The 144,179-nt window shown below is 45.1% G+C and overlaps 2 protein-coding genes across 11 annotated transcripts in view; one reads left to right on the top strand and one right to left on the bottom strand.

The window, feature by feature from the left end:
• Positions 1-25,814: 25,814 nt before the first annotated feature.
• Positions 25,815-77,885, top strand: LOC128688911 (protein phosphatase Mn(2+)-dependent 1K). 4 transcript variants are annotated; one of them, XM_053776961.2, is made up of 9 exons: positions 26,115-26,272; positions 27,603-27,773; positions 29,066-29,576; positions 32,928-33,027; positions 39,519-39,630; positions 57,127-57,281; positions 66,551-66,700; positions 74,455-74,589; positions 77,292-77,885. In XM_053776961.2, the coding sequence occupies exons 3-9, from the start codon at positions 29,098-29,100 to the stop codon at positions 77,430-77,432; spliced, it is 1,272 nt and encodes a 423-aa protein (XP_053632936.1). In that variant the 5' UTR covers positions 26,115-26,272; positions 27,603-27,773; positions 29,066-29,097; the 3' UTR covers positions 77,433-77,885. The 4 variants fall into 4 exon arrangements, with proteins under 4 accessions (XP_069941622.1, XP_053632938.1, XP_053632936.1 ...); XM_070085521.1 differs by lacking the exons at positions 26,115-26,272; positions 27,603-27,773 and adding an exon at positions 25,815-25,835; XM_053776963.2 differs by lacking the exon at positions 27,603-27,773 and having other exon boundaries at positions 26,114-26,272.
• A 12,059-nt stretch (positions 77,886-89,944) lies between these two features.
• Positions 89,945-144,179, bottom strand: part of LOC128688910 (long-chain-fatty-acid--CoA ligase 1) — a 115,059-nt gene continuing 60,824 nt past the window's right edge. For all 7 annotated transcript variants that reach the window (XM_053776956.2, XM_053776959.2, XM_053776957.2 and 4 more), the window contains 11 exons: positions 107,240-107,363; positions 103,873-104,142; positions 103,374-103,573; positions 102,238-102,381; positions 101,531-101,805; positions 100,957-101,107; positions 100,356-100,506; positions 94,940-95,067; positions 94,606-94,749; positions 93,877-94,050; positions 89,945-93,166 (listed from right to left, as the gene is read on the bottom strand). In XM_053776956.2, the coding sequence (XP_053632931.1) occupies positions 93,029-93,166; positions 93,877-94,050; positions 94,606-94,749; positions 94,940-95,067; positions 100,356-100,506; positions 100,957-101,107; positions 101,531-101,805; positions 102,238-102,381; positions 103,374-103,573; positions 103,873-104,142; positions 107,240-107,363 (1,899 nt within the window). In that variant the 3' untranslated portion in view covers positions 89,945-93,028. The remainder of the gene's footprint in view (positions 93,167-93,876; positions 94,051-94,605; positions 94,750-94,939; positions 95,068-100,355; positions 100,507-100,956; positions 101,108-101,530; positions 101,806-102,237; positions 102,382-103,373; positions 103,574-103,872; positions 104,143-107,239; positions 107,364-144,179) is intronic.

Here is a 144,179-nt window from a genome sequence, read left to right as displayed (position 1 = left end):
CATATAGTCTGTCTGACTCTTAAAACACTACCATTGATAATGTTTATCCTAAACACAAGATATTGCTCATCGAAACCGGATTTTTTTTTTCATTGGGCATTTTAAGGACTGGAAATGTGTTTTTGCTTTTATTTTATGCGAGTTCATAGAGCCTTAAATAAAACTCAAACAGAGAAAATATTTGGTGTTAAGTTATGACCTGTCACTAGTTCTTATAATAGTTGTATACTGCCTTTACTGGCAGTACATATTTCTGATTTAAATGAAAAACACATATACAACTTGAACTATATTACTGACTTCACCACCACACTGACTTCACCACCATACTGACTTCACCACCACACTGACTTCACCACCATACTGACTTCACCACCATACTGACTTCACCACCATACTGACTTCACCACCACACTGACTTCACCACCATACTGACTTCACCACCATACTGACTTCACCACCACACTGACTTCACCACCACAGATTTCACCATCATACTGACTTCACCACCACACTGCCTTCACCACCACACTGACTTCACCACCATACTGACTTCACCACCACACTGACTTCACCACCATACTGACTTCACCACCACACTGACTTCACCACCACACTGACTTCACCACCACACTGACTTCACCAGCACAAACTTCACCATCATACTGACTTCACCACCACACTGACTTCACCACCACACTGACTTCACCACCCACTGACTTAACCACCACACTGACTTCACCACCAAACTGCCTTCACCACCATATTGACTTCACCACCACACTGACTTCACCACCACACTGACTTCACCACCACACTGACTTTACCACCATACTGACTTCACCACCACACTGACTTCACCACATTGACTTCACCACCACACTGACTTCACCACCACACTGACTTCACCACCACACTGACTTCACCACCACACTGACTTCACCACCACACTGACTTCACCACCACTGACTTCACCACCACACTGACTTCACCACCACACTGACTTCACCACCACACTGACTTTACCACCACTGACTTCACCACCACACTGACTTTACCACCACTGACTTCACCACCACACTGACTTCACCACCACACTGACTTCACCACCACACTGCCTTCACCACACTGACTTCACCACCACACTGACTTCACCACCACACTGACTTCATCACCACACTGACTTCACCACCACACTGACTTCACCACCATACTGCCTTCACCACAACACTGACTTCACCACCACACTGACTTCACCACCACACTGACTTCACCACCACACTGACTTCACCACCACACTGACTTCACCACCACATTGACTTCACCACCACACTGACTTCACCACCACACTGCCTTCACCTCCACACTGACTTCACCACGACACTGACTTCATCACCACACTGACTTCACCATCACACTTGATTTCACCACCACACTGACTTCACCACCACATTGATTTCACCACCACACTGACTTCACCACCACACTGACTTCACCACCACATTGATTTCACCACCACACTGACTTCACCACCACACTGACTTCACCACCACACTGCCTTCACCACCACACTGACTTCACCACCACACTGACTTCACCACCACACTGACTTCACCATCACACTGACTTCACCACCACACTGACTTCACCACCACACTGACTTCACCACCACACTGACTTCACCACCACACTGACTTCACCACCACACTGACTTCACCACCACACTGACTTCACACTGACTTCACCACCACACTGACTTCACCACCACACTGACTTCACCACCACACTGACTTCACCATCACACTGACTTCACCACCACACTGACTTCACCACCACACTGACTTCACCACCACACTGACTTCACCACCACACTGACTTCACCACCACACTGACTTCACCACCACACTGACTTCACCACCACACTGACTTCACCACCACACTGACTTCACCACCACACTGACTTCACCACCACACTGACTTCACCACCACACTGACTTCACCATCACACTGACTTCACCACCACACTGACTTCACCATCACACTGACTTCACCACCACACTGACTTCACCACCACACTGACTTCACCACCACACTGACTTCACCACCACACTGACTTCACCACCACACTGACTTCACCACCACACTGACTTCACCACCACACTGACTTCACCACCACACTGACTTCACCACCACACTGACTTCACCACCACACTGACTTCACCACCACACTGACTTCACCACCACACTGACTTCACCACCACACTGACTTCACCACCACACTGACTTCACCACCACACTGACTTCACCACCACACTGACTTCACCACCACACTGCCTTCACCACCACACTGCCTTCACCACCACACTGACTTCACCACCACACTGACTTCACCACCACACTGACTTCACCACCACACTGACTTCACCACCACACTGACTTCACCACCACACTGACTTCACCACCACACTAACTTCACCACCACACTAACTTCACCACCACACTGACTTCACCACCACACTGACTTCACCACCACACTGACTTCACCACCACACTGCCTTCACCACCACACTGACTTCACCACCACACTGACTTCACCACCACACTGACTTCACCACCACACTGCCTTCACCACCACACTGACTTCACCACCACACTGCCTTCACCACCACACTGCCTTCACCACCACACACTCATAGTACCGCAGACAAGTAGGACAATACAATGACATAGCAAAGTTTAAGGTAGAAAAAGTTTACGTCTGAATGAAAGCCTTGTAAATATAAACTTTGCTTAAACACACACACACACACACACACACACACACACACACACACACACACACACACACACACACACACACACACACACTATCACACTCACACTATCACACTCACACTATCACTGCCCCCACACAGAGGACGAGAACACTGCAAGCAGTGAGTGAGAACTCACAGACGTGGAGGTCACGGGGAGGCTGCGGCCGCCACCACTACCACGTAAACAGTGGCACTGGTGGCACGCGGCAGTGCCTGGCACTCCTGCAGTCACGGCACGTGCGTACACCCACCCCTCTAACAGCTGTAGGAGACCACGAAGTTTACCTCACCATCAGGAGCAGCCAGTTATCCTACTCCCTCACGTACATGTGGAGGAGGCAGGGAAATCTACTCCTCCAGGAGCGGACACACTACTCAAGTATATCTTGCTAACATCTTGATCGACCAGCAGCTTTTTCTTATCATGAAGTCGCTAATTTCGAGAGGTTTATCAAGACTCCCTTCAAGAAGGTTATCAAATTCCCTTAAAAAATTGCTGTACATGCATATGTGACTACCACCACTGTTGTTCTGCTGCTGCTGTTCCTACTGCTCTTGTTGCAGCTCTTTCTGCTGTTGTTCCTGTTGCTGCTAATGCTCCTGCTGCTCTTGCTGTTGTTGTTACAACAACTACTGTTACTATTACTACTACTACTACTACATCATCTCTTCTCGTATCTTTGTTTCTAACTGATAACGCCCCTGTTGAGCGGAACGTCTCTCAGATCAAGATATTCAGGTGTTGTATGAGCCTCGTGCCCATAGTATCAAAATGTCTACAAATTTCTCAAATTTATATAGCGAGAGTGATCGTAGGATCCCTGGGTTCATGAGAACCTGGCCCTGGGTTCATGAGAACCTGGCCCTGGGTTCATGAGAACCTGGCCCTGGATTCATGAGAACCTGGCCCTGGGTTCATGAGAACCTGGCCCTGGGTTCATGAGAACCTGGCCCTGGATTCATGAGAACCTGGCCCTGGGTTCATGAGAACCTGGCCCTGGGTTCATGAGAACCTGGCCCTGGGTTCATGAGAACCTGGACCTGGGATTCATGAGAACCTGGCCCTGGGTTCATGAGAACCTGGCCCTGGGTTCATGAGAACCTGGCCCTGGGTTCATGAGAACCTGGCCCTGGGTTCATGAGAACCTGGCCCTGGGTTCATGAGAACCTGGCCCTGGGTTCATGAGAACCTGGCCCTGGGTTCATGAGAACCTGGCCCTGGGTTCATGAGAACCTGGCCCTGGGTTCATGAGAACCTGGCCCTGGGTTCATGAGAACCTGGCCCTGGGTTCATGAGAACCTGGCCCTGGGTTCATGAGAACCTGGCCCTGGGTTCATGAGAACCTGGCCCTGGGTTCATGAGAACCTGGCCCTGGGTTCATGAGAACCTGGCCCTGGGTTCATGAGAACCTGGCCCTGGGTTCATGAGAACCTGGCCCTGGGTTCATGAGAACCTGGCCCTGGGTTCATGAGAACCTGGCCCTGGATTCATGAGAACCTGGCCCTGGGTTCATGAGAACCTGGCCCTGGGTTCATGAGAACCTGGCCCTGGGTTCATGAGAACCTGGCCCTGGGTTCATGAGAACCTGGCCCTGGGTTCATGAGAACCTGGCCCTGGGTTCATGAGAACCTGGCCCTGGGTTCATGAGAACCTGGCCCTGGGTTCATGAGAACCTGGCCCTGGGTTCATGAGAACCTGGCCCTGGGTTCATGAGAACCAGGCCCTGGGTTCATGAGAACCTGGCCCTGGGTTCATGAGAACCTGGCCCTGGGTTCATGAGAACCTGGCCCTGGGTTCATGAGAACCTGGCCCTGGGTTCATGAGAACCTGGCCCTGGGTTCATGAGAACCTGGCCCTGGGATCATGGGAACCTGGCCCTGGGTTCATGAGATCCTGTCCCTGGGTTCATGAGAACCTGGTCCTTGGTTCATGAGAACCTGGCCCTGGGTTCATGAGAACCTGGCCCTGGGCTCATGAGAACCTGGCCCTGGGTTCATGAGAACCTGGCCCTGGGTTCATGAGAACCTGGCCCTGGGTTCATGAGATCCTGGCCCTGGTTTCATGAGAACCTGGTCCTGGGTTCATGAGAACCTGGCCCCGGGCTCATGAGAACCTGGCCCTGGGTTCATGACAACCTGGCCCTAGGTTAATGAGAACCTAGCCCTGGGCTCATGAGAACCTGGCCCTGGGTTCATGAGAACCTGGCTCTGGGTTCATGAGAACCTGGCCCTGGGTTCATGAGAACCTGGCCCTGGGATCATGAGAACCTGGCCCTGGGTTCATGAGATCCTGGCCCTGGGTTCATGAGAACCTGGCCCTGGATTCATGAGAACCTGGCCCTGGGTTCATGAGAACCTGGCCCTGGGTTCATGAGAACCTGGCCCTGGGTTCATGAGAACCTGGTCCTGGGTTCATGAGAACCTGGCCCTGGGTTCATGAGAACCTGGCCCTGGGTTCATGAGAACCTGGCCCTGGATTCATGAGAACCTGGCCCTGGGTTCATGAGAACCTGGCCCTGGGTTCATGAGAACCTGGCCCTGGGTTCATGAGAACCTGGTCCTGGGTTCATGAGAACCTGGCCCTGGGTTCGTGAGAACCTGGCCCTGGGCTCATGAGAACCTGGCCCTGGGTTCATGAGAACCTGGCCCTAGGTTCATGGGAACCTGGCCCTGGGTTCATGAGAACCTGGCCCTGGGTTCATGAGAACCTGGCCCTGGATTCATGAGAACCTGGCCCTGGGTTCATGAGAACCTGGCCCTGGGTTCATGAGAACCTGGCCCTGGGTTCATGAGAACCTGGCCCTGGGTTCATGAGAACCTGGCCCTGGGTTCATGAGAACCTGGCCCTGGGTTCATGAGAACCTGGCCCTGGGTTCATGAGAACCTGGCCCTGGGTTCATGAGAACCTGGCCCTGGGTTCATGAGAACCTGGCCCTGGGTTCATGAGAACCAGGCCCTGGGTTCATGAGAACCTGGCCCTGGGTTCATGAGAACCTGGCCCTGGGTTCATGAGAACCTGGCCCTGGGTTCATGAGAACCTGGCCCTGGGTTCATGAGAACCTGGCCCTGGGTTCATGAGAACCTGGCCCTGGGATCATGGGAACCTGGCCCTGGGTTCATGAGATCCTGTCCCTGGGTTCATGAGAACCTGGTCCTTGGTTCATGAGAACCTGGCCCTGGGTTCATGAGAACCTGGCCCTGGGCTCATGAGAACCTGGCCCTGGGTTCATGAGAACCTGGCCCTGGGTTCATGAGAACCTGGCCCTGGGTTCATGAGATCCTGGCCCTGGTTTCATGAGAACCTGGTCCTGGGTTCATGAGAACCTGGCCCCGGGCTCATGAGAACCTGGCCCTGGGTTCATGACAACCTGGCCCTAGGTTAATGAGAACCTAGCCCTGGGCTCATGAGAACCTGGCCCTGGGTTCATGAGAACCTGGCTCTGGGTTCATGAGAACCTGGCCCTGGGTTCATGAGAACCTGGCCCTGGGCTCATGAGAACCTGGCCCTGGGTTCATGAGATCCTGGCCCTGGGTTCATGAGAACCTGGCCCTGGATTCATGAGAACCTGGCCCTGGGTTCATGAGAACCTGGCCCTGGGTTCATGAGAACCTGGCCCTGGGTTCATGAGAACCTGGTCCTGGGTTCATGAGAACCTGGCCCTGGGTTCATGAGAACCTGGCCCTGGGTTCATGAGAACCTGGCCCTGGATTCATGAGAACCTGGCCCTGGGTTCATGAGAACCTGGCCCTGGGTTCATGAGAACCTGGCCCTGGGTTCATGAGAACCTGGTCCTGGGTTCATGAGAACCTGGCCCTGGGTTCGTGAGAACCTGGCCCTGGGCTCATGAGAACCTGGCCCTGGGTTCATGAGAACCTGGCCCTAGGTTCATGGGAACCTGGCCCTGGGTTCATGAGAACCTGGCCCTGGGTTCATGAGAACCTGGCCCTGGGTTCATGAGATCCTGGCCCTGGGTTCATGAGAACCTGGCCTTGGGTTCATGAGATCCTGGCCCTGGGTTCATGAGAACCTGGTCCTGGGTTCATGAGAACCTGGCCCTGGGTTCATGAGAACCTGGCCCTGGGCTCATGAGAACCTGGCCCTGGGTTCATGAGAACCTGGCCCTAGGTTCATGAGAACCTGGCCCTGGGTTCGTGAGAACCTGGCCCTGGGCTCATGAGAACCTGGCTCTGGGTTCATGAGATCCTGGTCCTGGGTTCATGAGAACCTGGTCCTGGGTTTATGAGAACCTGGCCCTGGGTTCACAAAAACCTGGCCCTGGGCTCATGAGGACCTGGCCCTGGGTTCATGAGAACCTGGCCCTGGGTTCATGAGAACCTGGCCCTGGGATCATGAGGACCTGGCCCTGGGTTCATGAGAACCTGGCCCTGGGTTCATGAGAACCTGGCCCTGGGCTCATGAGAACCTGGCCCTGGGTTCATGAGAACCTGGCCCTGGGTTCATGAGAACCTGGCCCTGGGATCATGAGGACCTGGCCCTGGGTTGATGAGAACCTGGCCCTGGGTTCATGAGAACCTGGCCCTGGGTTCATGAGAACCTGGCCCTAGGTTCATGAGAACCTGGCCTTGGGTTCATGAGATCCTGGCCCTGGGTTCATGAGAACCTGGCCCTGGGTTCATGAGAACCTGGCCCTAGGTTAATGAGAACCTGGCCCTGGGCTCATGAGAACCTGGCCCTGGGTTCATGAGAACCTGGCCCTAGGTTCATGAGAACCTGGCCCTGGGTTCATGAGAACCTGGCCCTGGGCTCATGAGAACCTGGCTCTGGGTTCATGAGATCCTGGCCCTGGGTTCATGAGAACCTGGTCCTGGGTTTATGAGAACCTGGCCCTGGGTTCACAAAAACCTGGCCCTGGGCTCATGAGAACCTGGCCCTGGGTTCATGAGAACCTGGCCCTGGGTTCATGAGAACCTGGCCCTGGGATCATGAGGACCTGGCCCTGGGTTCATGAGAACCTGGCCCTGGGTTCATGAGAACCTGGCCCTGGGCTCATGAGAACCTGGCCCTGGGTTCATGAGAACCTGGCCCTGGGTTCATGAGAACCTGGCCCTGGGATCATGAGGACCTGGCCCTGGGTTGATGAGAACCTGGCCCTGGGTTCATGAGAACCTGGCCCTGGGTTCATGAGAACCTGGCCCTAGGTTCATGAGAACCTGGCCCTGGGTTCGTGAGAACCTGGCCCTGGGCTCATGAGAACCTGGCTCTGGGTTCATGAGATCCTGGTCCTGGGTTCATGAGAACCTGGTCCTGGGTTCATGAGAACCTGGCCCTGGGTTCACAAAAACCTGGCCCTGGGCTCATGAGGACCTGGCCCTGGGTTCATGAGAACCTGGCCCTGGGTTCATGAGAACCTGGCCCTGGGATCATGAGGACCTGGCCCTGGGTTCATGAGAACCTGGCCCTGGGTTCATGAGAACCTGGCCCTGGGCTCATGAGAACCTGGCCCTGGGTTCATGAGAACCTGGCCCTGGGTTCATGAGAACCTGGCCCTGGGTTCATGAGAACCTGGCCCTGGGATCATGAGGACCTGGCCCTGGGTTGATGAGAACCTGGCCCTGGGTTCATGAGAACCTGGCCCTGGGTTCATGAGAACCTGGCCCTGGGTTCAGAAGTTAGCAGAAGGAATAGAGATGTGAAGACGTTGAAATCAGTCCATCACGCTTGAAGGCGTAGTTTTGAGGTAGTCAGTCCCTCAGCCTGGAGAAGAGTTTTGTTCCACAGTCTGAAACAATTTCACGTTGTTTCAGACCACTGTGTGGGCGAAACGTTTCGGAATAAAGATACCTGACGGTTGCACATATCTTGCTTACCACCCTGTTGGTATTGTGTACCATTTTAATATTCAACACACATATAGCCCGTATTTGTCTGTGTGACTTATTAATAATGGAACAGCTTGGCCCCAAACGTCGTTAATGGAACAGTTTGGCCCCAAACGTCGTTAATGGAACAGCTTGGCCCCAAACGTCGTTAATGGAACAGCTTGGCCCCAAACGTCGTTAATGGAACAGCTTGGCCCCAAACGTCGTTAATGGAACAGCTTGGCCCCAAACGTCGTTAATGGAACAGCTTGGCCCCAAACGTCGTTAATGGAACAGCTTGGCCCCAAACGTCGTTAATGGAACAGCTTGGCCCCAAACGTCGTTAATGGAACAGCTTGGCCCCAAACGTCGTTAATGGAACAGCTTGGCCCCAAACGTCGTTAATGGAACAGCTTGGCCCCAAACGTCGTTAATGGAACAGATTGGCCCCAAACGTCGTTAATGGAACAGCTTGGCCGCAAACGTCGTTAATGGAACAGCTTGGCCCAAAACGTCGTTAATGGAACAGCTTGGCCGCAAACGTCGTTAATGGAACAGCTTGGCCCCAAACGTCGTTAATGGAACAGCTTGGCCCCAAACGTCGTTAATGGAACAGCTTGGCCCCAAACGTCGTTAATGGAACAGCTTGGCCCCAAACGTCGTTAATGGAACAGCTTGGCCCCAAACGTCGTTAATGGAACAGCTTGGCCCCAAACGTCGTTAATGGAACAGCTTGGCCGCAAACGTCGTTAATGGAACAGCTTGGCCCCAAACGTCGTTAATGGAACAGCTTGGCCGCAAACGTCGTTAATGGAACAGCTTGGCCCCAAACGTCGTTAATGGAACAGCTTGGCCGCAAACGTCGTTAATGGAACAGCTTGGCCCCAAACGTCGTTAATGGAACAGCTTGGCCCCAAACGTCGTTAATGGAACAGCTTGGCCCCAAACGTCGTTAATGGAACAGCTTGGCCCCAAACGTCGTTAATGGAACAGCTTGGCCCCAAACGTCGTTAATGGAACAGCTTGGCCCCAAACGTCGTTAATGGAACAGCTTGGCCCCAAACGTCGTTAATGGAACAGCTTGGCCCCAAACGTCGTTAATGGAACAGCTTGGCCCCAAACGTCGTTAATGGAACAGCTTGGCCCCAAACGTCGTTAATGGAACAGCTTGGCCCCAAACGTCGTTAATGGAACAGCTTGGCCGCAAACGTCGTTAATGGAAAAGCTTGGCCCCAAACGTCGTTAATGGAACAGCTTGGCCCCAAACGTCGTTAATAGAACAGCTTGGCCGCAAACGTCGTTAATGGAACAGCTTGGCCCCAAACGTCGTTAATGGAACAGCTTGGCCCCAAACGTCGTTAATGGAACAGCTTGGGCCCAAACGTCGTCAAGAGTTTCAGTCTCCCTCGTGGTAGTTATTTGCGAGTTCCAGCCACGGCAAGTGTTTCCTGACGTGGGTCTTAAGGATTAAATTATTCTTGGCTGGTGGTGAACAGTTGACCCTTTGAGTAGTTGAGAGACCAGCCACCAGGTACACCATATATTCTTGTCGTGGTGTTGGCAAGTCAGTAATTTTATTTAGGCACAAGTACATATAGATACATTTATTATACATGGAGTAAATTACCTAGCATAACCCTCAAAAAAGTCCAAGTGACAGTAATGACTCAAGTGTAGTCACTTTGTCGACCTTTTCTTTTGGCTTATCCAAGTTAATTTGTACCTGAGCTTATGTGTAATATTTAAAAAACTTATTGTACTTCCTTACTTAACCCGGTGAAGGAGCCGGGGTGGTGGAGGAGCCGGGGTGGTGGAGGAGCCAGGGTGGTGGAGGAGCCAGGGTGATGGAGGAGCCAGGGTGGTGGAGGAGCCAGGGTGGTGGAGGAGCCAGGGTGGTGGAGGAGCCAGGGTGGTGGAGGAGCCGGGGTGGTGGAGGAGCCGGGGTGGTGGAGGAGCCGGGGTGGTGGAGGACCCCGGGAGGTGGAGGAGCCGGGGTGGTGGAGGAGCCCGGGTGGTGGAGGAGCCGGGGAGGTGGAGGAGCCGGGGCGGTGGAGGAGCGGGGGTGGGGGAGGAGCCGGGGTGGTGGAGCCAGGGTGGTGGAGGAGCCGAGGTGGTGGAGGAGCCGGGGGGGTGGTGCAGCCGGGGGGGTGGAGGAGCCGGGGTGGTTGAGGAGCCATGGTGGTGGAGGAGCCGGGGTGGTGGAGGAGCCGGGGTGGTGGAGGGCCGGGGTGGTGGAGGAGCCGGGGTGGTGGAGGAGCCAGGGTGGTGGAGGAGCCGGGGTGGTGGAGGAGCCGGGGTGGTGGAGGAGCCGGTGGTGGAGCCGGGGTGGTGGAGGAGCCGGGGTGGTGGAGGAGCCGGGGTGGTGGAGGAGCCGGGGTGGTGGAGGAGCCATGGTGGTGGAGGGGACGGGGTGGTGGAGGAGCCAGGGTGGTGGAGGAGCCAGGGTGGTGGAGGAGCCGGGGTGGTGAAGGAGCCGGGCTGGTGGAGGAGCCGGGGTCGAGGAGCCGGGATGGTGGAGGAGCCGGGGTGGTGTAGGAGCCGGGGTGGTGGAGGAGCCGGTGTGGTGGAGGTGCCGGGGTGGTGGAGAGGACGGGGTGGTGGAGGAGCCAGGGTGGTGGAGGAGCCAGGGTGGTGGAGGAGCCAGGGTGGTGAAGGAGCCAGGGTGGTGGAGGAGCCGGGGTGGTGGAGGAGCCGGGGTCGAGGAGCCGGGATGGTGGAGGAGCCGGGGTGGTGGAGGAGCCGGGGTGGTGGAGGAGCCGGGGTGGTGGAGGAAACGGGGTGGTGGAGGAGCCGGGGTGGTGGAGGGGCCGGGGTGGTGGAGGGGCCGGGGTGGTGGAGGAGCCAGGGTGGTGTAGGAGCCAGGGTGGTGGAGGAGCCGGGGTGCTGGAGGGACGGGGTGGTGGAGGAGCCGGGGTGGTGGAGGAGCCGGGGTGGTGGAGGACGGGGTGGTGGAGGGGCCGAGGTGGTGGAGGGGCCGGGGTGGTGGAGGGGCCGGGGTGGTGGAGGAGCCGGGGTGGTGGAGGGGCCAGAGTGGTGGAGGGGCCGGGGTGGTGGAGGAGCCGGGTGGTGGAGGAGCCAGGGTGGAGGAGGAGCCAGGGTGGTGGAGGAGCCGGTGTGGTGGAGGAGCCGGGGTGGTGGAGGAGCCGGGGTGGTGGAGGGGACGGGGTGGTGCAGGGGCCGGGGTGGTGGAGGGGCCGGGGTGGTGGAGGGGCCGGGGTGGTGAAGGAGCCGGGGTGGTGGAGGAGCCGGGGTGGTGGAAGAGCCGGGGTGGTGGAGGAGCCGGGGTGGTGGAGGAGACGGGGTGGTTGAGGGGCCGGGGTGGTCAAGGGGCCGGGGTGGTGGAGGAGCCGGGGTGGTGGAGGAGGCGGGGTGGTGGAGGAGCCGGGGTGGTGGAGGAGCCGGAGTGGTGGAGGGGATGGGGTGGTGGAGGAGCCGGGGTGGTGGAGGAGCAGAGGTGGTGGAGGAGCCGGGGTGGTGGAGGAGCCGGGGTGGTGCAGGACCCGGGGTGGTGGAGGAGCCGGGGTGGTGGAGGAGCCGGGGAGGTGGAGGAGCCGGGGTGGTGGAGGAGCCGGGGTGGTGGAGGAGCCTGGGTGGTGGAGCCTGGGTGGTGGAGGAGCCGAGGTGGTGGAGGAGCCGGGGTGGTGGAGGAGCCGGGGTGGTGGAGGAGCCGGGGTGGTTGAGGAGCCATGGTGGTGGAGGAGCCGGGGTGGTGGAGGAGCCGGGGTGGTGGAGGAGCCGGGGTGGTGGAGGAGCCGGGGTGGTGGAGGAGCCAGGGTGGTGGAGGAGCCAGGGTGATGGAGGAGCCGGGGTGGTGGAGGAGCCATGGTGGTGGAGCCGGGGTGGTGGAGGAGCCTGGTTGGTGGAGGAGCCGGGGTGGTGGAGGAGCCGGGGTGGTGGAGGAGCCATGGTGGTGGAGGGGACGGGGTGGTGGAGGAGCCAGGGTGGTGGAGGAGCCAGGGTGGTGGAGGAGCCGGGGTGGTGTAGGAGCCGGGCTGGTGGAGGAGCCGGGGTAGTGGAGCCGGGATGGTGGAGGAGCCGGGGTGGTGGAGGACCCGGGGTGGTGGAGTGGCCGGGGTGGCGGAGGAGCCAGGGTGGTGGAGGAGCCAGGGTGGTGGAGGAGCCGGGGTGCTGGAGAGGACGGGGTGGTGGAGGAGCCAGGGTGGTGGAGGAGCCAGGGTGGTGGAGGAGCCGGGGTGGTGGAGGAGCCGGGGTCTAGGAGCCGGGATGGTGGAGGAGCCGGGGTGGTGGAGGAGCCGGGGTGGTGGAGGAGCCGGGGTGGTGGAGGAAACGGGGTGGTGGAGGAGCCAAGGTGGTGGAGGAGCCGGGGTGGTGGAGAGGACGGGGTGGTGGAGGAGCCAGGGTGGTGGCGGAGCCAGGGTGGTGGAGGAGCCGGGGTGCTGGAGAGGACGGGGTGGTGGAGGAGCCAGGGTGGTGGAGGAGCCGGGGCGCTGCAGAGGACGGGGTGGTGGAGGAGCCGAGGTGGTGGAGGAGCCGGGGTGGTGGAGGAGCCGGGGAGGTGGAGGAGCTGGGGTGGTGGAGGGGCCAGAGTGGTGGAGGGGCCGGGGTGGTGGAGGAGCCAGGGTGGTGGAGGAGCCAGGGTGGAGGAGGAGCCAGGGTGGTGGAGGAGCCGGTGTGGTGGAGGAGCCGGGGTGGTGGAGGTGCCAGGGTGGTGGAGGGGACGGGGTGGTGCAGGGGCCGGGGTGGTTGAGGGGCCGGGGTGGTGGAGGGGCCGGGGTGGTGAAGGAGCCGGGGTGGTGGCGGAGCCGGGGTGGTGGAGGAGCCGGGGTGGTGGAGGAGCCGGGGTGGTGGAGGAGACGGGGTGGTTGAGGGGCCAGGGTGGTAAAGGGGCCGGGGTGGTGGAGGAGCCGGGGTGGTGGAGGAGGCGGGGTGGTGGAGGAGCCGGGGTGGTGGAGGAGCCGGAGTGGTGGAGGGGACGGGGTGGTGGAGAGGCCGTGGTGGTGGATGGGAGGGCGTGGTGGAGGGGCCGGGGTGGTGGAGGAGCCGGGGTGGTGGAGGAGCAGAGGTGGTGGAGGAGCCGGGGTGGTGGAGGAGCCGGGGTGGTGGAGGAGCCGGGGTGGTGGAGAGGACGGGGTGGTATAGGAGCTGGGGTGGTGGAGGGGACAGGATGGTGGAGGAGCCAGGGTGGTAGTGGAGCCAGGGTGGTATAGGAGCCAGGGTGGTAGAGGAGCCAGGGTGGTAGTGGAGCCAGGGTGGTAGAGGAGCCAGGGTGGTAGAGGAGCTAGGGTGATAGAGGAGCCAAGGTGGTGGAGGAGCCGGGGTGGTGGAACAGCCGGGGTGGTGGAGGAGCCGGGGTGGTGGAGGAGACGGGGTGGTTGAGGGGCCGGGGTGGTAAAGGGGCCGGGGTGGTGGAGGAGCCGGGGTGGTGGAGGAGGTGGGGTGGTGGAGGAGCCGGGGTGGTGGAGGATCCAGGTTGGTAGAGCAGCCAGGGTGACAGAGGAGCCAGGGTGGTAGAGGAGCCATGGTGGTAGTGGAGCCAGGGTGGTAGAGGAGGCAGGGTGGTAGAGGAGCCAGAGTGTTAGAGGAGCCAGGGTGGTAGAGGAGCCAGGGTGGTAGAGGAGCCAGGATGGTAGAGGAGCCAGGGTGGTAGAGGAGCCAGGGTGGTAGTGGAGCCAGGGTGGTAGAGGAGCCAGGGTGGTAGAGGAGCCAGAGTGGTAGAGGAGCCAGGGTGGTAATGGAGCCATTGTGGTAGTGGAGCCAGGGAGGTAGAGGAGCCAGGGTGGTAGTGGAGCCAGGGTGCTAGAGAAGGCAGGGTGGTAGAGGAACCAGGGTGTTAGAGGAGCCAGGGTGGTAGAGGAGCCAGGGTGGTAGAGGAGCCAGGGTGGTAGAGGAGCCAGGGTGTTAGTGGAGCCAGGGTGGTAGAGGAGCCAGGGTGTTAGTGGAGCCAGGGTGGTAGAGGAGCTAGGGTGGTAGAGGAGCCAGGGTGGTAGAGGATCCAGGTTGGTACAGGAGCCAGGGTGGCAGAGGACCCAGGGTGGTAGAGGAGCCAGGGTGGTAGTGGAGCCAGGGTGGTAGAGGAGGCAGGGTGGTAGAGGAGCCAGGGTGTTAGAGGAGCCACGGTGGTAGAGGAGCCAGGGTGGTAGAGGAGCCAGGATGGTAGAGGAGCCAGGGTGGTAGAGGAGCCAGGGTGGTAGTGGACCCAGGGTGGTAGAGGAGCCAGGGTGGTAGAGGAGAAAGGGTGGTAGAGGAGCAAGGGTGGTAGTGGAGCCAGGGTGGTAGAGGAGCTAGGGTGGTAGAGGAGCCAGGGTGGTAGAGGATCCAGGGTGACAGGGGAGCCAGGGTGCTAGAGGAGCCAGGGTGGTAGTGGAGCCAGGGTGGTAGAGGAGAAAGGGTGGTAGAGGAGCAAGGGTGGTAGAGGAGCCAGGATGGTAGAGGAGCCAGGGTGGTAGGGGAACCAGGGTGGTAGTGGAGCCAGGGTGGAAGAGGAGCCAGAGTGGAAGAGGAGCCCGGGTGGTAGAGGAGCCAGGGTGATAGTGGAGCCAGGGTGGTTGAGGAGCCAGGGTGGTAGAGGAGCCAATATGGTAGAGGAGCCAGGGTGGTAGAGAAGCAAGGGTGATAGACGAGCCAGGGTGGTATTGGAGCCAGGGTGGTAGAGGAGCCAGCGTGGTACAGGAGCCAGGATGGTAGAGGAGCAAGAGTGGTAGAGGAGCCAAGGTGGTAGAGGGGCCAGGATAGTAGAGGAGCCAGGAGGTAGAGGAACCAGGATGGTAGAGGAGCCAGGGTGGTAGAGGAGCCAGGGTGGTAGAGGAGCAAGGGTGGTAGTGGAGCCAGGGTGGTAGAGGAGCCAGGGTGGTAGAGGAGCCAGGGTGTTAGAGGAGCCAGGATGGTAGAGGGGCCAGGATGGTAGAGGAGCCAGGGTGGTAGAGGAGCCAGGGTGCTGGAGGAGCCAGGGTGTTAGTGGAGCCAGGGTGGTAGACGAGCAAGGGTGGTAGTGGAGCCAGGATGGTAGTGGAGCAAGGGTGGTAGAGGAGCCGGGGTGGTAGTGGAGCCAGAGTGGTAGTGGAGCCAGGGTGGTAGAGGAGCCAGGGTGGTAGTGGAGCCAGAGTGGTAGTGGAGCCAGGATGGTAGTGAAGCCAGGGTGGTAGTGGAGCCAGGGTGTTAGAGGAGCCAGGGTGGTAGTGGAGCCAGGGTGGTAGAGGAGCCAGGGTGGTAGTGGAGCCAGGGTGGTAGAGGAGCCAGGGTGGTAGTGGAGCCAGGATGGTAGTGGAGCCAGGGTGGTAGAAGAGCCAGGGTGGTAGTGGAGCCAGGGTGGTAGTGGAGCCAGGGTGGTAGTGGAGCCAGGGTGGTAGTGGAGCCAGGGTGGTAGAGGAGCCAGGGTGGTAGTAGAGCAGACAGGGTGGTAGTGGAGCCAGAGTGGTAGTGGAGCCAGGATAGTAGTGGAGCCAGGGTGGTAGTGGAGCCAGGGTGTTAGAGGAGCCAGGGTGGTAGTGGAGCCAGGGTGGTAGAGGAGCCAGGGTGGTAGTGGAGCCAGGGTGGTAGAGGAGCCAAGGTGGTAGTGGAGCCAGGATGGTAGTGGTGCCAGGGTGGTAGAAGAGCCAGGGTGGTAGTGGAGCCAGGGTGGTAGTGGAGCCAGGGTGGTAGTAGAGCCAGGGTGGTAGTGGAGCCAGGGTGGTAGAGGAGCCAGGGTGGCAGTGGAGCCAGGGTGGTACAGTAGCCAGGGTGGTAGTGGAGCCAGGGTGGTAGAGGAGCCAGGGTGGTAGTTTAGCCAGGGTGGTAGTGGAGCCAGGGTGGGAGAGGAGCCAGGGTGGTAGTGGAGCCAGGGTGGTAGTGGAGCCAGGGTGGTAGATGAGCCAGGGTGGTAGTGGAGCCAGGGTGGTAGAGGAGCGAGGGTGGTAGTGGAGCCAGGGGGGTAGTTGAGCCAGGGTGGTAGTGGAGCCAGGGAGGTAGATGAGCCAGGGTGGTAGAGGAGCCAGGATTGTAGAGGAATCAGGGTGGTAGAGGAGCCAGGGTGGTGGAGGAGCCAGGGTGGTAGTGAAGCCAGGGTGGTAGTGGAGCCAGGGTGGTAGTGGAGCCAGTGTGGTAGAGGAACCAGTGTGGTAGTGGAGCCAGGGTGGTAGTGGAGCCAGGGTGGTAGTGGAGCCAGGGTGGTAGTGGAGCCAGGGTGGTAGTGAAGCCAGGGTGGTAGTGGAGCCAGGGTGGTAGTGGAGCATTGGTGGCAGTGGAGCCAGGGTGGTAGTGGAGCCAGGGTGGTAGAGGAGCCAGGGTGGTAGTGCAGCCAGGGTTGAAGTGGAGCCAGGTTGGCAGAGGAGCCAGGGTGGTAGTGGAGCCAGGGTGATACAGCCAGGGTGGTAGTGGAGCCAGGATGCTAGAGGAGCCAGGGTGGTAGTGGAGCCAGGATGGTAGAGGAGCCAGGGTGGTAGAGGAGCCAGGGTGGTAGTGGAGCCAGAGTGGTAGTGGAGCCAGGGTGGTAGAGGAGCCAGGGCAGTAGCGGAGCGAGAGTGGTAGAGGAGCCAGGGTGGTAGAGGAGCCAGGGTGGTAGTGGAGTCAAGGTGGTAGAGGAGCCAGGGTGGTAGTGGAGCCAGGGTGGTAGAGGAGCCAGAGTGGTAGAGGAGCCAGGGTGGTAGAGGAGCCAGGGTGGTAGAGGAACCAGGACGGTAGTGGAGCCAGGGTGGTAGTGGAGCCAGGGTGGTAGTGGAGCCAGGGTGGTAGAGGAGCCAGGGTGGTAGTGGAGCCAGGGTGGTAGAGGAGCCAGGTTGGTAGTGGAGCCAGGGTGGTAGAGGAGCCAGGGTGGTAGAGGAGCCAGGGTAGTAGTGGAGCCAGGGTGGTAGTGGAGCCAGGGTGGTAGTGGAGCATTGGTGGCAGTGGAGCCAGGGTGGTAGTGGAGCCAGGGTGGTAGAGGAGCCAGGGTGGTAGTGCAGCCAGGGTTGAAGTGGAGCCAGGTTGGCAGAGGAGCCAGGGTGGTAGTGGAGCCAGGGTGGTAGTGGAGCCAGGATGCTAGAGGAGCCAGGGTGGTAGTGGAGCCAGGATGGTAGAGGAGCCAGGGTGGTAGAGGAGCCAGGGTGGTAGTGGAGCCAGAGTGGTAGTGGAGCCAGGGTGGTAGAGGAGCCAGGGCGGTAGCGGAGCGAGAGTGGTAGAGGAGCCAGGGTGGTAGAGGAGCCAGGGTGGTAGTGGAGCCAAGGTGGTAGAGGAGCCAGGGTGGTAGTGGAGCCAGGGTGGTAGAGGAGCCAGAGTGGTAGAGGAGCCAGGGTGGTAGAGGAGCCAGGGTGGTAGAGGAACCAGGACGGTACTGGAGCCAGGGTGGTAGTGGAGCCAGGGTGGTAGTGGAGCCAGGGTGGTAGAGGAGCCAGGGTGGTAGTGGAGCCAGGGTGGTAGAGGAGCCAGGTTGGTAGTGGAGCCAGGGTGGTAGAGGAGCCAGGGTGGTAGAGGAGCCAGGGTAGTAGTGGAGCCAGGGTGGTAGTGAAGCCAGGGTGGTAGTGGAGCCAGGGTGGTAGTGGAGCCAGGGTGGTAGAGGAGCCAGGGTGGTAGTGGAGCCAGGGTGGTAGAGGAGCCAGGGTGGTAGTGGAGCCAGGGTGGTAGAGGAGCCAGGGTGGTAGTGCAGCCAGGGTGGTAGAGGAGCCAGGGTGGTAGAGGAGCCAGGGTGGTAGTGGAGCCAGGGTGGTAGAGGAGCCAGGGTGGTAGAGGAGCCAGGGTGGTAGAGGAGCCAGGGTGGTAGAGGAGCCAGGGTGGTAGAGGAGCCAGGGTGGTAGAGGAGCCAGGGTGGTAGAGGAGCCAGGGTGGTAAAGGAGCCAGGGTGGTAGAGGAGCCAGGGTGGTAGAGGAGCCAGGGTGATAGTGCAGCCAGGGTGGTAGAGGAGCCAGGGTGGTATAGGAGCCAGGGTGGTAAAGGAGCCAGGGTGGTAGAGGAGCCAGGGTGGTAGAGGAGCCAGGGTGGTAGAGGAGCCAGGGTGGTAGAGGAACCATAACTTGTCCTCAATAATTCTACCCCACTTTAAGAAATACTCAATTGCCCAATTTTTTTCTAAAATCCCTATTATTGCCCAATTTTACTTTAAACTATATTGACCAAACTTATTGTAAACTGTTTTCATTGCCCATTTTTATTCTATACTTTTTTATACTAGTATTTTCAACTACAACTTTTATATTATCCTGTCTACCATCTTACTAACATATTATAACCAAGTCATTGCCATTTTTATTTTTATTATTTTTTTTTTATTATTCTTTTACTACCTTAACTTGTGTATTTTATCTTGTCAATTTAAACCTAATTATACTCTAGTTCTTGTAAACAACTTGTATAAGACCTTAGTGGAATTACAATTGAGAGTCTTGTGCTATTTTTAATTTGTATTTTTATGTTATTAGTTTATACTTTGTTGTACTTTAGTTCATTCCAGCACAACACATAGACAACATCAACTTCATTATGTGTATTAGTGACTATACTCTATATGCCCAAAATACTCTAGCTATATACTTGTCCAAACTTCTCACCACTACAGATATCAGTACTAGAACTCAACACACAATCAGGATATAAATAACCATAATTTAAACCTAGAAGATGATTGATCACGTTGACCCTGATCTAAACCTCCATAATCTGACACCCAATCAAAACCTATTGGAAAGTAACTGCCTTTATTACACAGCATCACAAGCCAGCACTATCCTAAACAATGCTAAAAGTCTATCAGTACTTAACTACAACATCAGGTCCTTAAGCAAACACTATGATGACCTCCTGGCACTCCTTGAATCACTAAAGACACCCTTCTCCTGCATTATTCTTACTGAGACCTGGCTTAGGCAGGACACAATAGATATCTTCCCTCTACCAGGATACACAGCAATTCACAACTGCACACCATACCAAGTTGGGGTGGTATTGCAATCTATTACTCTAACCAATTATCTTGTATTAGCACCACTTGGCCTGGTGGCTAAAGCTCCCGCTTCACACACGGAGGGCCCGGGTTCGATTCCCGGCGGGTGGAAACATTCGACACGTTTCCTTACACCTGTTGTCCTGTTCACCTAGCAGCAAATAGGTACCTGGGTGTTAGTCGACTGGTGTGGGTCGCATCCTGGGGGACAAGATTAAGGACCCCAATGGAAATAAGTTAGACAGTCCTCGATAACAATCGGTGCCATTTACCGGATACCCCACACAAACATCCCAAATTTCAGTGAGAAATTAAAGGCACTAATAACAAACAGACAAATGAATAAGCACCACCTCTTAGCTGGAGACTTCAACATCAACCCTAGCCTACTAGATGATCAGCCTGTAACTGATTTCATCAACAATATGAACAACACACTTCTCATACCAACAATAACTAAACCAACCAGGCTCACTGAGACAAGTGCATCCATAATAGACCACATATGGACCAATATACTAGCCCCCCTTAAATCAGGGATAATCACAGATAGCACTACAGACCACTACCTTACCTTCCTCTTGACAAACATAAGTAAACCACCACTTGAATACAACAAGGTCTCATTTAGACTCCATGACGAGGCCTCAATAAGGAAGTTCACAGCTGACCTAGAGACTGTTGACTGGCCTACAGAATTCTCCAAGGCCAATGGTATTGATGACTGGACAGACATTTTTCTTAACAAATTACTTAGACTATACAACAAACATTGTCCTATAAAAACGAAACAGATCATAAACAAATGGCTTGGTTGCCCATGGCTAACCAGCACCATTCTGAAATCCACTGATAAGAAACACCAATATGAAAAGCAACACAGACAGGGCTTAATACACAAAGATATTCTTAAACACTATTCATCAGTTCTCACCAAAGTAATAAAGAAAGCCAAACAACTATACTACTCCAGTAGATTCACAGACACAAGAGGAGATATAAAAAAGACCTGGAAAACACTCTCTCAGATTCTAGGGACCCACAAACTGAAAAAAAACAAGAATATTGTCCTAACTAAACCTAATGAAACATCACTGCATCCCACTGACACAGCTAACAAGATAAACGACTTCTTCTCAACCATAGGATCTAATCTTGCCAATAAAATCCCACGTACCAATGCCCATGCCAGGGACTACCTAGAGGGGAATTTCCCAAATTCCTTCTATCTTGCACCTACTGAACCCACGGAAGTCACAGAGATTATGAAGTCACTTAAAAATAACTCAGGGAATCTGTCTCACATCCCACCATTATTGTACAAGCGAGCGGCCCATGTCCTTTCGCATGCTATTTCATTACTTTTTAACAAGTCACTAGAAACTAGCACCTTCCTGAAACTACTCAAGACAGCAAGGGTTACACCAATACATAAAGGTGGTGACCCTACAGATTTAAACAACTATAGGCCAATATCAAACTTACCATTGCTATCCAAAATCTTTGAGAAACTCGCGCACAGGAGACTATATTCATTTATAATGACACAAAACATACTCAACCCCGCCAATTTGGATTCAGGAAAAATAAAAGCACTAATGATGCAATCATAAAAATGCTAGATCTGCTTTACACAGCATTGGAAAATAAGGAATATCCACTAGGAATTTTTATTGACCTAAGAAAAGCTTTTGACACAGTAGACCACGGCATCCTACTCCACAAACTTAACCATTATGGCATAAGAGGCCATGCGCTTGCATATTTCAAATCTTACCTTACTAATAGGTATCAGTATGTCACCATTAAAGACACAGCATCAACAACACGGCCACTTGATACTGGAGTTCCGCAGGGAAGTGTCCTTGGACCCCTGCTCTTCCTCATATACATCAATGATCTTCCAAACATATCTCAACACCTGAAACCCATTCTCTTTGCTGACGACACGACTTATGTCATCTCTCACCCTAATCTTGCCACCCTCCACACCATTGTTAAGGAGGAGCTGATCAAAATATCGACTTGGATGACAGCCAATAAACTTATGCTTAACACTGACAAAACCTACTATATTATGTTTGGTAGCTGAGCAGGAGTTGCGCAACTTAACATTAAGATCGACAACACTCTAATTACCAGACATAATGAGGGCAAATTCCTTGGCCTATACCTTGACAACAACCTGAATTTCAGCACCCATATCCAACACATAACCAAAAAAGTATCCAAAATGGTGGGGATCCTCTCCAAGATACGATACTACGTGCCGCAAAATGCCCTTCTCACACTATACCACTCACTTATTTATCCATACCTCACCTATACTATTTGTGCTTGGGGATCAACTGCAGCAACATACCTAAAGCCAATAATAACCCAACAAAAAGCCACAGTAAGAATAATCACTAAATCCCATCCCTGGCAACACCCCCCCCCCCCACTCTTCATAGATCTAAACTTACTCCCTGTATATTACATCCACACTTACTACTGTGCAATCTATATCTACAGGACCTTAAATTCCAATATTAACCTTGATGTAAAATGCTTTCTTGATAGCTGTGACAGGACCCACAGGCATAACACCAGACACAAACATCTCTATGACATTCTCCGAGTTCGACTAAACCTTTACAAAAATTCAATGTATGTCAAAGGTCCTAAAATCTGGAACACCCTACCTGAAAACTCTAGAACTGCAGACACATTCATCACCTTCAAAATTACCATTAGAAAACATCTTATCTCCCTGACTCAAGAAATCGTAATGACACGATTGCAAACAAACCATACCCCCGGCCGGGATTGAACCCGCAGTCATAGAGTCTCAAAACTCCAGCCCGTCGCGTTAGCCACTAGACCAGCTAGCCACAATAAGATTCATCCAACTAGGTATATTTCTACACCATAGGAAGGTTAGCACAGGCACCACTGTGACCACAAATGCAAGTTTTTACAGACGAATCTCCAGCTAGCGTGGCCGTGACGAACTCTAGCTCAAGTCCCTTCACTGCCGTCAACATGACTCAAGAAATCGTGTCATTACGATTTCTTGAGTCATGTTGACGGCAGTGAAGGGACTTGAGCTAGAGTTCGTCACGGCCATGCTAGCTGGAGATTCGTCTGTAAAAACTTGCATTTGTGGTCACAGTGGTGCCTGTGCTAACCTTCCTATGGTGTAGAAATATACCTAGTTGGATGAATCTTATTGTGGCTAGCTGGTCTAGTGGCTAACGCGACGGGCTGGAGTTTTGAGACTATGACCGCGGGTTCAATCCCGGCCGGGGGTATGGTTTATCTTATCTCCCTGATACACCCCATCAACTAATTACACGAATACCACCTGGTGGTTCACACTTACACTCACTCACCCATTTGACCATAAACAGAAATATCAATCTCAGTCTTAAAATAATGAATCCTAACTAGTCATAAGTTGGCCTGTGATACTCCAATACTGAAACTATATATTGTGCCAAAACTGTGGAAAATATTTAATTTTCCGAAGCTATACCTGGAGTTTACCTGGAGAGAGTTTCGGGGGTCAACGCCCCCGCGGCCCGGTCTGTGACCAGGCCTCCTGGTGGATCAGCGCCTGATCAACCAGGCTGTTGCTGCTGGCTGCACGCAAACCAACGTACGAGCCACAGCCCGGCTGATCAGGAACTGACTTTAGGTGCTTGTCCAGTGCCAGCTTGAAGACTGCCAGGGGTCTGTTGGTAATCCCCCTTATGTGTGCTGGGAGGCAGTTGAACAGTCTCGGGCCCCTGACACTTATTGTATGGTCTCTTAACGTGCTAGTGACACCCCTGCTTTTCATTGGGGGGATGGTGCATCGTCTGCCAAGTCTTTTGCTTTCGTAGTGAGTGATTTTCGTGTGCAAGTTCGGTACTAGTCCCTCTAGGATTTTCCAGGTGTATATAATCATGTATCTCTCCCTCCTGCGTTCCAGGGAATACAGGTTTAGAAACCTCAAGCGCTCCCAGTAATTGAGGTGTTTTATCTCCGTTATGCGCGCCGTGAAAGTTCTCTGTACATTTTCTAGGTCGGTATAGTGCCTAATAGGTGTTTAATGTGTTGATTTGAGTCAAAATGTATTTGAAATTTGAACAGAACCAACAGTGTTCCCCCTGCGCCTGCACGGATGTGCGGGGAGGGAGGGAGGCTGAGGGCATGCGAGGCACGGCAGTGTTTTGAATGTAGTGAGGAGGCTGTGAAAACATGGGATCAGGAAATTGGCGTTCACAACGGCCTAAGGATTAATAAAGGCCTCACTTCCTAATAGGAAGTGTCGTAACTGTTCCTGGTGAAGAGTGAGGGAACGTGATTTACGGGACCACTGTAAAAGGGTGGTAAAATTAGTGAATAATGGTTCGACCGGGGGTGACTGGTGCGCAGCCATGGTGTGTGTCCAGGGGAATACCCGTGAGTTAATCCTCGCTCATCGGTCTCAGATCTTAATGGAGTGACCTCTAATGTGTATAATAATTATGAGACATTAAATCGTCCTGTGAATTGTAATGTAATCAGTGATAATAACACTAAGTTAAGGAATCGTCGAAGGGATATGAGCTGCCATTCCCAGAGTGTGTGTGCACATGTTTACCTCGTTGTTCCTGTCTCGAGGATTGTGAAGTTTTTATGGAGTCATGATTTCTAAACCGGGACAAACCAACGGATACCTCGTCCTGCTGGAATAAGAACCGTGTCGGTGTAGCAGGGCATAGAAATGGGATGGAGAATGGAGGAAATAAGGAGCATCAATCACCCACAGTTAAGTAACCTTTCTAGTTATAGCAGACTGATACTGGCCAGTTAGGTATGTTGTAATTGGATAGGTTATGGGTGATCCAGCTACATCAAGTGACCACCAGAGAATATCTGGTAAGTGGTGGGATTATATACAAGTGTTTTTCTTTGATGGATGTATCCATGTGTAACCTACCCCCCCCCCTTCATTCAGTTAAACTAATATAATCTATACAGTCCACAATTAATTAGTAGCGCCGTACTTGAGGGTGCTTACCAATTTATACTGGTCTCGGATAGATATGGATAAGATTGTGAGGGTCGAAGGGGCCACCTGCAGTGACCAAGGGTGGTGAAGTTTTCTCACATGTCTACACGGTTTTTAGTTAGTTTAATATGTTTATTATGCACCCCATACCCATCCTGTGGGCGGTAGTCAAAAGATTACAGAGGTACATAATGGGTCCAGGGACTGGGCCTCAAAGTTTTGATAGCTGAGCAAGTTACAGAGGTAATGAATTCACAATTTACAAAGGTAATGAACTCACAATTTACAAAGGTAATGAACTCCAGGTAGGTCTAGTCACAATCATGACAAGTTACAAAGGTATTTACAGATTACAGAGGTACGTAATGGATCCAGGGACCGGGCTCCAAAGTTTTGATGGCTGAACTAGGTACAAGGTAATGAACTCACAAGTTACAAAGGTAATGAACTCACAAGTTACAAAGGTAATGAATACTGTAAGAATGGTTACTTACGTTTATACATGGCTGCAATCATGAACAAATTTTAGAGTAATGAGCAATTCACACTTCCACACCCGGTCACAACTGTAGTGAGTTATTGGTGCAAATGTTGATTGCTGAGTCTCTCACACACACACACACACACACACACACACACACACACACACACACACACACACACACACACACACACACACACACACACACACACACACACACACACACATACAAATTCATACACACACACACATAAACACACACACACACACACACACACACACACACACACACACACACACACACACACACACAAACACACACACACACACACATACACAAACTCATACACACACACGTACACACACTCATACACACACACACACTCATACACACACACACTCATACTCACACACACACACACACACACACACACACACACACTCATAGAATAGCCTAGAAAATGACGTAGTGGAGGCAGGAACCATACACAGTTTTAAGACGAGGTTTGATAAAGCTCATGGAGCGGGGAGAGAGAGGGTCTAGTAGCAACCGGTGAAGAGGCGGGGCCAGGAGCTAGGACTCGACCCCTGCAACCACAAATAGGTGAGTACTCACACACTCATACACATACACACAAACACACACACACACACACACACACACACACACACACACACACACACACACACACAAACACACACACATGCACATATGTGGTAATGCTTTATTTACAGCTAGCAAAGTCAGGGTATTTCTCCAGAATGGTCTGTAATATACCACTGTGGATGACTGCGGTAAACAATATAGTTGTTGTCTCCCAATGAGATTACTTGTATGCATGCAATGTTGAGGTATGTACAAGTAATCAACCCTACAAAATTTTCCACAAAAACAAAAGCATTCACATTGCTAAACTCACAAACTAGTATTTAGTCACTCAGCCATAATACCAACTTACCTCATAATTTGTAATATTTTAAAATTTAAGAATTAATCTAAGTCTGCCCGAAATACCTAGCCATGCTAGGTGTTCTAGTGACCCCCTCTGTAATTAGTATTTTACTACATGTAAACCACACAATAACCAAATTCTGTAAACTCAGCATTATAATCCTTGTAGAGAACAAACTTTGAATTTGAATTTGAATCACGGTGCTGGCTGAGGTTCACCTACACATCAACAACACACAAGAGAGGCTCAGGGGAGGCACTACTCTACACTGCCACTTGTCTACTGCTCTCTAATGCTTCTAGTACACTTTATTTAACAAAGAGGAGTTACACTCAAGTTAGTGATCATGTGTACAGTGTTGGGAGAGTCAGATAAACACTATAACTCTCGCAATACTACTATGCTCAACTCCAGCATTATTTTCCATTTTACCATATATATACATCCTGTGTTTACCACACACTAAATAAGTAGGTAAGTAAGTTTATTTAGGCACAGATATATAAGTATAATTATATATAGTGTAAATTATCATCCAGGATAATCCAAAAAAAAGTCAGTGACTTTATTTCCATTGGGGTCCTTGAAATATTTTACTGTTATATTAAGTATGGGTTGTTGAGCTGGTATAGTAATATAGAGAGGATAGAGACATCTAGGATGACACAAGTTGTATAAATGTTGAGTGGAAGGAAGGAGAGGCAGGAGATGTTCCAGGGAGAGACTGTAAGGGAAAATTGAAGAATAATAATAATAATATCTTTATATACTACAAGTACATGTACAAGGTATACAGACCATAGCTGACATCAATGGTGTACTACTATATAGAAAGTCGCTTGTTATGCTGAGCATTTTGGGCAGATTAGATCAGTTTTGTCCCAGGATGCGACCCACCTGGTGGCCTGGTGGTTAACGCTCTCGCTTCACACGGTGAGGGCCTGGGTTCGATTCCCAGCCAGAGTAGAAACATTGGACGTGTTTCTTTCCACCTGTTGTCTATGTTCCCCATCAGTAAAATGGGTACCTGGGTGTTAGTCGACTGGTGTGGGTCGCATCCTGGGACACTGACCTAAGGAGGCCTGGTCACAGACCGGGCCGCGGGGGCGTTGACCCCGGAACTCTCTCCAGGTAACTCTCCAGGTAAACACCAGTCCACTAACACTCAGGTACTCATTTTATACTGCTGGGTGAACATAGACAACTGGTGTTAAAGAAACACGCCCAATGTTTCAGCCCTCACCAGGAATCGAACCCACACCCTCAGCGTCTGAAGCAAGAGCTTTTGCCACCAGGCCACGGACCACCAAGGGGCTTGAACATTTAAACATAAAACAGGCTTGTGTGACTGTACTAGACAGGAGTGAATCAAGGAAACCGGTTTTTCAAATACGTGCTGTTATTGTGCTAGCAAGATAACGCTAATGAAGTGATACAGTTAAGATTTTGTTAGGATTTTTAACCCCAGAGGGTTAGCCTCCCAGGATAACCCCAGAAATGCAGTGCGTCATCGAGAAACTGTTTGTCTTATTTCCATTGGGTTCCTCAATCTTGTCCCCCAGGATGCGACCCACACCAGTCAACAAACGCCCAGGTACTACCTACTTGCTAGGTGAACAGGACAACAGGTGTAAGGAAACACATCAAATGTTTCCACCTTTGCCAGGAATTGAACCCGGACCCTCGGTGTATGAAGCAAAAGCTTTGCCAGCCAGGCCATGGGGGCCCTGTGGCCCAGAGTCTTGAGATGCGAAGTACATGTACACTGCAGGAGGGGTTGAGATGTTACACTTCAGAGGGTTATCTGAACTTTGATGTCAGAACACTTCTTTCCAGAGTGAGTGATGGTGAATGTATTTTCTTGTTTGGGCCACCCCACTTTCATTGAAGACCTTTGACATATTATAAAATATATAGTATGTATTGAGTGGGTAAATAAGAATTTACAACTGGCTCATGCTAGGCAGGCCCTACTCACATATAATAATAGGGAACAATCCAGTAGGCTTATTGGTGAAACTAATTGGGCAGTCCATACACTACTTGCATGTAAATTTTAATGGCACATGTATTTTGTATTTATCACCACAATTAGCATTCATTTTTTTTAAAATCTAACCCATTGCAGGTTAGAGTTCCTTCATTAAAGTCTTCTGCCTGGAATATCTCAGATATTCTTACCTTGTGTCCATATATGACTGTCCCATTATAACAACATAATTGTGAATATTAAATTCCTCACATTTATTAATCATTGTTATTGTAATACGTATCTTAATAACTTTGGGGCCATTTCCCGTAGACTAACTTCTCGTCATTGGGGGTTGCCTTGATGCTGGTGAAGGGCTCTTGATCAAAGGATTGAGACTACCCTTCCTCAGATCAAATCTGATAAGGGTTTGCACCTGATTATGATGGTGATGATAATGATAATAGTAACAATAATAATTAGTGGTTGGAAGATCAAGCCTTCAACATTCCATAAGTGCTAAATGATCTACATTTTATTGTTTCATATTAATAGAATATTACAGTAATAAAAAATACTGAGTCTCCAAATGAAAACATGCATAAGGGTTAAAATTAAATGATATTTCTTTGATATACCTCATGCGAAGTTTGAGTCTCATTACTATCGGCTTTGCTGCCCTATTACGGTAAAATACATATTCAAATATTTGTTATTAAATAAATCACTTGAATTACTTTGTTATATACAGTGTGCCATGCTGTTACAACTATGGTATATTGTGGACATTAAGAATTCATCCAAATACTCATGTATCAAATTCAACTGAAGAAGCTTGTTGTACAGGTGGAACATTTAGCAATAAAAATATTCAGGTGTTGCAAATGTGTCTTTTTCATCAGATATTCATGTACTGTACTTATTGTAATCACAGAATATATTCCCTGGGTTAATGTATTTTATTAAGATATTAGGAATAAATGATGTATTGATGCACATACTGTATTATTTTTCATCTTGTGTAGAAAAGTAGCAATGACATGCAAAGGAAATGTTTCTTATACACATATATCCTTGTATTAAATAATGCCAGCGGTATTAATTTATTAATTTTTTTGGTGCATACTTATTTTTATTTTGTTAACTATCTTTTTCCCCAGGTTCCAAATAACAAAAAATACATAATTGACTTATGATGCATAGGATTTTTTTGGCTCACAAGAGGATACCACAAGTGAACTTGTCCGTATTCACTACCACACACTTGAGTGCTGCACGTGTGGAGCAGCTGTCTGCACATTTACCAGTTGTATTTAGCAACAAAACATTAGGAAATAGTTTTGCATCTTTGTCACAAGGTATATCATGTAGAAGAGGAGATGGATGCAACAGGATCAGATCAAATAGCAAGGCTATATTCAGAAATTTTCCATGCCCAAATATCATCAATGCCCTTGAGTTGACCACATCTGAAGCCGACAGTGGTGCTGAGAATGAAGGCACACACAAAAAAGACTTCAATTTTGATGCACTTGGAGCTTGGGACAACCGAATTGATCTTCCCATTATGATGGATGCTAGCATCAAGCACGGAGCCCCAATACCAATGGTTGTTGCCCACGATGTTGGCCGGTCAAGTATTCTTGGTAAACGTACATACCAGGAAGACAGGTAAGAAGAGGGAATTTCAGTGTTTGCATATGCTTTTATATGTTACTTAGGAATTATGAACCATTTCTATTTTAGTCTGTCAAGCTATGATGGATTTCTTAGGGAAAAAAAAAAAAAGAACTTTGTAAGGATTGAGTAAAAATTAGTTGGTTCATGAATTTATCTTAAGTATATTTAAGGACTTTAGCAATTCATTCTTTTATTATAGTTTTTAAAAAAAAATGAAGGAAAATTATTATAAAGGTGCTTTACAATGCTGTTTCACATGCAATTAACAATATATTTTGTCAGAAGAACAGGTTTTTCTTGAGCTTGTACTTCTATAACTAAATTTCAGCTGATATAACATATTTCCTCTTGCATAATGCACTAGCATCTTTTGTGAAAATAAAAAAAAATTGCCAGTGATACTTGAAATATAACACCTCTCAAAATCAGAGTTTTCTTTTTTTTAAACACTGGCCTCCTCCCACTGAGCTAGGGTAACCCAACAAAAAAGAAAACCCTTTCATTGTCATTCACTCAGTCACACTCTTGCCAAGAGGGCATTGACATTACAGTACAGATGACGCTACTAACTGCAACATCCCCACCTCCAGAACTCAAGTCTAGCTAACTAGCTTCCCTGAGTCCTATCATAAATGTTATATTGCTTGTACTCTAACAGCATGTCAAATCATAAAAACCACTTATCTCCACTCACTCCTGTTGAACACACTTACACAAACCTGATGTATGTCCAAGCACATTACACTCTAAACTTCCTTTACCCTCCTCCTCCAACCTTTCCTAGTACAACCCCCTACCCCTCCTTCCCTGTGACAATCCCAACTCCTCTTTCCCTCCACCCAAGATTTATACACCTTCCTAGTTGTCATATTTTTCTCCATCCTCTCTACATCTCCGAATCACCTCAACAACCCCTCCTCAGCTCTCTGCATAATACTTTTGGTAACTCCACACCTAATCCTAATCTCCAAACTGAATTCTTTGCATAATATTCACACCACATATTGCCTTCAAACACTCAACCTTCTGCATCCAGCCTCCTCACTGCAACACTCAAAACTCATGCTTCAAACACACACAACAGTTTTGATACCACTATACACTACTACATTACCCTTTTTGCTTTCACTTTTTGCCTCCATGGATAAAGATCTTTGTCTCCACAGTTTTATGATTCACCTCATCTCTCACAGAAACATCTGCTGACAAATCCACTCCCTAGTATCTTAACACATTGACTACCTCCAATCCTCCATACTTCCTGAATCAATCAGTCTGATATCTCTCTCACTGCCTATATTTTTTTTATACTCTCAACACCTTGCTCTTTCCTATGTTGACTTTTAATTTCCTTCTTTTACATTCCCTCCCAAAAACAAAAAACAAAAACCATGTCATTGGCAAGAAGTAACTGTGGCAACTCCCACTCTATACAAGATTCACTGTCTTTGAATCCCACACATCTCCCTAATGCCCTAGTGTTCACTCTTGCAACCAGAGATATACTACCATAATATAGTGGACTAAAAACTGTTATTATCTGAAAAATATGCTATGCAGTGTACAGTTTATAAGTTGTACACTGCATAATATACTTTTACTCAGTTTATTCACTGAGTTAAGTCAGTGGAAGGTATTTAGTATCACTAGCCACTGGTAGCTTTACAAAGGATATCAAGGGCTGGAAACACATTAATGGCAGAGAATTCTTTCAGTATATTTCACCCAGTGTTGGGCTTCATCACGTACAGTCAAACCTCAGTTTTCGTATGTCCTACTTTTCGTACGAATAAGTTTTCAACGACTTTTTTTTTTTTTTTTCATAAAAATTTTGTCCCAGTTTTCATACATCTGCTTAGTTTTCATGCAGTTGAAAATGGTCCATACAAAACTCGTCCACCTGCCCATGTGAATTGGTCACTCATTTCCCAGAATCAAGCACCCACACAAAGCATCCAATGTGTTCGTGACTTAGTCTGCCTTTGTTTCTCATTGAGTGAGCATCACCCCGCACATTCATCTGAACATTTGATAATAATCCATTTCTTTTGTGCTTGTTTATTGAGTGCGACTGCTAAATAAGCCACCATGGAGCCAAAGAAAGTTCTGAGTACCAGCCCTTTGATAAAGAAGGTAAGAAACATGATAGAATTCAAGAAAGAACTCGTAGCAAAGTACAAAAGTGGCATACTCGTGGCCGATCTCACCAGGATGTACAGGAAGTCCTCATCAACGATCAGTTATATCCTGGCAAAGTAAAAAGAAATCAAGGAAGCTGATGTTGCGAAAGGGGTAAATGTGCTAATGAAACAGAGATCGCAAACAATCGAAGTTGTTGAGAAGTTGTTGGTGTGGATAAATGAGAAACAGTTAGCAGGAGATAGTGTTCTGGAGGCGATAATTTGCAAAAAGGCAAGGCAGTTGCATGTGGATCTCACAAAGAAAATGCCTGGAATGAGTGCTGCTGTTAGTGAATTTAAGGCCAGCAGAGACTGGTTTGACAAATTCAAGAAGCAAACTGGCATACACAGTGTGGTAAGGCATGGCAAGGCTGCAAGTTCTGACAAACGTGGGACCAAAAAATTCATTGATTCCCCTTCCAAACAATGACCTCTCCTCCTCCCTCTCCCCTCCTCGCCATCTTCCATATGCCAACAAGAGTCTTCAATAAAGGCAAAAGTGATGTTATATGTTCATTTATCCATTTCATTAGTCATTGATATTAATTTCTCATTGTTTTCTGTATGTAAAACTATAGTTATTTTCTATAAAATGTATTTTTTGTTAATATTTTTGGGTATCTGGAATAGATTAATTGGATTTACATTATTTCTTATGGGAAATATTGCTTCAGTTTTCGTCAGACTTTTTCAAATGGATTAGTCAGGAAAACCGAGGTTCCACTGTGTACATGTATACTTGATAACCCAACCTTGGGCTAAACATTGTATTGAAAAGGTTCTCTGCTAAGGGCATCTTTATTTCTACTTGTTGGCTTTTGTCATTGTCTGCAATATTAAGAGCTGCTATTGTGCTGCTTGAGAGTCATCGATTGTGCATTCATATGCTAAATGATTAAAATTATTATATTCAGAACATTGTTAAACTTGTATGGGTTGTACAACAAATATTCCAAGCCATGCCAGATGATCTTGGTAAGTTCACATAAAAAAATAAAGCCAGATTTCTAATAAACAGATTTTTTCTTTTATCATGCTGGCCATCTCCCACTGAGGCAGGGAGACAAAAAAAAAATTAGGAAAATACTTTTTAAGAACTTTTATTTCCTTTACAGCGAATAATGCACTAGTATGTTAGTGATAGTTACGTTTTTTTTTTCAGATATGTTATAGAGGACCTTCCTAACAACATTTTGTGTTGTGCTGTCTTTGATGGTCATGGAGGAAATGAATGCTCAGAATATTGTGCACAGAATCTTAAGGTAAGTAGTACTTCTCATATAGATTTAAATAAGAATAATCTTTCTGGCTCATATATTTTTAAATGAGAATAATCTTTCTGGCTCATTTAGTTTTAAATAAGAATAATCTTTCTGGTAGTAGGTTGGTAGACAGCAACCACCCAGGGAAGTACTACCGTCCTGCCAGACGACTGTGAAACAGAAACCTGTAACTGTTTTGCATGATGGTAGGATTGCTGGTTTCCTTTTCTGTCTCATAAACACGCTAGATAACAGGGATAAACCATACCCCCGGCCGGGATTGAACCCGCAGTCATAGAGTCTCAAAACTCCAGCCCGTCGCGTTAGCCACTAGACCAGCTAGCCACAATAAGATTCATCCAACTAGGGGGTATGGTTTGTTTGCAATCGTGTCATTACGATTTCTTGAGTCATGTTGACGGCAGTGAAGGGACTTGAGCTAGAGTTCGTCACGGCCACGCTAGCTGGAGATTCGTCTGTAAAAACTTGCATTTGTGGTCACAGTGGTGCCTGTGCTAACCTTCCTATGGTGTAGAAATATACCTAGTTGGATGAATCTTATTGTGGCTAGCTGGTCTAGTGGCTAACGCGACGGGCTGGAGTTTTGAGACTATGACCGCGGGTTCAATCCCGGCCGGGGGTATGGTTTGTTTGCAATCGTGTCATTACGATTTCTTGAGTCATAACAGGGATATCTTGCTACTCCTACTTACACTTTGGTCACACTTCACAGACACGCACATGAATATATATATATACATACATCTAGGTTTTTCTCCTTTTTCTAAATAGCTCTTGTTCTTCTTTATTTCTTCTATTGTCCATGGGGAAGTGGAAAAGAATCTTTCCTCCGTAAGCCATGCGCGTCGTATGAGGCGACTAAAATGCCGGGAGCAATGGGCTAGTAACCCCTTCTCCTGTAGACATTTACTAAAAAAGAGAAGAAGAAAAACTTTATAAAACTGGGATGCTTGAATGTGCGTGGATGTAGTGTGGATGACAAGAAACAGATGATTGCTGATGTTATGAATGAAAATAAGTTGGATGTCCTGGCCCTAAGCGAAACAAAGCTGAAGGGGGTAGGGGAGTTTCGGTGGGGGGAAATAAATGGGATTAAATCTGGAGTATCTGAGAGAGTTAGAGCAAAGGAAGGGGTAGCAGTAATGTTGAAGGATCAGTTAGGGAAGGAGAAAAGAGAATATGAATGTGTAAATTCAAGAATTATGTGGATTAGAGTAAAGGTTGGATCCGAAAAGTGGGTCATAATAAGCGTGTATGCACCTGGAGAAGAGAGGAATGTAGAGGAGAGAGAGAGATTTTGGGAGATGTTAAGTGAATGTATAGGAGCCTTTGAACCAAGTGAGAGAGTAATTGTGGTAGGGGACCTGAATGCTAAAGTACGAGAAACTTTTAGAGAGGGTGTGGTAGGTAAGTTTGGGGTGCCAGGTGTAAATGATAATGGGAGCCCTTTGATTAAACTTTGTATAGAAAGGGGTTTAGTTATAGGTAATACATATTTTAAGAAAAAGAGGATAAATAAGTATACAAGATATGATGTAGGGCGAAATGACAGTAGTTTGTTGGATTATGTATTGGTAGATAAAAGACTGTTGAGTAGACTTCAGGATGTACATGTTTATAGAGGGGCCACAGATATATCAGATCACTTTCTAGTTGTAGCTACACTGAGAGTAAAAGGTAGATGGGATACAAGGAGAATAGAAGCATCAGGGAAGAGAGAGAAGGTTTATAAACTAAAAGAGGAGGCAGTTAGGGTAAGAAATAAACAGCTGTTGGAGGATAGATGGGCTAATGAGAGCATAGGCAATGGGGTCGAAGAGGTATGGGGTAGGTTTAAAAATGCAATGTTAGAGTGTTCAGCAGAAGTTTGTGGTTACAGGAAAGTGGGTGCGGGAGGGAAGAGGAGCGATTGGTGGAATGATGATGTAAAGAGAGTAGTAAGGGAGAAAAAGTTAGCATATGAGAAGTTTTTACAAAGTAGAAGTGATGCAAGGAGGGAAGAGTATATGGAGAAAAAGAGAGAGGTTAAGAGAGTGGTGAAGCAATGTAAAAAGAGAGCAAATGAGAGAGTGGGTGAGAAGTTATCAACAAATTTTGTTGAAAATAAGAAAAAGTTTTGGAGTGAGATTAACAAGTTAAGCAAGCCTAGAGAACAAATGGATTTGTCAGTTAAAAATAGGAGAGGAGAGTTATTAAATGGAGAGTTAGAGGTATTGGGAAGATGGAGGGAATGTTTTGAGGAATTGTTAAATGTTGATGAAGATAGGGAAGCTGTGATTTCGTGTATAGGGCAAGGAGGAATAACATCTTGTAGGAGTGAGGAAGAGCCAGTTGTGAGTGTGGGGGAAGTTCGTGAGGCAGTAGGTAAAATGAAAGGGGGTAAGGCAGCCGGGATTGAGATAGAAATGTTAAAAGCAGGTGGGAATATAGTTTTGGAGTGTTTGGTTCAATTTAATAAATGTATGGATGAGGGTAAGGTACCTAGGGATTGGCAGAGAGCATGCATAGTTCCTTTGTATAAAGGCAAAGGGGACAAAAGAGAGTGCAAAAATTATAGGGGGATAAGTCTGTTGAGTATACCTGGTAAAGTGTATGGTAGAGTTATTATTGAAAGAATTAAGAGTAAGATGGAGAATAGGATAGCAGATGAACAAGGAGGCTTTAGGAAAGGTAGGGGGTGTGTGAACCAGGTGTTTACAGTGAAACATACAAGTGAACAGTATTTAGATAAGGCCAAAGAGGTCTTTGTGGCATTTATGGATTTGGAAAAGGCGTATGACAGGGTGGATAGGGGGGCAATGTGGCAGATGTTGCAGGTGTATGGTATAGGAGGTAGGTTACTGAAAGCAGTGAAGAGTTTTTACGAGGATAGTGAGGCTCAAGTTAGAGTATGTAGAAAAGAGGGAGATTATTTCCCAGTAAAAGTAGGCCTTAGACAAGGATGTGTGATGTCACCGTGGTTGTTTAATATATTTATAGATGGGGTTGTAAGAGAAGTAAATGCGAGGGTCTTGGCAAGAGGCGTGGAGTTAAAAGATAAAGAATCACACATAAAGTGGGAGTTGTCACAGTTGCTCTTTGCTGATGACACTGTGCTCTTGGGAGATTCTGAAGAGAAGTTGCAGAGATTGGTGGATGAATTTGGTATGGTATGCAAAAGAAGAAAATTAAAAGTGAATACAGGAAAGAGTAAGGTTATGAGGATAACAAAAAGATTAGGTGATGAAAGATTGGAGGGAGAGAGCATGGAGGAGGTGAATGTATTCAGATATTTGGGAGTGGACGTGTCAGCATATGGGTCTATGAAAGATGAGGTGAATCATAGAATTGATGAGGGGAAAAGGGTGAGTGGTGCACTTAGGAGTCTGTGGAGACAAAGAACTTTGTCCTTGGAGGCAAAGAGGGGAATGTATGAGAGTATAGTTTTACCAACGCTCTTATATGGGTGTGAAGCATGGGTGATGAATGTTGCAGCGAGGAGAAGGCTGGAGGCAGTGGAGATGTCATGTCTGAGGGCAATGTGTGGTGTGAATATAATGCAGAGAATTCGTAGTTTGGAAGTTAGGAAGAGATGTGGGATTACCAAAACTGTTGTCCAAACGGCTGAGGAAGGGTTGTTGAGGTGGTTCGGACATGTAGAGAGAATGGAGCGAAACAGAATGACTTCAAGAGTGTATCAGTCTGTAGTGGAAGGAAGGCAGTGTAGGGGTTGGCCTAGGAAAGGTTGGAGGGAGGGGGTAAAGGAGGTTTTGTGTGCGAGGGGCTTGGACTTCCAGCAGGCATGCGTGAGCGTGTTTGATAGGAGTGAATGGAGACAAATGGTTTTTAATACTTGACGTGCTGTTGGAGTGTGAGCAAAGTAACATTTGTGAAGGGATTCAGGGAAACCGGCAGGCCGGACTTGAGTCCTGGAGATGGGAAGTACAGTGCCTGCACTCTGAAGGAGGGGTGTTAATGTTGCAGTTTAAAAACTGTAGTGTAAAGCACCCTTCTGGCAAGACAGTGATGGAGTGAATGATGGTGAAAGTTTTTCTTTTTTGGGCCACCCTGCCTTGGTGGGAATCGGCCAGTGTGATAATAAAAATAAAATAAAAATCTTTCTGGGTCACTTAGTTTTATATAAGAATAGTCTTCCTGGTCATGCTCACTTTAATGCAAGTCACAAAACTTGATTTGTATTTGTAACATATTTTTGGCAATATTTCGCAATAAGGTTTACTAGAATTTTTTTTTTTTTCCACATTTTGGTAGAAAGTTATCCTGTCTGTTGAAAGATGTCAAATATAGTAACATGTTACACATTCTGGGCAAAATTACCTGGCCATTTGACTGTAAAGAGCTTTTTCTTTATATAGACACTGATTCAGTGTTTGAGATGTCATCTAGTTTTAAATAAGAATTTTCATTACAATTTGGAAGACATATATATAATGGTTGGGTGTTGGGTTACACATGTCTTACTTGCCTATGTGTCAATTTTGTATACCATCAATATAATAATGATTAAATTTTAATAATGAAAGGTTAGATATCAGATTGGAAGGAGGGAGTTTGGAGGAAGTGAGTTAGATATTTGGGAGTGGACTTGGTGGACATATCTGTGAAAAATGAGGTGAACCATAGAACTGACAAGGGAAGAGAGGTGGGGGTGCATTGAGACATCTGTGGAGACAAAGAATGTTATCCATGAAGGCAAAAAGGGAATGTACCAGAGTATAATGTTACCTGCACTCCTATATGGGTGTGAAACATGGGTTTTAAACATTGCAACTAGGAGGAGGGTGGAGGCACTGCAGATGTTCTAGGGGGCAATGTATGGTGTGAATGTTATGTTGAGAATTCACAGTTTAGAGATTAGGAGGAGGTGTGGGGTTATGAAAAGTATTATCCAGAAGGCTGAAGAGGTTGTTTGGTGATAAATTAGACACATGTGCAACTCTTGGGTATCTTTATTGAGGAAACGTTTCGCCACACAGTGGCTTCATCAGTCCATACGTAGGAGAAACTTGAAGAACTGGAGGAGAATGAGGTAATCAGTCCCTCAACCTTGAGTCGATGTGTTTAGTCCATCAATCTTGAATAGAATACGGCTATGAGCAGAGAAGAAGCTTATAAACTGTATGGCAGGAGAGGTGCAGCAGTCATAGGTGGTGTCACATTTGTTCAATGTGGAAGTAGCTGCACCTCTCCTGCCATACGGTTTGTAAGCTGCTTCTCCGCTCATATGCCGTATTCTATTCAAGATTGATGGACTAAACACATCGACTCAAGGTTGAGGGACTGATTACCTCATTCTCCTCCTGTTCTTCAAGTTTCTTCTACGTATGGACTGATGAAGCCACTGTGTGGCGAAACGTTTCCTCAATAAAGATACCCAAGAGTTGCACATGTGTCTAATTTATCAACATGTCGGTTCTCTGAACCATTCATCTACAGGTTGTTTGGTCATCTAGAGAGGATGGACCAAAATATCATGATTTGGAGGATATATGTAGGTGGAATGAAGGGTAGGGGTCATCCTAGGAAAGTTTGGAGGGAGGGGATAAAGGAGGTTTCGTGTGCAAGGGGCTTGGACTTCCAGCAAGCATGCATGAGCATGTTAGATAGGAGTGAATGTAGGTAAGTGGTTTTATGACTTAACATGATGTTGGAATGTGAGCAAGGTAGCATTTATGAAGGGATTCAGGGAAACCAGAGAGCCAGACTTGAGTCCTGGAGATGGGAAGTACAGTGCCTGCACTCTGAAGGAGGGGGTGGGGACATTTGGAGTTTGGAACTGTAGTATCGGCAACCCTCTGGCAAGACAGTGATAGAGTGAGTGATGATGAAAGTGTTTCTTCTTTTTTGGATCTCCCTACCTAGGTAGGAGACCACCAGTTTTGTTGAAAAAAAAATAGTTATTCCTACAAGGTACATACATAGATTTTACAAAATTAGATGGCATTAAAAGTACATATGGAAAACTCTTGGTTATGCAGAACATTTCAGGCAGATAGTGGAGTTACAAAACTATGACTGGTGGCAACTGGTTCATTTAGGCCAAATTCCTTATGGAAATTGTTTAGAACCCATTCATTGGTTATTTCATATTTTTTACCTGTTGCTGTTTTTCCTACAAAAATTTGTTCATCTCTTACGAAACATTAGTGAATTTTATTAACAAGTTAAATATTAAATGAAGGTAAATGTCTTTGCACACAAATGCAAATGTTATCATCCACTTATGTGCAGTAAATTGCTAAATTAGAAACCATGCTATAACAGCCCACCTTTCTCACCAACGAAGAGGAGCAGTAATACCATTTTAGAGATTTTGCTGAGTAAACAGACCATGAAATGAGGTTAATCTTTATACAGTGTTACAGAAATTCCTTTGAACCCAATCTGATAAATATATGTTGACACATATGTATGTAGTGTTTGCTTTTGGTTATTATTTTAATGTCAAATAAAATTTTGTTGATCTTTAGGATGTATTACTGGAGTATTTGGCCATTCACAAGGACCTGGAAGCTGTTCTCCATCATACCTTCTTAAGACTACATTCTGCATATGCAAAATGGGCAGAAGAATACAAAACAGGTTGGATACTTTTTGTAGGCTCCACACTGTAAAGGAAATATTTAAATAGCTATGCCTTGAGATTTGAATATTGTGGGTATTTCCTAGACAGAAGTTCTCAAGGATAAATAAAGCATCAAAGATACATATACAGTGGACCCCCGCATAACGATCACCTCCGAATGCGACCAATTATGTAAGTGTATTTATGTAAGTGCTTTTGTACGTGTATGTTTGGGGGTCTGAAATGGACTAATCTACTTCACAATATTCCTTATGGGAACAAATTCGGTCAGTACTGGCACCTGAACATACTTCTGGAGTGAAAAAATATCGTTAACCGGGGGTCCACTGTATTTAACTGGAGTTATCACTGTTCATTAACCTTACAGCATTCAGTATATTTTTATTTTTGTTTTGGGTCTTTTAATAGATCCCTTACATTTTTTTTAGTTCCAAAATGTGTATTTTCTTTTACTTTAGAAAATAATTCACCTGTTAAATAATTTAATAATTAGTTTATTATTGTAGACCCAGATGTACAATAACACAAAAAACTCATCTATTTTCTGCTTAAAATAAATCAGTTCCCTATCATTAATGTCGGTAGGCAACAATGAATAAGACACCATCTTTTCCCTCATTTTTGGCTTTCTCACATTTTCTATGAACTTTGTAATGCCACCTTATGGCTTAAAGTCACTAACTAAATCTGCTCACAGCCGGCAGCACCGGCATCCTAGCAACTCTTATTCTTCAAGAAACCATGCTCATCAAAGCTTGTGATGGCTTAATTGAAGGTACAACTACATGAACCCACGTAGACCACAAAATGACCCAAGAATACTAAGAATGTAACCCAAATCTTGACAAAATAGAAGATCTAAGGAAGACAGCCCTGCTAACCCAAACACTGCCTCCGCTGCCAGACAATCACTTAACCCAAGCTCAGGGAAATCAAGCCTTCTCCTCCATAGCTACACAGTATCTACTTTAGTGATACTATGAAAGGATATCGCAGAAGAAACAACAGCAGTAAGAAAAGAATAACACCAAGGACCCTAGAACTCAACTTGTCTGCCCAGCAGGACGCCGGTGTATCATCAACCCCCCCCTCACCACTACAACCCAGAGAACAACAACAACAAACATGGCTGACTCCCCCTCCAACTCCACTCCCTTCAAAGGATTCACCCATGATAACTAAGGTATGATTATTCCTGACAATATCAGGGACTACATTGTTGCTCTAGAAAACGAAATCAAAGATATTAAAGCAACACTTGCGCGACGAGAATCCAAGATAACCAACCTCGAGAACAAGATCCAAAACCTTGAAGAGAAGATTACCTCGAGAAGTGCTGACACAGAAAATACTCTGAAAACAGCAATAGCCCGTCACACTGAGCAAATAACAACTCTAAATATGAAGGTTGATGAAGCAATCAAGGACTGGAATCAGAACATGCACACTCGACTGAATGAATACCTTGATTTCCAAGACGACAAAACTGAATAAGATAAGTTGTCTGATGCAGTTATAATAAACAGTCCACACATTCCTAGTGACATAACCCAAGAACAGTGCAAAGAAACTGCTATCAGGATAATACAGGACCACGTACAAGTTATCGTGCAAAACAATGAAATCAAAGAAACACGTTTGTTAGGAAAACAAGGTAGTAAACACAGTATCATGATCAGATTTCATTCATATGATAAAAGAAAGGACTTAATTAAATCAGCAATTACAATGAAAAATGGAGTGTGCATCAACGAGTGTCTAACAAGAAAACGTCAAAACCTTCTGTTCAGGTTGAGAAAACTTAAACAGGAAAACAAAATACATCAGTGTTTCACTCGAGATGGGAAAATACTAATTAGAAAAAAATCAACAGGACAACAATACACCATCTCAAATGAACATGATTTCTCTACCTTCCTTAGAAAAGGTGACATTTCTGTAACAGATTAGATAAGTGTCCTTAACAGATATATACGTGTGATGCATATAGTGTACATTACTATTATATTATTGTGCATTATTATTATTTACTATTACATTATTGTGCATTATTATTTTTTCTTTTACTAGCTAATACCAGCTACCTCAAATACTTTTTACTTTTTAATTGCTTTTATTGCTCATAATTTTGTGTTGCAAGACAAATCTTACTCCAATTTAATGTTATTCATGGTTGCTACCTGTCCATTTAATTCAGCTTACCACTACTATTTTATTTTTTTTTTTATTATTATCACACTGGCCAATTCCCACCAAGGCAGGGTGGCCCGAAAAAGAAAAACTTTCACCATCATTCACTCCATCACTGTCTTGCCAGAAGGGTGCTTTACACTACAGTTTTAAACTGCAACATTTACACCCCTCCTTCAGAGTGCAGGCACTGTACTTCCCATCTCCAGGACTCAAGTCCGGCCTGCCGGTTTCCCTGAACCCCTTCATAAATGTTACTTTGCTCACACTCCAACAGCACGTCAAGTATTAAAAACCATTTGTCTCCATTCACTCCTATCAAACACGCTCACGCATGCCTGCTGGAAGTCCAAGCCCCTCGCACACAAAACCTCCTTTACCCCCTCCCTCCAACCTTTCCTAGGCCGACCCCTACCCTGCCTTCCTTCCACTACAGACTGATACACTCTTGAAGTCATTCTGTTTCGCTCCATTCTCTCTACATGTCCGAACCACCTTTATATTGTGTGAGCAATTAGTGTATATTCCAATTACATTATTGTGTGAGTCCCAAAACTATCTTTTGCTAGCTAGTACCAGCTACCTCATATTTCTCTACTTTTTATAGTGCAATTAATTGCTCAACTTATACATTACAAATCAAATCTTACTCCCAAATCAATATTATATCATAGTGACTATCTGTCCATTGAACTTTGTTCAATATTACTTACTTTAATCCCTTATATATTTTCTCCTTTATTTTAGCTTTATATAACTACCTTAGTTCATATATTCACATTTGTTAAAATAATCAAGGTGCTATTCTCATGTGCTAAAGTGTAATAAGTTCACTATTTTGCCATTATATTATATCATAAGTGAATGTATAGGAACCTTTGAACCAAGTGAGAGAGTAATTGTGGTAGGGGACCTGAATGCTAAAGTAGGAGAAACTTTTAGAGAGGGTGTGGTAGGTAAGTTTGGGGTGCCAGGTGTAAATGATAATGGGAGCTCTTTGATTGAACTTTGTATAGAAAGGGGTTTAGTTATAGGTAATACATATTTTAAGAAAAAGAGGATAAATAAGTATACAAGATACGATGTAGGGCGAAATGACAGTAGTTTCTTGGATTATGTATTGGTAGATAAAAGACTGTTGAGTAGACTTCAGGATGTACATGTTTATAGAGGGGCCACAGATATATCAGATCACTTTTTAGTTGTAGCTACACTGAGAGTAAAAGGTAGATGGGATACAAGGAGAATAGAAGCATCAGGGAAGAGAGAGGTGAAGGTTTATAAACTAAAAGAGGAGGCAGTTAGGGTAAGATATAAACGGCTATTGGAGGATAGATGGGCTAATGAGAGCATAGGCAATGGGGTTGAAGAGGTATGGGATAGGTTTAAAAATGTAGTGTTAGTGTTTTCAGAAGAAGTTTGTGGTTACAGGAAAGTGGGTGCGGGAGGGAAGAGGAGCGATTGGTGGAATGATGATGTAAAGAGAGTAGTAAGGGAGAAAAAGTTAGCATATGAGAAGTTTTTACGAAGTAGAAGTGATGCAAGGAGGGAAGAGTATATGGAGAAAAAGAGAGAGGTTAAGAGAGTGGTGAAGCAATGTAAAATGAGAGCAAATGAGAGAGTGGGTGAGATGATATCAACAAATTTTGTTGAAAATAAGAAAAAGATTTGAAGTGAGATTAACAAGTTAAGGAAGCCTAGAGAACAAATGGATTTGTCAGTTAACAATAGGAGAGGAGAGTTATTAAATGGAGAGTTAGAGGTATTGGGAAGATGGAAGGAATATTTTGAGGAATTGTTAAATGTTGATGAAGATAGGGAAGCTGTGATTTCATGTATAGGGCAAGGAGGAATAACATATTGTAGGAGTGAGAAAGAGCCAGTTGTGAGTGTTGGGGAAGTTCGTGAGGCAGTAGTTAAATGAAAGGGGGTAAGGCAGCTGGGATTGATGGGATATAGATAGAAATGTTAAAAGCAGGTGGGGATATAGTTTTGGAGTGGTTGGTGCTATTATTTAATAAATGTATGGAAGTGGGTAAGGTACCTAGGGATTGGCAGAGAGCATGCATAGTTCCTTTGTATAAAGGCAAAGGGGACAAAAGAGAGTGCAAAAATTATAGGGGGATAAGTCTGTTGAGTATACCTGGTAAAGTGTATGGTAGAGTTATTATTGAAAGAATTAAGAGTAAGACGGAAAATAGGATAGCAGATGAACAAGGAGGCTTTAGGATAGGTAGGGGGTGTGTGGACCAGGTGTTTACAGTGAAACATATAAGTGAACAGTATTTAGATAAGGCTAAAGAGGTTTTTGTGGCATTTATGGATTTGGAAAAGGCGTATGACAGGGTGGATAGGGGAGCAATGTGGCAGATGTTGCAGGTGTATGGTGTAGGAGGTAGGTTACTGAAAGCAGTGAAGTTTTTACGAGGATAGTGAGGCTCAAGTTAGAGTATGTAAGAAAGAGGGAAATTATTTCCCAGTAAAAGTAGGCCTTAGACAAGGATGTGTGATGTCACCATGGTTGTTTAATATATTTATAGAGGGGGTTGTAAGAGAAGTAAATGCAAGGGTCTTGGCAAGAGGCGTGGAGTTAAAAGATAAAGAATCACACATAAAGTGGGAGTTGTCACAGTTGCTCTTTGCTGATGACACTGTGCTCTTGGGAGATTCTGAAGAGAAGTTGCAGAGGTTGGTAGATGAATTTGGTAGGGTATGCAAAAGAAGAAAATTAAAAGTGAATACAGGAAAGAGTAAGGTTATGAGGATAAAAAGATTAGGTGATGTAAGATTGGATATCAGATTGGAGGGAGAGAGTATGGAGGAGGTGAATGTATTCAGATATTTGGGAGTGGACATGTCAGCGGATGGGTCTATGAAATACGAGGTAAATCATAGAATTGATGAGGATAAAAGGGTGAGTGGTGCACTTAGGAGTCTGTGGAGACAAAGAACTTTGTCCTTGGAGACAGAGGGGAATGTATGAGAGTATAGTTTTACCAACGCTCTTATATGGGTGTGAAGCATGGGTGATGAATGTTGCAGCGAGGAGAAGGCTGGAGGCAGTGGAGATGTCATGTCTGAGGGCAATGTGTAGTGTGAATATAATGCAGAGAATTCGTAGTTTGGAAGTTAGGAGGTGCGGGATTGCCAAAACTGTTGTCCAGAGGGCTGAGGAAGGGCTGTTGAGGTGGTTCGGACATGTAGAGAGAATGGAGCGAAACAGAGTGACTTCAAGAGTGTATCAATCTGTAGTGGAAGGAAGGCGGGGTAGGGGTCAGCTTAGGAAAGGTTGGAGGGAGGGGGTAAAGGAGGTTTTGTGTGCGAGGGGCTTGGACTTCCAGCGGGCATGCGTGAGCGTGTTTGATAGGAGTGAATGGAGACAAATGATTTTTATTAATACTTGACGAGCTGTTGGAGTGTGAGCAAAGTAACATTTATGAAGGGATTCAGGGAAACCGGCAGGCCGGACTTGAGTCCTGGAGATGGGAAGTACAGTGCCTGCACTCTGAAGGAGGGGTGTTAATGTTGCAGTTTAAAAACTGTAGTGTAAAGCACCCTTCTGGCAAGACAGTGATGGGGTGAATGATGGTGAAAGTTTTTCTTTTTCGGGCCACCCTGCCTTGGTGGGAATCGGCCATTGTGATAATAAAAAAATTAATAATAAAAAATAGTGATTATCTGTCCATTGAACTTTTTTTACCTTTACTTAATTTAGTCCCTTATATATTTTCTCCCTTATTTTAGCTTTAACCCTTTGAGGGTTTCAGCCATACTAGTACGGCTTACGACCCAGGGTTTTTGATGTACTAGTACGCCTAAATTGTAGCGCCCTCAAATCTAGTGGGAGAAAGCTGGTAGGCCTACATATGAAAGAATGGGTCTATGTGGTCAGTGTGCACAGTATAAAAAAAATCCTGCAGCACACAGTGCATAATGAGAAAAAAAAACTTTGATCGTTTTTTTGGAATAAAACAGCAACTTTGCACTGTATTTTCGTATGGTATTTATTGTTGTATTCTAGTTTTCCTGGTCTCATTTTATAGAATGGAAGACATATTACAGAAATTGAGATGATTTTGACTGGTTTTACAATGAAAAGTACCTCTAAATTGAGCTCAAAGTAGGAGAAATGTTCTATTTTTACCAATGTTCAAAAGTAAACAAATCATGCTAAGCGTCCAATACATGTCAACTGGTGAGTCTAATATTCTTTCACAAGTGCGCCAATATTATTTATACCATTTTTTACACTAATGCGGTAGTGTGCATAACAGTAAATCTTCTATTTTTTGTGAGAAAAAAATTCAAAGTGGAAAGCAAAAGAAAGTAAGAGGGGCCTTGGGACGTGACTAATGAACAGAGGAAATGTCATTTTAGTGCCAGGAATGTCTTTCTTGTTTATTCTGGACCCTATTCAGAAATTGGCATCTTTCGAAATTTGTGTGAAATTGGCAAAATTGCTAAATTCTGACTACTGTACTGGATAGTTGAAATTGGTAAATGGGTGATTTCTTGCACTCATTCGATAGAAAAAATGGAGTTCTAGCGAAATATTCATGTTTTTTGTCGACAAGCACATTGGAATTGGCCGAAAATAGGGCTCAAAGTGGGCTAAATCGCCGATGCGTAAACATCGCCGAGACCGCTAACTTTGCGAGAGCATAACTCCGTAAGCTTTCCATCAAATTTCATACTTTTGGTGTCATTATGATTGGGAAAACATTCTCCATCTTTTCATAAGAATTTTTTTTTTTTTTTTTTTTTGAAATTTGGCCGACCCTGAGAACAAGTCTCGGAGAGGGCCTGTCGACCCTCACAGGGTTAAATAACTACCTCAGTTCATATATTCACAATTGTTAAAATAATCAAAGTGCTATTCTCAGGGGCTAAAGTGTAATAAGTTCACTATTTTGCCATTAAAATACTCCAGGTGCTATAGACTACCTCAAGTGCTACTGATTTTAATTTTAATACATTCTTTTGCTATTATATCCATTAGCTCCTTTATTTTAACTGTAAATATCTACTGTAGTTCATAAACTCACTTGTTAAAATAATTAAGGTGCTATTAGATACTTCAGTGTATAACTGAATTATCAATTCTGTAATAATCCCTTTTTTTTTTTTCAAATTTTTACAAGTTTTAGATTAATCACGGTGTCTTAGTCATAAGTCTAGTTGTAGATTCAATATAAATCTTATATCATTTTACTCAGAAAATCTAGTTTGTAAAAATTACTCTCATCCTATGATTACAGGCATAGATCCTGATGTAAACTTTTTACAAAATGAATTACATGAATCAACCAGTAACTGTAATTACTACACAGCAGACCAAGCAAAGACATTACTCAGTACACACAATAACATAACCATCTTTAACTACAATGTCAGATCCTTGAGCAAACATTATGACCACCTCACAGCATTACTCAGTTCCCTTCATTCCAATATATCAATCATCACACTCACAGAAACCTGGCTTAAGCCTGATATTACAGATTTCTATACCATTCCTGGCTACATGGCCATACACAACTGTAGAACAGACCAGCAAGGGGGAGGAACAGATATATACTATTCAAATCAACTTGAATGTATCAATAAATCTTGCACAAGGGATGAACATAGAGAATATATCATAGCCAAATTTAAATCAAAAGACCTGCAAAAACCCCTCACAGTTATAAACATCTACAGAGTACTACAGTCAAACATTTATCACTTTAGTGAAAAACTAGGAAACATGATTACTGATGCACACATGAATAAAGACCATCTACTACTAACAGGTGATTTCAACATAAACATGCTACACGACCAGGACCCACAAGTAACCGAATTCATGAACACAATGAGTAACTGCCTGTTGCTACCAGCAATATCTAAACCTACAAGAATCACCGAGACAAGCATCTCCTTAATAGACCACATCTGGACAAACACCATATCCCCTTTAAAATCAGGCATAATCACGGACAGCACTACAGACCACTACCCAACCTTTCTCATAACTAATCATGGCAAACTACCACAAGACATTACTAAAGTAACCTTCAGACTACATAACGAGACAGCAGTTAACAACTTTATAGCAGCTATGAATAACATCAATTGGCAAAATGAGCTTGAAACATATACAGATATGAATGAATGTATAAATAATTTTCTAAAAAAAGCCCAATGCCTCTACAACAGACATTGCCCCAGAAAAACTAAACAAATCACAGCAAAGAGACTGAATAATCCCTGGCTAACACCAAGCATCCTCAAATCCATTAACACAAAGCACAAATGTGAAAAACAGTATAGAATGGGTCAAATAACTAGAGAACAGTCGAGAAATTACTCGTCAGCACTTACCAGCATGATAAGAAGGTCAAAAAAATTGTATTATGAAAATAGATTACATAACATCAAAGGTGATATGAAAAAAACTTGGAAAACTCTATCTGAAATTCTTGGAACTAAAAAGTTATCCAAAAACAGAGCAATCAAACTAACAAAATCGGATGAACCCCTACTCACTCCAACCAAAACAGCAAACAGACTTAATGTTTTCTTCTCCACCATAGGAAAAAATCTAGCAAACAAAATACCAAGCACAAACACCCGTCCATTAGACTACCTCACAGGAACCTACCCAAATACACTATTCCTAGCTCCAACCAACCCCACTGAAGTTATGCTCATCATAAACACCCTTAAAAACAAGGCAGGAGACATAAACAACTTGCCTGCTTTTATGTGCAAAAAAGCTTCTCAAGTATTGTCACCAATTATTGCAACACTCTTTAACAAATCCATTGAATCATCTACCTTCCCAACAATCCTCAAAATAGCGAGGGTCACTCTGATCCATAAAGGAGGTGACCAAGCTGACTTGAATAACTATAGACCAATATCTAACTTACCGCTGCTCTTTAAAAATCTTTGAAAAATTAATTCATAGACGGATCTATTCCTACCTCGTTTCACACAACATATTAAACCCTTGTCAGTTTGGATTCGGAAATAATAAAAGCACAAATGACGCTATCGTACACATGCTAGAACTAATATATACCGCACTTGAAAAGAAAGAAGTCCCGCTGGACATTTTCGTTGATTTACGTAAAGCTTTCAATACAGTGGACCATGAACTACTGTACTCCAAATTAATGCACTATGGTATCAGAGGCCACTTCCTCAACTACCTAAAGTCATACCTTAGTAACAGAACTCAATATGTGTATGCAAATGATGCAAACTCCTCCACCCAACCAATCACAGTAAGAGTCCCACAAGGAAGCGTCCTTGGACCTCTCATCTTTCTCATCAACATCAATGATCTACCGAATGCATCACAGCTACTCAAACCCATATTATTTGCAGATGACACTACATATGTATTTTCCCACCCAAATGCAGTCATACTAACAAACACAGTCAATGCTGAATTACAGAAAATATCTGCCTGGATGATGACTAACAAACTTACCTTGAGCACTGATAAAACCTATTTCATTCAGTTTGGAAACAAAGCTGCAAATGATCAAATTAACATTACGCTAAATGGATCATCAGTCACAAGACTCGCACAGGGAAAATTCCTAGGTGTCCACCTTGACAATAGCCTTAAGTTCCGGACACACACACAACAAATCACCAAGAAAATCTCCAAGACTGTAGGCATACTATCAAAGATAAGGTACTACGTTCCACAATCAGCTCTCCTCGCACTGTACCATTCACTCATATACCCTTATCTTACATATAGAATTTGTGCATGGGGATCAACAACATCCAATCACCTAAAACCCCTAATAACCCAGCAAAAGGCAGCAGTAAGAATGATTCAAGAATGAGTAAGAATGTTCAAGGCCCTTAACTATCTTTTGCTAACTAGTACCAACTACCTCATATTATTTTTTTTACTTTTTATAGTACAATATATTGCTCAGCTTATTATATATAACAAATCAGATTTTACTCCCAAATCAATATTACATCATAGTGACTATCTGTCATTTTACTTAATTTAGTCCCTTATATATTTTCTCTTTTATTTTAGCTTTATATAACAACCTTAGTTCATATATTCACAATTGTTAAAATAATCAAGGTGCTATTCTCAGGTGCTAAAGTGTAATAAGCTCATTATTTTGCCATTATATTAATTTATTTGATTACCACTTTTTTGTTCACCACAAATTATTTTAGTCCCTTTTATATTGCCTCATTTTAGTAATTTAGCTTTAACCCTTTCAGGGTCCAAGGCCAAAATCTGAAGTGGTGCCCCAGTGTCCAAGAATTTTCAAAAAAAAATTTTTTTATTTTTTCTTATGAAATGGTAGAGAATCTTTTTGTGAAGGTAATAAAACAAAAAGTACAAAATTTGATGGAAAATTGACGAAATTATGCTCTCATGAATTTTGATGTGTCAGCGATATTTACGAATCGGCGATTTTGCCGACTTTGACTCCCATTTTAGGCCAATTACATTATTCCAGTCGACCAAATTCTCAGCTATTTCACTAGTATTACTTCTATTCTATCGATTGAGCACAAGAAATCGCCAAGTCAACTGTTTCAACTACAAAATAAAGTGACCGGAAATTGGTAATTTGGCCAATTTAACACAAAGTTCAAAATATTCCAATTTCAAAATAGGGTCCAGAATAAACAATGTAGGTATTCCTGGCACTAAACTAACATTTCCTCTGTTCATTAGTTATGTTTTGAGGCTTTACAAATAAATTCCATTTTGATTTTTTATTCACATAATGAATTTTTATTCACACCAAAAAAATAGAAGATTTACTGTTATGCAATATTGTAATAATTGTATAAATATCATCACCACATTTGTGAATGTATATTAGACCCACCATCTGGCGTGTATTAGACGTGTGAGGTCGTTTGTTTACTCTTGAACATCGGCAAAAATTTAACATTTCCGCCACTTTGAGCTCAATTTCAAGCCATTTCCAGTGCTAACACCAATCAAAATTATCTCTATTTCTGTAATATGTCTTCCATTCTATCAAATGAGACCAAGAAATCACAAACACAACTATAAAAAACATACGAAAAAACACTGCAAAGTCGCTGTTTTAATCGAAAATCATGGTCTCAGTTTTTTTTCTCTCATTATACACAGTGTGCTGCAGAATTTGTTTTATGTGGTGCACACATACCACATAGATGTATTCTCTCATATCTAGGCCCAAATTTACCACTCACAGTTTATCAGAGTGAGCTGAGCTCATGACGTAGATCTACGGTTTGGACCCTGAACGTAAAGCCGTTGATCTACGGAACGGACCCTGAAAGGGTTAAAGAGCTACATTAGCTCATATTTTTTACATTTGTTAAAATAATTCAGGTGCTATTTTATAGCTTTACAATATTTACTTTGTCTTATACTTAATTCTAACTATAGATTCACTATAAATCTTATGATAACAAGCATTGGTCCTGATACCAACCTCTTATCTAATGACTTAAATGAATCAAACAGTAACTGTAATTACTACACAGCAGAACAATCAAAAGCACTTCTCAGAGCCAACAACAACATAACTGTCTTTAACTACAATATCAGATCATTAAGCAAACATTACGTTGACCTCATAGCATTACTAAATTCCCTGCATGCCAGTATGTCCATCGTTACTCTCACCGAAACCTGGCTAAAGCCTGATACTACAGATGTCTATGCCATTCCTGGTTACACAGCCATACACAGCTGTAGGCCAGATCAACAAGGGGGTGGCACAGCTATATACTACTAAGACCAACTAGAATGTATCACTAATACTTGCACAAGGGATGAACATTGGGAATATATAATAGCTAAATTCAAATCCAAATACCTACAAAAACCTCTCACAGTGATAAACATCTACAGAGTACCACAGTCAAACATTAGCCGTTTTAGTGAAAACCTAGGAAGTATGATAACTGATGCACTCAGGTGTCTTCAATATAAATCTCCTACAAGACCAAGACCCACACGTTACTGAATTCACAAACACAATGAGTAAATGCATGTTGCTACCAACAGTAACAAAACCTACAAGAGTTACAGAGACTAGTGTTTCCCTACCAGACCACATCTGGACCAACACCATATCCCCCTTAAGATCAGGCATAATCACAGATAATACCACAGACCATTACCCTACTTTCCTCATAACAAACATTAGCAAATTACCCCTAGACACTACTAAAGTCACTTTCAGACTTCACAATGAGGCAGCTATCAATAACTTCACAGCAGCAGTGACAAACATTGACTGGCACACTGAGCTAGAAATCTATGCAGATATTGACGAATGTATTAATTATTTTCTAAAAAAAGACCCAATACCTCTATAACAAGCACTGCCCTAAAAAAACTAAACAGATGACTGCAAAGAGACTGAACAGTCCCTGGCTAATACCCAGTATCCTCAAATCCATAAATACAAAGCACCTATATGAAAAACAGTACAGAATGGGCCACATAACCAGAGACCAAACAAAACGTTACTCGTCAATCGTAACCAGCCTAATAAGAAGGGCTAAAAAATTTTATTATGAGAACAGATTATCCAACATACAAGGTGACATAAAAAAGACCTGGAAAACCCTATCAGAAATACTAGGAACAAAAAAGATAACACGAAATAGCGAAATTGAATTAAAACCAGAGGAACCCCAATTCCCACCTACTGAAACAGCAAACAGACTCGATGATTTCTTCTCCACTATAGGAAAAAACCTTGCCAATAAAATCCCAAGCTCAGATACCCCACCCAATGACTACCTCACTGGCAACTACCCAAACACACTGTTCCTAGCTCCGACTAACCCAACTGAAGTCTCCCTTATTATCAATAAACTAAAAAACAAGACAGGAGATTTAAATACCTTACCACCCATTATATACAAAAAAGTGTCACAGGTGCTATCACCAATCATTGCAACACTCTTTAACAAATCCATTGAATCCTCTACCTTTCCTACAGTTCTCAAAATAGCAAGGGTCACCCCGATCCATAAAGGAGGAGACCACACAGACTTGAATAACTATAGGCCAATATCCAACTTAACCCTCTCTCTAAAATCTTTGAAAAATTAATCCATAAGCGTATCTATTCCTACCTCATCTCCCACAACATACTCAACCCCTGTCAATTTGGGTTCAGGCCTAATAAAAATACTAATGATGTTATTATCCACATGCTAGAACATATTTATACAGCAGTAGAGAAAAAAGAAGTCCCACTGGGGATCTTCTTTGACTTACGTAAAGCTTTCGATACAGTTGACCACGACTTGCTCCACATAAAATTGTTGCACTATGGTGCAACTACCTAAAGTCATATCTCAGCAACAGAAGCCAATATGTGTACACAAATGGAGCAAACTCTTCCGCACAGCCAATTTCAGTTGGTGTCCCACAGGGAAGTGTCCTAAGCCCTCTTCTCTTTCTCATATACATAAATGACCTACCAAATGCATTGCAACTACTCAAACCCACACTATTTGCAGATGACACTACATACGTCTACTCTCACCCGAGCCTAGTCATGCTAGCCAATACTATAAATACCGAATTACAGAAAATGTCAACCTGGATGAGGACCAACAAACTTACTCTAAACATTGACAAAACTTACTACATTCAGTTTGGTAACAGAGCTGTAGATGTGTCTCTTAACATAATGATAAATGGATCACCTATCACAAAACTCAGAGGGAAAATTCCTAGGAATCCACCTTGATAATAGACTCAAATTTCAAACACATATACAACAAATTTCCCCAAAAAATTCCAAGACCGTAGGCATACTATCGAAGATACGGTACTATGTTCCACAGTCAGCCCTCCTGGCCCTATATCACTCGCTTATTTACCCCTATCTCACCTATGGAATTTGTGCATGGGGCTCAACAACAATAAACCATCTCAGACCACTAATCACCCAACAAAAGGCTGCAGCCAGAATAACAAATTCCCACTACAGACAGCACACTCCACCAATATTCAAAACTCTAAACCTACTCACAATACAAAACATCCATGCTTATTATTGCACCTACTACATACATAGAACACTTAACTCTGACATAAACCCTCCCCGCAAACATCTCCTTACCAACCTCAACAGAACACATGACCATAACACAAGACACAGATCACTCTTTGATGTTCCTCGTGTCCATCGCACGCTATGCAAAAACTCAATGCACATAAAAGGCCCTAAAATCTGGAATTCATTACCTGTGACTATAAAAGAAACACTGTCTGTTTATAAATTCAAGTCTCTTCTCAAAAATCACTTACTCACCCACAACTAAATAAATACTGAATAATTGTATCTCATAAATGTCAACCTGTGACCCAATCAAACTTTGTTACTATTTAACTTCATTACCTAACAGAATACTCCATTCTACTGATTACACAGCAACACAGTAAATGACCATATGACCTGTCTTTGTAATACTCATTTGTACTAAATTGTTATCTGTTTTACAATAATTTTGTACCACTGAATATATCATTGCTTAGTTAATCTTAAGTTAATTTTAAGCCTGCCCATAATGCTCTGCAAACAAGGGGCTTTGGCATGCTGCACTTTAAAAATTGTATTCCTTGTACTTCTCTGTATCATGTTCAAATTAAATAAATAAATAAATAAATAAATAAATACTGATTGTACAGCAATGCAAGCAACCATACGACCTGTTTTTGTAATACTCATTTGTGCTTAATTGTTATCTGTTTACAATAATGTTTTACCACTGAATACTTCATTGCTTAGTTAATCTTAAGTTAATTTTAAGCCTGCCAGTAATGCTATGCATTCAAGTGGCTTTGGCATGCTGCATTTAACTGTATTCTTTTGTACTTCTCTGTATCATGTTCAAATTAATAAATAAATAAATAACAAATTCCCACTCCCGCCAGCATACTCCACCAGTTTTCAAAAGTCTGAATCTGTTTACCATTAAGAACATCCATACTTATTCATGTGCCTACTACATACACAGAACAATACATGCAAATATAAACCCTCCACTCAAACTTTTCCTCACCAACCTAAACAGGACACATGACCACAACACAAGACACAGATCTCTTTTTGATATACCTCGTGTCCATATCACACTGTGTAAAAACTCTATGCACATAAAGGGCCCCAAAATATGGAATTCATTACCAGAAGATGTTAAAGTAACCCAGTCTGAAAATCAATTTAAGACTTCTCAAAAGCCACTTAATTACCCTAGACTAAATGCTAAATACTCAGTATACATTTACTCACCTATGTACTCCCACATCATAACTGAAACAATCACATTGAACCTTTTATCCATTGTTGACAGGAATATAATTGAATCATTGTTTTTCACAAAAGCATTTTAGAATATAAATACGTATATCTTTGTATTATACAAATTTTGATTAATTTATAATTAATATTCTACTGTACAACTATGAAATAATTAATTTCCTACTGTACAACTATGATATACTATTTCTTAGTATTAAGTAGAATGTAAGCCAATAATGTTAAGTTGGCCCTTAATGCCTAGGCATAATAGAGGGTCTCTTTGCATTGCAACCCACTATTGTATATACACAATCTCAGTGTACTGTTTGCAAAGACATTAAATAAATAAATAAATAAAGTTTTCTTCATCTCTACATTTTCTAATGTTCTTAAATTAATTTTTTCTCTTACTGTAATTTTGATGTTGCTTAACTTCCAATCTTCATGTGAATGCTCTTTTGAGAGCAGTTGTTGTTTCTTACAATATTTTTCATTCCCAGGAATGTGACAGTTGCATCACTAACATTTTTTGGGGGGGTTACCCTAGGTAATTTACACTATACAGTGGTACCTCGGGATACGAACAGCTCGAAACTCGAGCAGTTATGTAAGTGTATCTATGTAAGTGCTTTTGTAAGTGTATTTTTAGGGGTCTGAAACGGATTAATCTAATTTACATTATTCCTCATGGGAACAAATTCGTTCGGTATCGGCACTTGAACAGCCTTCTGGAACGAAATAAATTTGTATCTCAAGGTGCCACTGTATATGACAGTTGTACTTATGCGCATCCATACTTAAATAAACTTATTTACACTATTAACACTCAAGAACAAAATGGCACAGTACTGTGGAGCAATACACAAATAACCCGCCCATAGAGAGATTTTGTACATGGTCAAAGTTGGATCGAAATGTCATCATAAGCTTCTCTCTCCTGTGTGTGGGTTATTTTTGTACTATTAAATTTAATTTGGAGAGTAATTTTAGGCAACATTTTGGTATACCCTGGGCAGTTACAAACCCCAGACTGATTTGATCATGGCCCAGGATGGACTGAAACAGTGTACAGTGGTACCTCGAGTTACGAACTTAATTTGTTCCAGAAGGCTGTTCGAGTGCCGATACTGAATGAATTTGTTCTCATAAGGAATAATGTAAATTAGATTAGTCTGTTTCAGACCCCCAAAAATACACTTACAAAAGCACTTACAAAAATACACATACATAATTGATCGCGTTAGCAGCTGTTTGAAACTCGAGGTACCACTCTACAAAGTTTCCTCTCCAAACTGTGTTTTAGTAGTGAATTGTTTCAACTACAGTATAGTGAATTATTCTGCATCACTTACTGATAGCTAAACCAGCACTGAGGTTTCTATGAAACTTATTTTTAAGATTTAAAGTGTCACTTTAAATCTTAAACTTATGTGAAATATCTGGAAAAAGATCCTACATATGACTACCCTTCAAACATTGTGAGTCGCCAGACACACAAACCTTCAAATACAAATAGAATGTGAGCGATGGTGAATTAGTTGTTTCTTTAGGTCACTTTAAATTGGTGAAAAAAAAGCTGTGCTAAAAATTGCCTTTTAAAATGTTTCTGATATCATATCCTTTGACTGATTCAGAATGATGATAGAGGTTTGATGCATTTTTTCAACTAATGTAATTTTTGTTTTTTAACTGCTGGTCGTCTCCCACTGGGGCAGGGTGACCCAAAAAAGAAACACTTTCACCATCATTCACACTATCACTGTCTTGCCAGAGGCATGCAGATATGAGAGTTCAGGTGACACTCTGAACAGCAAATATCCCAAGCAATTCACAGCTAACAAGCAAATTAGAGGTGAAATTAGGCAGTTATGTTGCACCATTATCATGGTACAACACTAATTGTTCAGAATAAACCAAGACATCTAATTTGTCACCATATTGTGGGTTAATTGTGAATTAACACTATCATTAACATTAGGAAACCTTTTTCAGGCTTGAATGGTGGAACTACAGCAACAGTGTGTTTATTACGAGGAGGAGTAGAGCTTGCTATTGGCCATGTTGGAGACTCTCGAGCAATATTATACCGCTCAGGGGCACCAAGGGAACTCACACGTGATCACTGTCCATCACTTATCTCCGAGAAGGTATCCTGCAAACACATCACTGGTATTGTTAATTTAGTAGTCATTTTATATAAATTAATACCAAGGTTGGTGGAGGAATTTAGGAGGGTATGTAAAAGAAGGATGTTAAAAGTTAAAATAGAAAAGGGAAAATAATGAGAGTAGCAAAAAAATATAGGCAGTGAAAAACTGGATATTAGATTAAAAGGAAAGGAGGGAGGGAGAATTTTTTTTTTTTTTTTTTTTAACAAGTCGGCCATTACTCACCGAGGCAGTGTGACCCAAAAAGAAAGAAAATCCCCAAAAAGAAAATACTTTCATCATCATTCAACACTTTCACCTCACTCATACATAATCACTGTTTTTGCAGAGGTGCTCAGAATACAACAGTTTAGAAGCATATACGTATAAAGATACACAACATATTCCTCCAAACTGCCAGTATGCCAAACCCCTCCTTTAAAGTGCAGGCATTGTACTTCCCATTTCCAGGACTCATGTCCGGCTATGTAAAAATAACCGGTTTCCCTGAATTTATTTTATTATTATTTTATTATCACACTGGCCGCTTCCCACCAAGGCAGGGTGGCCCGAAAAAGAAAAACTTTCACCATCATTCACTCCATCACTGTCTTGCCAGAAGGGTGCTTTACACTACAGTTTTTAAACTGCAACATTAACACCCCTCCTTCAGAGTGCAGGCACTGTACTTCCCATCTCCAGGACTCAAGTCCGGCCTGCCGGTTTCCCTGAACCCCTTCATAAATGTTACTTTGCTCACACTCCAACAGCACGTCAAGTATTAAAAACCATTTGTCTCCATTCACTCCTATCAAACACGCTCACGCATGCCTGCTGGAAGACCAAGCCCCTCGCACACAAAACCTCCTTTACCCCCTCCCTCCAACCTTTCCTAGGCCGACCCCTACCATGCCTTCCTTCCACTACAGACTGATACACTCTTGAAGTCATTTTGTTTCACCCCATTCTCTCTACATGTCCGAACCACTTCAACAACCCTTCCTCAGCCCTCTGGACAACAGTTTTGGTAATCCCACACCTCCTCCTAACTTCCAAACTATGAATTCTCTGCATTATATTCACACCACACATTGCCCTCAGACATGACATCTCCACTGCCTCCAGCCTTCTCCTCGCTGCAACATTCATCACCCATGCTTCAAACCTATATAAGAGCGTTGGTAAAACTATACTCTCATACATTCCCCTCTTTGCCTCCAAGGACAAAGTTCTTTGTCTCCACAGACTCCTAAGTGCACCACTCACCCTTTTCCCCTCATCAATTCTATGATTCACCTCATCTTTCATAGACCCATCCGCTGACACGTCCACTCCCAAATATCTGAATACATTCACCTCCTCCATACCCTCTCCCTCCAATCTGATATCCAATCTTTCATCACCTAATCTTTTTGTTATCCTCATAACCTTACTCTTTCCTGTATTCACTTTTAATTTTCTTCTTTTGCATACCCTACCAAATTCATCCACCAATCTCAGCAACTTCTCTTCAGAATCTCCAAAGAGCACAGTGTCATCAGCAAAGAGCAACTGTGACAACTCCCACTTTATGTGTGATTCTTTATCTTTTAACTCCACGCCTCTTGCCAAGACCCTCGCATTTACTTCTCTTACAACCCCATCTATAAATATATTAAACAACCACGGTGACATCACACATCCTTGTCTAAGGCCTACTCTTACTGGGAAATAATTTCCCTCTTTCCTACATACTCTAACTTGAGCCTCACTATCCTCGTAAAAACTCTTCACTGCTTTCAGTAACATACCTCCTTCACCATACACCTGCAACATCTGCCACATTGCCCCCCTATCCACCCTGTCATACGCCTTTTCCAAATCCATAAATGCCACAAAGACCTCTTTAGCCTTACCTAAATACTGTTCACTTATGTGTTTCACTGTAAACACCTGGTTCACACACCCCCTTCCTTTCCTAAAGCCTCCTTGTTCATCTGCTATCCTATTCTCCGTCTTACTCTTAATTCTTTCAATAATAACTCTACCATACACTTTACCAGGTATACTCAACAGACTTATCCCCCTATAATTTTTGCACTCTCTTTTGTCCCCTTTGCCTTTATACAAAGGAACTAAGCATGCTCTCTGCCAATCCCTAGGTACCTTACCCTCTTCCATACATTTATTAAATAATTGCACCAAAAACTCCAAAACTATATTCCCACCTGCTTTTAACATTTCTATCTTTATCCCATCAATCCCGGCTGCCTTACCCCCTTTCATTTTACCTACTGCCTCACGAACTTCCCCCACACTCACAACTGGCTCTTCCTCACTCCTACAAGATGTTATTCCTCCTTGCCCTATACACAAAATCACAGCTTCCCTATCTTCATCAACATTTAACAATTCCTCAAAATATTCCCTCCATCTTCCCAATACCTCTAACTCTCCATTTAATAACTCTCCTCTCCTATTTTTAATTGACAAATCCATTTGTTCTCTAGGCTTCCTTAACTTGTTAATCTCACTCCAAAACTTTTTCTTATTTTCAACAAAATTTGTTGATAACATCTCACCCACTCTCTCATTTGCTCTCTTTTTACATTGCTTCACCACTCTCTTAACCTCTCTCTTTTTCTCCATATACTCTTCCCTCCTTGCATCACTTCTACTTTGTAAAAACTTCTCATATGCTAACTTTTTCTCCCTTACTATTCTCTTTACATCATCATTCCACCAATCACTCCTCTTCCCTCCTGCACCCACCTTCCTGTAACCACAAACTTCTGCTGAACACTCCAACACTACATTTTTAAACCTACCCCATACCTCTTCAACCCCATTGCCTATGCTCTCATTAGCCCATCTATCCTCCAATAGCTGTTTATATCTTACCCTAACTGCCTCCTCTTTTAGTTTATAAACCTTCACCTCTCTCTTCCCTGATGCTTCTATTCTCCTTGTATCCCATCTACATTTTACTCTCAGTGTAGCTACAACTAAAAAGTGATCTGATATATCTGTGGCCCCTCTATAAACATGTACATCCTGAAGTCTACTCAACAGTCTTTTATCTACCAATACATAATCCAACAAACTACTGTCATTTTGCCCTACATCATATCTTGTATACTTATTTATCCTCTTTTTCTTAAAATATGTATTACCTATAACTAAACCCCTTTCTATACTAAGTTCAGTCAAAGGGCTCCCATTATCATTTACACCTGGCACCCCAAACTTACCTACCACACCCTCTCTAAAAGTTTCTCGTACTTTAGCATTCAGGTCCCCTACCACAATTACTCTCTCACTTGGTTCAAAGGCTCCTGAATCCCTTCACTAAATATTACCCTGCTCACACTCCAACAGCTCGTCAGGTCCCAAATACCATTCGTCTTCATTCACTCCTATCTAACACACTCATGCACGCTTGCTGAAATCCGAGCCCCTCTCCCACAAAACCACCTTTACCCCCTCCCTCCAACCTTTTCAAGGACGACCCCTACCTCGCCTTCCTTCCCCTACAGATTTATACGCTCTCCATGTCATTCTACTCTGATCCATTCTCTCTAAATGACCAAACCACCTCAACAACCCCTCTTCAGCCCGCTGACTAATACTTTTATTAGCTTCTCACCTTCTAATTTCCAAACTCCGAATTTTCTGCATAATATTTACACCACACATTGCCCTTAGACAGGACATCTCCACTGCCTCCAACTGTCTCATCGCTGCAGCATTTACAACCCAAGCTTCACACCCATGTGTGGTGTAAATTTTTTGTATAATATTTACACCACACATTGCCCTTAGACAGGACTTCTCCACTGCCCCCAGCCATCTCTTCACTGCAGCATTTACAACCCAAGCTTCACACCCATGTAAGAGTGTTGGTACTACTATACTTTCATATATTCCCTTCTTTGCCTCCATAGATAATACTTTTTGTCTCCACATATACCTCAACGCACCACTCACCTTTTTTCCTTCATCAATTCTATGGTTAACCTCATCCTTCATAAATCCATCCGTTGACACGTCAACTCCCAAATATCTGAAAACATTCACTTCTTCCATACTCCTCCTCCCCAATTTGATATCCAATTTTTCTTTATCTGAATCATTTGATACCCTCATCACCTTACTCTTTTCTATGTTCACTTTCAATTTTCTACCCTTACACACTCTCCCAAACTCTTCCACTAACCTTTGCAACTTTTCTTTAGAATCTCCCATAAGCACAGTATCATCAGCAAAAAGTAACTGTGTCAGTTCCCATTTTGTATTTGATTCCCCATAATTTAATCCCACCCCTCTCCCCAACACCCTGGCATTGACTTCTTTTACAACCCCATCTATAAATATATTAAAAAACTATGGTGACATTACACATCCTGTCTAAGACCTACTTTTACTGGGAAGTAGTCTCCCTCTCTTCTACACACCCTAACCTGAGCCTCACTATCCTCATAAAAACTCTTTACAGCATTTAGTAACTTACCACCTATTCGATATATTTGCAACATCTGCCACATTGCTCCCCTATCCACTCTGTCATATGCATTTTCTAAATCCATAAATGCAATGAAAACTTCCCTTCCTTTATCAGAATACTGTTCACATATATGCTTCAATGTAAACACTTGAACTACACATCCCCTACCCACTCTGAAACCTTCTTGCTCATCCTCAATCCTACATTCTGTCTTACCTCTAATTCTTTCAATAATAACCCTACCATACACTTTTCCTGGTATACTTAGTAAACTTATTCCTCTATAATTTTTACAATCTCTTTTGTTCCTCGTCCCTTTGTGTAAAGGAATTATACATGCTCTCTGCCAGTCCCTAGGTACCAACCATTCCAATATTATATTCCCCCTGCTTTTAACATTTCTGTCATGATTCCATCAGTTCCAGCTGCTTTACTTCCGTTCATTCTACGTAATGCCTCACGCACCTCCTCCACACTCACATCCTGCTCTTCTTCACTCCTAAAAGATGGTATTCTTCCCTGGTCAGTGCATGAAATTTTCGCCTCCCTTTCTTCGTCAACATTTAAAAGTTCCTCAAAATGTTCCCACCATCTACCCAATACCTCCATCTCCCCATCTACTAACTCCCCTACTCTGTTTGTAACTGAGAAATCCATTCGTTCCCTAGGCTTTCTTAACTTGTTTATCACACTCCAAAATTTTTTCTTATTTTCATCAAAATTTCTTGACAGTGCCTTTCCCACTCTATCTGCTCTCCTTTTACACTCTCTCACCACTCTCTTCACCTTTCTTTTACTCTCCATATACTCTGTTCTTCTTATAACACTTCTGCTTTGTAAAAACCTCTCATAAGCTACATTTTTCTCTTTTAACACACCCTTTACTTCTTCATTACACCAATCACTCCTCTTTCCTCCTGCACCCACCCTCCTATAGTCACAAACTTCTGCCCCACATTCTAATACTGCATTTTTAAAACTATTCCAACCCTCTTCAACCCCCCCACTACTCATACTTGCACTATCCCACCTTTCTGCCAATAGTTGCTTATATCTCACCCGAACTTCTTCCTCCCTTAGTTTATACACTTTCACCTCTCTTTTACTTGTTATTGCCATTTTCCTCTTGTCCCATCTACCTCTTACTTTAACTGTAAATGTATTTAGATATTTGGGGGTGGACATGTCAGCAGATTGGTCTGTTTGAAATAGATGAGGGGGGAAAAAGGTGGGTGGTATGCTGAGGCAGCTGTGGAAAAAAAAAAGTTTATCTGAACAGACAAAAAGAGAAATGTGTAGAGTATAGTGGTACCAACACTTCTACATGGGTGTGAGGCATGGGCTTTAAAAATATCAGCAAGGAGAAGGTCGGAAGCATTGGGGATTTCATGTTTGAGAGCAAGATGTGCTGTGAATATTATACATAGAATTCAGAGTATAGAAATTAGAAGATGGAGCAGTTACTAAACATATAATTCAGAGGGCTAAAGAGGTGTTGTTAAGTGGTTTTGATATTTAGAGAGGATGGAGCAGAATAGTATGATAAAGAGGGTGTTTAGATCTGGGTGGAAGTCAAGAGAGGTAGAGGACATACCATGAACTGTTAGGGGGAGGGGAAAAAGGAAGTTTTCAATTCTAAAATTTGAGCATCCAGCAGGCTTGGGTGATCATGTAAGATTCGGATAAATGAAGAAGAATGATTATGGCTTGACATGCTGTTGGGAGTGTGAGCAAGGTAGCATTTATTAAGGTATTCAAGGAAACCAGTTAGCTGCACTTGTTCTGGAGATAGGTAGTAGTGTCTGCACTGTGAAGGTGGATTCTGAATGTTGCTTCTTTGCAGGGTCATTTGAACTGTGACATGCAATTTCTAACAAGACCTCTATTGGATGAAGGATAGTGAATGTATTTTTATTTTTTGCCATCCCACCTCGATGGGAGATTGCCAATGTCTTAGAAATTGCATGTTGTGTTATAAAAGGATTTTAATTCTCTCATAATACAAATAAGCAAAAATGTATTATTTGAAATCTAAAACAAAGAGTAATTTTTATTAAGAACCTCTTAAGTATGAAGTTTGACACAAGTAACCCTTAAACTGTCCAACGTAGATCTATGTTCATTCGCCCAGTGCTCCAAATATTTTTTTTTTTTTTTTTTTTTTTTTTTTTTTTTTTTTTTTTTTTTTTTAATTAAAGAGGGCAATTTTCTGTGTGTTATAAGACCAAAAAAAAAAAAATTAGGACTAGTACTTACTGAGATATAAGACTGAAATTGGCACTGGATGCTCGCCTTACTGCAACATCGAGTCCTGCCGCTTGCAGAAGTGTCGCTGATATACCTTTTTTCTCTTTTTTATTTTAATTTATATAATTTTTATGTTCTGATAATTACAATTTATAATAGTTCTTGTGATTTCATAGCCAAATTTTGTTCTGACACTAATACAGTGGACCCCCGGTTAACGATATTTTTTCACTCCAGAAGTATGTTCAGGTGCCTGTACCGACCGAATTTGTTCCCATAAGAAATATTGTGAAGTAGATTAGTCCATTTCAGACCCCCAAACATACACGTACAAACGCACTTACATAAATACACTTACATAATTGGTCACATTCGGAGGTAATCGTTATGCGGGGGTCCACTGTATTAGGTACTGAAATAGTACTCAGATAGTCACAATTAGGAATAATATTAGGAGAGCAGCTCATGCTTATTATGTCTTATATCTACAAGCACTGTATAGCACTTTGCCTGGAATTTTTGGGTTATCCTAGGTAAGTTACACTTTGTATAATAACTGTACTTATGTGAGAGAGAGACAGAGATATAGACAGATAGACAGAGAGACAGCCAAAGTCAGCCAGCTGGCCAGCCTGCCGAATACGTATTACACATGTTCCAGAATCGTTTATCTTTATTTAGGGCATAGGTTATAGGATATTCTGGCAGGATGACACTACCAGTGGTATCAAAAATGAAAGGATGTTGCACAAATGTTACACATGGGTTATTATCAACATTTTCTATATTTCCTCGACCACTTGTGGCCACATCCATCACTTTCCACTTAAAAGGGGAGTGTTAATATGACGTGACATCAGTGAATCCCTGGTGTTTGCCACACTATTTGCTCTAGCTGACGCTCAATTGAGCTGGTGCTCCCACAAGGTACTAAGTGGTCCCAGATTTTTTTAATACTGCACACACCAAGTGCTAAGACCCATTCTATACTGACCACGCATCTCAGGCCAGTCATGCCAAATTTGGAGGCAGGAAAAATAAAACGTAGATCTACGTTTGGAGTGCTAGTGGTACAAACATAGATCTATGTTTGGAGCACTAGTGATACAAACATAGATCTACGTTTGGAGCACTAGTGATACAAACATAGATCTATGTTTGGACAGTTTAACCCTTTGACTGTTTTGGTCGTATATATACGTCTTACGAGCCAGTGTTTCAGACGTATGTATACTCAATAATTCTAGCGGCTTCAAATCAAGCGGAAGAAAGCTGGTAGGCCCACATATGAGAGAATGGGTCTGTATGGTCAGTGTGCACCACATAAAAAAAATCCTGCAGCACACAGTGCGTAATGAGAAAAAAAACTGATTGTTTTTTTGGATTAAAACGCCGACTTTGAGGTGTATTTTCGTATAGTATTTATCGATGTATTTGCGTTTTCATGGTCTTAGGTGATAAAATGGAAAACATATTACAGAAATAGAGATGATTTTCATTACTTTGACGATGAAAACGTCCTTGAAACTGAGCTCAAAGTAGCGGAAATGTTCGATTTTTACCAATGTTCAGGAGTAAACAAATCACACCACACATCCAATACACATCAACTGGGGAGTCTAATATTCTTTCACTAGTGCACTGATATTATTTATACCATTTTTACAATAATGCAGTAGTCTGCATAACAGTAAATTTTGTATTTTTTTGTATGAATAAAAAATCAAAATAGAAAGCAATAATAATATAAGAGGGGCCTAGAGATGTGACTAATGAACAGAGGATATGTTATTTTAGTGCCAAGAATGTCTACCTTGTTTATTCTGGACCCTATTTTGAAATTGGCATCTTTTTTAGTTTGCGTGAAATTGGCCAAATTGCCAATTTCTGACCACAATATTGGGTAGTCCAAATTGGTAAATGGGAGGTTTCTTGTACTCAGCTGATAGATAAAATGGAGTTCTAAAGAAATAGCTATGAGTTTTGTCAACTGGAACAATGGAATTGGCTGAAAATAGGGCTCAAAGTCGGCGAAATCGCCGATACGCATATGTCGCCGAGACCGATAACTTCGCGGGAGCGTAATTCCATGAGCTTTCGACCAAATTTCGAACTTTTGGTGTCATTACCATCAGGAAAAGATTCTCTATCATTTCATAAGATTTTTTTTTTTTTTTTTTTTCAAAAATTTAGCGACATAGAATGACAGTTTCAGAAAGGGGCCTGAAACAGTCAAAGGGTTAAGGGTCAAAGCAGTTTTGAACATATGCTGAACTTACTGTAAAAGAAAGTAGCTTGGATTTAATTATATTGATTTCCTATGGTATATAGTGTATAGTATTGCTGCGGGGGGGGGGGCGCAGCAACGTGATAGTGGCTAACTACATATGGAAGGGTAGTGTAGACTTTGACTCTCTGGTAGGCCATGACAGCAGTGACCACTGGTCTGGTGGGTGCCAGTACAGTCATTCATAATTCTGATATCAGTAGTATTTGTAATCTTGCCAGACTCTATGGGGTAACTGTATCCTATTTACAGGATCGCATTATCCAGTCAGGAGGAAAAGTGAGTGTAGACAACATTGGACGCCACATGGTAAATGACAGTCTTAGTATGACTCGCAGCATCGGTGATCTCCACCTCAAGCAGTATGGAGTGATAGCTTTACCCGATACAACAACTTTACGGGTAACAACAGTGTGTTGAGTACTGCATGTAGCTCCTAATTTTAATATAGTATACAGTATTTAATATTAGTGGTTTTCCTCATTATAATAAATTTTCAAGTAAATATTTTTAAAATGTGAATCGGTAATTAATTTAACCTTTCATTTCAAAATTACTCCATCATCCCTACCTTCATTAAAAAGCCTTAATTTTTTTCCATAATCCTTCACCTCTATATTTGAGAGTTAGTTGCTTCTTTCCTTATTGTATTTTCTTAGACCAATTCTTTGCAGCCTTCTTGCTTGGAGGCCTCATATTTTCATTTTTTGTTTTCCCAACATCAGTAATAATTAATAATAATAATAATAACTGGGGATTTTATAATTCTTGAGCGGATGGTGAGTGAGTCGTAAAACTCCGAGCCAGCACATAAGCCACTGGGCCAACTGGCTACAATAAGATTCACCTTTTATTTCAAAAAATTCACAGGCACTTGCACATCAAACCATAAATACCAATCTTTCTTCTTTCAACACACCGACCGTATCCCACCAAGGCGGGGTGACCCAAATGGAAAAATGAAAGTTTCTCCTTTTACATTTAATAATATATGCAGGGTAAGGGTTTACTAGCCCCTTGTTCTCGTCATTTTAGTCGCCTCTTACAACACGCATGGCTTATGGAGGAAGAATTCTGTTCCACTTCCCCATAGACTTCTCCATGGAGATAGGAAATAAACAAGAACAAAAACTAGAAAGAAAATAGAAAACCCAGAGGGGTGCATATATACGTACAGAGGACCCTCGGTTATCAGCTGTTCCAGATATTGGCCAATTCGGTTTTCGCCTGCTTTTTTTGGCCAAAATTCTTTCCTGGTCATTGGCCGTTATTTCAGAGAGTGGCCATATTGGACGCGTCCATCCGCCACTCCGCCGCATTTGTGAGTCAGTCTGGCTGTGTCTCTGGGTGAGTGAGGAAGATTCTGCACATTCATCCAAACATTTTACTATAATCCATTGTTTTTTGTGGTTATTGGTTGAGTGCAACTGCAAAATAAGCCACCATGGACCCAAAGAAAGTTCCTAGTGCTAGCCATTTGGTAAGGAAAGTGAGAAACACAATAGAATTCAAGAAAGAACTCCTAGCAAAGTACGAAAGTGAAGGAGGAAGAGAGGGGAAAATGTGCCTTCTTCATTGATTCTACGATATGTACGATAGTTAAGCAGCAGGAGTCAGTAAAGGCTATAGCGCCAGCCAGCGATAAAGTGTAGCATTAACAGTGTACCAAGTAAGTTAAGCGATTAAGCGATAGAAAAAGGACGACATGAAACTGACTCCTCCAATGTTGTTGGAGGTATATTGGGCTACTGACAATATACGCCGCCCTGTGTATCTTCCACCACCCTAAACCAATGCCAGCATCTCCTCCAAAGTAAGTGTAAATATTTCTTATTTATAAAGTGTAAATATTTCTTATTTATAAATTAAAGTGTAAATATTTCTTATTTATAAATTATGTGCATTGTTTCAGTGTGAATAGTGGTGGTGGCCTCCTGCTGCCTCCACCACCACCACTGTATGTACGGCTTATGCTGTCAGTGGCCCTTATAAGCCCAACAACAACACCACCACCACTACGTAATGACATATTTTATTCATTCTAGAGTATATATCATGTTTCTATTTATTAATATTGTTTATTATGTCATATTAGATGAATTGTGGTAGATAAATAAGCTGTAGAGTTGATAATAGCGTCACATTTAAGCATTTTGTCCTGCCTCCAAACAATAAACTCTCCTCCCTCTCCATTCCTCGCCGTTTTGCATACACCACCAAGACTCTCCAATAAAGGTAAAAGTGATTTAAATGTTCATTTATCCATTTCATTAGTCATTTTATTTAGTTCTCATTGTTTTGTGTATGTAAAACTATACTTAATCTTTAAAAAAATGTACATTTTGTTAATATTTTTCTGTGTCTGGAACAGATTAATTTTTTTTAACAAGTCGGCCGTCTCCCACTGAGGCAGGGTGACCCAAAAAGAAAGAAAATCCCCAAAAAGAAAATACTTTCATCATCATTCAACACTTTCACTTCACTCACACATAATCACTGTTTTTGCAGAGGTGCTCAGGACACAACAGTTTAGAAGCATATACGTATGAAGATACACAACATATCCCTCCAAACTGCTAATATCCCGAAACCCCTCCTTTAGAGTGCAGGCATTGTACAATGCCTGCAATGCCAGGACTCAAGTCCGGCTATGTAAAAATAACCGGTTTCCCTGAATTTTTTTTTTTTTCTTTTTCAAGTCGGTCGTCTCCCACCAAGGCAGGGTGACCCAAAAAAAGAAAGAAAATCCCCAAAAAGAAAATACTTTCATCATCATTCAACACTTTCACCACACTCACACATTATCACTGTTTTTGCAGAGGTGCTCAGAATACAACAGTTTAGAAGCATACACATATAAAGATACACAACATATCCCTCCAAACTGCCAATATCCCAAACCCCTCCTTTAAAGTGCAGGCATTGTACTTCCCATTTCCAGGACTCAAGTCCGACTATATGAAAATAACCGGGTTCCCTGAATCCCTTCACTAAATATTACCCTGCTCACACTCCAACAGATTGTCAGGTCCCAAGTGCCATTCGTCTCCATTCACTCCTATCTAACACGCTCACGCACGCTTGCTGGAAGTCCAAGCCCCTTGCCCACAAAACCTCCTTTACCCCCTCTCTCCAATCCTTTCAAGGACGACCCCTACCCCGCCTTCCTTCCCCTATAGATTTATATGCTTTCCATGTCATTCTACTTTGATCCATTCTCTCTAAATGACCAAACCACCTCAACAACCCCTCTTCTGCCCTCTGACTAATACTTTTATTAACTCCACACCTTTTCCTAATTTCCACACTCCGAATTTTCTGCATAATATTTACACCACACATTGCCCTTAAACAGGACATCTCCACTGCCTCCAACCGTCTCCTCGCTGCTGCATTTACCACCCAAGCTTCACACCCATATAAGTGTTGGTACTACTATACTTTCATACATTCCCTTCTTTGCCTCCCTAGATAACGTTTTTTGACTCCACATATACCTCAACGCACCACTCACCTTTTTTCCCTCATCAATTCTATGATTAACCTCATCCTTCATAAATCCATCCGCCGACACGTCAACTCCCAAGTATCTGAAAACATTCACTTCTTCCATACTCCTCCTCCCCAATTTGATATCCAATTTTTCTTTATCTAAATCATTTGATACCCTCATCACCTTACTCTTTTCTATGTTCACTTTCAACTTTCTACCTTTACACACACTCTCAAACTCATCCACTAGCCTTTGCAATTTTTCTTTAGAATCTTCCTTAAGCACAGTATCATCAGCAAAAAGCAACTGTGTCAATTTCCATTTTGTATTTGATTCCCCATAATTTAATCCCACCCCTCTCCTGAACACCCTAGCATTTACTTCTTTTACAACCCCATCTATAAATATATTAAACAACCATGGTGACATTACACATCCCTGTCTAAGACCTACTTTTACCGGGAAGTAGTCTCCCGCTCTTCTACACACCCTAACCTGAGCCTCACTGTCCTCATAAAAACTCTTCACAGCATTTAGTAACTTACCACCTATTCCATATACTTGCAACATCTGCCACATTGCTCCCCTATCCACTCTATCATATTTTTTTTTTTTCAGCAAGTCGGCTGTCTCCCACCGAGGCAGGGTGACTCAAAAAAGAAAGAAAATCCCCAAAAAGAAAATACTCTCATCATCATTCAACATTTTCACCACACTCACACATTTATCACTGTTTTTGCAGAGGTGCTCAGAATACAACAGTTTAGAAGCATATACGTATAAAGATACACAACATATCCCTCCAAACTGCCAATATCCCAAACCCCTCCTTTAACCCTTTGACTGTTTCAGGGCCCTCTCTGAAACTGTCATTCTATGTCGCCAAATATTCGAAAAAAAAAAAAATTATTTTTTCTTATGAAAATGTTAGGAATATTTTTACTAGTGTTTTAAGCCTAAAAAAAAATTTTTGCCATCAGTACTTACCGAGATATAGAGCCGCAAAGTTTGCAGAAATTGACGTGCGTACGGCAACAGCGGCGACTGCCGCCCACCCGGTATTCTTTTATTTACTCTAATTCAAAGGTTTCTTGCATTTTTCAATATTTTTCTTTTCCAGGTAACTTATGTGGCCTGTGAGACCAATGTAAGGTGCATTGTTCAAATATACACTCATTATTTACAACACAATAACAGAACAAACTTTATCACTATTAGTTTGTGTATACACTTTGTTTACACAAACAAACAATACAAAACAATGTTTATTACTATTGTTCCATAATATATATACATATGTACAGTCACTAACCACGTTCCTAGAACTGCTGCAGCTTGTGGAACTCTTTGAAACATGGGTATATGCAGAGGGGCACTTCACACTCCTCACACATAAAACGAGTGTCTCTGCGTGTTTGTGGGCGTTTTGTGGTATGCATACATACATAACACCTCTTCTGAGCATTTTTCTTGGCAGTAGTAGGAGGCAGTTGTATGGGGTAGTGATCACCAGGCCTCAAACGAGATGACGTCTGTGGGCGCTGGTCTATTGCAGGAGTTGCTCCTTTGTACTTTGCAATTATTTGTCTGATTACTGACAGGCAAAATTCACCATATTTTGGTGTTTTGTTGGTCTTCAACTTGTATATGTTATAAGCATTTAGCATAGAGATATCAACAAGATGGAAAAAAAGTTTGATATACCACTTATAACTCTTGCGTACACAGTCTGCAAACCCAATCTGCATGTCACATTTGTCCACTAAGCGCATATTGAGGTTGTAGTCCATGACAGCTGCAGGCTTTAGAATGGGTTCATTGGTCTCTCTGTTGTCCCTGCCACTGGGTACCATTTCGTTTGTGTGAACTGATGTCAACAATGTGACATCACGTTTGTCATGCCACCGAAATGCCATGATGTCATTGGCAGCAAAGGCTTGCACCTCACCTCTGCGAGTGCCAGCGTCGAACCTTGGCATATGTTTGCGATTACCACGCACTGTGCCACACACGTCTGTCAAGTTCACTCGCAAGAAATCACTGAGTAAGGGGCTTGTGTACCAGTTATCAGTAAATAACATATGCCCCTTACCAAGATATGGTTCCATCATTGTTCGAACCACATCACCAGAGATACCCAATAACTTCATGGTATCTCTCAAAGTATTACTGCCAGTGTACACAATAATATCTAAAACAAGACCACTTCTGCAATCACACAGTACAAATAGCTTTATACCAAAGTGTTTCCTCTTGCTTGGTATATATTGCTTGAATGAGAGTCTTCCTTTGAATAAAATCAAGGACTCATCAATAACAAGCTTCCTGAAGGGATAAAAATACATGCAGCACTTTTGTTTCAGGTACATAAACACATTTCTTATCTTATATAACTTGTCGCTTCTGTCAGGCCTGGTTTTGTCTGAAAAGTGTAACATACGCAACAGTATCAGGAAACGATTGACACCTATAATGTCACTAAAACCTGGAGTTGAAATCAGGCGATCTGTTGTCCAGTATGTGGTGACAGTGTGCTTATACACATGTGGCATAAGCATTATTGTGGCAAAAAACAGGTACATCTCTGCCACAGTTGTCTCCTTCCACTTGTGTAGCCGTGATTTTGGTGAGAGAATTGTATTTGCCATGGTGTATTCACAGTATGTGTTGGTTTCCCTGACAATGATGTCCATCAGGGGTTCATCGAAGAATAACTCAAAGCAGTCCAGTTCACTGGCATTGTTCCCAAGTGGACAAGATGGCTTTATTCCACTTTGTGTTTCATCAAAGTCATGGGGACTGGGAACAAACTCGTCACCGTCCTGCCAATCCCAGATGCGGTCTGCTGGTGGGGTCTGGATATTGTACCGTGGTTGTGGCTGTGGTTGTGGCTGTGCAGGTTGTGGTGGTGCAGGTTGTGGCAGTGTGGGGTAGGGTGAGGCTGGTTGTTCTGCTGAGTCAGCCGCGTGGCTAGTAGCGTGGCCCGGTGATGGTGCCACATGGGCCGTGCCACCCTCACTATCACCACCACTGCCTCCTCCCTCACTGTCACCATTCATACCCATCGTTACAATATCGTCATCTTCACTATCAGGTCGTGGTGTTGGGCCACGGGATGTGCTCCCAGAGTTTCTCCTTCCCCTTGGAACAACATATGAAACACTACCAGACCGCATGCTACGTCGTACATACTGGCGCTTCACTGGGGAATATTCACTCTCACTGTCACTAGAACTGCTTTCAATGACTTTGAAATCACTATCACTATCACTGCTATCATCAGGGTGTTGTACACGACCAAATAGTTTCCTCTTTCGTCCTGGTACAGGCGAACGTGAACGTGAACAAGCCGGCACAGCACCAGAGGTCGAAGGTTGTGGGTCATCTGGGTTTTCGTCACTATTTACGTTATCCTGGGCACTTTTTTCGGTAACACTCACTTGAAAACCCTTGAATTCACTGTCACTGACACTTTCATCGCTGTTAGAGCTATCACTTGGGAACAAAAGACCTCCAATCCGCCGAGGAGTGAGGAACTTCTTACCGAGAGGCATGGTGAAAATGGACTGACAACATGGCGTTCCCACAATGCACCGCTAGGTCCCAGATTTTTTTCACAGGGTGCACACCGACCACTGAGACCCATTCTCTCCCGTGTAGGCCTATCAGGCCTTTGGCGCTCGATTTGAAGCCGCTAGAATTTGTGCGTATAAATACGTCAGAAACATTGGCTCGTAAGACGTATTTATACGTCGGAAACAGTCAAAGGGTTAAAGTGCAGGCATTGTACTTCCGGTTTCCCTGAATCCCTTCACTAAATATTACCCTGCACACACTCCAACAGATCGTCAGGTCCCAAGTACCATTCGTCTCCATTCACTCCTATCTAACACGCTCACGCACGCTTGCTGGAAGTCCAAGCCCCTCGCCCACAAAACCTCCTTTACCCCCTCTCTCCAACCCTTTCGAGGACATCCCCTACCCCGCCTTCCTTCCCCTATAGATTTATATGCTTTCCATGTCATTCTACTTTGATCCATTCTCTCTAAATGACCAAACCACCTCAACAACCCTTCTTCTGCCTTCTGACTAATACTTTTATTAATTCCACACCTTCTATAAATATATTAAACAACCATGGTGACATTACACATCCCTGTCTAAGACCTACTTTTACCGGGAAGTCTCCCTCTCTTCTACACACCCTAACCTGAGCCTCACTATCCTCATAAAAACTCTTTACAGCATTTAGTAATTTACCACCTATTCCATATACTTGCAACATCTGCCACATTGCTCCCCTATCCACTCTATCATATGCCTTTTCTAAATCCATAAATGCAATAAAAACTTCCCTACCTTTATCTAAATACTGTTCACATATATGCTTCAATGTAAACACTTGATCTATACATCCCCTACCCACTCTGAAACCTCCTTGCTCATCTGCAAGGAATGTTGCAGTTTGACTGGTCAGTTGAACAGTGATGTCTGTACACTTCTTGAAAGACAGCTGTTGAATGAGTGATGGTGAATGTGTGGTTTTTTTTTTAGCCCTCCTAATTGGAGGATGATAGCCATTGGTATAACAATATTATTTTAAAAATTGTGATATTAAAAATATCTTTTTGTCCTTTGTCTCACTCTGAACATTGATCAACAGGTGAAGCATGGAAAGGATGCCTTCCTGCTCTTAATTACTGATGGCATAAATTTTGTGCTTCGGTCAGAAGAGGCTTGCAGTGTTATCAACCAAGCTGAGGATCCATATCGAGCTGCACAACTATTAACTGAACAGGTAAGCTTTTGTTGACATAGCAAAATATGTGGAATGTAATACATAAAATGTACATGTATAAAGCCTTTGTTTAACTTTTTTCTATAATGTATAATTATCTTGTATGAATGCAAATTTACTAAGTAGTAGGTTGGTAGACAGCAACCACCCAGGGAGGTACTACCGTCCTGCCAAGTGAGTGTAAAACAAAAGTCTGTAATTGTTTTACATGATGGTAGGAGTGCTGGTGTCTTTTTTCTGTCTCATAAATATGCAAGATTTCAGGTATGTCTTGCTACATCTTACACTTAGGTCACACTACACATACATGTACAAGCATATATATATATATATATGCACACACCCCTCTGGGTTTTCTTCTATTTTCTTACTAGTTCTTGTTCTTGTTTATTTCCAGTTCTCTCCATGGGGAAGTGGAACAGAATTCTTCCTCTGTAAGCCATGCTTGTTGTAAAAGGTGACTAAAATGCCGGGAGCAAGGGGCTAGTAACCCCTTCTCCTGTATATATTACTAAATGTAAAAGGAGAAGCTTTCGTTTTTCCTTTTGGGCCACCCCGCCTCGGTGGGATACAGCCGGTATGTTGAAAGAAGAAGAATGCAAATTTACTAAGTAGTAGGTTGGTAGACAGCAACCACCCAGGGAAGTACTGCTGTTCTGCCAAGTGAGTGTAAAACGAAAGTCTGTAATTGTTTTACATGTTAGTAGGAGTGCTGGTGTCTTTTTTCTGTCTCATACACATGCAAGATTTCAGATACGTCTTGCTATTTCTACTTACACTTAGGCCACACTACACATACATGTACAAGCATATATTCACACACCCCTCTGGGTTTTCTTCTATTTTCTTACTAGTTCTTGTTTATTTCCTCTTATCTCCATGGGGAAGTGGAACAGAATTCTTCCTCCATAAGCCACGTGTGTCGTAAGAGGTGACTAACATGCCGGGAACAAAGGGCTAGTAACCCCTTCTTCTGTATCTATTACTAAATTTAAAAGCAGACACTTTCATTTTTCCTTTTGGGCCACCCCGCCTTGGTGGGATACGGCCAATTTGTTGAAAGAAGAGGAAGAAGAATGCACATTTATTATTTATCTAATAGCATATATGTAAAAGTCTTTTGTAGTTAAGAAATAGAAAATGTATTGGTATAAAATTTGTAAAGAAAACCTCTTACCTGAGATGATTCTTACTACTACAGTAGTTGCTAGCTGTTGTACTGACTGACGTGAAATAACTGTAATATCCTTTTACAATTCTTTCATGGTGTCTGCTTTTATTATACTTCTTCACCCTATTCCACTTTTTTCCTCTCACGTAAAAAAAAAAAATTCTAACATTGCTATAGATTATTTAGGTGTGGAATTTCCAACTGTGCCCTCATGTAAAGGTCTTTTCCTTGTTTGCCCAGTCTGTGCCCCAGAGTATTTTGTATGTTGTAATCTTATCTCTTCTTGCTCTTTGTTCTTCAATTGATTCAAGAACTCATTATTTATTTAAAAGAAAAGATGTAAATAGTGTTTGGGAAATTTAATTTGAGATTTAACCCTTTCAGGGTTTCGGCCGTACTAGTACGGCTTACACGCCAGGGTTTTTGACGTTTTTGGATTAAAACAGTGACCTTGCACTGTATTTTCGTATGATATTTATTGTTGTATTCTAGTTTTCCTTGTCTCATTTTATAGAATGGAAGACATATTACAGAAATTGAGATGATTTTGACTGGTTTTACAAAGAAAAGTACCTTGAAATTGAGCTCAAAGTAGCAGAAATATTCGATTTTTACCAAAGTTCAAAAGTAAACAAATCATGCTATGTGTCCAGTACACATCAACTCAACTGGTGAATCTAATATTCTTTCACAAGTGCGCTGATATTATTTATACCATTTCTACACCAATGCAGTAGTCTACATAACAGTAAATCTTCTATTTTTTTGTGAGAATAAAAATTCAAAATGGAAAGCAAAAGAATGTAAGAGGGGCATGGGGATGTGACTAATGAACAGAGGAAATGTTATTTTAGTGCCAGGAATGTCTTTCTTGTTTATTCTGGACCCTATTCGGAAATTGGCATCTTTTGAAATTTGTGTGAAATTGGCAAAATTGCTAAATTCTGACCACTGTATTGGATAGTTGAAATTGGTAAATGGGTGGTTTCTTGTACTCATTCGATAGAAAAAATGGAGTTCTAGCAAAGTAGTTATGAGTTTTGTCGACAAGTACACTGGAATTGGCCAAAAAGAGGGCTCAAAGTGGGCAAAATCGCCGATGCGTAAACATCGTCGAGACCGCTAACTTCGTGAGAGCATAATTCCGTAAGTTTTCCATCAAATTTCATACTTTTGGTGTCATTATGATCGGGAAAAGATTCTCTATCTTTTCATAAGATTTTTTTTTTTTTTTTTTTTTTTTTTTTTTTTTTTTTTTTTTTTTTTTTTTTTTTTTTTTTTTTTTTTTTTTTTTTGAAATTTGGCCAATCCTGAGAACAAGTCTCTGAGAGGGCCTGTCGACCCTGAAAGGGTTAAGGACAAATAAAAAAAGCTTGTGCATTTTGTGATTATAGTATTGTGTGATATAGTTATATGAACAACTGTGCATCTTGCAAGGAAGTATTAATGGCTCATTATTCTCAAAAATACTCTTATTATAAATATAAATTACCAGGATTATTAACTGATGATTACTTGTTATATTTTTTAGGCACTCAGCATGTCATCTGAAGACAACATGACTGCTCTGGTTGTGCCCTTTGGGTCATGGGGAAAGTATACTAAGTCAGCTTCTATGTTCTATTCCTTTGGTATTGGAAGAGATATGAACAAAAGTAGTAGATTTGGGTAAGCATGATTAAAGCTACTTCTAGGAGCCTATTTTTCAGTAATACAATCAAACCTTGAAAATCTAGAGTCATTCACTGTCAGTTTAATTCCTGTTTTCCAGTTAAAATGAGGAGTGACAGTAACATTGCTATATATAATTCATACAACCAGTTTATCAGTATGACTACAGTATATATAACTTTAAAAGCCATATTGTACAGCACTGGGCTCCAGGAGTAGAAAAACTCTCAGAACTCATCAAAGGCTTGAGGTTTGATCCATTCACAAGAAGCATAGAATAATACATATGGCCATCTAATACTCTGTAATTACAGCATAACATGCAAAATTTAGTGTGAATGATGGTGAAAGTTTTTCTTTTTCTGGTCACCCTGCCTCAGTGAGAGAATCAGCTTGTTAAAAAAAAAAAGAAAAATTATCAGACTGACTCCAACTCTTTTTCAAGAGTGAGCTCTTAGGGATTCAGCAGACTGACTGTTTCTACTTACTTCAAGCAAGCACAGCATTGGAGGATCAGCCTAAGCAACAAACTGCTTTATGTTACTGCAAACACTTGAGTTGGATTGGCAGCCAAAACAACAGCAGCAGCAATTTAATGCTTTCTGAATTTAGCACAGTTATAATTATGCAGAAGTGTCAAATTATAGTGCTAAGTAATGATACTGTAATGGCATAAACATTGTGAATTTTAGGCATCTGCATAGTTTTGGCATGCTGGGAACCACCAAGAATTTAATTATTCACAGAACAGGTGGGGTATAAACCCATGGCAAACCAGTTTTAAAACTGTCAAGTCAGTACATTATATACTGTACCATGCCAGCTTAATAAAATTTGCATAGCAAGGTGTATACACAGGAAAGTTAGCATGGTCCCCACTGTGACTGCTATAATGACTCACAAGTCATAATTACATGAGTGCAAACACTCATGTAATTTTGACTTGCTTTTGCTCTCGCACACTCACTTCCCTCTCTCTCCCTACATCTTCATTTTTGTGAAATTCTTGTGAGAGTCAACATCATGTTTTCATAAATATTCAGCATTTGTTTTTAATAATAATATAATAAATTCACTACTTGAGACTCCCATTAAACAGATGCTTGGTTTATCGGGCATGGAACTAAGCACTATGTTTGGGACCTTTTGGTGGTAATATGTGAAACTAATTCTCAGAAACCTCAAATGAACTGAGGTCAGATTGAAAGTTGGTTGGCCAGTAGAATGGTCCCATTAATAACAAGTTACTGCAGTGAAAGACTGAAGTTTTGGTATTAGACCATAATGGTGAGTTTTGGGAACCTCTGTTAATTGTTCATACAGAATGCAGTTTTGTGTGTATATGTACAGTTGTGAATTTGTCAAACAAATTTGTTTGTGTTCAATATATTTTCCCTTTAAATTGAAACTGTAAATTTTTTAGCAACTTGAAAATTAAAACTTGACAGTTCTAATTAAATAACTTGTTTATTAATTGTGGTATCTCTAATATTTATGGTTAAGTACATCATGATAAATATATTACATGACTGAGCTGCTGTAACCAATGCCATGTGGTGAAAAATTTCTCTGTGTATAGTTAGAGCTGAGAGATACCTGAGGCTGGATTTGACAAATGCATTAGCAACTACGTAGAGGAATGTTTAGCACTTATAGTCAGGGCTTTTGAAGGTACCCACTTTTGTATAAAACAATTAATATTATGAAATTACTGGTTTATATATTTGTGATGAAAGATTGAATATCAGATTGGAGGGAGAGAGTATGGAGGAGGTGAACGTATTCAGATATTTGGGAGTGGACGTGTCAGCGGATGGGTCTATGAAAGATGAGGTGAATCATAGAATTGATGAGGGAAAAAGAGTGAGTGGTGCACTTAGGAGTCTGTGGAGACAAAGAACTTTGTCCTTGGAGGCAAAGAGGGGAATGTATGAGAGTATAGTTTTACCAACGCTCTTATATGGGTGTGAAGCGTGGGTGATGAATGTTGCAGCGAGGAGAAGGCTGGAGGCAGTGGAGATGTCATGTCTGAGGGCAATGTGTGGTGTGAATATAATGCAGAGAATTCGTAGTTTGGAAGTTAGGAGGAGGTGCGGGATTACCAAAACTGTTGTCCAGAGGGCTGAGGAAGGGTTGTTGAGGTGGTTCGGACATGTAGAGAGAATGGAGCGAAACAGAATGACTTCAAGAGTGTATCAGTCTGTAGTGGAAGGAAGGCGGGGTAGGGGTCGGCCTAGGAAGGGTTGGAGGGAGGGGGTAAAGGAGGTTTTGTGTGCGAGGGGCTTGGACTTCCAGCAGGCATGCGTGAGCGTGTTTGATAGGAGTGAATGGAGACAAATGGTTTTTAATACTTGACGTGCTGTTGGAGTGTGAGCAAAGTAACATTTATGAAGGGATTCAGGGAAACCGGCAGGCCGGACTTGAGTCCTGGAGATGGGAAGTACAGTGCCTGCACTCTGAAGGAGGGGTGTTAATGTTGCAGTTTAAAAACTGTAGTGTAAAGCATCCTTCTGGCAAGACAGTGATGGAGTGAATGATGGTGAAAGTTTTTCTTTTTCGGGCCACCCTGCCTTGGTGGGAATCGGCCGGTGTGATAATAAATAAAAAAAATATTTGTGTACAATAACATTGATACTTAATAGACTTTAATATGGAGTACTGTACAGTATACAAGATATCAGCACACAGTCTGTGAACCTGCATTTCCACCATATGAAAATTACAATTAAAAGGTACATAGTGAGCCAGCCAGTCAAATGTTTTTCTAATCTGATTTGCACCATTCTGTGGTTCCAACCAGCCGCATGACAGTTTGCTTGGCTTATTTAGGTTATGAATTACAGATAGCGAATTTTAGAGATGTTTCACTTTTTGCTTTAGAAACTGAGGGCGAGTTTATTATGCAGGTATTGGTTAATTTAAACTGAGACTTGCTACAGTATATTTTAATAATAAAAAATCATGGATGTATATTCAACTTCAATTTTCAATTGGATGTTGAAATAAATAGGATTTTTGTTCAGTGATTTAGGTTTCACTGTAACTGCAGACAGATTAATAAATATTGATATACATTTCTGTTTTCTAAGTATTTTTCCTCTTGTAGAACTTGATGCCACAGGTTGCAAAGCTTATTCACATTTTAGTCTAAACTTTATTTCCCTGCATTCCTCAGTTATACAAAAAGTATTAGAGACTAAAGCAGCTATGCCAACTAGATGACAGTTCATTCCAAAGATCTTTAAAGTAAGCTAATTTGGTCCTCAGTACTACTCTTAGCTGCTAGATTTTTCTTTTGCACCTCATTACTGTGATCTGTCTCATGCTTAGGAGACAGGATCAAGCCTCCCCTGGTTTAGTACATTGCATTTCAATATATTTGGTTGTGTCCTAGGTAGGTTGGTAGACAGCAGCTGCCCAGGGAGGTACTACCATCCTGCCAAGTGAGTGAAAAATGGAAGCATGTAATTGGTTTACATGATGATGGGATTGCTGGTGTCTTTTTTTCTGCCTCAAAACATGCAAGATTTCAGGCACGTCTTGCTACTTCTACTTACATTTAGTCACACTACACATGCATGTACAAGCATATATATACACCCCCTCTGAGTTTTCTTCTTTCTTACTAGTTCTTGTTCTTGTTTATTTCCTCTTATCTCCATGGGGAAGTTGAACAGTATTCTTCCTCTGTAAGCCATGTGTGTCGTAAGAGGTGACTAACATGGCGAGAGCAAGGGGCTAGTAACCCCTTCTTCTGTATGCATTACTAAAGTTAAAAGGAGACTTTCATTTTTCCTTTTGGGCCACCCTGCCTCAGTAGGATACAGCAGGTTTGTTAAAAGAAAGAAGGCGTGTTATGCATTGACCTACAGCTGTTTAAGCCAGTGGGGTAATAACTTTAATGGCTTGTTGTAACCCTGGCAGGTTGTATATATGGCAATGATTGGGTTTGAAGATATATTAAAACTAGTGTTAATGTAATTGGTTATACTACACGTACATTATTATTATTATTATACTCATGGGGGAGTGCTAAACCCATAGGATTATACAGCACCTGTGGGGGGGGGATGGAAGGTATTCAGGCTCAATTCAAGGAACTGGAACACAGATCCAATTCCTTTGATCAAGAGCCCCTCACCAGCATCAAGGAACCTCCCTTGAGGGGACTACATGTACAGATTTCTTGACTAGGAGTAAGAATATTTGAATGTTATTAGTGCATTTTTTAGCAGTTTTATACTAGTTTTCATCAGAAGTGGATGGAGCTAAATATAACGAGTCAAGAGTTCATTACTTGCCAGTAGAATAATTTTTGACGCTGGCTGAGCATTTTTTATATTATTTTATTAACACACTGGCCGATTCCCACCAAGGCAGGGTGGCCCGAAAAAGAAAAACTTTCATCATCATTCACTCCATCACTGTCTTGCCAGAGGGGTGCTTTACACTACAGTTTATAAAACTGCAACATTAACACCCCTCCTTCAGAGTGCAGACACTGTACTTCCCATCTCCAGGACTCAAGTCCGGCCTGCCGGTTTTCCTGAATTCCTTCATAAATATTACTTTGCTCACACTCCAACAGCACGTCAAGTATTAAAAACCATTTGTCTCCATTCACTCCTATCAAACACACTCACGCATGCTTCCTGGAAACCCAAGCCCCTCGCACTCAAAACTTCCTTTACCCCCTCCCTCCAACCTTTCCTAGGTAGACCCCTACCCCACCTTCCTTCCGCTACAGATTGATACACTCTTGAAGTAATTCTGTTTTGTTCCATTCTCTCTACATGTCCAAACCACCTCAACAACCCTTCCTCAGCCCTTTGGACAACAGTTTTGGCAATCCCGCACCTCCTCCTAACTTCCAAACTACGAATTCTCTGCATTATATTCACACCACACATTGCCCTCAGACATGACATCTCCACTGCCTCCAGCCTCCTCCTTGCTGCAACATTCATCACCCATGCTTCACACCCATATAAGAGCATTGGTAAAACTATACTCTCATACATTCCCCTCTTTGCTTCCAAGGACAAAGTTCTTTGTCTCCACAGACTCCTAAGTGCACCGCTCACCCTTTTCCCCTCATCAATTCTATGATTCACCTCGTCTTTCATAGACCCATCTGCTGACACGTCCACTCCCAAATATCGGAATACATTCACCTCCTCCATACTCTCTCCCTCCAATCTGATATCCAATCTTTCATCACCTAATCTTTTTGTTATCCTCATAACCTTACTCTTTCCTGTATTCACTTTTAATTTTTTTCTTTTACACACCCTACCAAATTCATCCACCAACCTCTGCAACTTCTCTTCAGAATCTCCCAAGAGCACAGTGTCATCAGCAAAAAGCAACTGTGACAACTCCCACTTTGTGTGATTCTTTATCTTTTAACTCCACGCCTCTTGCCAAGACCCTTGCATTTACTTCTCTTGCAACCCCATCTATAAATATATTGAACAACCACAGTGACATCACACATCCTTGTCTAAGGCCTACTTTTACTGGGAAATAATCTCCCTCTTTCCTACATACTCTAACTTGAGCCTCACTATCCTCGTAAAAACTCTTCACTGCTTTCAGTAACCTACCTCCTATACCATACACCTGCAACATCTACCACATTGCCCCCCTATCCACCCTGTCATATGCCTTTTCCAAATCCATAAATGCCACAAAAACCTCTTTAGCCTTTTCTTATTTTCAACAATATTTGTTGACAACATCTCACCCACTCTCTCATTTACTCTCTCTTTACATTGCTTCACCACTCTCTTAACCTCTCTCTTTTTCTCCATATACTCTTTCTTCCTTGCATCACTTCTACTTTGTAAAAACTTCTCATATGCTAACTTTTTCTCCCCTACTACTCTCTTTGCATCATCATTCCACCAATCGCTCCTCTTCCCTCCCGCACCCACTTTCCTAACCACAAACTTCTGCTGAACACTAACACTACATTTTTAAACCTATCCCATACATCTTCGACCCCATTACCTATGCTCTCATTAGCCCATCTATCCTCCAATAGCTGTTTATATCTTACCCTAACTGCCTCCTCTTTTAGTTTATAAACCTTCACCTCTCTCTTCCCTGATGCTTCTATTCTCCTTGTATCCCATCTACCTTGTACTCTCAGTGTAGCTACAACTAAAAAAGTGATCTGATATATCTGTGATCCCTCTATAAACATGGACATCCCGAAGTCTACTCAACAGTCTTTTATCTACCAATACATAATCCAACAAACTACTGTCATTTCACTCTACATCATATCTTGTATACTTATTTATCCTCTTTTTCTTAAAGTAATTTCATGCATTGGTCAGGGAGGTATACCATCTTTTAGGAGTGAAGAAGAGCAGAATGTAAGTGTAGGGGGAGGTACGTGAGGCATTACGTAGAATGAAAGGGGGTAAAGCAGCTGGAACTGATGGGATCATGACAGAAATGTTAAAAGCAGGGGGGGATATAGTGTTGGAGTGGTTGGTACTTTTGTTTAATAAATGTATGAAAGAGGGGAAGGTACCTAAGGATTGGCGGAGAGCATGTATAGTCCCTTTATATAAAGGGAAAGTATACCAGGAAAAGTGTACGGTAGGGTTATAATTGAAAGAATTAGAGGTAAGACAGAATGTAGGATTGCGGATGAGCAAGGAGGTTTCAGAGTGGGTAGGGGATGTATAGATCAAGTGTTTACATTGAAGCATATATGTGAACAGTATTTAGATAAAGGTAGGGAAGTTTTTATTGCATTTATGGATTTAGAAAAGGCATATGATAGAGTGGATAGAGGAGCAATGTGGCAGATGTTGCAAGTATATGGAATAGGTGGTAAGTTATTAAATGCTGTAAAGAGTTTTTATGAGGATAGTGAGGCTCAGGTTAGGGTGTGTAGAAGAGAGGGAGACTACTTCCCGGTAAAAGTAGGTCTTAGACAGGGATGTGTAATATCACCATTGTTGTTTAATATATTTATAAATGGGGTTGTAAAGGAAGTAAATGCTAGGGTGTTTGGGAGAGGGGTGGGATTAAATTTTGGGGAATCAAATTCAAAATGGGAATTGACACAGTTACTTTTTGCTGATGATACTGTGCTTATGGGAGATTCTAAAGAAAAATTGCAAAGGTTAGTGGATGAGTTTGGGAATGTGTGTAAAGGTAGAAAGTTGAAAGTGAACATAGAAAAGAGTAAGGTGATGAGGGTATCAAATGATTTAGATAAAGAAAAATTGGATATCAAATTGGGGAGGAGGAGTATGGAAGAAGTGAATGTTTTCAGATACTTGGGAGTTGACGTGTCGGCGGATGGATTTATGAAGGATGAGGTTAATCATAGAATTGATGAGGGAAAAAAGGTGAGTGGTGCGTTGAGGTATATGTGGAGTCAAAAAACGTTATCTAGGGAGGCAAAGAAGGGAATGTATGAAAGTATAGTAGTACCAACACTTATATGGGTGTGAAGCTTGGGTGGTAAATGCAGCAGCGAGGAGACGGTTGGAGGCAGTGGAGATGTCCTGTTTAAGGGCAATGTGTGGTGTAAATATTATGCAGAAAATTCGGAGTGTGGAAATTAGGAAAAGGTGTGGAGTTAATAAAAGTATTAGTCAGAGGGCAGAAGAGGGGTTGTTGAGGTGGTTTGGTCATTTAGAGAGAATGGATCAAAGTAGAATGACATGGAAAGCATATAAATCTATAGGGGAAGGAAGGCGGGGTAGGGGTCGTCCTTGAAAGGGTTGGAGAGGGGGTAAAGGAGGTTTTGTGGGCAAGGGGCTTGGACTTCCAGCAAGCGTGCATGAGCATGTTAGATAGGAGTGAATGGAGATGAATGGTACTTGGGACCTGACGATCTGTTGGAGTGTGAGCAGGGTAATATTTAGTGAAGGGATTCAGGGAAACCGGTTATTTTCATAGAGTCGGACTTGAGTCCTGGAAATGGGAAGTACAATGCCTGTACTTTAAGGGAGGGGTTTGGTATATTGGCAGTTTGGAGGGATATGTTGTGTATCTTTATATGTGTATGCTTCTAAACTGTTGTATTCTGAGCACCTCTGCAAAAACAGTGATAATGTGTGAGTGTGGTGAAAGTGTTGAATGAAGATGAAAGTATTTTCTTTTTGGGGATTTTCTTTCTTTTTTGGGTCACCCTGCCTCGGTGGGAGACTGCCGACTTGTTGAAAAAAAAAAAATGTATTATCTCTAACTAAACCCCTTTCTATACAAAGTTCAAAGAGCTCCCATTATCATTTACACCTGGCACCCCAAACTTACCTACCACACCCTCTATAAAAGTTTCTCCTACTTTAGCATTCAGGTTCCCCTACCACAATTTACTCTCTCACTTGGTTGAAAGGTTCCCATATATTCACTTAATATCTCCCAAAATCTCTCTCTCCTCTACACTCCTCTCTTCTCCGGGTGCATACACTCTTATTATGACCCACTTTTTGCATCTAACCTTTATTTTAATCCACATAATTCTTGAATTTACACATTCATATTCTCTCTTCTTCCATAACTGATCCTTCAACATTGACCAGCTTGGTCTCGACCTTGTGTTGAAGACAAAACTGTTCAGCTTATTTAGAACTTCAGTAGTAGAGTTATGCAATTCATTTTGTATTAATTTGCTTTACTGGTTCTCTTTTATTATAACCTTTTTCATTAAATCCATTATCAGTAGAGATGATTTGATTTATTACTTAATAGCAATAAGTGAAAGCATAATTTTTTTTTTTTGAGAAGTTTTCAAGATGAAGCTAAACAGTTACTGCTTCAAGTGTGGGATCAGCCAGGTAATGAAACACTTAGACATTTGTAGGACAAAGCTTTAATTGTGATGTTTCACTTTGTTCAGAGCTTTATCAAGCCTAATTAACATAATGTTTTGCTCTGTGTAGAGGTTTATCATCACAATAAAATCTTGTCCTGCATATTCAGTATCTTATATTGCTAATTTCTTAATTAAATATGAAAAGTTTATTGAAATTTATTAAATTAAAAACACTTTTGCTCTAAATTAATGCTTTATAACAATGTATAGTATATCATATATACAATCTGTCTTTTACATCATCTTGTCAGCTTCTTACCCTTTTTTTTTTTTATTATTATTATCACACTGGCCGATTCCCACCGAGGCAGGGTGGCCCGAAAAAGAAAAACTTTCACCATCATTCACTCCATCACTGTCTTGCCAGAAGGGTGCTTTACACTACAGTTTTTAAACTGCAACATTAACACCCCTCCTTCAGAGTGCAGGCACTGTACTTCCCATCTCCAGGACTCAAGTCCGGCCTGCCGGTTTCCCTGAATCCCTTCATAAATGTTACTTTGCTCACACTCCAACAGCACGTCAAGTATTAAAAACCATTTGTCTCCATTCACTCCTATCAAACACGCTCACGCATGCCTGCTGGAAGTCCAAGCCCCTCGCACACAAAACCTCCTTTACCCTCTCCCTCCAACCTTTCCTAGGCCGGCCCCTACCCCACCTTCCTTCCACTACAGACTGATACACTCTTTGAAGTCACTCTGTTTCGCTCCATTCTCTCTACATGTCCGAACCACCTCAACAACCCTTCCTCAGCCCTCTGAACAACAGTTTTGGTAATCCTGCACCTCCTCCTAACTTCCAAACTACAAATTCTCTGCATTATATTCACACCACACATTGCCCTCAGACATGACATCTCCACTGCCTCCAGCCTTCTCCTCACTGCAACATTCATCACCCATGCTTCACACCCATATAAGAGCGTTGGTAAAACTATACTCTCATACATTCCCCTCTTTGTCTCCAAGGACAAAGTTCTTTGTCTCCACAGACTCCTAAGTGCACCACTCACCCTTTTCCCCTCATCAGTTCTATGATTCACCTCATCTTTCATAGACCCACCCGCTGACACGTCCACTCCCAAATCTCTGAATACATTCACCTCCTCCATACTCTCTCCCTCCAATCTGATATCCAATCTTTCATCACCTAATCTTTTTGTTATCCTCATAACCTTACTCTTTCCTGTATTCACTTTTAATTTTCTTCTTTTGCACTCCCTACCAAATTCATCCACCAATCTCTGCAACTTCTCTTCAGAATCTCCCAAGAGCACAGTGTCATCAGCAAAGAGCAACTGTGACAACTCCCACTTTATGTGTGATTCTTTATCTTTTAACTCCACGCCTCTTGTCAAGACCCTCGCATTTACTTCTCTTACAACCCCATCTATAAATATATTAAACAACCACGGTGACATCACACATCCTTGTCTAAGGCCTACTTTTACTGGGAAATAATTTCCCTCTTTCCTACATATTCTAACTTGAGCCTCACTATCCTCGTAAAAACTCTTCACTGCTTTCAATAACCTACACCATACACCTGCAACATCTGCCACATTGCCCCCCTATCCACCCTGTCATATGCCTTTTCCAAATCCATAAATGCCACAATGACCTCTTTAGCCTTATCTAAATACTGTTCACTTATATGTTTCACTGTAAACACCTGGTCCACACACCCCCTACCTTTCCTAAAGCCTTCTTGTTCATCTGCTATCCTATTCTCTGTCTTACTCTTAATTCTTTCAATAATAACTCTACCATACACTTTACCAGGTATACTCAACAGACTTATTCCCCTATAATTTTTGCACTCTCTTTTGTCACCTTTGCCTTTATACAAAGGAACTATGCATGCTCTCTGCCAATCCCTAGGTACCTTACCCTCTTCCATACATTTATTAAATAATTGCACCAAACACTCCAAAACTATATCCCCACCTGATTTTAACATTTCTATCTTTATCCCATCAATCCCGGCTGCCTTACCCCATTTCATTTTACCTACTGCCTCACGAACTTCCCCCACACTCACAACTGGCTCTTCCTCACTCCTACAAGATGTTATTCCTCCTTGCCCTATACACAAAATCACAGCTTCCCTATCTTCATCAACATTTAACAATTCCTCAAAATATTCCCTCCATCTTCCCAATACCTCTAACTCTCCATTTAATAACTCTCCTCTCCTATTTTTAACTGACAAATCCATTTGTTCTCTAGGCTTCCTTAACTTGTTAATCTCCAAAACTTTTTCTTATTTTCAACAAAATTTGTTGATAACATCTCACCCACTCTCTCATTTGCTCTCTTTTTATATTGCTTCACCACTCTCTTAACCTCTCTTACCCTTGTATCCAGATTATAATAGCTATGTAGATATGAGAGTGACTGGTAGCAATAGTCAAACTGATTAGGTGGTTAATAAGTCTGCTCTCAAGATCTTTAGATTCACTCTAAACAGGCTTTCAGCTTTCATGGGATGCATCTGTCGTGGATGCTGGGAGATCACATTGCTTGTCACTAAAGAATGACAAATAGAAGACAGACACCCACCGTAATTTACTATCCAAAGAAATATCCTACCTACAAAAGAATTATTACTGGCCTGTCAACTTGAAGTGGGACTTACCAGGATTCTCTATGGCTACTGTCTGCATCTATCTGGGCTTGTATGGTGGACTGTTGTGTTTATGGTATCCCTATAGCATGTGTTCTTGAGGGCTGAGTTTGTTAGACATTTCTGGCTATTGACACAAGACAATTGCAGAGTTCATTAGATTACATAAGGCAGGCCATCAAACAAAAGGAAATAGTAGAAACCAGTATTATCTGGGAGCATCCAAAGGATGTGGTTTCATCATTTCCTCGAGAACAATGTTCAAGACATGCCTACACCAAAAGCACGCTCAAGGAAGCCTAGACAAATGTCTCCACTAATGTTAACTGTACAGAGGTACCTAGATATAATCTGTTATTATCTGCCCAAATCTTTCATTCAGTGTGGTGCAAGGTTTTTATACAAAACAATGCTTTTTGCCACACCCCTTGTTGTGTGCTGCACCCTTCTTGATGACTGGCCAGGAAACTCTCCAACCATGAACCCCATTGACAACCTTTGGACTAAGATAAAGAGAGATCTACTAAGAGGACATCAGACAATTCTCATGGTTTCAAGATGCCATCCACAAGTTGTGAGGTGACTTACCCCATGAAACCCTGAAGAATGTGTTAATCACTTCCTAGATGGTTAAAGAATGCCCTAAAGTGCATGAATAACCTATTATGTGGTTCTGATTTTTGAGGGGGAACTGACATACTTTAATGACAAGCACTGTACAATACAGTATTTAATGAAGAAAGAATTATTATAATCAAAAAGAAGCGCTAAGCCACAAGGACTATACAGCAATGAAGAAAGAAAAATTCAAAATACTTTGGCTGGAACAAATCATAAATAACTCACGCTTGGGAGAGGAGCCTTATGACGACATTATCAAATTTTTTACTTTTGGTGCCATTACCTTGAGAAAAAGATTCTCTACCATTTCAGAAGAAAAAATTGTTTTTTAAATATGGACACTGAGAACAATATTAATTCTGAGGGCCTGGACAGTGAAAGGGTTAAGGCCACCAGGATAAAAATTAAACTCGGAATAGCTCCAAGAATTGTATATTTTACAAGTCCGTAACCAAAGAAAGACAAGATTATCAAATTGGTATTTATCATTTTAATTAATTTCATTAATACACAAGGAGCAATGAGGAGTACGACAGTGTGAAAGTATGAATTGGAAATACAATTTATGTAAATCTCCTTGAATATACAATTACAAAAAGAAATACATTTTTTATGACGAGTTGTAATGCTTTTCAGAAGAGAACAAAGATACTGTAATTCAAAAATTGGGTGTGATGGCATAAAAAAAAGGTCATGCTGAAATTTCTATAAACATCCAATAAACACTAATTCAGTCATTAACCCAAGGTTAATTTGTCTTTTTATATACATCATTAAGGAACTTCACAAAATACTTTGAATTCTGAACATAGTAAATAAGCAAGAGAGGGCCACTTATAACATGAAACTAGCTGACAGTTTTACTTAATAATTTAAATGTTGTGGCCTACTGCACTCATAATGTCTGGTATAGTGGTATGAAAAATAAGGCAGTACAGTGTAATCTCTGTTTTTATAATCTCATTGGGTAATTTTATTAAAAACATTCTGAAGATAAATAATATTAATCTACTTGTCATTCACCCGTTCTGCAAATGCAAATGATCCAACAGAGAATTTTACTGTTCATTAAATTTAGTTTTATTTGATGCATAAAATATTAATAATAATATATTAGGAAATATGGCATTATCATTTGAGAACGTTTTAACTTGATATTTAAACAGAAAGGAAGGCTTTGTCTTGGCAATGAAATATCTGATCTTTGCATATACAGGAGTAAATTACATTGCTAGCCAAAATGTTAAACCCAGCAGCAACTATTTACAGAGAACATTACAAGGTAATTATATCCTGCTATCTTTCTTATGATAAAACCCAATATAGTACTGTACAAAATTATTCTGCCACACTCATTAGCTGCTCAAATTTTGGCAAAAAAAAACTCTTAATTTAAAACTCGTTGATATTACAGGATTTTTTAAATTTGAGAACAGATATATATTGTATATATTAAAATAAAGACTATACAATCACACAAATTGAGCACCTTAGGCAATGACGTCTGATAATAATTGAAAACTGACTAGAATATTGTTTTGCCTCAGTAGCTTCCTTTATGATCATATACCCCTATTGCACGATCTGGATAGGTCAACGTGAAGTAATGTTTAACATTATGGAATATCACTCTCTCCCTCAGCTAGAACATGTTATGCCTAACACTCACATTTATTCATATTTCATAAAAGCAACATTGAAATAACTCATAACTTATTGACCTGCAATGTTTACCATCTTTATTATTTTCTATTACAATATAACCTTCATAAACACAGACTCAATTGCAATGCACATCATTAGCCTATTTTACTAATAAATAATGTATTAAAAATAAAAAATATTGCCACACATTTCATTAAAGACTGGAAATGCAAAAAATAACAAAAACATTGTCAATGCATGCAAATGCACAAGCAGTGCACCAGCAAATGCACTGCCTTACATTATTTGTATTGAACATTAACCCTTTCACTGTTGGTGCCGTAGTACTACGGCTTACAAGCCAGTGTTGATGTTGTAGAACTACATGAGAAAATAGGTCTGAGTGGTCAGTGTGTGCAGTATAAAAAAATCTTGCAGCACGCAGTGCATGAGAAAAAACAGCTCCAACCGTGTTTTTGCTTTAAAACGTTGATTTTGTGGTATATTTTTATATGGTCTTTATAGTCGTATTCTCGTTTTTTTTTGGTCTCATTTGATAGAATGGAAGATATATTACAGAAATAGAGATGATTCTGAATGGTTTTCGGACTAAAAGTACCTTGAAATTGAGCTCAAATTAGTGGAAATGTTCGATTTTTGCCAATGTTCAAGAGTAAACAAATCACACCATGCGTGATTTGTTTACTCTTGAACATTTGTTTACTGTTTCACAAATGCACTGATATTATTTATACCATTTTGACAATAATGCAATAGTCTGCATAACAGTAAATCTTCTCTTTTTTGTGAATAAAAATTCAATATGGAAAGCAAGGTAATATAAGAGGGGCCTGGAGATGTGACTAATGAACAGAGAAAATTTTATTTTAGTGCTAGGAATGTCTGCATTGTTTATTGTGGCCCCTATTTTGAAATTGGCCTTACTTGAATTGTGTATGAAATTGGCCAAATTATCAATTTCTGATCACTTTATTGGGTAGTTGAAATTAGTAAATGATCAGTTTCTTGTACTTAGTCGATAGAACAAATGGAGTTCTAGCAAAATAGCCGAGTTTGGTCGACTGGAACAATGGAATTGGCCGAAAATAGGGCTCAAAGTGGGCAAAATCACTGGTGCGTAAATATCACCAAGACTGCTAACTTCACGAGAGTGTAATTCCATAAGTTTTCCATCAAATTTCATACTTTTGGTGTCATTACCATCGGGAAAAGATTATCATTTCATAAGAATTTTTTTTTTTCAACATAGAGAAAGTTTGTGAGCAGACAGTGAAAGGGTTAAATGCCAAAAAACATGAAAAATAATAAACTGTTAATACTTGAACTTCCTAATTTTTTTATTTATTATACAGTACATACCAAAATTTTTTCCACTAATTAGCAATTCAAATTTGTTAACATGTATTCTAGCCAATTAAAAACATGGTATAATATGTACATAAAGTTAATTTACTCATTACCACACTCTATAAAATGATGTAATATACAGTAGTTATAATCTTCTATGTTTGATAATTCTACAGTATTATTAACTCGTACAGTATATAGTATTTAAAACAGCCAGTCTGAAGAAAGCAAAGCTGTTTCTTCTCTATTGTGAGTGTCTAGTTTATGTTCTTACATAAGCATGTCTAAATGATCAATACTCTTTAGTTCTTTTATAATACTTAATTACATATGTAATTGTCATATAATAAGTACAGACAATACGAGGCACAAGTTAAATATTTCATAGGCATTCACAATCCAATCTTACACGTCAGACACACAACAGACATTATCTCACTCAGTAAAAAGATTTTTATTATTTGACCTAAGCAACAGATTAACCTGATTTAGGGCAATTTAGCATACATGTCATCAATTTGCGGAGTGAAGTATTTTTTTAGTTGTGGTCTCTTGGATTTGAGAGTAGGAGTCAGGAGACCATTCTGGACACTGAAGAGGTCTGGGTGCAAGTAGATATCCTTGACCTGAAAAAATTATATATGCTTGTAATGTGCATGCTTAACAATTCACAAACAGGCAAAATTATTGTCAAGGGTCTGGCTGTGTGACTAAAGTACTACATACTCTGATGCAGTGTGTGCAGGTTTGAATCCTGCTCTGGACTGAGATAATGTTTGTATATATGTATATGAACATATATCCCATTAGGATAGTGGGCTAAAATTTTCCCCAATGAGGCATGCATGCTGTGAAAGGTGACTGAAATGCCAAGAGCAAGAGGCTAGTAACCCCTTTAGTATTTAATTACTAAGAAGCCAAATGAAAGTATAATTGGGTGTTGGTGCCTGGGTGTTGAACAGGTAAGAAAGAATTGACTGTTGAAACCATATCAACATATCTTTCGTTGTGTATGATTCCTAAACTTGTGTACTGTAAAAGCCATTTCAAAAAATTTTCAAGATTTACCAATTTAAGATTTTAGGATTTTCAAGTTGAAGGCTTATGTTGTTTTATTTTTTCATCATAAAAAACTCTGGGTTACAAATATGCAGAACACTCAAGAGGACACTCACTGTTTAACTATGTCAAATTCAGCTCATATCAAATTAAATTTGTTATACGGATATAATTTTGTTTTCAAATTCCAAACTCATGATACCTCTAGCAACTTAACCCCTAATAATTTCAGTTCAATTGTACAGGAGAAATTAAATATGAAATTTAAAAATCTCACCTGCTCAAAGGACTTCAAACCAGCTGCCTTGCCGAGGTTCGTAATATCATCCATAATAAGTTGTTTAATGTGAGGATTAGCACAGAGAACCGAGAGAGTGCCGGGTATCTCTTGTTCTCTTGCCCATTCTTTAATAGCCTCTACCTCTGGTACCACAATTCCCACCACACTCGCCTGTCAACAATAAAAATTAGTGAATGTTCTGCTATTCAGCTTTGTAGTTCTTTAGCACCTGTATCCTCTGTTCTTATTTCTTCAAAGATGAGGAGTGTCCTTGATGCTGGTAAAGGGCTTTTCATCCAAAGAATTAGAGCTACCATCTCTCAGGCACTGTATGCCCCATGAATACAAATTAATAATAACAATCTTTTTCCCCCTACCCATGCCTCATCCTCCCTCCCTCCCTCCCTCCTACTCTCCTTATAAGTTACTAAGACAGTTTGGTCATGTAAAAAGAAAGGAGCAAACAAGGTTTATTAATTTAATGTATACACACCTTCAATATTGCATGTGCACATGCATTCACAATATATACACACACCACTACAGCATATACACAACCATTTACAATGTCCACATAAGAGTGTATAGCATCTGAACATATATACACATCTTCACAAACAAAAATAAACAAACATAAGTAATAAAAACAGTATTTTAAATGACCATACAATCTCACATTCACCTGATAACATTTAAACAAATGAGAGTAAAACATTCATATCTTACCTTAAGACCTTCACCATGTACGAAGACTTGAGCAACGTACTGTGATCGTACATATATATTTTCTATTTTTTCAGGGGCTATGTATTCACCTTGTGCAAGCTTAAAGATGTGTTTTTTACGATCAATAATTTTCAATGTTCCATTCTGTAAGAAAGAAGCAGTTTTAGTGTGATTTTTACACATCACCCTTCTAAATTACAGTTATAATAAAATGTTCAGTAGTGCCAAGTACAAAGAAGTATGAAAATAAAATCCCACATGAAGTGGAGAGATTTATGAAATAAACACTATAGTATGGAACTATTTTATGTCTAAGAGATGAACTTAAACTTACAGGTAGCCACTGGCCAATGTCCCCAGTGTGAAGCCATCCTGAGGCATCAACTGCTTCCCGAGTCTTTTCTGGATCTTTGAAGTATCCTTTGAATACATTGGAACCTTTGATACAAACTTCACCCTGACCTGCAGCAACATAAAATGAAAAATTTAGATAGTACATTATAACCTTCTTCATTAGTTACACAATATTCATATTGAAAGAATACAAGAAGTGCAGTCCTAAAAAAAAAAAAAAAAAAATTGGCTAATGGAACAGTCTACAATAAGGTTTACCTGATACCAGTGTCTCATAATAAATGTGGAAGATGAAAGGTTGCTTCATCTCCCTATACCTGCTGATGTCTTTCTTGATATTGTTCACCTGTGTGGATTAACTTCTTTTCCTTTAACCCTTTGACTGTCGCAACCCCCAATCCTGAGGTGTCTTCTGGTGTCGCAAAATTTAAAAAAAAAAAAAATTATTTTTTTCTTATGAAATGATAGAGAATCTTTTCCCGATTGTAATGACACCAAAAAAACGAAATTTGATGGAAAACTGACGGAATTATGCTCTCGCGAAGTTAGCGACCTCGGCGCTGTTTACAAATCGGCGATTTCGCCCACTTTGAGCCCTATTCTCGGCTAATTCCATTGTTCCAGTCGCCCAAACTCATAGCGATTTCTTTAGAACTCCATTTTTTCTATCGATTGAGTACAAGAAACTGCCCATTTACCGATTTCAACTACCTAATAATGTGGTCAGAAATTTGCAATTTGGCCAATTTCACGAAAACTAAAAAATATGACAATTTCAAAATAAGGTCCAGAATGAACAATGCAGACATTCCTGGCTCTAAAATAACATTTTCTTTGCTCATCAGTCATGTCTCCAGGCCCCTCTGATATTACTCTTTCTTTCTATTTTGAATTTTTATTCAAACAAAAAATAGAAGACTTACTATTATGCAGACTACTGCAATACTGTAATAATTGTATAAATAACATAAACCCATTTATGACTGCATATTAGAATGGCTACTTAGACATTTGTTGGACAATGACATCATTTATTTACTTTTGAACATTGGCAAAAATCAAACATTTCCCCTACTTTGAGCTCCATTTCCAGGTTCTTTTTATAGTAAAATCAATCAAAATCACATCTATTTCTATAATATGTTTTCCATTCTATCAAATGAGACCAAGAAAACGAGAATACAACCATAAATGCAATACAAAAATAGACCACAAAGTCGGCATTTTAATTAAAAAAAACGGTCAGAGTTTTTTTTTTCTCATTATGCACTGCATGCTCCAGGATTTTTTTTATATGGTGCACACTGACCACACAGACCCATTCTCTCACATGTGGGCCTACCAGCTTTCTCCTGCTTGATTTGAAGCCGCCAGAATTTATGAGTATATATACGTCAAACACGGTACCTCGTAAGATGTATATATACGGCCGCGACAGTCAAAGGGTTAAAGATAAACTTATTCTCAAACCTTTGGTGTCACTATGGGTTCTCCTCTATCCCCTGTTCTTGCTAACCTTTATGTGGAATAATTTGAAACTGTTCTTCCTACTATTGGTATTCGCTCTTCTCTCTGGCTCCACTATGTAGACGACATCTTTGCTCTTTGGCCCCATGACTCTCGTCTCTTCCAACCATTTCTCGATGCCCTTAATAATCTTGCTCCTTTCCTCAAGTTTAAAGCTAAATGGGAATATAACTCTTTGCTTCCTTTCCTTGATATACATGTCCACTGCTCAGCTACAGGCTTTTCTTTTTCTATTTATCGCATGTGGCATGTATATTCATTACTTTTCTTACCATGCTCCCTCTCTCAAAAAAAAATGCTATTTCTCTCTTTCTCCGTGCCCTCCGCATTTGTGACCCTCAGTTCCTTGTTTTGGAAATTTCCACTCTTCGTAATTCATTCTCTCATATTGGCTTCCCTTCTAACTTCATAAACTCTGCTTTATCACATGCTAAACAGACTTTCCTCTCTTCCAAACGCTACTCCTGTGTAATCCCGTTCTCTACCTTCCCTATATTTCTAGTCTTTCTAATCTCACCAACTCTCTCTGTTCCTTGGACAATAAACGTACTTTTCGTCAAACTAACACCTTTTACAGTAATCTGGCTTATACCTCTCCTCCCACTATAGATGCCCCTGGTGTCTATTCAATTTCATGCTCCTCTTGTCCTCTCCAATACTTTGGAGAGACTGACTGCTCTCATTTTGACAGACTCGAAGAACACAAAATTAGTGTTAGGAATGCCAACACCAATAATGCTTTTGTCCGTCATGATAAAAATCATAGTCATCCTGCTGACTGGTCCTCTGCTAAAACTGTCTACCCTACATCTAGCTTTCACAGTCGTTGTCTTGTTGAAGCATCCCCTCATACACGACTTTCTTTGTATGAAACTTAGTCTTGGCTTTGTCTCTGTAGATGCCTTCCTTTCTCATTACATTGTCAATTGCTCCAAACTTCAGAACACTCATGACTTAACTTGATCCTTTCTTCTCCTCCTTTCCTATCTTTTTCCTTTTTCTTTGTTTTCCTTTCTTTTGCCTACTGTGTTCTGTTTGTCAGTTTTCTTCCCCTACATTTGGCCTTACCCCTTGTGGGCCTTTAGTACTCCTGCAATGCTCCTTTTTTTGTCCTTAGAATGACCTCATTTCTACTTCTACTTAGTCTTTCCCCCAATTTCCCTACTATTTCTACTTCCTTTACTTTTGCCTCCCCTCACCCTTCACTCCCCCTTTTTTCTCTCTTGCCACTAAACTACTCTCCCAATGTTCTACTTCCACTACCTACCTACTACTACCACTACTTCCTCTTCTCCCTCTCTTATTCCCATCCCTTTTCCATGCTCCCCTATATATATTGGCTGCCTCACTCTTTTCTGTTAGTGTTACTTTGTCATGCTAACAGAAAAGAGTGGGCAGTCAGTATATACAGGGTTATTTGTGTATTGTTCCAGTCACAGTATTGTGCCTTTTTGTTCTTCAATGTGTAAATTATACCAATATATACTCAATTAACCCTTAAACTGCGGCATCCTGGAAATAAAATGTGCATGCAAGGAAAAAATAAAACTCCAAATAGGATAAAACAAAATTGGATGATAATTTACAACTGTATAGTGTGATGACGTTGACAAAAAGTTATTGTGTCAGAAACAGTGGCATACATGTGCCAGTGATATGTGTTTTACAATTTATTGATGCCAAATTATTTTTTTGGGGGAGGGGAGGGGGGTTATTTACCATTTGTAACACTATGTACAGTTGTTTCTTGTGAGATGAGATTTGATTCAAGGCATTTTAAGCACTCAAAACATGGGAAAATGCATAGCCTAAAATTTCCCCACTTGGAATATACAATATATTATAAATTGATAGAAATAAGTTTATCCTATTTCTTTTTACTGCATTAGTCTTTGAACACTATGTACAAAGAAATCTTGTAATATTACAATTGTTTCTAGCATGATCCTCCTTGAAACAAAGAAATAACTCACACTGACTTTCTTGGCTTATCCCCAGTTAGTTATAATTGTTATTATATTTAGAAGCACTAAACCCAGAGGGGTCGTATAGTGCTTGGGGAATGGGAAGCAACTAGGTTTAATCCAAGGAAGAACAGGATAGGTACAATTTCTTGATTCAAGAGCTCCTTGTTGCAGATTCACTCTATCACTGTCTTACCTCTGGCAAGACAGTGATGGAGTGAATGATGATGAAAGTATCTCTTCTTTTTTTGGGTCACCCTGCTGTATAGCCCATGTGGCTTAGCACTTCTTTTTGATTATAATAATAATAATTTGGGTCACCCTGCTTTGGTGGGAAATGGTCAATGTATTATTAAAAAAAAAAAACTCACCTGCATCATAGATTATTATAAATATTATTATATTATTACATTACCTGTAGGGGTCATACAGCCCCTGGGAAATGAAAATCAAATATAACTGAACCAAGGAAGGGGAGAGACAAGTTCACTTCCTTGGATTAGGAGCCCATCAACAAGTCTTCCCTGAGGGGCTATCTTGGGTTAAATAAACAATATTATTTTGAAGTGCCCATAACACCTGTATGCTCAAGACCACTGTAATAAATAGGATTTCCTTGTAAATATATTTATATGATATTACTATTGTGTCAAAGTGGGCCCAACTGATCTTAGATTTTTCCAGGCATGAGGAGGTAGGAGGAGACCCAAATAGCTGAGCCAAGGCCAAAAATTTCTGCAGGAAGTGTATTTGAAAGTACAAAAAATCAGCATACAAGCATACTGCACATGGTTTGGTCCCCTGCCTACTAGTGAGCCAAATGCAGTTTAAGGGTATACGAGATGCAGTATCAAAATGTTATATATACAGTGGACCCCCGCATAACGATGGCATCACATAGCGATTTTTCCGCATAACGATTACTTTTATCGCAAAATTTTTGCCGCGCATACCGATTAAAAACCCGCTTACCGATTTTCGTCCGAGACGCGTCCAATGTGCCCTCACATGTGCCGGCCGTCCCATTGTTTACCAGCCAGCCTCCGCGGTAACATCCAAGCATACACTCGGAATATTTCGTATTATTACAGTGTTTTCGGTGCTGTTTCTGGAAAATAAGTGACCATGGGCCCCAAGAAAGCTTCTAGTGCCAACCCTGTGGTAAAAAGGGTGAGAATTAGTATGGAAATTAAGAAAGATTTTGAAGGGTTTGGGGCTAACCCTGAGAAGCCTATGCCAGTTGTGGAATCCATTGTGCCTACTTCAAAGATTAAGGAAATGTGTGCACAGTGGGTTGAACTGCAAACCTTTATAGATGAAAATCACCCTGACACAGCTGTTGCAAGCCGTGCTGGTGACTATTTCAATGACAATGTTGTGGCCCATTTTAGACAAATCGTAAAGGAACGGGAGGTACAGAGCTCTATGGACAGATTTGTTGTGCGACAGAGGTCCAGTGACTCTCAAGCTGGTCCTAGTGGCATTAAAAGAAGAAGGGAAGTAACCCCGGAAAAGGACTTGCTACCTCAAGTCGTAATGGAAGGGGATTCCCCTTCTAAACAGTAAGAAGATAATGCTCTCCCCTCCTCCCATCCCATCAATCATCACCAGATCTTCAATAAAAGTAAGTGTCATTTAATTGTGCATGCCTTTTTCAGTTTGTGTGTATTAAAATTAACATTTCATGTGGTAAAAAAAAATTTTTTTCATACTTTTGGGCGTCTTGCACGGATTAATTTTATTTCCATTATTTCTTATGGGGAAAATTCATTCGCATAACGATTATTTCGCATAACGATGAGCCCTCTTGCACGGATTAAAATCGTTAACCGGGGGTCCACTGTATACACAAGAGATGCATGTGGAGAGTATGATATATAAATATTTTTAAATATCAGTTCTTACCTTGAGCAGCATAATAATCCATGTCTGGAACATCACAAAGCTTGATAGCATTACAAGCAATAGGAGGACCTACATGGTCAGGTCTGTAGTCACCTTGGATGGTCAGTGTGGCTGGAGCACCACATTCTGTTTGGCCGTATCCTTCCACAATCTGTTGGCCATATAACAGACCAAGTGATGACTGCGTGTAGTGTTAACAGATAAGTAGTAATGTTTCAATGTAATGTATTTTCATTACACTGCATTGGTTACATATAGTTTAGACACACATACATAGGCATACAGTTAATCAGAGAGATATAGGTAATTACATGTAACACTGAAGACAAAGACTGACAGAACAAGCTTTATACTGGGACATTGATTCACTAGGTAGAGCTGTAACGAATCATGGTGAAGCTCTAGTAAAAGCTTGTTCTGCAGTGTGTGGCTTGGTCTCCATACTTATCATCAACGTCATCTTATCCTACATGGAATATTACGAGATGCAGTTCTAATTACTTAACTGTAGTCTTTTATGATATTTTTCAGTCACTCTAAAATTTGAGTCAACACATACAGTACCTGAATTTTAAATAAAGTGATGAGAGAAAATACTCACAACGCATCCTAATGCAACTCTCATGAAGGTGAGAACATTGCCTGCCAGAGGTGCAGAACCCACAACCAGCAGTCTCAATCTACCACCCATACCATCTTGCACTTTCTTGAACACTAACTTGTCCCAAATGGATGATCTTCTGATCACACCTCTATGAAAAGCATATTTGTTTCATATTAATTTTAAATAACATTAAAATACTTAATGATAGGACCTTATTACTGCAATTTTACGAACTAGAGGACATAGATTTGACGTAAAGAGTATGGAGAGAAAATCAAGTGTTGCCTTACTACTGGTGAAGGGCTCGTAATTCAAGAAACTGGAGCTACCTTCCTCTTCCTTGGAGCAAACCTGATTACTCCAGCCTTCCCATTCCCCAGGCACAGTATGATCCTTATGGGATTATTGCTGTCCAATGAAAATAATAATAATAAAACTTGCTTCTTTCATAACCTTATGTCAGAACACCATTCAAGGGTGTTCCAACAGTGATGAAGAGCTTTTGGTCCAAGAAATTTGACCTAACCTTCCCTTGCTTGAATTACCATACTACTAATAAAGCAGAACATACCTCTCAATTTCAGCTTTCTTGCTTGCAGCCGCCATCTTCAACATGAGCTTTTTAATGGCAGAACCATTCACCGATGATGTGACTTTATCATAAACACGATTCAGGAGGCGAGGGACGGATGGGGTGATGGTTGGTCGCAAAGCTTTATAGTCATCGACAAGATTACGAATGTCACCCGAGTAGAAGCCTACAGCACCACCTGCTATATAAACAGCCACCTCACAGCAACGCTCCAGCATGTGTGCCAGTGGCAAGAACGATAACATCACGTCACTCTGTGTAGGAAAAACATTCCAAATAAGGTTATCTAAATATTGTAACAATAAAAACAACACTCATGACAGGAAATCTTACATGAAACTTTTAAAATACTGAACAATACAGTGTAGCAAACTTAAGCAGCAATCATTCTTAAGATGCACTATATTACATGCCACATAAGAGGCCATAACTTCAATCTTGTTATCATCCAACACTGGCAACAGGAGGTACCCATGGAGGTTTAGTACTTTTGTTAATATTCCCTTCAAAGGGATGATTTCCTTGATGCTGGGGAAGGCCTCATGATCCCCAGCCTTGGATTAAACATGATTACCTCCCATTTCCCTATATGAGCCCTACAGCTTTGGCACTGCCCAATGAATATATTATGTAATCAGGATGCAGATAGTGGCAGCTTTAATTTGCAATTCAAGAAAGTAACTTGCCTTGTGTGGTTTGTGCTCAGCTAGCTGTAGGAGTGTTGCAGAAACATCTGCAACAATGTTTTCGTGTGATAACATAACGCCCTTAGGATTACCAGTAGTACCAGATGTGTAGCAGATAGTGCAGAGGTCCTCTGGCTGTGGAGGCTGGAGACAAACTTCAATGTCAGTCACAATATAGCAGTTTTTCTTGTAGACATTAAATCAGAAAAAATATTGTATCATTACCAATGTAGTTATTGTGTCAAAGAACGTGGCTCCCCAGGATATGGTTGTGTGTAACTATATTGGGAATGTATCAATCCACTGATGAATTATATATAAAATTTGGACAGGCAGCTAAAGTCAGTACCTGACCAGCTGGGCTATGATTCATATGTCGGTTTGCATGCAGCCAGTAGGAACAACCTGGTTGATCAGGCCCTGATCCACCATGAGGCCTGGTCATGGACCAGGTCACAGGGGTGTTGACCCCCGAAACACCCTCTAGATATATTCCAGGTATGTGTCTCATGAAAATTATTCCTTAACAGATTTTGTCCATTAAACCCAAAATAAATTTACCCAGTGGACCATAACAATAACAGACAATTCTGGCTTTAATGGACTTTGTGTATTGTTTCAGGATGTTATCCGGGCAACAAATTTTGTGCATTAAATCAAAGTTTCACTAGAGTGTTTACTACGTTATTTATTTTAGTTATTACTGATATATATAATCCTATACAAGGTTATGTTTGAAATTTCTGCCACTGAGAAGAGGATATATATGAAAAAAACAATTACACTCAGTTCAAGCATACAGAAACAAAGAAATGCACAGTGAATTATACATTTGTAAACATCTATCAAATGATGATGATGAAGTTAAATTTCAAAGAACCAATGAACAAATGTAAAAGAATGCACCAACTCATAATTTCAATAGTTTATTAGAAAATCCATCCTGTGTAATGGAACATAACAGGAAAACCATCCTGCATGATGAATGTTAGATAAACATAGCTCTTGCTCTAACTTGGCAAAATGTTATAAACATGAGGGTGGCTGCACAAGTTGGTTATCTAATTTTAATAATAAAAACTCATGAATATAAAATGACAGAGTGAGCCCAAATGAAGAATAAACAATCATCTCACCAGTTCCGGAAGTTCACTTGCAGCACCCAGGGTTTCGATCTCTTCAAAGAACTTGATAACCATGCCTAATTTCTTAGCACGCTCGGCAGTCTCGGGACTAATATCTTTGATAGCAATAAGTGTCTTGAGACACTTAGGTGGATTCTGCAACAGCTGACTCATCTTACGGTCATCCTGACACACCACAGTATTGATGGAAGCTGTCGAAGGGCCAGAAAGAGCCTTAAGTTAATTTTCAGCATAATTTATTGAATCTTAAAATAAAAAATAAATACTGTGAAGTACTATAATAAGTTATATAAATGTTTACATTTTAAAGGGGAATTCCTTGAAGATGAAGGCTCTTGGTCAAAGAAACTGGAGCTACCCTTCCCATCCCTTGATCAAACCTGATTACTTCTATTTTTTTACGTGCTGTTTGACCCATATGGGTTTAGTGCTTTCCTATGAATATAAAATAAAATAATAATAATTAATATTTGTCATCATGATTGCTCACCTTGGTTGATAATAAAGTTGCAAGCCTCTGGTCCCAGTGTGTCATAGAGTGGCACGATGACCATGGACTGGCAGTAAAGACCCTGCTCAGTGAGGATCCACTCAGGGCAGTTCTGAGAGTAGATACCAATGAAGGTCTCTGGGCCAGGGTTCAGACCTAATGCCACCAGACCAGCACCGAAGTTTTTCGCTCTTAGTAGAGCTTCGTTGTAGTGGAGCCACTGATAAGGTTTTCCCGGTCCCTCTCTCCACCCCAGACATGGACCATTATCTGCCAGTGAACCACCAATGTTAATACTTTACTATAGAGTATTTATTCCTATTTAACAGTTTGCTTAAAAATTTATAATAATGATACCTCTACAAGCAGTATTGATTATTATTATTATAATCATAACTAAGCAAATATTATTGAACATTAGCATATGTAAAGCAATTTGAAAAAACTTTATATTACTCAAAGTATATGGAATACAGTATTTTAAGATAATAATTACTGTAAATGAGAAACACTGTTAGTGATAGTAGTCCTTTCGAGGGAGGTCCCTTGATTCTAGCAAGGGGCTCTTGATCTAAGGAATGGATGAGTGCTCCAACTCCTTGAATCAAAGCTGACTGCCTTCCATAACCCCAAGGCAGTGTATGACACCTTTCGATTTAGAACTTCCCCATTAATGCAATAATAATAATATTGATAATAGGTAGAAATGATATATTTAATCCTTGATATTACCCATATGGGTTTATTATTTTCTTGTGACTATGATAACTGAAGCTACTGTGTTTAAGTTCGGAATGTCCCAGTCTTACACTAATCATTGTGAGGCTGTGATATACTGTACTACTGTCTTTACTGTAGCAGTTATAACTGATGTGACTAGTGATCTCATATTGTAATATTTGACTATCTTCATCGTCTTACCTCAAGTCTAAACCCTGCCTGTGTGACAGGGGAAACTATCCTCTGTGATGGAGTGTTAACAGGGAAATCATCCTGCCTGATGGACTATTACAGAAAAACCCACCCTGCGTAAATAATAGTCAGTTCCTGCTCTAACCTTCCAAACTGTCACAAAGGTCCCGAGTCAGAATGCAGTAATCTTAAATTTAATAGTAGTTCTTCTTCTTCTGTTGGGTTTCAGGGCCACTGACAGCATACGCCGTAATTTAATAGTTAAAAATCCGTGTTATTTCGTTTGTGTCACTTAAAGTATAATGTTTACGTACACTGATGACAGGGTATAGTGTGATATAGACCTACGCAGCGAAACTTGAATATTTATTTATTTATTTATTTATTTATTTATTTATTTATGTCTTTGCAAATGGTACATTGAGATTATGTATTTACAATAATGGGTTGCAATGCAGAGATCCTCTATTATTGTTCTGAACCAAAGGACTTTGACATACAATTCCTGCCATCCAAGTATGATTGACAAGACAATCATCCTCGGTGATAACGGTGTCAATCATCCCCGGTGATGATAACACGGTGTCAATCATCCCTGGTGGTGATAACACGGTGTCAATCATCCCTGGTGGTGATAACACGGTGTCAATCATCCCTGGTGATGATAACACGGTGTCAATCATCCCTGGTGATGATAACACGGTGTCAATCATCCCTGGTGATAACACGGTGTCAATCATCCCTGGTGATGATAACACGGTGTCAATCATCCCTGGTGATGATAACACGGTGTCAATCATCCCTGGTGATGATAACACGGTGTCAATCATCCCTGGTGATGATAACACGGTGTCAATCATCCCCGGTGATGATAACATGGTGTCAATCATCCCTGGTGATGATAACACGGTGTCAATCATCCCTGGTGGTGATAACACGGTGTCAATCATCCCTGGTGATGATAACACGGTGTCAATCATCCCTGGTGATGATAACACGGTGTCAATCATCCCCGGTGATGATAACATGGTGTCAATCATCCCTGGTGGTGATAACACGGTGTCAATCATCCCTGGTGATGATAACACGGTGTCAATCATCCCTGGTGATGATAACATGGTGTCAATCATCCCTGGTGGTGATAACACGGTGTCAATCATCCCCGGTGATGATAACACGGTGTCAATCATCCCTGGTGGTGATAACACGGTGTCAATCATCCCTGGTGATGATAACACGGTGTCAATCATCCCTGGTGATGATAACACGGTGTCAATCATCCCTGGTGGTGATAACACGGTGTCAATCATCCCTGGTGGTGATAACACAGTGTCAATCATCCCTGGTGGTGATAACACAGTGTCAATCATCCCTGGTGGTGATAACACGGTGTCAATCATCCCTGGTAGTGATAAAACGGTGTCAATCATCCCTGGTGGTGATAACACAGTGTCAATCATCCCTGGTGGTGATAACACGGTGTCAATCATCCCTGCTGGTGATAACACGGTGTCAATCATCCCTGGTGGTGATAACACGGTGTCAATCATCCCTGGTGGTGATAACACGGTGTCAATCATCCCTGGTGGTGATAACACGGTGTCAATCATCCCTGGTGGTGATGACACGGTGTCAATCATCCCTGGTGGTGATAACACGGTGTCAATCATCCCTGGTGGTGATAACACGGTGTCAATCATCCCTGGTGGTGATAACACGGTGTCAATCATCCCTGGTGGTGATAACACGGTGTCAATCATCCCTGGTGGTGATAACACGGTGTCAATCATCCCTGGTGGTGATAACACGGTGTCAATCATCCCTGGTGGTGATAACACGGTGTCAATCATCCCTGGTGGTGATAACACGGTGTCAATCATCCCTGGTGGTGATAACACGGTGTCAATCATCCCTGGTGGTGATAACACGGTGTCAATCATCCCTGGTGATAACACGGTGTCAATCATCCCTGGTGATGATAACATGGTGTCAATCATCCCTGGTGGTGATAACACGGTGTCAATCATCCCCGGTGATGATAACACGGTGTCAATCATCCCTGGTGGTGATAACACGGTGTCAATCATCCCTGGTGATGATAACACGGTGTCAATCATCCCTGGTGGTGATAACACAGTGTCAATCATCCTTGGTGGTGATAACACAGTGTCAATCATCCCTGGTGGTGATAACACGGTGTCAATCATCCCTGGTGGTGATAACACAGTGTCAATCATCCCTGGTGGTGATAACACAGTGTCAATCATCCCTGGTGGTGATAACACGGTGTCAATCATCCCTGGTGGTGATAACACGGTGTCAATCATCCCTGGTGGTGATAACACGGTGTCAATCATCCCTGGTGGTGATAACACGGTGTCAATCATCCCTGGTGGTGATAACACGGTGTCAATCATTCTGAAGATGGTAACAACAAGACCTACTAGCTACTCACTAGATTCCTTAACACCTCTACGGAAGACATCGTAGAGTGTTCTGGTGTCCTCATATAAAAACTTCATGAACTTGCCCTCCCGGGCCTCCTTGGTCAGCTTCGACACACGGATCAGCTCTGCGCCCTGAGGAAGGAGCAACACCCACGGGTTAATAAGTGATAAGATACATTATATCATTATATTACTGGTTTACAATGCCGTCAGTTTGATGAATAAGACGTGTATCCAACGGTCGGGTATCTTTATTGCTGCCCGAAATGCTCAGGCATGGTTTAGTGACTTTCTTTGTGCTTAACAATACTATCAAATGTAAAATCACACATTGTAACAATTGCAAAGAAATAAAAATTTGTATTTGTAATATCAGTGAAAGTTAGAGTGCGTGTTAGTCTCTTGTGTGTGAGTATAAGTCATCATGATAGTCGCTACACTGCAGCGATGTTTCTAGTGGTCACGTTAATGTCAATCGCTACATCAGTCGCTGCGTTGGTCACTGTATCAGTCGCTGCGTCGGTCGCTGCATCAGTCGCTGCGTCGGTCACTCCATCAGTCGCCGCATCAGTCACTGCGCCGGTCACTGCATCAATCACTGCGCCGGTCACTGCATCAGTCACTGCGCCGGTCATTGCATCAGTCACTGCGCCGGTCACTGCATCAATCACTGCGCCGGTCACTGCATCAGTCACTGCGCCGGTCATTGCATCAGTCACTGCGCCGGTCACTGCATCAGTCAATGCGCCGGTCATTGCATCAGCCACTGCGCCGGTCACTGCATCAGTCACTGCATCAGTCACTGCCTCAGTCGCTGCACCGGTCACTGCATCAGTCACTGCTGTCAGTCACTGCAACAAAAGCTTGAGTGACTCAGCCCAACAGCAGCTACAACAGCGTCACTGCTCTGCTTTACTGTCTCCCTCGTCCGCTGAGCAAGTTGCTTCGTCTTGGTGTTTTTGTCATCTCTGAATTAGAGTGCTTATTTCTGCGAGGCAGGGAGTGTGGGCGTGAGGGTATGCAGAGGTGTGGGCGTGATCGAGGGCGGCCGGGCGGGTGGGTGGGTCGGTACCTGAGCCACGCCACACTTGGCCAAGCTTATCCAACATGGTCGCTGTGTTGACTCGAGATTAATACCCTGCCACCTGATGACCTAAATATATGCCTGTGTATGTGTGACAAGCTCATGTACACACCTGCACATATGCGCGCGTACATACACACACATCCAAGTGTATATACATACACTGTCACACAACCTAAAACCTACTTTCAGGAACCTTAGAGACTTATTTTGAACATTATACCTAACATACGATATACCCAGCAGGAAGTATGCGGCGCCAGTATGGAGCCGCATTCTTCTGCTAATAATCAGTTATATATAAAAACTCGAGGAGGTTCAAAGATCAACGAGAGGTACCGGACTACCGGGGGTCGATTACCAGGGCAGACAAACTAATTCAACAAATAACACTTGAAGAGAAAACCAAAGACACTTGATCATGGCATATAAAATGCAAAATACTCAGAGTATTAGATAGAGCGGATAGAGAGAGGCTAAGATGCGAGGAGAGGGAAGCCAGGAAACACAGATGGCAGTTCAAGGCAAATGAAGCACACGGGTGCTAGAAAGGACCTCTCTTTAAGACTAGGGACGGTGAATTAGTAGAAGCTACACAAGCGGTGGAGGCAACCCATAATACACATTTCCAAGAGTAGAGAAGGTTGGTGCCTGGAGGCTGAGTCGGTGAAGCCGATCCATAAGAGTTAGGAAGTGAGGCCATGAACTGGGTTCTGATCCCAGCAACCACTGCTAGGTAAGCTCATGTGTACACACCCTCGTAGTATGAAGATAAGCTGAGAGACAATTTAAAAATGCTACATGAGAAAAGACTAAAACAGAACCAAGACTTCTTCATGGAAACTTGTGAAAATTGCAATAAATAACGAAAGGATAAGACTTAAGGAAGCAGGAATACCAACGACAGAGAGAGGTATGCGAGGAACTAAAAAAAATATTGAGAGAGGCATTCAGAGAGGAGCTAGAAATGATGATAGGGAACATGAGAACCGGGTCAGATTAATCCACACAACAAGAAAGGAAGTTAAGATACTGACGACAACAGACAACGCAAAAACCATGAGACCTAACAAAATATCCACATGGGCACTGAGGGAAGGAGCAGAACCATTGTGTGAGCTTATACGGAAGAGTTTCAATATGTCATAGACGGGAAATTACCTTATGTAGTCAGAGGCCAGGCAGGCAGCACTTAATACAGGTTGATATTAATTGAAATACACCCTGTCCGTTGTATGTGGAAAATTGTGTGGAGAGAAAGTTTCGCCAGTGAAAACCAACAAGAATTCAAGGACGAGAGATCCAATCTCATGAACCTATGACAGAGCTACTGAGATACAAGGGAGAGAGAGAGAGAGAGAGAGAGAGACATGGGTGAAATGATTCATCCTAGACGGAAGAAAAGCATTTCAGTTTCCCACCAGAGTCAGATTCACAAGTTAAAAGAATGAACAAGGGTGAAAGGAGAATCCTTCAATGGATCAAGGTATACCTGAAAGTGAAGAAGTGTAGGATGAATAAGGATAATAAGTGGGGGAACCCAAGGATCAATACAAGGGTCACTACTCTTACTGATATGTAAATGGCCTACCCGATGAGACTGAATGCTAGGTACATGTGAAACTATTGAGAATACAAACGAGTGAAATCAGAGAGGGCCATCAGGGAAACTTAGATTGCAGAGGCGGTCAGACAAGTTCCTGCTGCAGTTTAATTCGAATAATTGCAAGATTGTGCAGTTTGGGAAAGATGAAGAGAGACCAGACAAGAAGTACAGGCTAAGAGCAGACAGAGTACAAATATCAACAAAAGAAAATGTTCTAGGAGTGCACATCTCATAGAACACAGAGCTGTAAGAACATCCTCTGTAAGGTTAGCAGATCTCAAAATAATCTTTAGGAACCTTTTAAAAATTTGTACACAACGTATACCAGACCCGTACTAAAATAAGTAACACCAGCGTAGAAGCCCCATCTGACCAAGAACGTTCAGAAGCAACAAAATGATCAAAGGTTTGCAGGCAGACTAGTTACTGAGCTGTGGCGAGAGCTATGAGGAGATACTAAAGAAACTGTACCTGACGACTTTGCAAGAGAGGACTAGTGAACACTATTACAATATAGAAGATAATAAGACTTGATAGAGGGCATAGAGACAAACTATTTCAGATGGGAGAACTAGAAACAAAGGGACACAGACATAGCTATGTACACAGCTATGTCCCAGGGATGAAAGGCAATACTTTTTCAGACTTAGGGTAACTGCGAAGTAGGATGAACAGGATGGGGAACTGGTAAAGGCTAACCCCATGCAAAAATTTTGAATGATACGGCTCAAGAGGTCAGAAACCAATAATGTCAGAAAGTTTAAGAGACGGGACCAAGAGCCCCATAAACCCAAATCTGTGAGTAAACACACACTCAAATGTATATTCCGCCCCCCCTCCCCATCAACACAGACTATGTGAGATTGTCTGTGTGTGCGAGGGTGTGTGACCGAGGAAGGATGTGTGACTTGAAGGATGGTGTGTGCATGTGTCAATGTGAGGGAGGGTGTGAGTGAGTCTGGGGGACTAGCGACGTAAGTAAGTTCGCTGATGACAAAAATAGGCCGCCAACATTCAGACCATTGAGGCCTCAGCACTAGTGGTCGCTGCTGCTGTCCCACCTTCATGCGTCCTCATATACACCGTCTTACTGATCACCTGTTGCAGTGCCAGCACCCCCTGTAGTGCCAGCATCCGCTGCAGTGCCAGCATCCGCTGCAGCACCAACAGCCGCTGGCAGTGGGCATCAAAGGCATGTGTCAGGCTTACCCTTACGAATAAACTAAAAGGAAAAAAAAATAGGCCGACAATGAATTCTAAGGCCAGGTAGCTGCAAGATGATTCAGAGATGATGTTATGATCATAAAAGTTGCAGACGCAGGTAAATGTGGTCCAATACAAGGTAAAGAGCTTTGGACGGGAGAATAACCAGGGTACACACAAACTAATGTAAAACCTAAAGAAAATACAATAAAAAGAGGAATTCTACTTAACAGAAATTTAAAGCCAACAGTGCATAAGTGTTCGCAATAAAATTAATAGACATCTTGGCTTCACATCAAAAAGTATAAGCAACAGAAATCCCAAGGGTACACTACAACTCTGTACACAGAGATACACACAAGGTCTCTGTTACCAATAAATATAGAAAAGAGATACCAATAGAAAGTGAAGTCATTTTATTTTTGGGACGTTTCGCTCACCAGGGGCCTTCATCACTCAAGTAAAGCCCCTGGTGGGCGAAAAGTTTCTAAACTAAAGTAAGCTCACGTTGTATGTGTCTTATATATATAAAAGTTTGTATATAGCTGGTAGATGAATAAGACGCATGTGCACCACTCTGGTATCTTTACTGTGGAGACGTATCACCCACCAGTGACTATCAATACGTTATCAATACTCGAAGACGTTGGTGATAATTTAATTAGATCCTGCCTCTCAGTTGGTCAAGCATCACCTAGATCATACCTGTCAGTTGTTAAGACCTCACCTAGATCATACCTCTCAGTTGCTGAGACCTCACCTAGATCATACCTGTCAGTTGTTGAGGCACCACCTAGATCATACCTCTCAGTTAAGGCATCACCTCGATCATACCTGTCAGTTGGGGTCTCCATATCACATAATAAACATGAAAGAGAATGGCAGAAGAATATCAAAGTTAATCACTGGCATAACAAATAGTTCCTACGAAGGAAGTCTATAAAAATTCCTTACTTTTAGTCTAGAAATGCGTAGAATAAGGAGGGCGTGATAAGATAAGATTTCGTTCGGATTTTTAACCCCGGAGGGTTAGCCACCCAGGATAACCCAAGAAAGTCAGTGCGTCATCGAGGACTGTCTAACTTATTTCCATTTTGGTCCTCAGTCTTGTCCCCCAGGATGCGACCCACACCAGTCGACTAACACCCAGGTACCTATTTGCTGCTAGGTGAACAGGACAACAGGTGTAAGGAAACGTGTCGAAATGTTTCCACCCGCCGGGAATCGAACCCGGACCCTAAGTGTGTGAAGCGAGAGCTTTAGCCACCAGGCCTGGTGGCTAAATAAAGAGGGTATATAGTCTAAAATATATACGTATAACCCAACTAGAAATGGCTGCAGGGGAGTCAAGTGGTTAAATTTAGATTTTAAAAGTGTAGAGGATAGAAGTGATTTAGTAAATGGGTTTTAGATAAGTGGAACACACTGCCAAGTAAAAGCTTTTGAAACAAATATTTTGCAAGTTTAAAAATAGGCTGGATAACTATTACATAGGTGACAAGAGAACCTGTCAAGCATGGGTCAGGACCTGTCAAGCATGGTCCAATAGGATCTGCCAAACATGGACCAGTAGGTCTGACTTTTCATTGGTGTGACCTGGCAGGTTGTTCTCTAATCTACCGCTATGGTTAGACCTGGCACAAAATTTCGAGATCTTTCTTAGTTATATAATATAACGTCAATACCCTATTTTTATCTGTTTTATTTATGCCTGTCTCCTCCGTTTAGAATTGGCTCTCACCGCCACTACCAGCACCATCGTTCAAAACACCGGCATTTTGATGATTTCAGAAATCCTTGCCCAACAATTCCTACCCAAGCAGAACAGCCATCACCCAGCTCAGACCTCCAGCCAGTGCAGCACCTGGCCTCATTCACTATATATACATATACTCTGGTGATTTCTCTTCTCTATATTAGATAAAGCCACTGGTTGGCCAAACTCCGGTTTAATAAATGCCCTAATTATAGCATTTGTATTTCTTATATACGCGCTGGTGTTAATCACTATTTACCTCACCTGTCTTTGCCTTGTATACTCTTGCTAGACACCTCTCCTGTCAGTCTCAGTGTAGGTTCAGGGCTCTCACTGTCTTCATGGGAAAGATTCCTTTTACAGTGGATCAATCTTGTAGATCATACAGACGCAAAAAAAAAAAATAGTATTATTCTTCTCCGTTTTTAATATATTTACATTATATCAATTTTCTAGGAAAGATATGGTATCAGATGCCGACAAGCGTGCACATAAAACATGTGAAGTACTAGGATACTGACAGAAGACGTTTCGCTGCGGGAGCTTTATCAATCCAGTACAGTGACATAATATATTACTCAGGAATACTGGTCTGACACGAGTCTTTATCAGATGATGATCCCATCACTGGTTCCCATGACCAGTCACTGCCTCCCGAAGGAGTACCGGTGAGTACAAGTAAGGAGTAGCCCTATGACGAGCGCCGGTGACTGCATTCCTATGATCATTGATGGATAAGTGCAGTCCTCTTGTGTACTGGAGCAAGCCTGTGTCGAGGGCTCGGCATGCCATCTTCAGAACAAGTGGTGTTACGGTCAGTTGCAATAATTGGAAATGCAATAATAGTGCTTATATAGTGGTCAAGAGAGGGAGAGGTCAGGTACAGCAGGTCGGCTTCCTTACTCATCCGATCATGATCTTTCGGCGGGGTAGAATTAGTATAGCTAAAACTTCCGAGATGTGAAACCAGCGGTGGTGTGGGCGATGGTGTTGTGGTAGCCAATGTGGCAGCCATTGTGGAAGAGTCCAGACAGTGACGTTCACTGAGTTCCTCATCAGTGATTATAAACTGGCTTTATCAAACTTCATAAGGTGATCGTATGAATTACGGCGAGTGACGCAGGCATTCCCGCAACAATGTCTTGAACTGTGTAGTTAGTTTAATCTTTATTATGCATCCCATACTCATCCTGTGGGCGGTAATCAAAAGATTAGAGGCACGTAATGTGTCCAGGAGCTGGGTCGTAAAGTTTTGATAGCTAAACAAGTACACTTGTACCAGTACACTTGTGCTCTCTTACACGTTGCTCCACGTTTCTAAAAGGTTTCTCCCACTTACGCTTTCTCGGATCCTCCACAAGGGATTACATGTACTTATTTAAAGTCATTAAATCTGCCGGTTTTCTGACTAGTTCCTTCATGGTAGTGAGCGTTTTAGTGGCTGTCATGATGTTCCTGGCGAGTGTATTCACTACTTCACTTACTGGGCATGTCATCCATAGTGTTCTCCAGAGTCATGAATAAAGCGTGAGGGGGGAGGAAAGCGGAGCTGGGAATTCTACACGTTCTAAGGTAGTCTCCGATGATCACGCCTCTCTTAGTTCTGTCATGGTGTGAAAGATAACGCAGGTTTCCTACAGACCTTGAAGGGTAGTTTCTCTACATCCTTGGAGAGTAGGATCATCAAAGGAAGGCAAGTCGTTCATCCTGTTCTTCCTCTACAATCAATGGAACGTTCCACGGAGTTATGCTTGAAGGACACAGCAAACGCGTTGAGCCGTCTGGGCGTAATAACCAACACACCGTCCACATCACGTAGCTATAATGACAGAATGTGTGAAGAAGTGAGGAGGGTGTGAGGGATCGAGGAGAATGGGTGAAGGGGGAGCAACCCCTACACCCCGACCTCCCACACTGAGTACCACACCCCACCCACATCGACACCAGACCAAGACCACCTGGTCTATGAATCTTAACATAGCTCACCAACTCATCCAGATCAATGTACCAGCTACTCCACCTCCCTGCCAGTCATAGCCTCCCTCCTCCCCAGCCTCTCAGACCCTCCCCCCAACACACACACTCATCCCCCTCCCCCGTCTCTAAAAAGGTGCTGTCTTAGACAATCTTAATAGAAGGCAGGCGGAGGAGCCTCTGACAGCTGTGATTGTGTGGTCACTCACTGCAATTATCTCTTAGCTGAGTGGCTCGGAGATAATGACACAAAGACAAATGCTAAAATTAAAATCTAGGCTTCCACCTATGAAATGAACAGATTTTAAACAAAAATGTGTAAACTAGCAGTGTGCTGCTATATGATAGTCAAACAGCATTAACACAGGCTAGCTTGATCTCTCCCGTCATATTCCATCACACAGGATGATTTTCATACATTAAGTAGTGAAATCTGTGAGCCAAAGTTGGGAAACTTCAGCTGGGTTCGTCAGCTACAGAAGCTTCAAAGATTTCGTTCCAGGAAAGCTGAAGCTGCTATTGCTTGGGAATTACCATCTTTCAATATGACCTATCCTGCGCACCAGGGGGAACAGAAGCACATGGCCGGGGAGGACACAACGTAGATATTTTTTTCTTCGGGAGAAGTGCAAATTTATTATGACGCAAGTGTTAGATCTACCCTGTAACAAATTGTGTTGTTTTAGTGTTCCCTGAGGCCAGGGTGTGCCGTGTGTAGTGTCAGTACCATTATTATATTCAAATAAAGCGTAAAACCTCTGAGTCACTGAACGCAGTGTTGACTCTGAGACCTGCACGAAGAAAAAGAGATACTTGCACATCCTGTATGACATAGCATGTATAACATACATGTATGACACGTCATGAGCAATATACACTTTAGCGCCACCGCCAACACACTGCAAAGTGAGAATAGGCGCCTTCACCACACTAAATAAAAAATATAAAAAAAAAAAGTTTTCCTACTAAGATGTACCTGGAGGTGTAAGACGTGTGGTACAAACGAAACACCAGGCGAGGTGAATCTCACATCACTTGAGAAAGGAATCAAAGATGTGACCACGACGTAGTCTGGCAGTTGGTGGGGTCACAGAGGACCTTCCATCACGTCCCTCCTCACCTCCGCCGTTCATCACCTCATTACTTCCACCCCTCGTCACCTCCTGACATCAAAATTCCTGGTTGTGAAACAATAATCGCCGCCACTTCCTGGCGTCAAAGATTTTTCGTGGATGTCTGATGTTGAGGTGTGTCTGTCATCTGTACACAAAAGTCTCTCAGCCCTACCACACCGAGACTGGTCTCTCAGCCTCACCATACACCTATGGAGAGTCTCTCAGCCTCACCATACACCTATGGAGAGTCCCTCAGCCTCACGACACGCCTATGGAGGGTCCCTATTACTTGCCCCTGAGGATCAGAGGGAGGTACTTGGCCACTAGGTACCAGTGAGAAAGTACCTAGCTGGGCCAGGAATTGGTGCAACCTGACTTTGATGACAAGAACGGGAGTACTTGGTCCCTAATCCCTCTTCATCAAGGTACAGGTGTTACGTGGCTGCACCTCAGAGTTCTAGTGTTGAGGGACCTGTCATCATAGCTGTGTGCTCACCCTGAGAGCCTCACCTGTGGCTGTCACTCTTCTACAGTTACAACTATATCTTAACCCTCTGTGAGAATCAAGTTTGCCTGCACATATTAATCCCAGAGGAAATGGGCAAGTGACTGTGTTGTGGGTCATTTGCCTGTGGGACTCATCTATTTGTAGATGAATGTTGACGGGAGCCCCGCCTGTCAGCCTGCCTAGGAACTACCATGGTGACTTAGGTTGAGTGATGCTGTAGAGACTCACTTGACTCCTGGTTCCCTCATCCCTTGTATCACTGAGTTATTTGGGCTATTTTTTGTCTTCTTTTACAGCTGTTACTTGTTCTCACAGTGACCATTTTCTTTTATTATTTTAAGGTAAAATAATTTCTTGTGACAATTATTCTTTTAAGGGCCTTCAGCCTAACGTGAAATATATTTACTTTAGCTCTTTGGTAACTGTTGTGTTTTTTCCTCTCAGCCTGAGTGACAAAATCAGGTCACCTTGTCTGCGAGGAATCAGAAGAGCTACTGAACCACAGCCAGTGACTGTGTACGTTTTGTTCACATCTACTTCGCCAACCCAGCTGTATTACTCTGTAAAACTCACCGTTGGTGTAGGTGCTTCTGTATGCTTACCTGCCATCTCCTCAACACTGGTACGTACCTGCCATCTCAACACTGATACGTACCTGCCATCTCCTCAACACTGGTAAGTACCTGCCATCTCAATACTGGTAAGTACCTGCCATCTCAATACTGGTACGTACCTGCCATCTCCTCAACAATGGTACGTACCTGCTATTTCAACACTGGTACGTACCTGCCATCTCCTCAACACTGGTACATACCTGCCATCTCCTCAACACTGGTACGTACCCACCCAACCTGGGCTACACTCCGTCTCATCAGCAGTCATTACTACGTTCAGACTCAGGCAACTTCTCAACATCATCTATGAAGCATCTCCCGACACATGGTGTGACTTACAGCTTCCATCCTTCCTTCACACCACTTGATGTAACACCGCAGCAGAGTAGACAATCGTTATATCTTCTATACAAGATAATCTTCATTACTACTGGATCACCTTCCTATACGACCAGGAGTCAGTGCTCAACTATTATTTTCTGTAGTGTATCACTACTTTACATTCAGTTTTTTCTTTACTTTTCCTTTCTGTCTTCATTTAGGACTAGCAGCAATTTTTATATTATTTATGTTTAAATGTTATCTTACTCTGTCAACTTTCATGTCATTCTCTTGCTGATTCTTATTAAATTTTACATTATTGTATATATAAAGGATTAAACTTGTATCTTCTCTAAGGGTCCAAGAGCTTATTCCTCAGTCTACCTCACTCTCCACTATCTACCTCACTCTCCACTATCTACCTCACTCTCCACTATCTACCTCACCCTCCACTATCTACTTCGCCCTCCACTGTCTACCTCGCCCTCCACTGTTTACTTCATTCACGTCGTTGTTGCAACTCTGACCTAAAATGTCGACCTCAAATGTCGTTAGGGAATCTCATAGCAATGGTGACCCTGGATCTGGAAAAGGCACTCGATACCGTTAATCATAATTTATTGTGCGAGAAACTACAAGTATGGGCATAGGTTCTGTAGATTGGTTAGTCTTGCTGGAGCGACAGGAAACAATGTGTCAAGGTCAGTGATACAGAATCAAAACCCTTGCTGATAACATGTAGGGTTCCCCACGGAAATATTCCGAGTCCCCTACCATTTCTGCGTTAAGTAAATGACATGTTCTTCTATTGTATGCAGATGACAGCGAGTTAATCTCAGGAAAAGACCCACGGGAAATAGCTAATGTACTGCAGCGCCAGATCGTTAGTAGATAAGCTATCACTTAGGAACAACTGAAGCCAGACTCTTCAGCACAAAAGGTAAAATGAAAAGTGTGAATGTTTTGAAAATACTGTTTTAACGGGGAACCCGCCACAACAATGCTTTCAGTGAAATATCTGGGTATACCCGTTAGCCCAAGCAAGCATGTCAGGAGAATTGATAGTCAGTATTGTAATAAAATATGCAAACGCCAGCTTCAAGTTCCTCTACAGACATTCACAGTATCTACCTACTGAGGCTCGCAGGGCCCTATGTCGGGCTCTTATACAATATCATGTAGATTATTCTTGCTCTTCGTGGTAATCTGCTCTAACACAAAAACAAAAAAACTGAAAGAGACTACAAATCACCCAGAAGAAAACTGAGACTCACCCAGGACCTGGGTCCAAGAGAGCAATGTAGGCCAGGATGAATTACAACTGGATATGCTGAATATCCAGCAGATGAAGTTCAATCATGTTCATAAAATTGTTCACAAGCAGTGTCCAAAATATCTTAGTGTGAAGTTTGTCAAGGTTAGGAGTCACAACCAGTATGGTACTACGGGATGGGAACACAATTTTGTTTTACAGTAGGTGGTCAGTCCTCAAATACATTTTATTATACAACATTAAAGGAATAGAACGGATTGTCTGAACATGTCAAAGCCAGTCCTAGGATGAACCAGTTCAGGAAGAGAGCTTAAAGGTTCCTATTGAACGAAGCTTCAAACAGGAAGGAGAGAGATGTCACGTATAGCTAATATTCGTATACCCTTATATTAAGGAGATTTCTGATTTACTCAAGTTTTTTTTTATTTCCATTGTTATCAATAAAGACTGATTGTTACTATAAAAACGAAGCTTTTGAAACTAAGATACTACAACGACATTAATGGAAATGTTACTTTGTTTAACCCGTTTTGGGCTGTCCTGGGTAGATAACTAACACGTCTTAGTGTGCGCAACACAACTGTAATCTAAACTATTGTGTAATTTGTACCTAAAACACTCCCCACTTCCTCTCACTGACCCCCCCCCCACTGTCTCCTAACCACTGCCCCTTCACTACACATCCCTCTCACCCCTCACTTCCCTCTCACCCCTCACTTCCCTCTCACCCCTCACTTCCCTCTCACCCCTCACTTCTCTCTCACCCCTCACTTCCCTCTCACCCCTCACTTCCCTCTCACCCCTCACTTCCCTCTCACCCCTCACTTCCCTCTCACCCCTCACTTCTCTCTCACCCCTCACTGCCCCCATCCCCTCTCTGGCTACCTATCTTTCTCATCCTGGTGGCCTTGATAATTCACATTCCTCGCTAGTTTCGCCAACATACATTCCTTAAGTTTTTGTTCGGCCCCTCCCCCTGCTCTTCCTCCCGTCTGACCTGCTAATTCCCCTCCTCGCGTTCCCTTGTAGCTTCCCGTCACTACACAGCGTGAAGAATATGGCAACGAGGCCACACATCTGTCCCACGCCCACACCTGCCTCACGCTCACACCTGCCCCACGCCCACATGCCAGACCGGTACCTAGGTACCCTAGACCGCCCGGTGTCTTAACTGTAATTAGTGTAAGTGAGCACAGTAATTACTTTCACTCCCGTTGTTCTGACTCATCACTACCACTGTCAACATAAATGTATTGTAACAGAAACATAATATAATAAACCTGAAAACGGTGGCTCAAGAACAGGAGAGCTAGAAACAGAAGGGTCAGAAAACAGGAGGGTCAAAAAACAGGAGGGTCAGAAAACAGGAGGGTCAGAAAACAGGAGGGTCAGAAAACAGGAGGGTCAGAAAACAGGAGGGTCAAAAAACAGGAGGGTCAAAAAACAGGAGGGTCAAAAAACAGGAGGGTCAGAAAACAGGAGGGTCAGAAAACAGGAGGATCAGAAAACAGGAGGGCTAGAAAACAAGCTCCAGTGCGACTCACTATGGCTCTCAAACTTATTCTCTCTCTCTGTCTCTGTCTCTCTCTCTTGCCATTCCTGGCATTTTTTTAAAGAAAACTCTTGCTCCACCCCGTCAAAGACTAAATAATCATAAGAGTTCTGGTAAATGCATCACTCTGAAACCGTTACGAGTTGCTTGAGGGGACAGATCAGTACTCCTGAATAGCAGAGGCGACAAGACCAACACTTAAGACATGGCTGGACTTTTATTTATTAGTCCATCAGATGATGACATATAAACATATTGAAATACACAATATATAAGTTATAAACCTAACATATTCAGATTCCATCGAGTGAATTACGGGGCTGCAAGAACCTTGTAACCAACCTGTCATACCTGGAGCGAGGCTGTAAGATTCTTGTAACCAACCTCTCATACCTGGAGCGAGGCTGTAAGAGTCTTGTAACCAACCTGTCATACCTGGAGCGAGGCTGTAAGATTCTTGTAAGCAACCTGTCATACCTGGAGCGAGGCTGTAAGATTCTTGTAAGCAACCTGTCATACCTGGAGCGAGGCTGTAAGAGTCTTGTAACCAACCTGTCATACCTGGAGCGAGGCTGTAAGATTCTTGTAACCAACCTGTCATACCTGGAGCGAGGCTGTAAGATTCTTGTAAGCAACCTGTCATACCTGGAGCGAGGCTGTAAGAGTCTTGTAACCAACCTGTCATACCTGGAGCGAGGCTGTAAGATTCTTGTAAGCAACCTGTCATACCTGGAGCGAGGCTGTAAGAGTCTTGTAACCAACCTGTCATACCTGGAGCGAGGCTGTAAGATTCTTGTAACCAACCTGTCATACCTGGAGCGAGGCTGTAAGATTCTTGTAAGCAACCTGTCATACCTGGAGCGAGGCTGTAAGAGTCTTGTAACCAACCTGTCATACCTGGAGCGAGGCTGTAAGAGTCTTGTAACCAACCTGTCATACCTGGAGCGAGGCTGTAAGAGTCTTGTAACCAACCTGTCATACCTGGAGCGAGGCTGTAAGAGTCTTGTAACCAACCTGTCATACCTGGAGCGAGGCTGTAAGAGTCTTGTAACCAACCTGTCATACCTGGAGCGAGGCTGTAAGAGTCTTGTAACCAACCTGTCATACCTGGAGCGAGGCTGTAAGAGTCTTGTAACCAACCTGTCATACCTGGAGCGAGGCTGTAAGAGTCTTGTAACCAACCTGTCATACCTGGAGCGAGGCTGTAAGAGTCTTGTAACCAACCTGTCATACCTGGAGCGAGGCTGTAAGAGTCTTGTAACCAACCTGTCATACCTGGAGCGAGGCTGTAAGAGTCTTGTAACCAACCTGTCATACCTGGAGCGAGGCTGTAAGAGTCTTGTAACCAACCTGTCATACCTGGAGCGAGGCTGTAAGAGTCTTGTAACCAACCTGTCATACCTGGAGCGAGGCTGTAAGAGTCTTGTAACCAACCTGTCATACCTGGAACGAGGCTGTAAGATTCTTCACCTCACAGCAGAACACTGTACATCTCTTCACCTTCACTCCACTGACGGACACTCAATACTTTTAATAAACTCTATACAGAGCAACTCTATTGATCGGGAAAAAATAATCGTTTTATATTCGCGTGGGCTGGTATCCCGAGACAGAAATACACACTGTATGAGAAAATACAAGGATGTATTTTTTTGGTCTCAGCAAAGTTTGCTGATAATGGCTCACCCATTTTCTCGGTTGCCCTTTAGCGCTCTCAGCTCATTAACGTTTCTCTCCAAAGAATCCACCTTCTATCAATTTTGCGGTATAGAAACCTTATACACGCTTTTTTTTTTTTTTGCTCGCATTACTCAACTACAAAAATATGGGGAAACAGAGATCTATTTTCGTACTAATAAAAAAGGTATACAAACTCCTACAGCACCAGTTTCAGAAGCAGATTCACCCTCTAAAATACAGCTGACAAGAGCATCCACCTCGCTGGACGAGCCAGTCGTCTCTCCACCAGATAACCTCACCAGCTATAGCAGAGTAAGGGACCGCTGTGTCTAGACACACTGCCTCCCACATTTACCTACATTGTAAACTTAAAATGACAGGCTAGTGCTCAGCCTCATGACCACACCTGCCTCATGCCCACACCTGCCTCACGCCCACACCTGCCTCACGCCCACACCTGCCTCACGCCCACACCTGCCTCACGCCCACACCTGCCTCACGCCCACACCTGCCTCACGCCCACACCTGCCTCATGCCCACACCTGCCTCATGCCCACACCTGCCTCATGCCCACACCTGCCTAATACACACACCTGCCTTATGCCCACACCTGCCTCATGCCCACACCTGCCTCATGCCCACACCTGCCTCATGCTCACCTGCCTAATGCCCACACCTGCCTCACGCCCACACCTGCCTCACGCCCACACCTGCCTCACGGCCACACCTGCCTCATGCCCACACCTGCCTCATGCCCACACCTGCTTCATGCCCACACCTGCCTCATGCCACCTGCCTCATGCCCACACCTGCCTCACGCCCACACCTGCCTCACGCCCACACCTGCCTCACGCCCACACCTGCATGCCCACACTTGCCTCATGCCCACACCTGCCTCATGCCCACACCTGCCTCATGCCCACACCTGCCTCATGTCCACACCTGCCTCATGCCCACACCTGCCTAATGCACACACCCGCCTCATGCCCACACCTGCCTCATGTCCACACCTGTCTCATGCCCACACTCTCATGCCCACACCTGCCTCATGCCCACACCTGCCTCATGCCCACACCTGCCTCATGCCCACCTGCCTCATGCCCACACCTGCCTCACGCCCACACCTGCCTCACACCCACACCTGCCTCACGCCCACACCTGCCTCACGCCCACACCTGCCTCACGCCCACACCTGCCTCACGCCCACACCTGCCTCACGCCCACACCTGCCTCATGCCCACACCTGCCTCATGCCCACACCTGCCTCATGCCCACACCTGCCTAATGCACACACCTGCCTCATGCCCACACCTGTCTCATGCCCACACCTGCCTCATGCCCACACCTGTCTCATGCCCACACCTGTCTCATGCCCACACCTGCCTCATGCCCACACCTGCCTCATGCCCACACCTGCCTCATGCCCACCTGCCTAATGCCCACACCTGCCTCACGCCCACACCTACCTCACGCCCACACCTGCCTCATGCCCACACCTGCCTCATGCCCACACCTGCCTAATGCCCACACCTGCCTCATGCCCACACCTGCCTCACGCCCACACCTGCCTCACGCCCACACCTGCCTCACGCCCACACCTGCATGCCCACACTTGCCTCATGCCCACACCTGCCTCATGCCCACACCCGTCTCACGCCCACACCTGCCTCATGCCCACACCTGCCTCATGCCCACAGCTGCCTCATGCCCACACCTGTCTCATGCCCACACCTGCCTCATGCCCACACCTGCCTCATGCCCACACCTGCCTCATGCCCACACCTGCCTCATCCCCACACCTGCCTCATCCCCACACCTGCCTCATCCCCACACCTGCCTCATCCCCACACCTGCCTCATCCCCACACCTGCCTCACATCCCCTTATATTACACTCGAGCTTTTGGTCCCTACATAAATCATGTGAATATGAAGACTAGAACCCAACAGCGAGGGAGGGAACCCAACAGCGAGGGAGGGAACCCAACAGCGAGGGAGGGAACCCAACAGCGAGGGAGGGAACCCAACAGCGAGGGAGGGAACCCAACAGCGAGGGAGGGAACCCAACAGCGAGGGAGGGAACCCAACAGCGAGGGAGGGAACCCAACAGCGAGGGAGGGAACCCAACAGCGAGGGAGGGAACCCAACAGCGAGGAAGGGAACCCAACAGCGAGGGAGGGAACCCAACAGCGAGGGAGGGAACCCAACAGCGAAGGAGGGAACCCAACAGCGAGGGAGGGAACCCAACAGCGAGGGAGGGAACCCAACAGCGAGGGAGGGAACCCAACAGCGAGGGAGGGAACCCAACAGCGAGGGAGGGAACCCAACAGCGAGGGAGGGAACCCAACAGCGAGGGAGGGAACCCAACAGCGAGGGAGGGAACCCAACAGCGAGGGAGGGAACCCAACAGCGAGGAAGGGAACCCAACAGCGAGGAAGGGAACCCAACAGCAAAGGAGGGAACCCAACAGCGAGGGAGGGAACCCAACAGCGAGGGAGGGAACCCAACAGCGAGGGAGGGAACCCAACAGCGAGGGAGGGAACCCAACAGCGAGGGAGGGAACCCAACAGCGAGGAAGGGAACCCAACAGCGAAGTAGGGAACCCAACAGCGAGGGAGGGAACCCAACAGCGAGGAAGGGAACCCAACAGCGAAGGAGGGAACCCAACAGCGAGGGAGGGAACCCAACAGCGAGGGAGGGAACCCAACAGCGAGGGAGGGAACCCAACAGCGAAGGAGGGAACCCAACAGCGAGGGAGGGAACCCAACAGCGAGGGAGGGAACCCAACAGCGAGGGAGGGAACCCAACAGCGAGGGAGGGAACCCAACAGCGAGGGAGGGAACCCAACAGCGAGGGAGGGAACCCAACAGAGAGGGAGGGAACCCAACAGCGAGGGAGGGAACCCAACAGCGAGGAAGGCAACCCAACAGCGAGGAAGGGAACCCAACAGCGAGAGAGGGAACCCAACAGCGAGGAAGGGAACCCAACAGCGAGGGAGGGAACCCAACAGCGAGGGAGGGAACCCAACAGCGAGGGAGGGAACCCAACAGCGAGGAAGGGAACCCAACAGCGAGGGAGGGAAACCAACAGCGAGGGAGGGAACAAAACAGCGAGGAAGGGAACCCAACAGCGAGGGAGGGAAACCAACAGCGAGGGAGGGAACCCAACAGCGAGGGAGGGAACCCAACACCGAGGGAGGGAACCCAACAGTGAGGAAGGGAACCCAACAGCGAGGAAGAGAAACCAACAGCGAGGAAGGGAACCCAACAGCGAGGGAGGGAACCCAACAGCGAGGGAGGGAACCCAACAGCGAGGAAGGGAACCCAACAGCGAGGGAGGGAACCCAACAGCGAGGAAGGGAAACCAACAGCGAGGAAGGGAACCCAACAGCGAAGGAGGGAACCCAACAACGAGGGAGGGAACCCAACACCGAGGGAGGGAACCCAACAGCGAGGAAGTGAACCCAACAGCGAGGAATGGAACCCAACAGCGAGGAAGGGAACCCAACAGCGAGGAAGAGAACCCAACAGCGAGGGAGGGAACCCAACAGCGAGGGAGGGAACCCAACAGCGAGGAAGGGAACCCAACAGCGAGGAAGGGAACCCAACAGCGAATAAGGGAACCCAACAGCGAGGAAGGGAACCCAACAGCGAGGGAGGGAACCCAACAGCGAGGGAGGGAACCCAACAGCGAGGAAGGGAACCCAACAGCGAGGGAGGGAACCCAACAGCGAGGAAGGGAACCCAACAGCGAGGAAGGGAACCCAACAGCGAGGAAGGGAACCCAACAGCGAGGAAGGGAACCCAACAGCGAGGGAGGGAACCCAACAGCGAGGAAGGGATCCCAACAGCGAGGGAGGGAACCAAACAGCGAGGTAGGGAACCCAACAGCGAGGGAGGGAACCCAACAGCGAGGGAGGGAACCCAACAGCGAGGAAGGGAACCATACAGCGAGGAAGGGAACCCAACAGCGAGGAAAGGAACCCAACAGCGAGGGAGGGAACCCAACAGCGAGGAAGGGAACCCAACAGCGAGAGAGGGAACCCAACAGCGAGGGAGAGAACCCAACAGCGAGGAAGGGAACCCAACAGCGAGGAAGGGAACTCAACTGCGAGGGAGGGAACCCAACAGAGAGGGAGGGAAAACAACAGCGAGGGAGGGAACCCAAAAGAGAGGGAGGGAACCCAACAGAGAGGGAGGAAAAGCAACAGCGAGGGAGGGAACCCAACAGAGAGGGAGGGAAAACAGCAGCGAGGGAGAGAACCCAACAGCGAGGAAGGGAACCCAACAGCGAGGGAGGGAACCCAACAGCGAGGAAGGGAACCCAACAGCGAGGGAGGGAACCCAACAGCGAAGAAGGGAACCCAACAGCGAGGAAGGGAACCCAACAGCGAGGGAGGGAACCCAACAGCGAGGGAGGGAACCCAACAGCGAGGGAGGGAACCCAACAGCGAGGAAGGGAACCCAACAGCGAGGAAGGGAACCCAACAGCGAGGGAAGGAACCCAACAGCGAGGAAGGGAACCGAACAGCGAGGAAGGGAACCCAACAGCGAGGGAGGGAACCCAACAGCGAGAGAGGGAACCCAACAGCGAGAGAGGGAGCCCAACAGCGAGGAAGGGAACCCAACAGCGAGGAAGGGAACCCAACAGCGAGGAAGGGGACCCAACACCGAGGGAGGGAACCCAACAGTGAGGGAGGGAACCCAACAGCGAGAAAGGGAACCCAACAGCGGGGGAGGGAACCCAACAGCGAGGGAGGGAACCCAACAGCGAGGAAGGGAACCCAAAAGCGAGGGAGGGAACCCAACAGCGAGAGAGGGAACCCAACAGCGAGGAAGGGAACCCAACAGCGAGGGAGGGAACCCAACAGCGAGGAAGGGAACCCAACAGCGAGGGAGGGAACCCAACGGCGAGGGAAGGAACCCAACAGCGAGGGAGGGAACCCAACAGCGAGGGAGGGAACCCAACAGCGAGGGAGGGAACCCAACAGCGAGGAAGGGAGCCCAACAGCGAGGAAGGGAACCCAACAGCGAGAAAGGGAACCCAACAGCGAGGGAGGGAACCCAACAGCGAGGGAGGGAACCCAACAGCGAGGGAGGGAACCCAACAGCGAGGGAGGGAACCCAACAGCGAGGAAGGGAACCCAACAGCGAGGAAGGGAACCCAACAGCGAGGGAGGGAACCCATCAGCGAGGAAGGGAACCCAACAGCGAGGGAGGGAACCCAACAGCGAGGGAGGGAACCCAACAGCGAGGGAGGGAACCCAACAGCGAGGGAGGGAACCCAACAGCGAGGAAGGGAACCCAACAGCGAGGAAGGGAACCCAACAGCGAGGAAGGGAACCCAACAGCGAGGGAGGGAACCCAACAGCGAGGAAGGGAACCCAACAGCGAGGGAGGGAACCCAACAGCGAGGGAGGGAACCCAACAGCGAGGGAGGGAACCCAACAGCGAGGGAGGGAACCCAACAGCGAGGGAGGGAACCCAACAGCGAGGGAGGGAACCCAACAGCGAGGGAGGGAACCCAACAGCGAGGGAGGGAACCCAACAGCGAGGGAGGGAACCCAACAGCGAGGAAGGGAACCCAACAACGAGGGAGGGAAACCAACAGCGAGGGAGGGAACAAAACAGCGAGGGAGGGAACCCAACAGCGAGGGAGGGAACCCAACACCGAGGGAGGGAACCCAACAGTGAGGAAGGGAACCCAACAGCGAGGAAGAGAAACCAACAGCGAGGAAGGGAACCCAACAGCGAGGGAGGGAACCCAACAGCGAGGGAGGGAACCCAACAGCGAGGAAGGGAACCCAACAGCGAGGGAGGGAACCCAACAGCGAGGAAGGGAAACCAACAGCGAGGAAGGGAACCCAACAGCGAGGGAGGGAACCCAACAACGAGGGAGGGAACCCAACAGCGAGGAAGGGAACCCAACAGCGAGGAAGGGAACCCAACAGCGAGGAAGGGAACCCAACAGCGAGGAAGGGAACCCAACAGCGAGGAAGAGAACCCAACAGCGAGGGAGGGAACCCAACAGCGAGGGAGGGAACCCAACAGCGAGGAAGGGAACCCAACAGCGAGGAAGGGAACCCAACAGCGAATAAGGGAACCCAACAGCGAGGAAGGGAACCCAACAGCGAGGGAGGGAACCCAACAGCGAGGGAGGGAACCCAACAGCGAGGAAGGGAACCCAACAGCGAGGGAGAAAACCCAACAGCGAGGGAGGGAACCCAACAGCGAGGGAGGGAACCCAACAGCGAGGAAGGGAACCCAACAGCGAGGAAGGGAACCCAACAGCGAGGGAGGGAACCCAACAGCGAGGAAGGGATCCCAACAGCGAGGGAAGGAACCCAACAGCGAGGGAGGGAACCCAACAGCGAGGGAGGGAACCCAACAGCGAGGGAGGGAACCCAACAGCGAGGAAGGGAACCCAACAGCGAGGGAGGGAACCCAACAGCGAGGAAGGGAGCCCAACAGCGAGGGAGGGAACCCAACAGCGAGGAAGGGAACCCAACAGCGAGGGAGGGAACCCAAAAGCGAGGAAGGGAACCCAACAGCGAGGGAGGGAACCCAACAGCGAGAGAGGGAACCCAACAGCGAGGAAGGGAACCCAACAGCGAGGAAGGGAACCCAACAGCGAGGGAGGGAACCCATCAGCGAGGAAGGGAACCCAACAGCGAGGGAGGGAACCCAACAGCGAGGGAGGGAACCCAACAGCGAGGGAGGGAACCCAACAGCGAGGGAGGGAACCCAACAGCGAGGAAGGGAACCCAACAGCGAGGGAGGGAACCCAACAGCGAGGAAGGGAACCCAACAGCGAGGGAGGGAACCCAACAGCGAGGGAGGGAACCCAACAGCGAGGGAGGGAACCCAACAGCGAGGAAGGGAACCCAACAGCGAGGGAGGGAACCCAACAGCGAGGGAGGGAACCCAACAGCGAGGAAGGGAACCCAACAGCGAGGAAGGGAACCCAACAGCGAGGAAGGGAACCCAACAGCGAGGAAGAGAACCCAACAGCGAGGGAGGGAACCCAACAGCGAGGGAGGGAACCCAACAGCGAGGAAGGGAACCCAACAGCGAGGAAGGGGAACCCAGCAGCGAATAAGGGAACCCAACAGCGAGGAAGGGAACCCAACAGCGAGGGAGGGAACCCAACAGCGAGGGAGGGAACCCAACAGCGAGGAAGGGAACCCAACAGCGAGGGAGGGAACCCAACAGCGAGGAAGGGAACCCAACAGCGAGGAAGGGAACCCAACAGCGAGGAAGGGAACCCAACAGCGAGGAAGGGAACCCAACAGCGAGGGAGGGAACCCAACAGCGAGGAAGGGATCCCAACAGCGAGGGAGGGAACCCAACAGCGAGGGAGGGAACCCAACAGCGAGGGAGGGAACCCAACAGCGAGGGAGGGAACCCAACAGAGAGGGAGGGAACCCAACAGAGGGAGGGAAAACAACAGCGAGGGAGGGAACCCAACAGCGAGGGAGGGAACCCAACAGCGAGGGAGGGAACCCAACAGAGAGGGAGGGAACCCAACAGAGAGGGAGGGAAAACAACAGCGAGGGAGGCAACCCAACAGAGAGGGAGGGAAAACAGCAGCGAGGGAGGGAACCCAACAGCGAGGAAGGGAACCCAACAGCGAGGGAGGGAACCCAACAGCGAGGGAGGGAACCCAACAGGGAGGAAGGGAACCCAACAGCGAGGGAGGGAACCCAACAGCGAGGAAGGGAACCCAACAGCGAGGAAGGGAACCCAACAGCGAGGGAGGGAACCCAACAGCGAGGGAGGGAACCCAACAGCGAGGGAGGGAAGCCAACAGCGAGGAAGGGAACCCAACAGCGAGGAAGGGAACCCAACAGCGAGGAAGGGAACCTAACAGCGAGGAAGGGAACCCAACAGCGAGGGAAGGAACCCAACAGCGAGGAAGGGAACCGAACAGCAAGGAAGGGAACCCAACAGCGAGGAAGGGAACCCAACAGCGAGGGAGGGAACCCAACAGCGAGGGAGGGAACCCAACAGCGAGGAAGGGAACCCAACAGCGAGGGAGGGAACCCAACAGCGAGGGAGGGAACCCAACAGCGAGGGAGGGAACCCAACAGCGAGGGAGGGAACCCAACAGCGAGGGAGGGAGAGCAGCAGCGAGGGAGGGAGAGCAGCAGCGAGGGAGGGAGAGCAGCAGCGAGGGAGGGAGAGCAACAGCGAGGGAGGGAGAGCAGCAGCGAGGGAGGGAGAGCAGCAGCGAGGGAGGGAGAGCAACAGCGAGGGAGGGAGAGCAGCAGCGAGGGAGGGAGAGCAACAGCGAGGGAGGGAGAGCAGCAGCGAGGGAGGGAGAGCAGCAGCGAGGGACGGAGAGCAGCAGCGAGGGAGGGAGAGCAGCAGCGAGGGAGGGAGAGCAGCAGCGAGGGAGGGAACCCAACAGCGAGGGAGGGAACCCAACAGCGAGGGAGGGAACCCAACAGCGAGGAAGGGAACCCAACAGCGAGGGAGGGAACCCAACAGCGAGGAAGGGAACCCAACAGCGAGGGAGGGAACCCAACAGCGAGGGAGGGAACCCAACAGCGAGGGAGGGAACCCAACAGCGAGGAAGGGAACCCAACAGCGAGGGAGGGAACCCAACAGCGAGGGAGGGAACCCAACAGCGAGGGAGGGAACCCAACAGCGAGGAAGGGAACCCGACAGCGAGGGAGGGAACCCAACAGCGAGGAAGGGAACCCAACAGCGAGGGAGGGAACCCAACAGCGAGGGAGGGAACCCAACAGCGAGGGAGGGAACCCAACAGCGAGGAAGGGAACCCAACAGCGAGGGAGGGAACCCAACAGCGAGGGAGGGAACCCAACAGCGAGGAAGGGAACCCAACAGCGAGGAAGGGAACCCAACAGCGAGGAAGGGAACCCAACAGCGAGGAAGAGAACCCAACAGCGAGGGAGGGAACCCAACAGCGAGGGAGGGAACCCAACAGCGAGGGAGGGAACCCAACAGCGAGGAAGGGAACCCAACAGCGAGGAAGGGGAACCCAGCAGCGAATAAGGGAACCCAACAGCGAGGAAGGGAACCCAACAGCGAGGGAGGGAACCCAACAGCGAGGGAGGGAACCCAACAGCGAGGAAGGGAACCCAACAGCGAGGGAGGGAACCCAACAGCGAGGAAGGGAACCCAACAGCGAGGAAGGGAACCCAACAGAGAGGAAGGGAACCCAACAGCGAGGAAGGGAACCCAACAGCGAGGGAGGGAACCCAACAGCGAGGAAGGGATCCCAACAGCGAGGGAGGGAACCCAACAGCGAGGGAGGGAACCCAACAGCGAGGGAGGGAACCCAACAGCGAGGGAGGGAACCCAACAGAGAGGGAGGGAACCCAACAGAGGGAAGGAAAACAACAGCGAGGGAGGGAACCCAACAGCGAGGGAGGGAACCCAACAGCGAGGGAGGGAACCCAACAGAGAGGGAGGGAACCCAACAGAGAGGGAGGGAAAACAACAGCGAGGGAGGCACCCCAACAGAGAGGGAGGGAAAACAGCAGCGAGGGAGGGAACCCAACAGCGAGGAAGGGAACCCAACAGCGAGGGAGGGAACCCAACAGCGAGGGAGGGAACCCAACAGCGAGGAAGGGAACCCAACAGCGAGGGAGGGAACCCAACAGCGAGGAAGGGAACCCAACAGCGAGGAAGGGAACCCAACAGCGAGGGAGGGAACCCAACAGCGAGGGAGGGAACCCAACAGCGAGGGAGGGAAGCCAACAGCGAGGAAGGGAACCCAACAGCGAGGAAGGGAACCCAACAGCGAGGAAGGGAACCTAACAGAGGAAGGGAACCCAACAGGAGGGAAGGAACCCAACAGCGAGGAAGGGAACCGAACAGCGAGGTAGGGAACCTAACAGCGAGGTAGGGAACCCAACAGCGAGGGAGGGAACCCAACAGCGAGGGAGGGAACCCAACAGCGAGGGAGGGAGAGCAACAGCGAGGGAGGCAACCCACCAGAGAGGGAGGGAACCCAACAGCGAGGGAGGGACAGCAACAGCGAGGGAGGGAGAGCACCAGCGAGGGAGGGAGAGCAGCAGCGAGGGAGGGAGACCAGCAGCGAGGGAGGGAGAGCAGCAGCGAGGGAGGGAGAGCAACAGCGAGGGAGGGAGAGCAGCAGCGAGGGAGGGAGAGCAGCAGCGAGGGAGGGAGAGCAACAGCGAGGGAGGGAGAGCAGCAGCGAGGGAGGGAGAGCAGCAGCGAGGGAGGGAGAGCAGCAGCGAGGGAGGGAGAGCAGCAGCGAGGGAGGGAGAGCAGCAGCGAGGGAGGGAGAGCAACAGCGAGGGAGGGAGAGCAGCAGCGAGGGAGGGAGAGCAACAGCGAGGGAGGGAGAGCAACAGCGAGGGAGGGAGAGCAGCAGCGAGGGAGGGAGAGCAACAGCGAGGGAGGGAGAGCAGCAGCGAGGGAGGGAGAGCAACAGCGAGGGAGGGAGAGCAGCAGCGAGGGAGGGAGAGCAACAGCGAGGGAGGGAGAGCAGCAGCGAGGGAGGGAGAGCAACAGCGAGGGAGGGAGAGCAGCAGCGAGGGAGGGAGAGCAACAGCGAGGGAGGGAGAGCAGCAGCGAGGGAGGGAGAGCAACAGCGAGGGAGGGAGAGCAACAGCGAGGGAGGGAGAGCAGCAGCGAGGGAGGGAGAGCAACAGCGAGGGAGGGAGAGCAGCAGCGAGGGAGGGAGAGCAGCAGCGAGGGAGGGAGAGCAACAGCGAGGGAGGGAGAGCAGCAGCGAGGGAGGGAGAGCAACAGCGAGGGAGGGAGAGCAGCAGCGAGCAGGGAGGGAGCAGCAGCGAGGGAGGGAGAGCAACAGCGAGGGAGGGAGAGCAACAGCGAGGGAGGGAGAGCAGCAGCGAGGGAGGGAGAGCAACAGCGAGGGAGGGAGAGCAGCAGCGAGGGAGGGAGAGCAGCAGCGAGGGAGGGAGAGCAACAGCGAGGGAGGGAGAGCAGCAGCGAGGGAGGGAGAGCAACAGCGAGGGAGGGAGAGCAGCAGCGAGGGAGGGAGAGCAACAGCAGCGAGGGAGGGAGAGCAACAGCGAGGGAGGGAGAGCAGCAGCGAGGGAGGGAGAGCAGCAGCGAGGGAGGGAGAGCAACAGCGAGGGAGGGAGAGCAACAGCGAGGGAGGGAGAGCAGCAGCGAGGGAGGGAGAGCAGCAGCGAGGGAGGGAGAGCAACAGCGAGGGAGGGAGAGCAACAGCGAGGGAGGGAGAGCAACAGCGAGGGAGGGAGAGCAGCAGCGAGGGAGGGAGAGCACCAGCGAGGGAGGGAGAGCAACAGCGAGGGAGGGAGAGCAGCAGCGAGGGAGGGAGAGCAACAGCGAGGGAGGGAGAGCAACAGCGAGGGAGGGAGAGCAACAGCGAGGGAGGGAGAGCAGCAGCGAGGGAGGGAGAGCAGGGAGGGAACCCAACAGCGAGGGAGGGAGAGCAACAGCGAGGGAGGGAGAGCAACAGCGAGGGAGGGAGAGCAGCAGCGAGGGAGGGAGAGCAACAGCGAGGGAGGGAGAGCAACAGCGAGGGAGGGAGCGAGCAACAGCGAGGGAGGGAGAGCAACAGCGAGGGAGGGAGAACAGCAGCGAGGGAGGGAGAGCAACAGCGAGGGAGGGAGAGCAGCAGCGAGGGAGGGAGAGCAACAGCGAGGGAGGGAGAGCAACAGCGAGGGAGGGAGAGCAACAGCGAGGGAGGGAGAGCAACAGCGAGGGAGGGAGAGCAACAGCGAGGGAGGGAGAGCAACAGCGAGGGAGGGAGAGCAACAGCGAGGGAGGGAGAGCAACAGCGAGGGAGGGAGAGCAACAGCGAGGGAGGGAGAGCAACAGCGAGGGAGGGAGAGCAACAGCGAGGGAGGGAGAGCAACAGCGAGGGAGGGAGAGCAACAGCGAGGGAGGGAGAGCAGCAGCGAGGGAGGGAGAGCAACAGCGAGGGAGGGAGAGCAACAGCGAGGGAGGGAGAGCAACAGCGAGGGAGGGAGAGCAACAGCGAGGGAGGGAGAGCAGCAGCGAGGGAGGGAGAGCAACAGCGAGGGAGGGAGAGCAACAGCGAGGGAGGGAGAGCAGCAGCGAGGGAGGGAGAGCAGCAGCGAGGGAGGGAGAGCAGCAGCGAGGGAGGGAGAGCAGCAGCGAGGGAGGGAGAGCAGCAGCGAGGGAGGGAGAGCAGCAGCGAGGGAGGGAGAGCAGCAGCGAGGGAGGGAGAGCAGCAGCGAGGGAGGGAGAGCAGCAGCGAGGGAGGGAGAGCAGCAGCGAGGGAGGGAGAGCAGCAGCGAGGGAGGGAGAGCAGCAGCGAGGGAGGGAGAGCAACAGCGAGGGAGGGAGAGCAGCAGCGAGGGAGGGAGAGCAACAGCGAGGGAGGGAGAGCAGCAGCGAGGGAGGGAGAGGGAGAGCAACAGCGAGGGAGGGAGAGCAACAGCGAGGGAGGGAGAGCAGCAGCGAGGGAGGGAGAGCAGCAGCGAGGGAGGGAGAGCAGCAGCGAGGGAGGGAGAGCAGCAGCGAGGGAGGGAGAGCAACAGCGAGGGAGGGAGAGCAGCAGCGAGGGAGGGAGAGCAACAGCGAGGGAGGGAACCCAACAGCGAGGGAGGGAGAGCAACAGCGAGGGAGGGAGAGCAACAGCGAGGGAGGGAGAGCAACAGCGAGGGAGGGAGAGCAACAGCGAGGGAGGGAGAGCAACAGCGAGGGAGGGAGAGCAACAGCGAGGGAGGGAGAGCAACAGCGAGGGAGGGAGAGCAACAGCGAGGGAGGGAGAGCAACAGCGAGGGAGGGAGAGCAACAGCGAGGGAGGGAGAGCAGCAGCGAGGGAGGGAGAGCAGCAGCGAGGGAGGGAGAGCAACAGCGAGGGAGGGAGAGCAACAGCGAGGGAGGGAGAGCAAGCGAGCGAGGGAGGGAGAGCAACAGCGAGGGAGGGAGAGCAGCAGCGAGGGAGGGAGAGCAACAGCGAGGGAGGGAGAGCAGCAGCGAGGGAGGGAGAGCAACAGCGAGGGAGGGAGAGCAGCAGCGAGGGAGGGAGAGCAACAGCGAGGGAGGGAGAGCAACAGCGAGGGAGGGAGAGCAGCAGCGAGGGAGGGAGAGCAGCAGCGAGGGAGGGAGAGCAGCAGCGAGGGAGGGAGAGCAACAGCGAGGGAGGGAGAGCAGCAGCGAGGGAGGGAGAGCAGCAGCGAGGGAGGGAGAGCAGCAGCGAGGGAGGGAGAGCAACAGCAGGGAGGGAGAGCAGCAGAGGGAGGGAGAGCAGCAGCGAGGGAGGGAGAGCAACAGCGAGGGAGGGAGAGCAGCAGCGAGGGAGGGAGAGCAACAGCGAGGGAGGGAGAGCAGCAGCGAGGGAGGGAGAGCACCAGCGAGGGAGGGAGAGCATCAGCGAGGGAGGGAGAGCAGCAGCAGCGAGGCAACAGCGAGGGAGGGAGAGCACCAGCGAGGGAGGGAGAGCAGCAGCGAGGGAGGGAGAGCAGCAGCGAGGGAGGGAGAGCAACAGCGAGGGAGGGAGAGCAACAGCGTGGGAGGGAGAGCAACAGCGAGGGAGGGAGAGCAACAGCGAGGGAGGGAGAGCAACAGCGAGGGAGGGAGAGCAGCAGCGAGGGAGGGAGAGCAACAGCGAGGGAGGGAGAGCAACAGCGAGGGAGGGAGAGCAACAGCGAGGGAGGGAGAGCAACAGCGAGGGAGGGAGAGCAACAGCGAGGGAGGGAGAGCAGCAGCGAGGGAGGGAGAGCAACAGCGAGGGAGGGAGAGCAACAGCGAGGGAGGGAGAGCAACAGCGAGGGAGGGAGAGCAACAGCGAGGGAGGGAGAGCAACAGCGAGGGAGGGAGAGCAACAGCGAGGGAGGGAGAGCAACAGCGAGGGAGGGAGAGCAACAGCGAGGGAGGGAGAGCAACAGCGAGGGAGGGAGAGCAACAGCGAGGGAGGGAGAGCAGCAGCGAGGGAGGGAGAGCAGCAGCGAGGGAGGGAGAGCAGCAGCGAGGGAGGGAGAGCAACAGCGAGGGAGGGAGAGCAACAGCGAGGGAGGGAGAGCAGCAGCGAGGGAGGGAGAGCAACAGCGAGGGAGGGAGAGCAGCAGCGAGGGAGGGAGAGCAGCAGCGAGGGAGGGAGAGCAACAGCGAGGGAGGGAGAGCAGCAGCGAGGGAGGGAGAGCAACAGCGAGGGAGGGAGAGCAGCAGCGAGGGAGGGAGAGCAGCAGCGAGGGAGGGAGAGCAGCAGCGAGGGAGGGAGAGCAACAGCGAGGGAGGGAGAGCAACAGCGAGGGAGGGAGAGCAGCAGCGAGGGAGGGAGAGCAGCAGCGAGGGAGGGAGAGCAGCAGCGAGGGAGGGAGAGCAGCAGCGAGGGAGGGAGAGCAACAGCGAGGGAGGGAGAGCAACAGCGAGGGAGGGAGAGCAGCAGCGAGGGAGGGAGAGCAGCAGCGAGGGAGGGAGAGCAACAGCGAGGGAGGGAGAGCAGCAGCGAGGGAGGGAGAGCAACAGCGAGGGAGGGAGAGCAGCAGCGAGGGAGGGAGAGCAACAGCGAGGGAGGGAGAGCAGCAGCGAGGGAGGGAGAGCAACAGCGAGGGAGGGAGAGCAACAGCGAGGGAGGGAGAGCAACAGCGAGGGAGGGAGTGCACCTGCGAGGGTGGGAGAGCAGCAGCGAGGGAGGGAGAGCAACAGCGAGGGAGGGAGAGCAGCAGCGAGGGAGGGAGAGCAACAGCGAGGGAGGGAGAGCAGCAGCGAGGGAGGGAGAGCAACAGCGAGGGAGGGAGAGCAACAGCGAGGGAGGGAGAGCAGCAGCGAGGGAGGGAGAGCAGCAGGGAGGGAGAGCGAGGGAGGGAGAGCAGCAGCGAGGGAGGGAGAGCAGCAGCGAGGGAGGGAGAGCAGCAGCGAGGGAGGGAGAGCAGCAGCGAGAGGGAGAGCAGCAGCGATGGAGGGAGAGCAGCAGCGAGGGAGGGAGAGCAGCAGCGAGGGAGGGAGAGCAGCAGCGAGGGAGGGAGAGCAGCAGCGAGGGAGGGAGAGCAGCAGCGAGGGAGGGAGAGCAGCAGCGAGGGAGGGAGAGCAGCAGCGAGGGAGGGAGAGCAGCAGCGAGGGAGGGAGAGCAGCAGCGAGGGAGGGAGAGCAGCAGCGATGGAGGGAGAGCAGCGAGGGAGGGAGAGCAGGGAGGCAACAGCGAGGGAGGGAGAGCAGCAGCGAGGGAGGGAGAGCAGCAGCGAGGGAGGGAGAGCAGCAGCGAGGGAGGGAGAGCAGCAGCGAGGGAGGGAGAGCAGCAGCGAGGGAGGGAGAGCAACAGCGAGGGAGGGAGAGCAGCAGCGAGGGAGGGAGAGCAGCAGCGAGGGAGGGAGAGCAGCAGCGAGGGAGGGAGAGCAGCAGCGAGGGAGGGAGAGCAGCAGCGAGGGAGGGAGAGCAGCAGCGAGGGAGGGAGAGCAACAGCGAGGGAGGGAGAGCAGCAGCGAGGGAGGGAGAGCAGCAGCGAGGGAGGGAGAGCAGCAGCGAGGGAGGGAGAGCAGCAGCGAGGGAGGGAGAGCAACAGCGAGGGAGGGAGAGCAGCAGCGAGGGAGGGAGAGCAACAGCGAGGGAGGGAGAGCAGCAGCGAGGGAGGGAGAGCAACAGCGAGGGAGGGAGAGCAGCAGCGAGGGAGGGAGAGCAACAGCGAGGGAGGGAGAGCAGCAGCGAGGGAGGGAGAGCAACAGCGAGGGAGGGAGAGCAACAGCGAGGGAGGGAGAGCAGCAGCCTCACCAGACAACATTCCTTCACGTTATATTGACATCAACTTTTCTGCTATCTGGCAATTTATTGCAGTGGCACTTATGGCACCTGTGGCACCGGTGGCACCGGTGGCACGTGCCACTGACATACCCACAAGCTCAACCTGTCTTACAAATTTACAAAAAAAAAAGGGGAAAACATCGCAACAGATTTAGCTCCAAGGTTGGCGGAGCCCACGGCGTCAGTGAGGGGAAGGAGCCTCGTCAGGTAGGGGAGGAGCCTCGCCAGTGAGGGGAGGAGCCTCGCCAGTGAGGAAAGGAGCGTCGTCAATGAGGGGAGAAGCCTCCCCAGTGAGGGAAGGAGCCTCGGCAGTGAGGGGAGGAGCCTCGGCAGTGAGGGGAGGAGCCTCGTCAGAGGGAACGAGCCTCGTCAGTGAGGGGATAAGCCTCGTCAATGAGGAGAGGAGCTTCGTCAGTGAGGGAAGGAGCCTCGCCAGTGAGGGGAGGAGCCTCGCCAGTGAGGGGAGGAGCCTCGCCAGCGAGGGGAGGAGCCTCGCCAGTGAGGGGAGGAGCCTCGTCAATGAGAGGAGGAGCTTCGTCAGTGAAGGGAGGAGCCTCGCCAGTGAGGGGAGGAGCCTCGCCAGTGAGGGGAGGAGCCTCGCCAGTGAGGGGAGGAGCCTCGTCAGTGAGGGGAAGAGCTTCGTCAATGAGAGGAGGAGCCTCGCCAGTGAGGGAAGCAGCCTCGACAGTGAGGGGAGGAGCATCGTCAGTGAGGGGACGAGCCTCGTCAGTGAGGGGAGGAGCCTCGTCAGAGGGGGGAGGAGCCTCGTCAGGGAGGGGAGGAGCCTCGTCAGCGAGGGGATTAACCTCGTCAGTGAGGGGATTAACCTCGTCAGCGAGGGGAGGAGCCTTGTCAGTACCGTCAGTTTATCTAGTCAGCCACAGCAGTATCTAATCAGCCACAGCAGTATCTAGTCAGCCACAGCAGTATCTAGTCAGCCACAGAAGCATCTAGTCAGCCACAGCACTATCTAGTCAGCCACAGCAGTATCTAGTCAGCCACAGCAGTATCTAGTCAGACACAGCAGTATCTAGTCAGCTACAGCAGTATCTAGTTAGTCACAGCAGTATCTAGTCAGTCACAGCAGTATCTAGTCAGCCACAGCAGTATCTAGTCAGCTACAGCAGTATCTAGTCAGCTACAGCAGTATCTAGTCAGCCAGAGCAGTATTTAGTCAGCCACAGCAGTATCTAGTCAGTCACAGCAGTATCTAGTCAGCCAGAGCAGTATTTAGTCAGCCACAGCAGTATCTAGTCAGCCAAAGCACTATCTAGTCAGCCACAGCAGTATCTAGTCAGCTACAGCAGTATCTAGTCAGTCACAGCAGTATCTAGTTAGCCACAGCAGTATCTAGTCAGCCACAGCAGTATCTAGTGCGTCACAGCAGTATCTAGTCAGCTACAGCAGTATCTGGTTAGCAACAGCAGTATCTAGTCAGCCACAGCAGTACCTAGTCAGCTACAGCAGTATCTAGTCAGCCACAGCAGTATCTAGTCAACCACAGCAGTATCTAGTCAGCCACAGCAGTATCTAGTCAGCCACAGCAGTACCTAGTCAGCTACAGCAGTATCTAGTCAGCCACAGCAGTATCTAGTCAACAACAGCAGTATCTAGTCAGCCACAGCAATATCTAGTCAGCCACAGCAGTATCTAGTCAGCCACAGCAGTATCTAGTCAGCCACAGCAGTATCTAGTCAGCCACAGCAGTATCTAGTCAGCCACAGCAGTATCTAGTCAGCCACAGCAGTATCTAGTCAGCCACAGCAGTATCTAGTCAGCTACAGCAGTATCTAGTCAGTCACAGCAGTATCTAGTCAGCCACAGCAGTGTCTAGTCAGCTACAGCAGTATCTAGTCAGCCACAGTAGTATCTAGTCAGCTACAGCAGTATCTAGTCAGCCACAGCAGTATCTAGTCAGCCACAGCAGTATCTAGTCAGCTACAGCAGTATCTAGTCAGCCACAGCAGTATCTAGTCAGCCACAGCAGTATCTAGTCAGCTACAGCAGTATCTAGTCAGCCACAGCAGTATCTAGTCAGCTACAGCAGTATCTAGTCAGCCACAGCAGTATCTAGTCAGCCACAGCAGTATCTAGTCAGCCACAGCAGTATCTAGTCAGCCACAGCAGTATCTAGTCAGCTACAGCAGTATCTAGTCAGCTACAGCAGTATCTAGTCAGCCACAGCAGTATCTAGTCAGCCACAGCAGTATCTAGTCAGCCACAGCAGTATCTAGTCAGCCACAGCAGTATCTAGTCAGCCACAGCAGTATCTAGTCAGCCACAGCAGTATCTAGTCAGCCACAGCAGTATCTAGTCAGCCACAGCAGTATCTAGTCAGCTACAGCAGTGTCTAGTCAGCTACAGCAGTATCTAGTCAGCTACAGCAGTATCTAGTCAGCTACAGCAGTATCTAGTCAGCTACAGCAGTATCTAGTCAGCCACAGCAGTATCTAGTCAGCCACAGCAGTATCTAGTCAGCTACAGCAGTATCTAGTCAGCTACAGCAGTATCTAGTCAGCCACAGCAGTATCTAGTCAGCTACAGCAGTATCTAGTCAGCCACAGCAGTATCTAGTCAGCTACAGCAGTATCTAGTCAGCCACAGCAGTATCTAGTCAGCCACAGCAGTATCTAGTCAGCCACAGCAGTATCTAGTCAGCCACAGCAGTATCTAGTCAGCTACAGCAGTATCTAGTCAGCCACAGCAGTATCTAGTCAGCCACAGCAGTATCTAGTCAGCTACAGCAGTATCTAGTCAGCCACAGCAGTATCTAGTCAGCCACAGCAGTATCTAGTCAGCTACAGCACTATCTAGTCAGAGTCACAGCAGTATCTAGTCAGCCACAGCAGTATCTAGTCAGCCACAGCAGTATCTAGTCAGCTACAGCAGTATCTAGTCAGCTACAGCAGTATCTAGTCAGCCACAGCAGTATCTAGTCAGCCACAGCAGTATCTAGTCAGCCACAGCAGTATCTAGTCAGTCACAGCAGTATCTAGTCAGCCACAGCAGTATCTAGTCAGCCACAGCAGTATCTAGTCAGCCACAGCAGTATCTAGTCAGCCACAGCAGTATCTAGTCAGCCACAGCAGTATCTAGTCAGCCACAGCAGTATCTAGTCAGCTACAGCAGTATCTAGTCAACCACAGCAGTATCTAGTCAGCCACAGCAGTATCTAGTCAGCTACAGCAGTGTCTAGTCAGCTACAGCAGTATCTAGTCAGCTACAGCAGTATCTAGTCAGTTACAGCAGTATCTAGTCAGCCACAACAGTATCTAGTCAGCCACAGCAGTATCTTTTAGCCACAGCAGTATCTAGTCAGCCACAGCAGTATCTACTCAGCCACAGCAGTACCTAGTCAGCTAAAGCAGTATCTAGTCAGCCACGCAGTATCTAGTCAGTCACAGCAGTATCTAGTCAGCCACAGCAGTATCTAGTCAGCCACAGCAGTATCTAGTCAGCCACAGCAGTATCTAGTCAGCCACAGCAGTATCTAGTCAGCTACAGCAGTATCTAGTCAGCCACAGCAGTATCTAGTCAGCCACAGCAGTATCTAGTCAGCCACAGCAGTATCTAGTCAGCCACAGCAGTATCTAGTCAGCTACAGCAGTATCTAGTCAGCCACAGCAGTATCTAGTCAGTCACAGCAGTATCTAGTCAGTCACAGCAGTATCTAGTCAGGCACAGCAGTATCTAGTCAGCCACAGCAGTATCTAGTCAGCTACAGCAGTATCTAGTCAGCCACAGCAGTATCTAGTCAGTCACAGCAGTATCTAGTCAGCCACAGCAGTATCTAGTCAGCTACAGCAGTATCTAGTCAGCCACAGCAGTATCTAGTCAGCCACAGCAGTATCTAGTCAGCTACAGCAGTATCTAGTCAGCCACAGGAGTATCTAGTCAGCCACAGCAGTATCTAGTCAGCCACAGCAGTATCTAGTCAGCCACAGCAGTATCTAGTCAGCCACAGCAGTATCTAGTCAGCCACAGCAGTATCTAGTCAGCCACAGCAGTATCTAGTCAGCCACAGCAGTATCTAGTCAGCCACAGCAGTATCTAGTCAGCTACAGCAGTATCTAGTCAACCACAGCAGTATCTAGTCAGCTACAGCAGTATCTAGTCAGCCACAGCAGTATCTAGTCAGCTACAGCAGTATCTACTCAGCCACAGCAGTATCTAGTCAGCCACAGCAGTATCTAGTCAGCTACAGCAGTATCTAGTCAGCCACAGCAGTATCTAGTCAGGCACAGCAGTATCTAGTCAGCCACAGCAGTATCTAGTCAGCTACAGCAGTATCTAGTCAGCCACAGCAGTATCTAGTCAGTCACAGCAGTATCTAGTCAGCCACAGCAGTATCTAGTCAGCTACAGCAGTATCTAGTCAGCCACAGCAGTATCTAGTCAGCCACAGCAGTATCTAGTCAGCTACAGCAGTATCTAGTCAGCCACAGGAGTATCTAGTCAGCCACAGCAGTATCTAGTCAGCCACAGCAGTATCTAGTCAGCCACAGCAGTATCTAGTCAGCTACAGCAGTATCTAGTCAGCCACAGCAGTATCTAGTCAGTCACAGCAGTATCTAGTCAGCCACAGCAGTATCTAGTCAGCTACAGCAGTATCTAGTCAGCCACAGCAGTATCTAGTCAGCCACAGCAGTATCTAGTCAGCCAGAGTAGTATCTAGTCAGCTACAGCAGTATCTAGTCAGTCACAGCAGTATCTAGTCAGCCACAGCAGTATCTAGTCAGTCACAGCAGTATCTAGTCAGCCACAGCAGTATCTAGTCAGCTACAGCAGTATCTAGTCAGTCACAGCAGTATCTAGTCAGTCACAGCAGTATCTAGTCAGCCACAGCAGTATCTAGTCAGTCACAGCAGTATCTAGTCAGTCACAGCAGTATCTAGTCAGCCACAGCAGTATCTAGTCAGCTACAGCAGTATCTAGTCAGTCACAGCAGTATCTAGTCAGTCACAGCAGTATCTAGTCAGCCACAGCAGTATCTAGTCAGCCACAGCAGTATCTAGTCAGTCACAGCAGTATCTAGTCAGCTACAGCAGTATCTAGTCAGCCACAGCAGTATCTAGTCAGCTACAGCAGTATCTAGTCAGCCACAGCAGTATCTAGTCAGCTACAGCAGTATCTAGTCAGCCACAGGAGTGTAAACAGCCACGGTAATGTGTATGGCTGACTCAAGTATTTCCGGTGTTTATCTAGTCAGTTTTTAAAACTAACATGTTTTAGCATAATATTTTGAGAGGGAAGTTTGTTAAAATGTTCTACAACTATGCAAAAAAAAATCCACCTTGTTACTGTAGCACTTACCTCAGAGTTTGTGTCGATGTTTATATTGTTGTACAGTATCCAACTTGAAATACATATTCCCTAATTTTTAAGTGTCAAATTTGTTTATCTAAAAAATTAACGATTTTTTTGCAACTTTCCTAGACAATAATAATAATAATAATAATAATAATAATAATAATAATAATAATAATAATAATTATTATTATTATTATTATTATTTCTACAAGTTCACGGTACAACTTATACAGACCATAGCTGACATTAATGACATCCTATATAGAAAGCTCCTGGTTATGTCGAGCATTTCGGGCAACTCAGGTTAGTTTTGTCCCCAGGATGTGATCCACACCACAGCAGGAACAGAAGGTGTAAAAAAAAACACGCCTAATGTTTCGACCTGTACCGCTGATCGAACCACGGACACTCAATGTGTGAGCTGAGTGCGTAACCAATGGAGCTACGGGACATTCTTGATTACAACAGATGTCTCTCTTCTCTTACAGGTAATACTGCAGATAGAAGTTGTCACATGTGTTGAATAAAGTGGAACGAATGTTGCAGAGATTTCACCAGAACTGGATGAACGAGTGATGACATTAATGCAGGATTATTCAGGGGTATCCTGTGGTGGCTGTGACAAGCTGTAAGCTGGTGAGAATTAACGTAATCTGAACGACAGATTTCAACAATGCCTGGTTAGGGTGTCCCGTGGCCTGGTAGGCAACGCTCTTGCCTCACACAGTGTCCGTGGTTCAATCCTGCTGTCCCCGTTCACCTAGCAATCAAGTAGGTACCTGCGTGTTAGTTGACTGGTGTGGGTGGCATCCTGGGGGACAAGATTGAATGACCCCAATGGAAATAAGACAGTCCTCGATGATGCACTGAATTTCTTGGGTTATCCTGGGTGGCTTACCTTCTGGGTTAAAAATCCGAACAAAGGCTTATCTGATGCTCGCAAAATTCGCAACACCAAGAGCGCATAGAACCAAAACATGTCTAAAAGAGACCGCATTATAATACACACAGAACCAGTGAGCAGAACCAGGGGCAATTTTGGCAAGTTTTTTTAAAAACGGTACAAAGGTGCCGACCAGAATCTAAACGACATTTCAAGACATTTGACCAATGTACTTACTATCCAGATCCAGTGGTCCACCTGCCCACAATAATGAATTCCCTCACGTTACCTTTACAATGATCTCACTTACTTCAATTACATTATTAATACAGACGTGTATTTTGTTATGTATTCTAGGTGAGGTCTGACAAGAAGTGCCT

The sequence above is a fragment of the Cherax quadricarinatus genome, chromosome 16 (assembly GCF_038502225.1).
Source record: "Cherax quadricarinatus isolate ZL_2023a chromosome 16, ASM3850222v1, whole genome shotgun sequence".
NCBI classification, from domain to species: Eukaryota; Metazoa; Arthropoda; class Malacostraca; order Decapoda; family Parastacidae; genus Cherax; species Cherax quadricarinatus.
The sequence above is the reverse complement of the archived record's forward strand: the minus strand, read 5'-3'. Positions and strand labels throughout refer to the sequence as shown.

Bases quoted from the DNA above. Each gene is read 5' to 3' on its own strand.
- LOC128688911 (XM_070085521.1), top strand. From the start codon at position 29,098: ATGATGCATAGGATTTTTTTGGCTCACAAGAGGATACCACAAGTGAAC. The intron at 33,028-39,518 runs GTAAGTAGTACT...GTTGATCTTTAG, and splicing joins ATTGTGCACAGAATCTTAAG to GATGTATTACTGGAGTATTT. The intron at 66,701-74,454 runs GTAACAACAGTG...ATTGATCAACAG, and splicing joins CCGATACAACAACTTTACGG to GTGAAGCATGGAAAGGATGC.